The sequence below is a fragment of the Meles meles genome, chromosome 21 (assembly GCF_922984935.1).
Source record: "Meles meles chromosome 21, mMelMel3.1 paternal haplotype, whole genome shotgun sequence".
Taxonomy (NCBI): Eukaryota; Metazoa; Chordata; class Mammalia; order Carnivora; family Mustelidae; genus Meles; species Meles meles.
Window position 1 is genome coordinate 7,504,993 of NC_060086.1, and position 139,506 is coordinate 7,644,498.

A 139,506-nucleotide genomic window follows, 5' to 3' on the forward strand; every position below is an offset into this window, starting at 1 on the left:
AGTGCCCAAGGCTGCGCAGCCTGCGTGTCAAGGACAGTGTTTGTTCCGTGCTTCCAGCGGGCCTGGGGGAGCCGGAAGGGTGCCAGCCCCATGCGGGGTGTCAGGCGGAGTTCCTGGAAAACGAGCCTTCATTTCGCCAGCTCTGTGTTTCCTGGACCCCCCACGGGGTGAAAACGTACACAGATCCTTGGCCCCTTGAATGGGGACCCTGGCAGAGTGCATGGGGAACCTTCTGCCTCCTGAAGTTTGGAAACCACTGCCTTAGGTGACCTGGGAAGAGGTGGGGGAGAGGCTGAGTCCCCTCTACAGGCAGAACTGGGCTGCACACGGGGGTGCTGCCTGCTGCCTGGCAGGCTCGACTCTCCCCATGTTGCAACTGGGTTGGCGGCTGTCTGGAACTGGGCAGCCTAAGGTTCCTGGCTTGGGCCGGGAGCGAGGAGGGAGTTTCTAGGGCTCCTTCCTCCTCCTGCTAAACATGAAGCTTTCTTGCAAAACACGTTCTGGGCAATGAGGTCACAATTGTTTTCTCTTTCCTGAGCAACAGCGCCTTTTCCTCTTGGCAGCCTTGGCAGAACCAACGTTGCCAAAATGATTAAAGTAATCCTATTATCGGCCCATCGGATCCCCAGGAGGGGCCAGATTGGGTTTCCTTCCTTGTGGGGCATGAGCCCCCCAAAGGCGAAGGGTTTCTCACAGGCCATGGGGAGCTGCCTCTGCGGGGAGGGGAGTTGGGGGGGAAAGAGTCTCTTGGGGCCCCAATTCGGGCCAAAGCCTCTTCCTCAGAAATGCGCTGAGGGACGACCACCTGGGAAAGAATTTTTTGAAAAATAATCCTGAAAACCAGTATAGTGATTGGTATCAAGGGGTCGATTACTGTCTTTTACTAGAGAGCTAGTCCTCCGAACTTACTGGTTCTCCTGGGGAGCTAAGGCTGGGGGCCTCCCAAGTGCAAAGTGCTGAGCTTTGGAAAGCAGGTGGGCCCAGTCCTGTTTTACAGATGAGAAAATGAGCCCAGGAGATGGGGACCACCTAACCACGATCCCCACTTGCCGAAAGAAAGAATACACCTGAACATCACTGCTGAAAACACCGAGTGTGAGTTTTAGCTTTCCCGTCATTACAGACCATCTGTCCGTGCCTTTATTTCTCCAAATGGAACAAGCTTTGGGTGTTTGTGTTGGTAATATCTCGTCCTTTCTCTCGAAGGGGCCCCAGTATGCATCAGGCCCTGCAAAACCTCCTCCAGTCCTGCCAGGGTCGCTCAGGGAGCAGGTGACAGGATGGTGGCTGTCATTCCTTCCGCCTCCTCCTGTCCTTCCTCCTGCCCCTCCCTATGCCCAGCCCGGTCTTGTTCCTACTGTCCTCAAAGTGATGGGCTGGTATGTTTCACCTGCTTTGTTCATCTGCAGAGGTGGGCGGTAGGTTCTTGGGAACCCACTGGCATAGTATTCTTACTTCATATCAGACTTTGAAAATAAGCCTGTAACCTCTGTCGGAGGGGATTAGATTAACTCCTCTTATGAAAGGTAGAAGAGACACGGGGATAGAGGTATGTCAGCTCGTTCCAAGGGAACTCAAGCCTGTCAGAGATTTCGTAGAGGGATGGGTGGCCCGAAAAGGCAGTGAGTGCCCAGTCGCGGCATGGATGCAAAAAAGAACCTTGGAGCCATTAGTTGAAGCAGTGATTCCGTATTGGGGGTGGTGTTTGGGCAGATGCTGTGTGTTTAAGATGGGACCCTGAGAGTTTCCATTTCCGGCAGGTCCATGGAAAGGGACCAGTGGAGGTTAAGTGAGCACAGGAGAAAAGTTCTCAGGATGGAGTTTGGGCAGAAGAGGCTTGGAAGCCGGGATGGCCTCGGCTGGGGGACATTATGTCAGCTCCGTTGCTGCATTTGGGGCAAGTGGTTGTCTCGCTCTCCCCTACTTTCCTCCCGGCCCTTCTCTGTCCCCATGGCGAGGCTCTTGCCTTCTGAGAGCCCGCGCCCCTACCTTGATGCTCAGGCCCCGCTCAGCCCCTACCCCTGCTGAATGAGGTGTGAGATACCTCCGTGGGGCTGGGCTTCTCCAGGTGGGACAGGAAGAAGTTTTCGTAACACAGATGCTGCTCAGGTAGACTGTGACGCCCGCTGGGACCCAAGAGTCCGACCCTTCCTGCACTGCCAGCTCGCCCACCCCCCAGACCAGGTCAGAGCCTCTTTTCCTGGAAACAGTAGTAGGCCTCTTTTGGGATTGTGTGAGGTTTTAACGAGATCTGCGGCCTACAACAGCATCTCTTGTAAGGGGGGGGCTTTCCTTGACACACAGAGTTCAGGGTCCCCTCTCCCCCCAGGTTTCTGACTCAGTGGACTGGGGAAGGGGTCCAAAATTGGGCACTGTTAACAAATTCCCAGGTGAGCCGATGCTCCCGGATTGGGGACCACACTTGGAGAATCACGGAACTACTCATGGGTTCTCAAAGGGGAGTTGGCCAGGACATCAGTCACCAGCCCCTCAGGGCCAGGGACCAGCTCTAAGCCGCTTCGGTTTCTGCTAAGTGGCTGCCCGGGGCGGGCACGGGGTAGACGCTCTCCACGTGTGGTTTGACGGTTTGAACCGCGAGTGTACAGAAGCCAAGCAGCCTCATCCTTAGAGACCTTTCCCAAATGGTTGCCAGTGGGAGCTGGTTGTTATGATAGTAGCTGGCCGCCGCCAGGCAGTTTGGGGAACATAATCACGGGCCTTTTTGCAATATCGGGGGAAAGAGGGTCAAGATCCTTGGTCTAGCCGCACGTGGACAAGAACCTGGACAATGTGGCTTTCAAAGCCTCTGCAGGCCCCCCCTCCTGTTTGCTGTGCTGTGGCCAGATGCCAGCCCGCCAGCTCTAGCTGCAGGGGAACCCACAAAGGACTTACCTTCGGTTGCATAACGGAGAGAGGAACAAAGGGAAGGGTGAGGGAGGGCCCGGGTAGGGAGTCAGAAAGAGGAAGGAATCTTGGCCCTTGAGAACCACCATGCATGTGGCCTTTATACACAGGAACCTGCGTTCCTCACCCAGACCCCAAGGGGCCACGTTGCAAGGGCCCCCCGGGAGCTGTCCAAGGCCACACGGCCTGTGGGGCCTTGGCGGTGTCCGGATTGGAAGCCCCATTTGCTGTTGCCGAAGACCGTTCCTTCCTTCATTTCAGGGCTGCCTCTTTGAAATCGTTGGACTTGGGATGTGGTGAAGAGATGGCCCCAGGGTCGGGAAGCAGCAGGGAGGCCGGGAGAAAAAGGTTTGGGGGAATGTTTTTAACACCTCGGGGAGGCAGGCCCATCATCATTTGGGCTTCCCTCTTCCTAGCAAACCCCCAGCTCTGCCTTCTCAATCTGGTTTTGTGTTTGGCTCTCTCTGAGCCAGACTTTGGACACCCAAACCTCACCCCCAGTTCCGGGCCGAGTTAACCCAATCAGGCAGCGGTTCTCCTATTCCCATGTGGCTAAGAACAAAGGTTATTTCAAATTTCAATTTCTGCCTCCAGAGATCCTGCTCCAGTGACGGGGGCAGGGCTGCCCTAGGAATGAGCACTGAACCGGTGGACAGGCCCCGCGATGATTCCGATGGAGCTCACCGGCCTCTGAGATATCCAGGGCCTGTGCCTTCCCCTGTAGGGTCCAGCTTTCAGGGATTTTTTTTTGTCCCAGCGCCCCAGCTGCCTCCAGCTTTCTCCAGGAACAGTTCGTCCTGCCCTCACAGCACTGTGTACACACGGCAGAGCCATACTTGTCCCCAGTCGGCCAGGTCACCCCGCAGCCAGCTGGTTACACACACCTGGGACATTCGGCCCAGTGGCCAGGCCCTGTGCTCTGTTCCATAAAGACCTGGCTGAGGACCAGACAGGAGGCCTGAGAGCTAGGAGGCTTTGCGCAGGCCGAGCCAGCCGTCCCTGACCACTGAAGGGAATTAGGAGGTCTGGAGCCCTGTGGAAAAGGGACTCAGGCAGAGAAGCATCCCTTCTCTGTGCAGAAAAAACTGACTTTGGGGTGCACCAGGCAGAGGGGCAGCGGATCCGGTTCCCAGTCTCAGATCCCTCGCCTGAAAAAGTAGGGAGAAGACCACGTGCTCATCAAAGAGCTTTAGGAAGTCCAGGGTCCTCCTAGGCACGAGCTCAGGCGTGAGTTTGGCCCTGGGGTTAGAGGTCAGGGAGGCTTGTCTTCAGGCTCCTCCCTGGTCTACTCTTCGACAGTGAGGCTCGCCTGGGCCCTTACCTTCCGTCCTGCTGTCATACATCCTTCCATCCGTCCATCCTTTGCCCATCACAAGCCTCAAGACACCTGGGAGAAGTGGCAGGGACGGGATCCCCACCCTCCCCTCCCCTCCCCTCCATTTTGCTGAGAAGGAAACTGATTTCTTATCCAGGAAGGGACATAAAGAGACTACTCACACATCTGGTTACAGTCCAAGCAGAATTTGCCTCTTTATTTCCTGATGGGGGTTCTGTGCCTCTGTGCTTTGGGGACTTCCCTGGCCCTGGAGGCATCAGGAAATCGACAAAATCACTTCCCCTGCACGCGCCTGGAAACCTCCCACTGGAAAAGGGCCAGAGAAATGCCTAATTCGACAGACTTGGAGGGCCCCTGGTGGCATTTCAGACAGCCCGCTGGAGAGCTGGTGTGATACTGAGTGTGTTTGAGCAAAGAGGAGGCTCCAAGTTTACCAGCCTCATCCCTCTGCATCTGTGGGGGATGTCAACCCAACTTCTCCGATCTGGGGTCCTCTTTTTCTTCTTATACGAGGACAGGCCAGCCCCTTTGAGGCACGCTTGGGGAGTTCCTGCTCGAGACAAGAGCTTGTAGGGCATGATCTTGGTGATGCTTTTTGAGTCTGTGTGCCCATGTAGGAGGAGAGCTGAGTCAGAGGGAGCGGGTTAGAATCAGGCCGCTGGGACAGGGGCCCTGAGAGGCTAAGTCTGGAGCCCTCAGGAGAAGGGGCTGCCCTGGGTGCAAGGGCGGGGAGCCCGCACCAGCATGGGGAAGGGTTTCCTTCCGAAGTTAAGAGCTGAACAAAGACCTCCAGGGCTGAGTGGTTGCCCCAGGGGAGCCAGGCCTGGCACTCCCAGGAGTGGAGTGCGGTGGAAAGGGTTTGAACAGACTCTACAGGCTTCCTGATGCCTAGGGAACTAGGGAACTTGGGACAAATCCCTTCGCTCTCTGAGTCTTTGTTTACTCATCTGTCAAGTGGGGATAAAAAGGGATACTTTTTTTTTTAAGATTTTATTTATTTATTTGACAGAGAGATCACAAGTAGGCAGAGAGGCAGGCGGAGAGAGAGGGGGAAGCAGGCTCCCCGCTGAGCAGTGAGCCTGAGGTGGGGCTCGATCCCAGGACCCTGAGACCATGACCTGGGTCGAAGGCAGAGACTTAACCCAATGAGCCACCCAGGAGCCCCAAAAAGGGATACTTTTGAGAAGATTTGCACTAACATGTATAGAATGTTAAGCACAGTGCTTGGGATCTATCTGGTACTCAATAAACGGTGGGAACTCATCACAAGTGCTCAGTAAATGTTCAGGTATAGGAAAAGGGAAGACTCCAAGGGATCATGGAGATCAAAAGGTACTTTTGATCAGGTATAGGAAAAGGGAAGACTCCAAGGGATCATGGAGATCAAAAGGTACAGAAGGTAAGACGAGCTTTGTGGGATGCTACATCTGTAACAGCTGCTCCCAGGGACAGACGCTTTGTCTGTTACGGGTGCAATGAGCTTTCACATTGTTCACATTTGAGAGAATCTTATTCGGGGCAGGTGTGGGACTGGACTGCCGACAGCAGAGAAAGGCCTACCCCAGTAGCCCCTCATCATTCTCTTTGAAGACCACACATTCTTGATGAATCCTTAAAGGACATAAAATACATGAAAAAAAAAAAAGACATTCTTGAGAGCTCAGAGGCTACAATTAAAATTTACAGCGTGTACCAGAATTTGTCCAATCTTGCTGGAGTAGAGTTTTTGGAGGAAAATTATGAAGATAAAGCTAGAAAGATGAGTCAGGGCCAACTTTTGAACGCCCTTGCATTCCGGACCAAGGCGATCCGTCCATCCCACACACTTTGATTGCACACCTGCTGTGAGAATGGAAACAGTTAATTCAGACTTCACCCTTGACAGTGACCGATCTAGATGGGAGCAGGGGGGTTGTCCGAGAACCCTGAAAGGGGTATCTGGAAAAAGCTTGATAAACCACTTCCAGAGTGAGATTGGGGATCTGTTTCTTTTAAATCATGCCAGGGTCTGGGGTGGGGGAAAGAACAGCTGTACAAGAAGAGCCCTGTGGGGACGATGGGCTCATCTGCGCACACTCTGAAAATGTTACAACGGTGTCAGCGCGGCTTGTCGAGCGGACAGCCCACGTGTGACCCGAGCCATCGACAAGGCAAAAAAACACATGTGGAATGTAAATACCACCCAGTTCAATCGTGAAAACGTCAAGGGTCAGGCAGCTGACGGCGGGAAGCAGGGGTGGGGGCACAGAGCATAGAGAAGGACAAGGATGCTGATAATGTGCCCGCAGTGGATGGATGGATCAAGGAGGGTCCAAGGCTGCTGCTTCAGTTACAAAGACGATGAACAAGAGGAAGTCAGGAAGGGATATGCGTAATCATGTTGAACTGTGTGAGCCGGGGAGCCAAGCTGCGGTTTTGATGACCTCCCTCATCGATAGCAGGGCTCACGAGGTAGCACATAAAATGTAGGACAACAGCCAGCCACAAAGACATTTCTTGACCAGCGTGGAAGTAACGACCAGAATAAAGTGCTAAACAAGGTAAAAGGTGATTCTTTCTGGGCAGTGAAGATAAAGCAGCAATAGAGGGGAATTGACAGGAAATTCTATGTGTAACCCACATGTGTCTGATGTTGATTTCAGAAAAATCAAGTGTGTAGTCAATAGAATTGGTTCTCCTGCCAGAGAAAGGATTGTTTGGTTATTTAAAAAAAAATATTTATGTATTCAACTTCGGGTAAGTGAACATTAGCAAGACGCAGTGTGTAAAAGATACTTCCTTCATTACCCGTCCCCCTGCCCCGCTCCATCCCAATTTTCCTAGTCTCCCCTCGAGACAACCAGTGTTAGCACTTTTTCGTCTTTCCAGAGAGGCAATGGGAGTACAACCAAATCTGTACGCAGTCTGTACATCCTTCCTCCACTTCCCTCCCTGCTACGACGTTTTCTAAAAATAGTAGCTTTCTACAAGTGCTGTCCTTACCATCCTTTTCCTTGTATCAATTCATCTCAGCAATGAGCTTCCTCATTTCCTTTTTTTTTTTTTTTAAATAGCTGAGTGATATTCACATTTGGGTGTAGCAACAAGAAATGCCTGCACGTTTCCCCACACCTGCACCAGCCATGTGTCATCAAACTTCTGGTTTGTCATCGTCATAGGGGAAGAAAGTTTCCCAGCTCCAGTTTTGATTTGCGTTTCTTTAACGTGTGGGGTTGAAAATCTTTTCGTAGGGTTAAAGCCATTTGTATTTCTTTTTTTCTGTGAACTGATCATTCATATCTTTTGTCCACTTGTGTTGATTGGTTTTCTTTCCTCACTCATTAGTGGGTATCCTTAGGAGCGAAACGTGTCCTTTGACTCTTAATAATAGCAAATATCTCCCGTTTGTCTTTTGACTTTGCCTGTAGGTCTTTGTCACACAACAGGCTTTGAGTTTTCGGTAGGCAGATTTTCCAGTCTTTTCAGTTATGTCTTCTGGGGTCTTTGTCATAACTCAGAAAGGCCTCTTGGAGAGTAACAGAAATTCTCCCATGATTTTTTTGTAGGACTTTTCCTCTTTCTTCTCTATCGTTTACATCTTTTCTCTACCAAGAATGTCTACTCATGGAAGTGTGAGGGGCGCATCTAACCTACTTTTTTTTTCTTTTTTTCCAGCGGGCTCGTGAGAGTGTATTTTGGGGAGGATGGGTATAGAATCAGAAAGGTAGGGCTGTGAGCAGAGTGAAGTTTCCCTGGCAGTGGGTGTAGAAGAAACCAGAGTGACACGCACCGTCAGGAGTTGCTGAGATCATCCAAGTGAGAGGTGAACCCAGGGAGGCCTGAACTAGGGCAGGGGCAGCAGATAAGGTAAGAAGTGGGGAGAGGGTCCTAGAAATAGAAGCCACAGGACTCACTTACTGGTTCAGTGGGGAAAAGAAAAAAAAAAAAAGATGCCTGTTCCTGCCTGGGTGATCTATTATTAGCAGAGAGATCTCTTGAGTTGTCATTTCCGGCCTCACAGAAGCAGGGTACAAGGATTCAGAATCAAAGACAGCAGATTCCCTGGGACTCCCCCACAAGATGTTCACCAGGGTATTGGGAAGGTGGGAGGGCGTATCAGAGATCTGCAGGAGGAATTCCCCACTGCTCTCTTGAGGGCCAAGTGAAGGAGTTAACACGCTCTGTTCCTTGGCTGGACGGGGTGCGCCCCACCCGGAGGGCGATGCCATTCATTTCATCTGTTGGAAGGACTGGTTCCTGACAGACTGGACCTGGAAGTCTAAAACGGGGGCCCCGGGAATAATCCTCTGTTTATGCAGGACTTTACTATTTTCAACGTGTTGGTGGTTGGTGGTTGGTCCTGTTTTTAAATGTGGAGAACGGCCTCTGGGGGCAGGGAGTTGGCCACTGTTCCGAAAGGAATTCGCAACAGAGCAAGTACTACTACCACCAATGGCAATGACTTGAATTTCTAGAGCACTTACTACCGCACTGAGTTACATCCTTCGGGAACACGAGTTACGCGGCCTGATCCTCCTGACCCTATTAAGTAAGAACCGCAGCAGGAGGCAGAAGGGCTCTGACCCACCACCCAGGCAGCCAGACCTTTCACGCCCAAGGCCCTCCGCCCCCTCCCCACCTCTTCCGTGCAGTCCGCGCCCCCTGCCTGACCACTTCCCTTCCCCCGCCCCAAGCCGCTTCGCATTCCCGTCCGGGGCCTCTGCGGTCGAGTTACCCCGACCCAGGTAAGGGGACGACTGGGCGGTGGAAGAGAGAGAGCGCGAACACACGCGAGCGGCAGCCGGCGGCAGCAGGCCAGGCCCGGGGCGCACAACCACTGCGCCGGGCGCCGTGACCCACGAGGTGGAGCAACAGCGTCGCGGGCAACAGCAGGTACCGCCGGCGCCCAGACTCCCGCCGCCTGAGGAACGCAGGGCCAGGCTCTCCGGCCCGGCCGGGGCGGGGCCGCCGAGGGGGCGGGGCCGGGCCGTACCAAGAGCTCAGATTCGCCGGGGGAAGGCTGGCGCCGACAGCGCGCGCGCGGCTCGGTTGGGCGGGGCGGCGCCCCGACGGCCACGCCCCCACCCCCGCGGCCGGCGCGGGCGGTGGTAGCGCCTCAGTGGTGCGGGCCTGCGTCCTGCTCTGGTGGCCACAGTGTTGCCTGGCCGCCCGGGGTGAGTTCGCGCGGTCGTGGTCGCGGGGTTGTGAGGTCAGGGCGCCGGGGTTCAGGGTGCCGGGGCCCGAGACCCGACGGCTTTCGGCCGCTTTGGCTGCCCGGGCCCTCACGCTAGGGCGAGCTCTCGGACCGCGTCGCCGCCTCTCTCAACTGACGGTTGCGCGGAGAGCGCGGCTTCGACCCTGGTCTTTCCCGGGGGCGACCTTTCGCCTCATGCTGACGTCTCGCGGCTGCTTGCGGGGGGTGGTTTCCGCGGCCCAGGGCGCCCGACGGACCCCACGGGCAAGGGCCGAGGCTCGGCGTCCGAGGGCTCGGGCTCCAGTCTCCGCCGCGTCGCCATCCTCCGCCAAGCCACTTTCCCTCTCTGAGGCTCAGTTTCCCTGTCTGCACAATGGGCCTCAGGAAGAGGCCAGTTATTGAGGTAACTCACGTAGGAGACGCTCCATGAATGCGCCGGGGACCCGAGTCTGACCCTGCAGCATCAGGTGGGCTCAGCTGAGGGCTCCGGGGAGCCTGCCAGCCCTGCTCTCCTGAGAATCGCTCTGGGTACGGGCAAGGGCATCCCTGGGGGGGCAGTGGCTCTCCCGGGCAGGTGCCTGGGTGGCCGATGCGACTCATCTTCGCTGGGCTCCGCTGGGCAGCCGTGACACCCTTAGTTCGTGGGAGCAATTGGGTAAGAGGTCGAGGTCTCCTGGGAGGCGAGGGGGCTGCAGGGAACTTGACCTCGACTTTTTGCTTACATTTCTCAAGACCGTTGTCTAAGCTGGGGACGGGACTGAAGAGTTTGCGTCCAGTTCAGAGAACGGTTGGCTGCCTCTTTTTCTTAGACTTTTATAAAATAACAGCCTTCCGCTGAGCTCGGCCACACTGGAGAATTGTGCTTGCGCCGAGGGAGACGCGGCTGGAGTTGGGTAGTTGTGGATTTGAATCTTGGCCCCTTGGCAGGACGCTTAACTTCTTTTTTTTTTTTTTTTTTTTAAGATTTTTATTATTTATTTATTTGACAGAGATCACAAGTAGGCAGAGAGGCAGGCAGAGAGAGAGGAGGAAGCAGGCTCCCTGCTGAGCAGAGAGCCTGATGTGGGGCTCGATCCCAGGACGCTGGGATCATGACCCCAGCGGAAGACAGAGGCTTTAACCCACTGAGCCACCCAGGCGCCCCAGGACGCTGAACTTCTTGGAGCCTTCGTTTTCTCCCCAAGGAGTACAGCTAGTGACACAGCCCACTCTACCGCCCACACAGGACTGAGGTTCTGAGGCTCCAAAGAGAAGGTCTTGGTCTTGGAGGGTGACATTGAGAATTGTGATATTCCCTACACGCAGAGCGGTTAACTAACCCTCCGGGATCCGGCATCCTTCCCGTGCGGTGCTGTAATTCCTTCGGCCCTCTCGTGGGCAGACAAGACCTTGGTTAAGTACTTGGAAGTTCTGCCCGCACAGATCCCCTCTGAGTGGTCGTGGGCTTGGCTTGATCCGGAAAACAGCCCCAAAGCCCCAGTTGGTAGAGCAGTGAACCCAGAAGGGATCCCTTGCTTTTCTCAGCGTCCCTCTAAGGAAGTCGTCTTTTCTCTTTGAGGGAATGGGAAGTTCTCCAGCTTCTCATGAGTTTGCTTAGCGGCTGTGATGGGGGGAACTGTGCCATTGGGCAGCTAGCTTGATCATTGTCTGGGTTGCCCAGAAAACAGGGCCGCATTTCAGAGAATATTACCTTCCGGTTGTGTTGGGGGCGTTGAAAACTGCCCCGGTGGTGGGGTCTTAACTCTCCGCAATTCTTCGTGTCTAGCACTTGGAAAAAGAGCCGTTAGGTTTGAGATGCAAGGAAGCCCAGGGACATACTTCAGCACCAGAACACAGGGTTGATCTCAGCCGATGTGAGTAAGGCAGGTTAATACTTCTGGGTGGTACGAGTTTGGAAATGGCCACAGGATTTGTTGGTTTTGTTGGTTGCCTGACAAACCTGAAATTTTAGGACCTGCCAATGACTCCCTGAACTCCTTGAAAATCAGGATCTGAATTAGGTCAGTCCACCTGTGTTCAGGAGACTTTTTTGGAATCAGAACTGCTGGGCCCATCTAATATTTATTGGCTAAACCTGTGGAACGGTTCAGGTTAATAAGAATTTAGCTCTTAAAGCGGTTCTTTTTCCCCCTCATGGAAGCTTCTGTAGTTTTAGGACCTTCCATGTCTCCAGAGAGCCCAGGTGCCCCTGCAGCATCTCTGCTTTCTCGTGTTTTTGGAAGGAGCTAAGCACCTGACCGGTCGGGAGGAGGGGTCAAGGACCCTGACTTACAGCTCAGGCACTAGCGCCATGTGACTTTTAGCAAACCGCCCCAGGCCAGCGAGCCTCCACTTAGTGCTTTGGGATTTACCTTATATATCAGATTCATTTAAAAATTAAAATCAGAAAAAAAAATGGAGAAATGGCTGTTTGTATAAAAAAATGTATTTTTTTCTGTTGACAGAAATAATAAGTGCTCATTATTAAAAATCATATAAAATCATAAAAATAATAAGTGCTCATTATTAAAAATCAAACTGTTAAATACGCAGTGTGGTTAGTGAGCCTCCCTCAGAGACTTCTACTGAGATTTAAAAAAAAAAAAATCACCGCTAGTGGTATAGTATAAGTTCTGCAGATATTTTCTTCACATATAAAGACATTTATTATCTAATTTTTTTACTTTGAACAGAAAGTGTTACTTTTTAATTTAACCGTAAATTTGAAACACAAAGTCGAACTGTCATACTGTTTTGAGGCTTGCTTTTAACTACTTACCATGATAGATCACTGTCTAAAGCTCTCTCATTTTTTTTCTACCTCATTTTTTTTTTTTGTTCCAACTCATTCTTTTTAAAAATCTCTTTCTTTTTAAAAATGGTGGAATATTTGAGTCCCTGGTATTGTGGACAAAAATGTGTTTTTTTGCAGCTTTTGCTCTTATGAATTCTGGGACAGTGAGTAGGCTCTGTTCTTTTTATCTTTGTATGATTGGGCAAATATTTTTGCTTGATGAACTCCTGGAAAAGCTGGATCAATGTTCATGAACTTTTCGGTGTCCTCACTTACCAGATACTGAGCACTACACGCCAGGGACTATTTAGGTGTTGGAGTTTTGGCAGTCAACAAAACACACATCCTCCGTGGGTCTAATCTCTTCCTGGGGGCAAACAACGCACATGATTGTCAAATGATGATACGTAATTGAGACTTAACTTTTGGTGATGTATCAGATTCATTTAAAAATTAAAATCCGCAAAAAAAAAAATTAAAATCCGCAAAAAAGTGAAAAATTTTTTATATAATAAGAATGTATTTTTTCTGTTTACAGAAAAACTAAATGTTCATTATTTAGAAAAAAAAAAAAAGACCATTACAGGAATATGTCATATAGACAGTGAATGCCTTTCAGAGCCTTCCACTAAGACATTTTCTTGACTGAGAAAAATAATACAAAGGGGTGCGTGTGTGTATGTGTTTGTAGAAATGGTGTGACTTCTGATGTCAGTGGGTACTAAACTCCCCTCCAGAAACATTCCCTTGTGACGTTCCCACCCGCAGAGACTCGCGTTTTTAAAGTCAGAATCCTCGGGTCCGTTGTGAAGACGGGCTGCTAATGGCAGAAATGCTTTTATTTTAGGAAAATTTATGCTAGACTCTGTCCGAAGTTTTGTGTTATGTGTGCACGTGTGTGTGCAGGCACACGCACAACATTGCCTGTGAGTGCTTTGATTCCTCTGATGACCCCCAAAGGCCCGTGTTTTCATACCCTCTCGACAGAGATGGCCATCATTTGCTCAAGGCTAAGGGTGAAGCTGAGGCCTCACCCAGGACGGTCTGCTTCCAGAGCCCTCACTTCCCCTTTGTGCTGTGTTACCTCATTTTCTGACTGTAGAGGAGTGTCTTTTTATTTTGGTGGAAGGGAAATCACCTCCTACGTATAATTACTTAATAATATGATTTTTCCTCCTGGCTTCCGGTACCAGAGCACGAATATGTATGTCTGTCTCTTTTAATTACAAAAATTTTTGGCGGGGCCGGGGGGGGTTGCACTCCGGGGTTGTTCATTCGGTGAAGGTCCAACTCTTGCTCTCAGCTCAGGTCTTGATCTCAAGGTCGTGAGTTTGAACCTGCTTCGGGCTCCGCATTGGGTGTAGAGCTTGCTTAAAACCCTCTCTGTTTCGGGGTGCCTGGGTGGCTCAGTGGGTTAGGCTGCTGCCTTCAGCTCAGGTCATGATCCCAGGGTTCTGGGATCAAGCCCCGCATCGGGCTCTCTGCTCAGCAGGGAGCCTGCTTCCTCCTCTCTCTCTCTGCCTGCCTCTCTGCCTACTTGTGATCTCTCTCTGTCGAATAAATAAATAAATAAATCTTTAAAAAAAAAAACAACCCTCTCTGTTTCTCCCTCTTCCCCACCCCCCCACACCCTGCTCATGCTTTCTATCTCAAAGAAAAAAAAGAAAAAGAATGGGATGGTTACCATAAAAGGCCATATATAAAGATTGTCCTCGGACGCTGGGAGGCTAACTGGGAGGGGGTAGGAGGAGAGTGTGTGCTACTGGCTTAGGTGCCCCTCGGTACATCTGTTTGTCTGTCTGTACTGTCCATTTCTGTCTAGTGGAAGAGCCACAAATGAAATGAGTATCTTGTAGAGAGATAAGTAATGCCAGTTCTCTATTATTATTATATAAGCTACAGAACAAAGCTGCCTTTTCTGTGCAGTTCTGTTGTCTGGCATTTGATAGATGGAGGGTGGGGAGAGGCTCCTGGGTGAGAGGTAGCTTACCGGCTTATACAGGCGTTGGCCCACACCAGGCCTTCTGTTTTCAGCCACGCAGTGGGGAAAAGAAAACCTGCTTCACCTGCCTCCTGGAACAGTTCAAAAGGTGTTTCTTTTTCTGGCAGCTGATTCTCGCCATTCTTGGCAGTGTTTCCGTCCCTATGGAATGACACTTCAAAAACACATCTCTGACCTTCAGGGTCTAGGCGTCTGTTTAGGGCCTGATTCAGGCCCTTGACAACTCGGACATGGCGGGGAGCAAACATAAGCAGTTAGGGCAGGGCGTGTGGGGCTCATTCTTGAGATAATGTGTGTGAAGTGCTTGTCCTTGGTGCTGAGCCCAGAGTGCGCTGGGGAGCACTCAGGTTGGGCCTTTACTGGGGGGGTCACGCAGGCTCCGCAGAAGAAGTAACATTTGACTGGGGCCTTGAAGGGTAGGTAGGAGTTCACTGAGCCCACCAAGGCACACCTCCCCGGGTGGGGGCTGTGTAGAGTGTAGGTTGTATGAGGCTAGGAAGCCATCGGGGTCTTGTGAACCATGCTAAGCGAGGAGAAGGCATTTATTTATTAGAGAGAGAGAGAGAGAACATGAGCGGGAGAGGGAGAGAATCTTAAGCAGTGTCCGCATTCAGTGCAGGGCTCCATCCCGCCACTCTGGGATCACAACCTGAGCCAAAGTCAAGAGTCGGATGCTTTACCGACTGAACACTCCGACGAGAAGGCTTTGAAATTGGTCGGTGATGTGACTAGCACAGAGCAGCATGTTCTCTTGTTGGGTTTTCAGACTTTCCTACGGTCTGTGTCCCCTTTTCTGGGTGAATTCATCATTTGAGAATCTTCAGTCTGTGTCCTACTGTTCCCGGCGTTCTACGTCCTCAAAGCGTTTTTCCTTCCCCCAGGCCCCTCCCAGGTGCAGTATTTACCTTAGTTGTGTTGTGTACCTGTCAGGGTATGTGTGTGTGTGGGGGGGGGGGTCTATTGGTTGGGTCCACTAGAGCCAAATTCATCAGCCTGTTATGACCGATGCGGGTCGGTGTGGCAGGTTGGCTAGCCCCAGAGTAGGTTGTGAACAAGGCGCGTGGGGTTCCCAGTCCTTCTTCCGGGTGTCTTGTGGAGAAAACTGGTATGGGGTCTTGTTTCAATTATATGGCAGGGGGAAATCTCCTTTAATTGGGGTGCTGGAAGGGGGGAGACATTCTGATCTTTGCATAGCATCTGTACACAGCTGAGAGAATCAGACACGTGCCTCCCAGAAACGAATCCGGTTCAAGGCCAGACTGGACCAGAATGATGGGCCAAATGGTGGTGTCATGAGCCACGGCTCGGTTCTCAGAGAACTGGATTCTCTAAGAGACCCTGTGGTAGGAAAATCGAATGGAAAAAGTTGGCTTTTGTTATCTGGTTGTGCTCCCAGGAAAGATGGACTCTGTGGGGTGTGCCCTCTGATGTGGGACTTAGTAATTTCTTCTGGGTGAAATTTATGAATTATGTTTAGTCACTTTTTTATCTCCCCTTTTCTTTTTTTATCTTCGGTGCCTTTTCCCGTGACTCCTCCAGCCCCCACCCAAGCTCTGACTTCCCGGTCACCTGTTCCAGTGACGATGCTCACATAACAGCACTGTGACCTTGTGGTACTTTGATCCTCGCTAGCACACTCAGTGCACTGGGTAGGCTGGATCTGTACAAAGGTTTGAGGGCTGGGTAGGAACACATGAACTGTGCTCACCCCTGAACTGAGAGGTGTTGACACTATCCGTAGGTCACCTGGGTCGCTTTTCAGCACTGCAAACAGGGAATAGTGCTTCTTGAGTACACGGAAGAACGTTCCAGCCAATTGTGCCCAGCTTCTTCTAGGGGTGGGGTGTAGATTGGGACACATCTCAGGCATCAGCAGGCTTTCCCCATCAGGAATTTGCGGTCCAGTGAAGAAGAGCGTTTGCTGGTTTCAGTTAGGGGTATCAGAACCTCTGTGATTGTTTAAGAAACCAAACAGTGCCACGTGGGCCGCCTGGGTGGCTGGCTTTAGGTAATGTGATTTGCAAACTCTAAACCAGTCGTTTAGCATGACAACAGAGATGAAAAGTCCTCTCCCTCACTGGCCCCCCCAACACCACCACCCGGGCCAGGAGGTCTCTTTCTCCCTGATAGTGACCTCACTGTCTTCCTGGTACCTGCATGCTCTAAAGACAAAAGACTGGTTGGCCTCTGCCTTCCTCTGCGTTCTGGGTTTCCACCACCATGCAGTCCTGTCCATTTGTAGTGTTCGGTGCGCTCTCTTTCTCCCCTGCTGTGGTCTTTCTGCAGCCCCTTCATTTCCTGCCACACTCGCCCCTAATTGGCTTCCCTGAGTCCATAATTCCTTCCCACTCCTCCCCGCGGCTTCTCAAGGCGCGTCCACGCTGGATGGATCTCCAGGCCCTGCCGGTATCAGCCCCCTTTGCTCAAGGATTCACGGTCGCTCTCGCTGTTGAGTGGTTTGCTGCCTTTCCCTTCCTCCTCCATCTGCCCACCACAAAGTATACGGAAGTGGCTCGTAATAGAAGGAGCCTAATCCTCCCTCTCCCTAATGGCAGTGTGGTTGGAACAGAATGTGAATTCAGTGGGAACAGGGAACCTCCCCATCACTGCCACGAGAGTACGCCAGCGTGTGGTACCCAGCCAGGGGTAAGGTAGGCGCTCACCGAGTGTTAACTGGCTGACCAGCGGAGCGAGGGGGCAAATGAGTGATCGTGACTTCTCTCTCCGTAGTCTCTTGCTTCCTCCTGCATATGGACTGAGCCCAGATACCCAAGTTAGGGCTGATCTGTGTTTTTTAGGATTACTCTGAGTGCAGTATGAATTTTGGGACGATTTTAATTTCGCATCTCGGTGTGACAGTTGAAATGTCTCAAGTTTCTTCTGCAGTTACTGGTTTATTCAGTAATTCAGTAATGAATCATTTTATAATTGAGAAAGAGGAGGGACTTGGGTACCTCCCCCATAGTATTCTAAGTCTCTCTAGATATTTCTAGATTGTTATTTGGAGGCCAAAACCATGAATCAGTGTGTTTATTTTAAAAACGCTACTGCAATGAATAAAAGGGTTCTAGGGTAACCTTTGAGTGTCTGTTGTGTGTCAGGCCCCATGCTGGGTATTTTATGTCTCGTGTAATCATCAGAACACTGTGAAGGTGGTCAGTGAGGGGCCTGAGACTGAGTGGTCATGTGCCCAGGGTCCCAGTGTGTGGAGACGGCGTATCTGGGGTTTGAGCTGAGGTCTGCCTACCTACAAGACCCATGTTCTTTCACGGCTGACCTGGGTTTTAAGTCAGTTGAATTCCAAGGCCAACAGTCTACTCAGCCAGACCCCAAAGGAAATAACTAAAAGCAGAGAGCCTAGTAGTTGAGAGGAGCCTAGGGGGCAGGTAATCATATGCAAGGGCAGTCAAGGGAAGCTGTTGGATTAAGCACAAAACTCAGCTCAGAGCTTCCTAGAAGGCAGGCTGAAGAAGGAGGGGATTGAACAGCAAGCATTATCGGGAAAAGGAAGCAGGTCAGTTTGGCAAGAGAAGCACTTTTTCTGGGCCTTCCCCCGGGGCTTGTAGAACAAGGCAGTGACCAGTAGTTTCCATACACAGCAGGCATGGGTAGCCCACCTGTGAGTACCAGGCGTTCTTAGCGGCGCTGGGACTATGCTTGTGTGTGGATAGCCCCGACAGGATGATGGTGGCTCAGGTCCCTGTCGGAGGGAATGTTCCATAGAACAGAGGAGCATGGCCCACAGGGAGCCCTCCCTGGGACCCGCTCGGGTAAGGGCAAAGAACTTGGGTCTCCATCATAATCCAGCACAGGCAGACCCCTGGGGGATGGGAGCAAGAGGAGACTTGCTGGGCTGTATTCCGGCAGGTAGGGAGGAAAGCAGGAGACTCTGGGAGAGTGGGTGGGGAGACTCCCTTTGCCAAGTGGGAGGCTCTTAGCACACCCCCCGCGCAGTGTCCTGCCATTGTGCTAGGAAAGTCAAAAGGCCTGGCTTGGCGTCTTGCCCCTTCGTGAGTGACCACAGTGGAGCCGGGACATGTCGGAGGCAGTGCTGATCCCGTCCCAGTGCTCCCAGCTGCGGGGCCAGCAGGCTGTACCCCCCAGTGTGGACTGATGACTCTGTATTGACGCAGCCATTCAGCCAGGCGCCTGTTATGCCAGGCCTCCTGGCACGGGGGGCGGGGGGCTGTGTGATGTGGGCGCCTCTCTCGCAGCAGGAAGCCACAGCAGGTGCAGTGGGAGCCGTGGCTTTCAGGACCCCTGCAGGGGAGGCTGGCAGTGGCTCAGGACGCAGCAGCTGTCCTGGCAACATCTGTCAGGGGCAGATTCAACCATCAGGCTCGGGAGCACCTTGAGTGACCCGGTAACCCAGGTGACAGCAGAGGGTTGTTTTCCTGCCCTCAAAGAGAGCGTGGTCGGGGCAGTAAGGAAGGGTTACGAGCTAATGCTTTAGTGCTGGCGGGCAGTCCTGTAAATGGTCTGATCATCGTGGGTGCTTTTCTAGACATCACGGGCTGGTCCTCTATCATTTGGTTATTACGGACTTGCTGTGTTGTTGTGAGTCTCTCATAAGCCGGCTCTCCAAACCTTGTGGCTTACGAGCATGGCGCAAGTCCATAGACACAGATCACGGAAGTGACCTCAGTACACATTTGATCTGATGCGCCACATGGCCGAAGGTCAAGGTGAAGCACCGGTGGAGCTGGGGGTTCACACGGTGCCATCTGAGGCCTCAGCCCGACGGCAGTCTCGCATGACCTCTGGACACTGTTCGTCTCCCAGGAGGGGATGTCCACGTCTCCTTCACAGTCTGCCATCAGAACCCTGGCTTCCTGTCCGCTCATAGGCAGGACAGTGGGTTGTGAAGCTGCTTGGTGGACAACAAGAAGGCCTCCTGCCCGAGACCTGCTCTGAATGTGGAGCTGTTGCCCAGAGCAGCCTTCCGTGGCTGTCTGGTCCTCGCTGCCCTGGCGCACTCAGCCTACTGCTGGCCGAACCTAGGGTGACCCAGCATGGGAACTAACTGGGACCACTGTGAGCCAGGACTCGGGCCCGCCCCGGGATCGTGACCTGAGCTGAAGGCAGACATGTCACCAGCTGAGCCACTGGGGCCACTGGGGTGCCCCTAAGCCGTAACTCTTGATCCTAAGTTGTTCTTGATCAGGTGAGAGAAGAAGATGGGGAAGGAAGGGACTTAACCTTCAAGGCAGGTGCTGCTTCCTGCCGTCACAGAGCATGCGCAGGAAGGAGCAGGGGCAGGTTTTCTGAAGGAAGCGGCACGTGAGATCATCCTTGAAGACACAGCTTTGGTGGCTGCCGTAGAAAAGGGAAGAACATTCTTAGGAGGAAGAGCAGTGAAGCAAAAAGAGGCAACAGTGCGTAAGACGTGTCTAGGGAAGCTGCTGGGATGGCCTCGCAGGGAGGATGCTGTGGGGTTCTTTTTTTTCAACTTTTAATTTTTAACCTATTTTGACTTACAGAGAAGTTGCCAAGATGGTACAAAACCAGTCTTTTTTTTTTTCCCCCAACCTGGCTTCCTTTGGTGTTAATATCTTTTAAAATTATAATACAGTTACCAAGAACAGGAAATTAACACTGGTATGGTATTAACTATAAACCAAGGGTGGGCAAACTTTTTCTTTTTTTCTTTTTCTTTCTTTAAAAATTTTACTTGTTTATTTGAGAGAGAAAGTGAGTGATAGAAGGAGCGGGGGAGGGGCAGAAGTAGACTCCCTGCTCCACAGGCAGCCCCAGGTGGGACTCCATCGCGGGACTCCGGGATCGTGACCTGAGCCACCCAGGTGCCCCTGGGCAAACCTTTTCTGTAAAGAGCCAGAAAGTAAATACTTGAGGTTTCGTGTGTTGTAAGATGTCTGTCACACCTTCCGGACTCTGGTGTTTGAGCAAGAAAGCAGTCGTAGGTCACCTATAAACGAGTGTGACTGTATTCTAATAAAACTTTATTTTCAAAAGTAGTCAGCAGCCTGGGTCAGTGCTTGACCATAATTTGCCATCCCCTGAACTAAACATCCCTTATTAGAATTTTACTAGTTGTTTTTCCACTAAAGCCTTCCTTCTGTCCTAGGGTCCTGTCCCAGAGCCTACCTTGCACCCAAGTTGTCATACCTCCTTAGTCTCTTCCCATCTGTGACAGTCCCTTTGCCTGTCCTCACCATGGCATCTTTTTTTTTTTTAAATTTTTTTTAAAGATTTTATTTATTTATTTGACAGAGATCACAAGTAGACAGAGAGGCAGGCAGAGAGAGAGAGAGAGGGAAGCAGGCTCGCCGCTGAGCAGAGAGCCCGATGCGGGACTCGATCCCAGGACCCTGAGACCATGACCCGAGCCAAAGGCAGCGGCCCAACCCACTGAGCCACCCAGGCGCCCCTCACCATGGCATCTTATAGAACGCACCCCAGTTGGGGTTTGGCCATTGTTTTCTCGTGTTTGGAGGGAGGTTATGCTTCTGTGGCAAGAAAACCACCAAGATGGTGCCATGTCCTTCCGAGTACCTTGTCTCAAGTGGTTCGTTATTAGTGACGTCTACCGAGATCTCTTGGCTGGTTTGGTGTCTGCGGGGTTTCTCCTCTGCAAAGCTACTGTTTTCCTCTTTGTAGTTAATAAGAATCTTGGGAGAGAGAACTTTGAGACTGTGCAAATCCTGTTTCTCCCCAGAATTTTGCCCACTAATTTTAGCCCATCTGCTGGGAGGTCTCATCCACAATAATTCTTACTGGGGATCTGTCTAATGGCAATTCTGTATTTCCCTCTTTCCTCCTACATTTATTAGTTGGAATTCTGGGAGGAAGAGTTGTGCCTTCTCTCCTGTTGCTGTATTTATTCAATTATATCACTGTGGAGTCACGGATATTTATTTATTCTGCTGTTCGAGACCTAGTACTCCGCTAGCTGGCGGTGAACATTCCAAAGAGGAAAAATTGAGAGAACAGTGCTATTTACAATAGCATCAGAAAGAGTCAGATACTTGGGAATAAATTTTAGCGAGGAGGTTGAAGACTTTTCCGCTGGAACTACAAAACATTGCTGGACGAAAATAAAAAAGAAATGGAAAGACATTAAATAAACGGAACATTTATTTATCATTAACATAACATTAACATAACAGATCATGAACATAACAGATCATTAACATAACATTAAATACATGGAAAGACAGTCTGTGTTCATGGACACACCAGGAGCCACAGTTCATTAAAATGGCATTACCCCCTCAAAACAGAACACAGATTCAGTGCAACGTCTGACAAAATGCCCGTGGCTTTTTATGCAGGAACGGAAAAGCTGATCCTAAAATCAGGGACCTTCAGATAGCCAGCCTTGGGAATAAAGAACAAAATGGGAAGACTCACTTCCCGATCTCAAAACCCACCAGAAAGCACTAGTAATTAAGGCAGTGTGGTGCTACTATAGGATAGACCTATTGGTCAATGGAATAGAATTGAAATCCAGATCCTGATTCAGACATATATGGGTAAGTTATTTTTGACAAGAGTACCAGGGCTGTTCGATAAAGGGAACTAGGCTTTTCAGCAAATGGTGATGGGACAACAGATATCCACACACAGCAGGAATGAAGCTGGACCCCTTACCTGACTTTACACCATATACCAAAATCAACTCAAGATGGATCAAAGACCTAAACAAATGTCAGAGATAAACCTATAAAACTCTTAGGAGAAAACATAGAGGTTAATCTTAATGACCTTGGACTTGGCAGTGGTTTCTCAGATATGACACCAGAATCACATGCAATAAAAGAAAAAGCAGATAAATTGGGCTGTTTTGCACTGAACGTGTGCCCCTAGTATTCATCTGTTGAAAGCCTAACCTTTAATGTGATGGTATTGAGGTGGGGCTTTGGAGAGGTAAATAGGTTATAAGGGTGGAACCCTCAGGAATGGGATTAGTGCCCTTATAAGAAGTGACAGGAGAGTGGGGTGCCTGGGTGGCTCAGTTGGTTAAGCAGCTGACTCTTGATTATGGCTCAGGTCATGATCTCAGGGTCCTGGGATTGAGCCCCACTTCAGGCTCCTGCTCAGTGGGGAGTCTGCTTGAGGATCCTCTCTCTCCCTCTGCCCTTCCACCCCACCCCCCCTAAAAATAAATAAATCCTTTTTTTTTTTTTTAAGTGACAAGAGGGCTTGCTTTCTCTTTCTGCTTTCTGTCATGTGTGAATATGAGAAAGCAGCTCTCTACAAGCTGGGCAGCAATCTCTCCCCACACACTGGCTCTCCTGGTGCCTTGATCGGGATTCCCCAGCCTCCAGAACTGTGAGAAATAAATGCTCCTTGTTTGAGCTGCCTAGTCTAGGATGTTTGTTACAGCAGCCTGAGCTAAGACATGGACTTCATAAAAATTAAAAACTTTGGTGCATCAAAGGAGCCTATCAAGAAAGTGAAAGGACAACTCACATAATGGGGAGAAGTATTTACAAATTATATATCTGATAAAGTTCAAGTATCTAGCATATGTAAAGAACAGTCATAACTCAACAACAACAAGAAAACAACCCAACTGAAAAATGAGCAAAGGACCTGAATATCTTTCCAAAGAAGATACACAAATGGCCACAAGCACATGAAAAGATTCTCAGCATCATTCGTGATTCCTAACACCTTCGGTCATTAGGGAAAGGCAGATCCAAAGCCCAGTGAGATACTGCATCACACCTACTAACATGACTACTTAGAACAAAAACTGAATCGGAACGTGACTGATGTTGGTGGGAACATGGAGAAATTGGAACTCTCGTATGTTACCGATGGGAATGCAAAGTGGTGCATCCACTGGGGAAAACAGCATGGCAGTTCCTCTGCGCGTTAAGCTTCGCATGACCCTATGACCCAGCAGTTCCACGTCCAGTTATAAACCCAGCGAACTGAGTACAGACACTCAGACCAATGCTTGTACATGAATGTAGCAGCATTATTTGTGAGAGCCAAAAAGTGAAAACAACCCAAATTCCATCATCTGATGAATGAATAAAGTGTGGTAGATCCGTACCTCGGAATAGTATTCAGCCACGAACAAGAACAGATGACTGACTTGCTACAATATGGTGAATGTTGAACACATCCTGCTCAGTGAAAGAAGCCGGGCACAAAGGACCTGCTGATAGGAGGATTCCATTCATGTGAAACGTTTGTAAGAAGCAAATTCACAGAGACAGATTAGAGGTTGCCAGCGGCTGAGCAAAGGGGATTGATTGCTCCCTGGGTACTGTGTTTCCTTTGGGCTGAGGAAAAACTTCCATGGTGATGGCTGGTACATCAGTTTGAATGTGCTCAATTCCACTGTGCTGTACACTTTAAGGTGGCAAATTTTAGGTTATGTGTATTTTGTCACAATTTAAAAAAAAAAAACCTTAGAGATGAATCACAAACCCACCCCCCCAATCCAAGAACATTATTTGGGCGCTTAAATTAGCAATGGCTAATTGCTTTAACCATCGGGACCTCCTTTGGGATGTCTTCTGGTTCAAGCCCCATGTTTCCTTGAGCTTTTCCTTAATTTATGGCACTGTGAGATGTTCCGGGCTCATCTTTTGTTTCCCACACAGCAGCCCTGGAACCAGCTAGTTCTTTAAGAAGGCCTCGTTCCTTTTATTGGAGAATGGTCTTTAGAAACCAAAATGTGGGTGCTTGGGGACAGTGCTGATTTTCCCTCTGATCGGTTCCAGAGAATAAGAATGGGAGGGACAGTAATCCGGTGTTCTTTACGTGTCTGCCATTTCCCCCATTAGAGTTCTCCATGGTGGTGATACTCCACTTTAGGAAGGAACGTGGCCATGGGAAGTTGAGATTTTCCTGAAGTCCTAGAACCATTAAATGGCAGGGCAGCTTTGAACTGGCTTCTGCCCCCCCACCCCGCCCCCACAAAGCTGTGAGCCCACTTTTCCTTCAGGCCCTTCTGGATACTCTCCCCCCCAACCTTTCTGTGACCTGCCATTTTGTGCCTCCCTCTGCCAAAAAGCCCTCCCTAGCCACTTAGACTCACAGCAGCCTCACCCAGCTGTGAACTGGTGCTAGCCATCTGTACCGTTCGTTCTGGCAAGGAAGTAGCTGCCATGTGTCTCTTTCTGCAGGAAGGACAGAGAACATTCTCTGACTTAGTCTGTCTTTGCTTGTCCAGTGGGTGCTGTGCTGGGCACATAGCATACTTGGTGGCTGTGGGAGAGCCGTTCTTTAGTACCAGTGCCCGTCTTGTTGGCCAAGCCTCACTGAGGAGAAATGATTTACCAAGATGGTGGGAAAGCCAATACTCAAATTTGGTTCCCTGAACTCCCACAAGTCCCACACCCTTTTCATTACGTCCCTAGTCCATTTGGCTACTGATACTGTTTTATAATCCAGTGGACTAGAAAGAAACCAGGGCAAAGGCTGGGGCTGTTTTGCTCCCCACAATGTTACGGTTTCTTCTTTGTGGAACCACTTCTAGCCAGAAAAGTCATGATTTTAGTAGAAGCTCAAGTATTACTTTTGGAAAGTAACCGTGATTTCCTTTGCTATGGCAGAAATACTGAAATATAGAAATATAGAAATAGAATGTAGAAATTCCAGAATCAGTAGATGACGCAGAAGGAGTCTTTATTCCCTTTCTTTAGGGGATCCTGGAATGGGGGCATTTGAAATTTTGACGTAATACTATCATTGTAGAGGAATTCTTAAAAGGGAGGTAGGTTTTTGTCTTGTTTTGTTTTGTCTTCCTGCTGAAATAATACAGGCTCTTCTTCACGCCAGAAAACAGGTGCCATCAGTTTCCATTCTGGCTGATGGAAGTTTGCAAAAACTGAGCTAACCTTGTCTACAGGTGGTAGAAAAATTGGGCCAGAGGGGCGCTGGGCTTGGCAGGAGCTCTGAGGCTGTAAGAGCTGTTACAGTACCTTTTAGAGTGACTCAAGGCCTTCTGGGTTCTTCTGTGTCTGCCCTTCCCCTAGGCATTGTCTTTTGGCCCCCCCCACAGTAGCCTCTGGGGCCTTTGTCCACTCCCCGCCCTCTGCCCCTTTAGTTAGAGGGACTTGTACTGCATCAGCGATAAAGTGACTGGGCCTAGACATAAGTTAAGGCTTTCTTGTTGGAAGTCAAGGTGAGCTGATCAAGGACGGTTGAAAGACATTGCATGGGAACTCACCCTGCTCCTCTTGGCTCTAGGGGCAATGGTTGAAGGAGGGGAGCTGGTCATTCCAGTTCCAGCTCAGCTGGAAGCAAATCTCTGCGCAAGCCTTCTGGTAGGTGAAAGGCAGAACTGGACAGATTCTGGAGTTCTAGACCCCAGAACCCAAAGCTTACTTTCCCCTCAGTAAAGGCTGGATTTCTCCAGAGCTTTTGGGTTTCTCCAGATCGTTTTCTCTAAACTCAAGGAAACTGAAGAGCTTCTGGGAGTTCTAGGCCGGCTTCCAGGAGAGCCTAAGTACTCTGCCATCAATGTCCTTTCCCGTAGCTCGAGCCCACTCCGTATGCTAGGCACGGAACGATTGTTCTCATCTTGGTTGTGTGGAATTCACCCTGCACGTACCTTTGTCTTTCGTAATTCTGCCAACAGCCCTGTGACGTCCGTGGTAATATCCCCATTTTATAGAGGAAAAAAACAAGCTCAGAGAGGCTTTGAGGTGTGTGTGTGTGTGTGATGTTGTTGTGACGTAAGGAGTTTAAACATACCCATTTCCAGACACGGATGGTGGATGTGATTATTGAAATGTGCTTCCCCAAGACTCCGGTTCGCCCTCCCTGTGTTACCCAGTGCCCTGCCTCAACAGTCTTCCCCGCCCCTCCCTGGGAAGGGCTCAGGGGGCCCGAGGAGCAGCAGCTGGTGAGTGGAGTGCTGAGCGTGGAACTCGTGTGTCCCTAAGCTGCGGTGCTTGGGTTGGTGTGTGATTGTGACCCTGGGCCAGCACCGCCCGATGCATACCTGTCCCACTTTCTGCCACTCGGGGTCTTATTTCCTAGGAGTGATTTCCTTGGCTGAGAAGGCCTGGCTGGTCTGCACACCTGTCTTTCCAGTTTCTTCCCTCTGCTCGTCCTCTGGGGCACAGGTGTCATGGCCTCCCCAGAGTGCTTACTGGTTCTGGTACTTGGGGTTTGTTTTTTACTTCTTTGCCTCCCAGGCTTCTGTGAGCCGCTGCTTTGTAAAGTCGCTTCCCTTCGCTTCAGTCAGCAGGGGGTCTCGTGCAGGGAAAGCACCAGAAAAATGTTGAAAATAAATTGCTTTTTGGAACATAATTTAACAGCCTTAAAAATATTTATTCCTTTTGATTCAGAGATATTCCCAAGAGATTTTCGGAAACTCCATTCTAAGGAAGTAGTCAGAGGTGCACCCTGATTTGTCTTGAAAAGCTATCAATCGTGATTATCATGGCATTATTTGCAATGGCGAAAATATCCAGTAAGCAACTTGTGTGTTCATAGGCTACGATAACACTTGAGAATTTAAATGTTCCCAGTTTCACATGTGAAAAAAGGCAGGGCAAAATTATATGTAGTATAAAACCAATAATGGTACAAATGAATTTATAATATACATATTAAAAAAAACTGGTAGAACAGGGGCACCTAGCTGGCTCAGTCAGTGGAAAGTGTGACTGTTGATTTCAGGGTTGTGAGTTTGAGCCCCACGTGGCATGTAGAGATCACTAAAAAATTAAATCTGTAAAGAAAAAAACAAAACAACAAAAAACTAGTAGAAGAAAAACAGTACACGTTTGAGTTACATTCTTTTGCTTCATGTTTCTAAATTTAGCATATTTTTTCAATGATCATGTACCTTGTTTTAAAGATTTTCTTTATTTGAGAGAGAGAGCAAGAACAGGCAGGGAGAGAGGGAGAGAGAGAAGGAGAAGCAACTCTGGAATGAGCAGGGAGCTGGACGTGGGGCTCGATCCCAGGACCCTGAGATCACGACCTGAGGTGAAGTCAGATGTTTAATCCACTGAGCCACCCAGGCACCCCTGAACATGTATATGTTTAACTAGTTTTATTTTGAAATAGTTTCAAAAGGAAGATTTACAGGAAAGTTGCAAAAATCATGAATTCGTGAATACTCTTTACTCAGTTTCCCCAGTTATTAACATTTTACCGTGTTTGTTTTATCATTCTCTCTGTGTGTGTATTTCTTTAATATTTTTTTCATGGATCTACTTGAGAGTAGGTTACAATTAGGATGCTCTTTTACCCCTAAGTACTTCAGTGTTTACTTTCTCAAATTCAAGGACATTTTCTTACGGAACTGTAGTCCAGTAATTCCCACCAGGAAATTCACATCAACACACTGTTTTTCCGAATGTGGAGTTTATTCATATTTTGCCATTCACGTATTTTATAGCGAAAGAAAAATCTTTTCTTCCCTTTTCTTTTCCTGGCCCAAGATTGCGCTGAACCGTAACCACTCTTCTATGCCCCGAAGCGATGCATTATTTCTTGATCATCTTAGCCCTTGACATTTTCCAAAATGTCAGGCCATCACTTTGTAGTATGTCCCCTGTGTGGATTTGTCTGCTGATAAGACAATGATAAGATTGTGTATTTTGGGCTCAATATCACAGAAGTGGCGTCCTGTCCTTTAGAGCAGCAGAGCAAGTGGTAGCAGTGTCCCTGACCCGCGACTGGGACCCTTACCTTTGATCACTTGGTGTCAGCCTGGTTGTCCTCTCTAAAGTGTTGTCCCACCCTAAGCAATCAGTAAACTTCTCATCAAACTTTGACCCTCAAGTTGGAGCACTCACGATCCTTGCCTGAAACGGTTATCACTGCAGAGATTACCAGCTGGTGATTTTCTAAGTCTTTGATTTTATTAGTTGGTATTCTACCGCATGGAAGAACTTTCTTTAGTCATCTGGGTGTATTTATTGGTTGGTGTAAGTATTCATATCAGTATTGACTTGGGTGCGATCCTTTCGTCCTGATGGTTCTAATCTGTCACGCTGAGGTTTATTTCGGTGCTCATAGGGTCTCAGATTTGGCCTGCGGGAACCCCTTCCAGGACCCTGTGTCCTTTTGACGTGTCCTCTGTCATTCTTGGAGCCTTTCTTTCCTCATTGGCACAGCAAAGTGATCCGGGCTCAGTCACTGCTTTTTTTGCCCTAGTTCTGGAGTCTGCTGACCCTCCAAGAAACCCTGGTTCCTTCGGATGGAGAACAGTGTTTAGAAACCAGGATCTGGGAGCTAGAAAAAAGACCATCCACGTGCACACGTCCATGTGCATTCACGCCTCCCGTTCCAGTGCACACCGCACTCTCCATCCCTTTCTCTCTCTCCACATTTGTGGCTCCCTTCTTCGGCGGCAGGAAACCCAGCTGGTATGGATTTCTTGTTAGTTCTAACACATGAGTACTGAGAATACCAGCCATCTCAATGGAAAAGGACAGACAAAGCAAAGGGCCCTTGAGACACCCACCACCCCACTCATATTGTCGACACTCCTGAGAGGAAGTCACAATGGGTCACTTTTCTGGAGAAATACATACTTTTTATTTCATTAATAATCTCATAGTGAGAAAATAGCTTCTTTAAATTCTGTATGTTTTGGCAGTCTTTCAGTGAAAGTACTCTAGTCCACCCACTTACTATTTTTTTTTTTAGATTTTTTCATTCATTATGAGAGAGAAAAAGAGTATATGGGGGAAGTGGCAGAGAGGGAGAGAATCCCAAGCAGATGCCCCGCCGACTGTGGAGCCTGACAGAGGGCTCGATCCCAGAACCCTGGGATCACAACCGGAGCCAAAATCAAGAGTCGGCCACTTAACCACCCGTGCGCCCCCCACCTCCTTCTCTCTTAACCGCTGCATAGCATTCCGTTGTTCGGAACTGAAAACCGAAGCAGGTTGGGGCCCTTCCCAGCGGTGCTATGTGGAATGTGCCTGTGGTCCCAGTGAGAGGCACAGCCCAGGTGAAGAGAGTCACTGCACCCTGAGGGCTGGACACTTGTTTCCCCTGAGAAAATAGCTTTAAAATAGTCTTTTTTAAAAAGATTTTATTTATTTATTCATTTTTCAGAGAGAGAGAGTGTGCGTGTACAAGCAGGCAGAGGCAGAGAGAGAAGCAGGCTCCCTGCTGAGCAGGGAGCCCGATGCGGGACTCCATCCCAGGACCCTGGGATCATGGCCTGAGCTGAAGGCAGTGACTTAACCGACTGAGCCACCCAGGCGCCCCTAAGATGGTCTTCTGATGAAGTAAATAGCACACACTCATAATTTGAAAACCAAGCAAATAATACATTAAAACGAAAGCGAGAAGAAAATTTAAATCTCCTTCCCGAGATACCATTTCTGTGATGATCCTCCCACATACCAATTTAAGCGTGTGCGTCCATACTCCTCCATCACTGGGGGCAGAGCACACGCGTGGTCACTTACATACAGTACAGTGTGTGGTTCGGGAAATTCGTACACGCACAGGCTCTCTGCAGCTGTCCCCAGAATGAGATACCACACGGCGTCCAGCATGCCAGCAGCTCTGCTTGTGTCCCCAACTCATGACCCTTGCCCCACGGGCGTATTGGTCCATCGCCTTTTTTCTTTGCCTGGTTTTGGTATCAGGGTGATACAGGCCTCATAAAACAAGCGGGATGGCCTCCCATTCTCTTTTCTGGAAGAATTTGTGTGGAACTGGTGTCGTGTGTTCCTCAGATATTGATAGACTGTATCCGTGAAGCTGCTGCCCCTGGAGTTCGCTTCTGGTGTAGGTTTTAACTACTAATCTGCCTTCTTTTCCAGGGATGTTTCTCTTGGGTGAGCTCTGGTGGTTTATTTCTATCAAAAAGTTTATCCACGTTATCAAAGTTATCAAATGTTGGCGCCACGTTGGTCCTAATTTCCCATGTTACATTTGTAATCTGGGCAGTATAGAATTCATGTGACATACGAAGTATGTTAGTTGATTATTTCTCTTATTGGTAAGGCTTCCAGTCAATGGGAAGCTTGTGGTGGTAAGATTTGGGGGAATCAAAGGTGGTACGTGGATTTCTGACTGTGGGGCGTTGGTTGGCCCTGCCCCCCATGTTGTTCAAGAGTCAACTGTACCTTTTATCTGCTTTTTGTATGAACGTATGTATATGTGTACATGTGATATATTTATATATGGAAGAAATGAAGGAAAAATCCAGAAGGAAAACAGCTCTGTGACTTTTACCCTTTAACAAATAGCATTTGAGCAGGGGGAGGCTAGGATGGGAGCTGATGAGGCCTCTGTGGCTGGAGGCTGTCAGGCAAAGGCTAAAATTCCCCGGCACGAATGCTTGTTGCAGCCCACAGCATGGGGTGTGGGATTCCTTCCTCTCCGTCACGGTTTGCAGATTCCCAGGCTTCCCCCTCACTGCCTGAGGAGCGGGGGAAGGACCATCCAGGAGCAGCATCTTGTGTCTGTGCAAACCGAGGTGGGTGGGAACAGGCACAGTGCAGAGGGGGTGCTGGTGTGCTGGGGGGCGGGAGCCTCACTTTGCACCCCCCCGCCCCCGGAGGCTTCTCATTAATGCTGAAAGCCCCGCTCTGTGTGAAGCACACACTGTTCTTGGAACTGGTTTTGTTTTTTTTTTTTTTTTTTAATGCAGAGAGTCAGTACGTCCCTCTTCCTGCCTTTTTCAGAGCTCTGTTCTGGGCCTCCCTGTTTCTCTTCCTCTTTCCTGAGTCCCAGGGCTCTGCCATGGGATCCGCTTCACTGTGTTGTTGTCTGCCTCTGCTCTCTGTGGCCCTTGTTGATCGTGAACTAGAACTCCGTGTGTGTGTGTTTCAAAGCGTTCCGTGAAAGAGACTCAGGAATCATTATTTATTAACTCAGGTCAGAGACTTGGTTGTCCCCCCAGCACTGCCACCAACCTCAGCCCCATCTGCTTCGCTGGCCCCTGGGGTGGCAGGTGCCCTCTCTGTCACTAAGTTACCCAGCCTTCTGTTGAAAAATCTGTGCTGGGGGCCCTGCCTCACAGCCGCTCAATCTGTCTTCAGTCACCTTTGTTACCAAGCTCTCGGACAGTGTGTAAATCTCTGTCCTCCATGACCAGGGCTGACTTCTGTCCTCAGGGCCCTCGCCATCCTGTTTAATGACTCCCCAGAGAAGGGACTGGCCTGTTGCCTCTGAATCTTCTTGTCTTTAGGGTAAACCTCTCCAGTTCTGTGCTGTTTCCCATGTGGCGTGTTTTGGGGACTCTTTCTGATTGTGTTCCAGTTTATCTTTGGTGTGAAGTATAGAGCCCTTCTGGAACTCTCTTTGTGAGCCCTCGGCGTCTGGGGAGGCCAGCCTGGCGTTGGCCCATCCCATTCCCATTTCTGTAAAACGTGGGGGGGTGTCATCATCCTTGCCGAGGCTTGCTGCCTGAACATAGCCTGCCTGGGGGGCTCTGATTGCCCGTCGGGGGCTCATGAGCCGGTCGCTCCTTAGGCTTGCTGACGCGCTAGAGGCACAGCAGACTTCAGAACTGTTCCACCCAGCACTCGCGCAAACCAAGGCAAGTCCTCCAGCTTCCCGGGTTTCGCTTTTCCTCATCTGTAGTCAAAATTAATTTGAGGCGAAGTGGTAGTCAGGAGGTTGAACTGGTGTGAACTCGTGTTAGAAGAGCCCAGTTCTTTCTCCGTGTCTCATTTCCTGGGACACGGCCGCCACACACAGCATTCCTGACCCCAGATGTGGGGGTGGAGGCGCTCCACAACAAGTAGTTCTGTGGCACTGAATGGGTACCGTACCCTACCATTAAAGTCAGTTCTGACACTGCCCGGAGCTGTCAGATTAAGGGCTCTGTCCCCCAGGGCTGCTCCGCACAGTTCAGGTGGTAGCCACAACATCCAGGCGCTTACCCGTGCTTCTGACCAGTCAGCAGTAAATGGGGGTTCCTCACACACTCTCCTTGGGTTCAGTTAACTTGCTAGAGCAGCTCACACAACTCAGGGAAACACTTACATTTACCGGCTTATTAAAGGACACAGTAAAGGATACAGATGAACAAGCAGATGAAGAAATACATAGGCTGAGGTCTGGGAGAGGGCCTGGGCCCAGGAGCTTCTGTCCCTGTGGAGTTGGGGTGGGTCGCCCTCCCAGTATGTGGATGCGTTCACCAACCTGGATGCTCTCTGCACCCTGAATTGTCAGGGTCTTTGTAGAGGGCCTCCTCAGTATGCATGATCAGTCATTAACTCCACTTCCAACCCCTCTGCCCTCCCTAGAGAAGGGGACAGGCAGGGCTGAAAGTTCCAAGCTAATTGTGGCTTGGTCTTTCTGGTGACCATTTCCTATCCAGGAGCCCACCCAGAGCCACATTAGATCAAAAGATGCCCCTAGTGCTTTTATCACTTAAGAAATTACAGGGGGTTTAGGAGCTCTGTCCCAGCAACTAGGATCAGAGACCAATATATGTATTTTCTGTTATCTCACAGAACTCCTTTGAAGTATGCTGTGCCCACAAATTGACCTATGCTAACTTTTAATAGTGTTACTAAGTCTGCCCACAAAAAGCCCAGGAGTATTTGCCAAGGGTGTAGGGGAGCTGTGGGTCCACCCCAGTTGGAGCTCAGGCCAGGGGGTCGCAGCCCCAGAGGGCATGGTAGAAACCAGCCCACGCAGCTCTCCGTGCCAGCTGCACTTCTGGTGGTCTGCTCCTGTGAGGCTTGGTCAGCTCAAATTGTGCTGAGTGATGCTGGCTCTCCTGCCTGCTTCTTGCCAAGTCATGCTTTCACACATCCAGCGTTCTGGCTTCCTTCCTCTTTTACATCATTGCATCACACACAGTGCCAGTCATATGTCTCCAGATCACACCCACAGGCCCTGTTATGTAGGGGAGAGGTCATCGACTGGGGCCATTTATTGTCTTCTGTGGAACATGGGCCTGGCACATCCTGGGCTAGGATGCCTTGCTCATGGCCTCATGATTGTACTGACATGGTAGACGGAGGCAGTTTTTGTCCAGATTCCCACCTATGACATAGTTGTAATCATGCCCACATCCCCACCCAGTTGTCCCTGGCTGCCCAGGGCCCAAAAACCCCAGACATGTAGAGGGCTCCTGCGCCCTTTGCACATTGGTCTCAGTTATTTCAGGAGGCTCATCTCTTGCCGAACACCCTTGTACCCGCACGTACAAATGCATCCCATCATACCACACTTGAGTCACACCAGATTCTATCTCCTCTGCTCTTCCATAGTTCAGGCCTTTGCATGGGCTTCCCCTGACTCCTCTTATCTTCCTTATCTGGCTGGTGGACCCAGGTCATTTTCCATGACTCAGCTCAGATGTTAGTTCCTGGGTGCCTCTCTTTGACTGTTTCCAACCATCTTGTCTTCCCCTTCGTCAGAGCCTGATTTTTCCCCAAGGCATTGTAGCTGCTGGGACATGCCTGTGAATGATGACAATGAGTTGGCACCCTCCATACGCCCGTGTGATGACTGTCTGATAAAAGAGAGGATGGAAATAAGATTCAGGCCATAACAACACTATTCCTGGGATGTCTAGAATACAATCACAAATCACTCACCATACTAAAAACTAGGAGAATTTCCACTTGAATGAGAAAAAAACAATCAACGCACACCAGCATCAAGATGTAAAGAAGAGCCAAACAGACATCTTAGAACTGAAAAATACCACAGTGAAAATTTAAAACTGTGTGGATGGCTTCATCATAGAATGATGAAGTCAGAGGACCTGAAGATAGAATCGCAGAATGACCCAGTCAATGGAGTGAGAAGCTAGAACGAAAAAAAAAAAAAGAAGAAGAAGTGAACTGAGCCTCAGGGACTTGGGGGACCAGTTACAAAACACATTTATGTCATTGTGGTCCTGGGAAATGAGAAAGAGTGTGGACTGAAAAGGCATTTATAGAAGAAACAATGGCTGTAAGTCCTCAAACCTACAGATTCAGGAAACCAAATGAACCCTTAAAGTGATAACGCCAGTGATACCCACACCGGCTCTATCTCGGTTTGGAGGATAAACTTTGTGGGCATGCTAGCTAGAAAGGAATCTGGTCCACGGCTCTCTCGAGCACTGCACTTTAGTGGCTGTCTTGGCTAGGGCCCTGTCCCTGGAGGATAAGCTATCAGGTGCAAGCAGGCGTGGTTACCTTGAGGGTTTTCCCTCATCTTGAAACCACTAATCATTGGCAGAGGTTTGCGAACGTGAGTAGATGTCGTTCCCGCTGCACCTGGGAGTGGACGCCATAAAGTGCCAGTGACTATTTACCACGAGATGACTTGCATACTGCAGAGACCACCTAAATCACTTGCTCAGGCTTCTTCCCTCCTTGTCTCTGTTTCCGGCAACCAGCCCACTCATGTTGGGTCCGGGTTGTTTGATCGGTCTTGTTTACTGGTCAGAAATTGTGTACAGGGAGCCCCTGAGTGGCTCAGTTGGCTAAGCGTCTGCCTTCTGCTCAGGTCATGATCCCAGGGTCCTGAGATCTAGCCACGCATTGGGCTCTCCGCTCAGTGGGGAGCCTGCTTCTCCCTGTCCATCTGCCTGCTTTTGGTTACTCTGTCAAATAAAATCTTTAGGAAAAAAAAAAAAAGAAATTGGACACAATAAAGGTAAAGCCACACGTACCTCCTAGAGCATCATCTCACCCTGCAGTGTTATAAACTGTCAGATGGAGAAAGGGCCCTTCTGCCTTGTTTCCCTTTTCAGAAGCGCCAGCATGGGTTGCCCTTGGCCTGTGGCATCAGCTGTTGAACTTCAGGAGAAGTGGTCTCTCTCTCATATGTCTGCCTATTTATGTATGTCCTTTCCTGTATGCGTAATGTCTTTTATAATAAAAAGGAAAGCTCTATGTACAGACCTAATTTGTAATAAAAGGTCAGTTATGCTCTGGTCTCTTTGGGGTTAGCAGGACCTCACTGGCTGGTTTTTTGATCTGTGCCCTTTTCCTGTGACTCATTTTCCAGATGAGACCGTGAAAGCCTGCTGCCTGTAAGGGGTTCGCTGGAGTCCCAACCAGCTGGGGCGGAAGGGCCTGTGTTTAAACATGTACGTTTCATTGTTGGTTTTGTTTTGCTTTCTGTTGCTGACGTATGTTGCGTTCGGCCCCCAAGAGCTCTGCACTGTTCAGTGTTCCTCCTTTTCACTAAATGTGGAAAGAAGAAACGGCCCACAGATTAAAGACTCTCTTAGGGCAGAAAGAGTGCACAGGGGCTCCCGAAGTCTCCTTGGAGTGTGTCTGGTAGACCCTCTTGCAGTCACCCTGCCACATTCGACATGGAGGACACTTTTGGCCGGCAGGATGTCTGGAATGTTCTCATCAGAATAGTTCAGACAGCAGAGAAGAGTGATTTTATACCAGACCGGGCAGGGGTGCCTCAGGACAGACTCCTGGAGGCTCCTAATTTATCAGCACGGCCGAAGTGCCATCTGTCACACTCGGCGTGAAGTTTGTACCAGCTTGCGTGGCCTCCGGGTTTAATGTTCGATCGTGATGCCTTCCTTTGGATGACTCGTGTCTTTGCCAAGCTGGGTTTTCAGTGGTTGTTCGGACATAACTACTCCATAAATGGAGCTCTTAGGTATTCCCGTGGGCCTGGGGATACCAGAGACATTTTGCTGTGATGTCATGATGTCATGGGGCTCCACACACTAAGAAAGTTCGGCCCTGCCTGTCTTCATGGATTACCACATGGGCACATCACCAGCCCCAGGTGCAGGGGGCCCCCAGGTTTCTCTTCAGTCTGCTTGTTTTGGGTTATCGGTTCATGCCAATTTTACATTCCGTGTGTGCTAATACATTCACTGACTCCTTCCAGGGGAAGCTCCGTGGGGAGCTATCAAGCATCAGATGGCGTGCTAAGCTCTGTGCCAGGAAAGTAGGACTGATAGGAGTGACGGTCGAGCTGAGGTCATCAGACCTCCGGTCCAAAGCAGGAAGCAACAAGAGGAAAAGCAGCTCAGGCACGTGTAAAGGCACTGGGGCACGAGTGCGGCGGCTCAGGCCGGGGAGATGGGTGGGCGTCTGTGGGAGCTGCAATGTGGAAACAGTCGCTCGGTAAGAGAGTTGTGGTTTAACAGCTTCTTCCCGGCTTCAGCCCCAGGCACGCTGCTCCTGTCCTAGTACAGGAAGCATCGGGATAAGGATTTTCCTTGACTTCCGTCTTGCCAGGCCTCTCTTTCCACCGCGTGCCAGGCGCAGAGGTACCTACGATACTGTTCTTCGTTCGGGAGCTCACAGCAGCGTGGGGGCGAGACCCGGGTCCAGTAAGTCATCCTACTTAGATGGGTACTGAACACACACACACCCCCCCCCCAGGAAGCTGAGGCCCCTTTCTAGTTTTCACTCGGCCCAGCCTTCCGTCCCCCACGGCAGAAGGAGGCCTCGATAAAATGGTCACCACGTCCTTTCTACTGTTCTCTGCATCTCTTGTCTGAATTTTATGCCTCGCCGTCAGAGCTGCTGGGGACCTTCTGAGTGCTTCTGAGACCCCCAAGTGCTGGCATTGTCAGCCGTTCTGGGGGGACCTCAGGGCCGGAGCCCTGCCCTGGCCCGCTGCAGGGAGTCAGCGTCCCAGCGGGCAGCACCTGGGCATTTGCACAAGAGGCGAGAATGCGTGGGGGCCTTCCTCTGAGCGTGAGGAGAGTGGCCAGGACGCTGAAGGACGCGGTAAGTGAGGCTCTCAGTGACACAGCCAGGCTGGAGGAGAGTGAGCGTAGCCTCACACACTGTGGTGATGACGTCCCTGTGTTGGGCTCGCGGGTTATAAAACCACTGGGTAATGTGTGTGGCAGGCATTGCCCAGCCACCCCTTCTGGAATCACATGGTAATTTTTCCAATGAGTTGACGTTTGGTGTTCATCGTGTCAGGCTGTGAACAGTGGAGTCCCTGCTCTCGCGGGGTGACCCTGCAGTCGGGGAGATGGCCAGTGGGAAGGACGCGTGACGCAGTGCCAGGAGGTGATCTGTGCTGCGAGTGGCCTCGGGGAGGGAGGACGAGACACTATACTGAGGAAGAAGCCCTCTGAGGTGGTGACGCACGAGCCGAGACGTGAATGCAGCTGGGGCGAGAACCCTACAAATAACTAAAGGAACAGAGTCTGGGCCGCGGCATTAACATGTGCAAAGACCCTGGTGCAGGAGCAGTCCTGGAGGCTTGAAGCGTAGCAGGGAGGCTAATGTGACTGGGGAGGAGTGAGGGAAGGTGAGGGGCCGGACCCTGTGGAGCCTCGAGGCCAGCTAAGGCCTTTAGGTTTGGTGCCACGTAGGACACGAAGCCATCTGAGGGTCTGCTTAGGGACATGATCTGGCTTACTTTTTAAAAAGCTCTCTCCAGCTCCTCTTCGGAACTGGTCCCTTAGGAGTCTATGGCAGTGGCCTGGGTGGCTGGAAGCAAATCTGGGACGTGTGGGACTGTGTGAATCCCAGCCTTCTAGCACACCATCCCTGCAGGAACCCCCGAGGACCAACTTTTCTGGGTGGTGTGGGCAGCTCGTATATGTATCAGGAAATGGTCGTTGGTCATTTCGCTTCGTGGCCACAAGTCTCCCCTCAGTAAAGTAAGGGGGCTAGGTGACCGGGGCTGGAGGGAGAAGGGTAATGGGACAGGGAGCGGACATTGGCTGACTGCTGCTACGTGACGGATGGCAGCGGGCGCTCTTCTGTGTCAGCTGGGCCCCGAGAGTCTGCATGGCGTGACTCTGTGGGCCGGATCCTCTCCCTCAATGGCTCTGTGAGAGCTTAACATACAGAAGGCTTGTGGGTGTACCAGACGACCCTGGCAGGGCTGGACAGGAAGATGTGCCAAATGAACATGGACTAGATATTCGACCTGCGTGCGCTCATCCTTAATTATCGACAGCGGGCTCTAGAGGTAAATTTGTCCTGTAGCATCAGCGAGCAAAGAGGGTGCGTTGAGATGATCACAGGGACTCAGCTGTTCGAAAAGCACCGTGGGCAAATGAGAAAGCAGAGAGCCGAGCTTGAGGGTCTGCCCCAAGCGGGCCGATGCCCCACGGGCCCTAGGAGGAAAGAGCTGGTGCCCGGGGCCCGCGGATGTGAGGGCAGCTGTAGGGGGCCAGCCCTGGTGTCTCCCAGAGGCAGGGACAGTGAGCAGAAGTGAGACGTGAGGCCATCTCTCAGGCCTGAGCGGCTGAGCTAGGACTGAGGCTTTCCCCACCGAGACTGGGAGCCGTGGCTGTGGGGGAGACAGCCCGTTTGGTAACCGCGGGGATTGCAAAATGGCGTGACGCGCCTAGCGGGGCCGAGGTCAGCGGCGCCCGGCGCAGAAGCGCACTGCTGGGCTTGAGGTACTCCCCGCCAACCCGCGCGGACTCAGATCTGCTTCCTGGCCAGGTGTCAGTGGTGGACGCCCCGGCTGGGCATCTTTCAAGGGAACGAACAAGGTTGGGGTGCAGGGGGTCCTCGGTGGTTCCCCAGGACACCCTGAACTCAAAAGAACTCTTTTACCCTGGTTACGGTGTATTATGGCAGGATATAGACCGAACCCAGCAAAGGGAGAGGCTCCTCAGGGCTGAGTCCAGGAGAAACCAGGCACGAGCTTCCCGCTGTCCCTGGTCGCTGGAGTCACGGGGGCTCAGCACTCCCAGCAACCATGCCTGGCCACCCGCATAAAGTGTTACCAGGGGAGTTCACCGGCACCTTGGTGTACATGCCTTGTGCTGGGAGTCAGCCTTGGAGGCATGGAGCACTGCGTCTCTAACCTTATCTGCTCAGGCTCCAGCATCCCAGAGGTCACACCCATGTGATGGGATTCAGAGCCCTGGGTGTTCATCCCAAATAACAGGGTTGGAGTAAATCATCCACTTGGCCCAAGGTCTCAGGTGTATAGAGACACTCACCAGGAGGCATATTCCCAGCTTAGAAGGGATTTCCCAGGAGCCATCCAAGGGCCAGTTCTGAAGGCCTTGAAAAGGGGCAGGGTTTGGGGCAGCTCCTGCCCCTGGCGCTGCCCCCCTCTTGGGACCTACAGACCCAAGCTGAAGCTTCTGGGGCTCAGGGGTGCTCCCCAACAGGCCTCAGGCAGACCCTGCTTCTCCCCACTGACCCCTGTCCTTTCTCCCTGCAGTTTCCTGTCAACATGGGGGACTCCAGCATGGACGCTAGCGCCACGGTGTCGGAGACCGTGGCCGAAGAAGTGTCTTTTCTCAGCATGACAGACATGATTCTGTTTTCCCTCATTGTGGGCCTCCTGACCTACTGGTTCCTCTTCAGAAAGAAAAAAGACGAAATCCCGGAGTTCACCAAAATTCAACCAGTGTAAGTGACCCTACTCAGGATCCTTCTCTTAGCCTTCCAGAGCTCGTCCTTCCATCCCGGCGGGGCCCCGTCTACGGGCCCGGGGCAGGAAGGAGCCCGGCGCGAGGTACAAGCTTCCTTGCTGTATTTTGGGTCGAGTTGCGCGGGTGGTGCCTTACTGGTGGCCTGCGCTTCGGCTCTCCCTTAACCCCTTGTGGGTCCACAGCGCGTGGGGGTTCACGAGGTTCTTTCGGGTCTGTTTCTTGTTCTCCTTTCTCGACGGAACCTCCCAGGGACCAGAGTAGAAGGCCCCGTTCCACGGGTAGCTCATCTGAGGCTCGGCCGCACGAAAGGTCGTCAGAGCTGCAGCCGGCACCCAATTAATATTGCCCTCCAGGCCCATGGTCTTGTCGCAGGAAGCGGTGGGGCGGGGAGGGGCCATTTGCACGGGGACGCACACAGAGATGCAGACAGTTGCCTTGCGGTCCCACGGCTTTGCGGACATGGGCAGGATCGCACTTCGGCCCTTGAGCTTAGAGCTCCGGGGGTGATAGAGCGGAGGAGAACTGTTTTTCGTCTCTTCTCGAGCCCCACACTGAGCATTTCTGTGCCTGGGTGTGTGAGCAGTTGTCTCCCAGCCGCGGGACCCCGCCGGGTGTGACATTGCTGGCCTGGAGTTGGCATGGAATCCCCCAGGCACCCCCACCTCAGACACCAGTCGCACGTCCCAGTGTCACCAGCTATAAAGCAGAAGTCGCCAGAACGCTGCCCACCCAGGTTTGAGTCATTGGCTGGCGCAGCTCCTAGAGCTCAGGAGAGCAGTTTCCTTACTAGGTTACGGGCTTATCATTAAGGATGTAAGTCAGAAACAGCCAGAGGGAAGGGGTGTGATGGTGGGGGTGCTGCAATGCTTCATGCCCTCCCCGGGTGCCACCCCCAGCACCCCCAAGGAAGTGCTCAGCACCCCGAAACCAGGGCTCTCCCAACCCCGTGCCCTTGGGTTTGAATGGAGGCGTCCTTGCCTCTGCCGGTGTGACTGATGAAATCCTTTGCCCTTGGGGACTCGTTGACCTTCTGCTCCTCTCCCCTCCCTGGAGGTCAGCAGCGGGTCTGAAAGTTCAAGCCCTCTGATCACATGGTTGGGTCGCCTGCCAACCGGCCCATCCTTAGGGGCTTTCCAGAAATGGCTTTCTTACCAGAAACTCTGGTGTGGCTGAAGGGGGCTGGTTCTAAGGAACCGAGACGTCTCGCCTTTGTTGCTCTTCTCACTTAAGGGAAGGCGAGGGTTTTCGGAGCCCTGTGCCAGAGTCCAAAGACCAAACACGTATAAGTCATGATGTCGCAGACAGTGCCCCGGTCGATTTTATTCATAACATTGTTTTCTTTTTACTTTACTGATTTTCTTTTTCAACCTTCCATAAAGCTTCCTTGGAAAAAGGTTTAAGTAAAAAGGCAGATTCCTTTTAAGCAAGTATTAAGGAAGAGTGCAGCTGGTTTTTGGTTTTAGAAAAATGACAGTGTGACAAAGAGATGAAACCACTGTCCCCCCAAGGCTGAATTCCAAATAGTTCCTGGAACCAGGTCGCTTTGTCACGCTGGCTGTTGCCTGTGTTTTACCCAGACTCCAACCCCAGAGGCCTGTGGGCAGGTTTGGGGGCCCGAGGGGGTTGGTCGCTGTGCTGAGAGAGCCACAGAGCCCAGGCCTGCCCTCGGGGGGTGCCCTGAGTCCCGCCCAGAGCCGGTCTCAGGTTGAGGCCCTGGGGCCGCACTCCGACCAGAATACCCAGGCTGGGCACTCCGGGTCCCATGGGCTCCTAATTCCCTGTTTCAGTCATGACTGTTGCCTCTCCCGGAAAAGTTACGGTCTTCAAACATCAGGCCGATGCTTAGAGAACACAGTCCTCGTACCACGGACAGGACAATAGTTTACCATGTTTAAAATCTCAGCGAATATATCCCGAGGCCCCCTTACTACCCTGCCCCAGGTAGCCGCGATAGCCGCAAACAAAATAGGGGAAGTCCCTGTGTTCATCAGGCTCGCAGTCTGTCGCTGGGCGGGGCCTGGGTGAGACCCTTCCTTCGCCCTGCCTCAGTTTCCCCATCTGCTAAATGGAGGCAATGACCCCGTCTGCCGGGGCTTGTGTGGGCATTAGGTGATGTCACCTAGTGTGTTCCTGGCGCTGGTGGCTGCAGCGTGTGTCAGAGTGTGTTCTGTGTCGAGCCCTGCAAGGACACGAAGGTGGCATTTACATGGAAGGCAATGTGCAGTCAGGACACGGGGGGGTGCTTTGTAGAAATGCTTTAGGAAATGTGCTCACGTGCATTGTCCAATCAGGGTGTCTGCCATGGCCCCACGAGCCAGACAGGCTCCAGGAACTCTAAGAGGGACCGCCAAGATGTGCTTAGGGAGGCGGGGTTGAGCGGTTCTAGAAGGTGCTGTCACGCCCCGAGGCTCGAAGGGCTTTGCCCACAGAGGGCCAGAGGCCAGAGGCAGGATGGACACACCGGCCAGCAAGTAGGACTCCAGCCTCTTGCGTGGTGACTGGCCTACGTGCCTTCCTGACGTGGAAGGTATTTGGGGGGAAAATGCGTGGTAAAGGACCAGGTCACCATTTCTGGTGGCCCTGAGTCTGCTGGTCTGTAAAGTGGAGGTGTCCCCTGCACAGTTGGGCCCGGGGAGAGGACGTGCGTGGGCCGTGGGAGCACGTGGAGCCACCGTCCTCCTGGCACCGCTCTGGCCTTGCAAAATGGGCCTGACATAAAACTGCTAGACCAGGGGCGCTGGTGGCTTGTCGAGACTGTCTCTTTGCTGGGGTGGGAAACCAGGCGTCCCTCCTCGTGACGGTGAGGTTCTGGCTTCTCCGTGGTGTGTCTGCCGCTGCACAGCACCTCTTGTCCCTGACCGTACTGTGCGGAAGCCCGCTGGGGCTGGCTCGCACGGGCCCTCTGCGGGGGACCCCTTCCCAGTGAAGGGTCTGGGCCCCAGAGCTGGGTGACAAAGGTTCGAGTCCTGCCTCTACCTCCTAGGAGTGGTGCGATGCTTCCCATGACTTAACCTGTCCAAGTCCTTGCCCTTCCTTCCCTATCTCCTGGACGGGCAAACTGAACCACTCTAATCACTGGAATCTCAGTCATCAGGTGCATGAGGTGCAGATGGCCGTGACCCCGTCCCCGGATGGCGTATGTCATGATCTTTATCCCACTGTTAGTGCCCTGTCCAGTCTCACTGGAGCCCTTCAAGGGCTCACCCCACTTTGCAGATGAGCATACTGAGACTCCAGTGACCAAGGACCCAGGTCACCTGCCCTACAGGAAGAGAGCTGGCTGTCAGGCCGGACCTGCGGACTCCACAGGCCACGCTTCCCCGTTCGCCACAATGCCCTCGGCCTCTGAAGGTGGCACAGTGCCCTGTTTTACACCCGAGAAAACCGACTCCGAGAGGTCACTCGGCTGGCCCCCCGAGGCCACAAGCCTGGCCCTCCTGCTGTCAAGCCCACACCTCTGTCCCTGACCACTTCGGCCCCCAGCCAGCGCAGGCAGTCACCGCTGCAGCACAGAGCCTCAGCGGCCACCGGCTCAGTGGGGAGGCTCAGGGCTTAGGTGGGGACTGTGCGTGGCCCTGGGCTGTGCCACTAGCATGGGGTGGGGCGGGGGGTGTGGACAAGGCAGGGCAGAGCTGACCAGCAGGGCTCCCCGAGGGCTGCATGGGGGATGGATGAGGATGGATGAGGGTCTGTCGGGAGGCAGGTGTAGGGGGCGCGCCACGAAGCGGGCCTGAGAGAGACAGGAGGCCAGAGAAGGGAGGCCTGGGGCTCGCACAGCGAAGGCACAGTTGATGGGACATGGGGGCCTGGGCGTAAGGAGCCAGGAGGGCCAGGGGGAGTCTGTGCAAGGCAGCTGCTCAGAGCAGTCTTGGGGATTGGGGAAACTGAGGAAGCCTCTGGGAGGAACGAGGCGGGGCAAGGGAGCCGAGCAAAACCCAAAGTTAAGAGATTTGGATCCTTTGCAAGCAGTGGGGGATGGCACGACCAGACAAGAGGGAGGACAAGCTGCTAGAAGGAAGACCATGTTTTGTGTGTGTGTGTGTGTGTGTGTGTGTGTGTTTAAGTCTTTTGTTTTTTGTGTTAAAGCCGAGAGAGAGAGCTGCGGTTAGGTCTCTAAACACACGGTCTAACCGCCCCTCCTTTGTCTATGCCCTTGGCCGTGGTGGGGTGGGCGGTGAGGAGCAGGAGACCAGGGAGGGTCAGAGGGAAGGTCGGTTCCGGAAGGACTGCCTTGTTTCTGCGGGTCACCTTTCTGCCGGTGCGCGCTCTGACTGACGAGTCACCCTTACAGCCCCGCGTCCTCTGTGTCAGAGCACGAGGTCTGCGGCAGGTGTGGTGTTCTTCCGTCTGGATTTGGTTTTCGGTCCTGGGAATTACCATAATCTCTTCATGCTGATAACGACAGACATTCCCAGAGTTTCCAGTCCGGAGGTCAGTTACAAACAGTACCGCCGTGAACACTGTAGTAGGCGCGTTTGGGTGCCGAATGGACATTGTTCTGTTCCGTGTGTGCCGTGACGTGGAGCTGGCGAGTCGCGGGGAAGGGTGAATCCAGCTCTAGCGGGTCCTGCTGACGGTGTGCCAGCATGTTGGTCGCGGTGTCCGGCGCGCCGCCAGCACGTCCCGTCCTCCCACGTGCTTTAGTCACCTTCCTTCTTGCGGCCGTTCCGGCAGGCGTGGGACGGCACCCTGTCTCAGCTGGCATTTCTCTGAAGGCCCATGACCTTGTCGTATGTTTTACTGGCCATTTAGAAACCTTGGGTGAAGGGCCTTTCCAGACTTTGCCCATTATCTCCCCGTGGGTTATCGGCCCCGCCAGTTTGTCGGGGTTCTTTATGTTCTAGAAACGAGGCCTTCGTTAGATGGACAGACGGTAAACGAGTCCAATTCCTCAGCCTTTTGGTTGACCTTAAAGCTTCATAGCTGATGTTTTTCTGTCCAGGTTAACTTAACCCAAGGCCATAAAGATGTTCTTTTTATTTTTTTTTTCTAAAAGCGTCCTTGATGGACTGGAGGCAGTGGGAGGGGTGGGTGGCTGGGTGATGGACCCTGGGGAGGGTCTGTGCCATGGTGAGCGCTGTGGAATGTGTAAGCCTGACGATTCACACACCTGTACTCCCGGGGCAAATAATACATTATACGTAAGTAGAAAAAATTTATATGTACTGCATCCAGTTGTTTTTACTGTATGTTCACTAGTTTTCGCCTATTATTTAGAAAAATAAAAGCTTGGTCATCTCTAAAAAAAAAAAAACTTCCTCGAGGGGCACCTTTTAGGATTCTTACGATGGCTCAGTCGTTTAAGCATCTGACTCTTGGTTTCAACTCAGGCCATGATCTGTGGGTCCTGGGATCAAGCTCCACACCCAGCTTCTCCCTCTGCCCCTCCCCCTGCTCGTGCGCTCTCTTTCTCTCTCTAAAACAAATCTTTTTTTTTTTTAATAAAAAAGCTTCCTTCAGTGTAGCTTTTATTTATTTATTTTTCAAGATTTTATCCATTTATTTGAGAGGGAGAAAGGGAGGGAGGGAGAGAAAACACAAGCAGGGAGAAAGGCAGAGAGGGAAGCAGACTCCCCGCCGAGCAGGGAGTTCGAGGCTCAGTCCCAGGACCCGGAGATCATGACCCCAGCCAAAGGCTGGTGCTGAACCGACTGAGCCGCCCACGCACCCCTCTGGTGTAGCTTTTAAACTTCGACCTCCACCCTGCTGACGGTGACTTGGTATTGGCTGGTTGTGTGTGGCACTTGCGGGTTCTTTCTGTCCCTCGTGGGCGTCCATCCACGGCACCCAGCACCAGGTACTGAAAAAGGCCCTTGTCTTCCCACCGTCCTTCAGCGCCAGTGTTGACATCAATCAGATACCCATGACTGACCTGTGAAATGCCGGTCAGTTTCTAGACTGTTCTGTCCTTTTGATCTGCTTTTTTGTCCCTTCGTCAATACTGCGCTATGCTGATTTCTGTGATTTTGAAGTCACTCTTGACTTTGTATCTGCTAAGGCACATCCAGCTTTGTTCTTTAAGGATTCTCTTGGCTTCTTTGGGCCCCTGACATTTCCGTGTAGAAACCAGCATGTCGGTGTCCACCAAAACCAAAGAGGGACTAAAACCAGCCCTGCTGGGGTTTTAGTTGGGATTGGATCCCGTGTATAAATTAATTGGCACCTTATACTATGGAGTCTCCTCATCCACAAACACAGTTGTATGCCCTGGGGAGGCCTTTCAAACCGTTTGTAGTAGCAATTGCAATTAAAGGTTGTTAAGGAGAGCGGCGCGTCCTTCTAATGATGCTGTAGTAGCTCCGATCTGCTCCCACTTTGTCCTCAGCCTCCACCTGGCTCGTGCCCCGGGACAGAACATTCCAAGGTGGCTCCTGGTCAGAGACCACTGGGTGTGATGGTTCCCGCAGGAGTCCGAAGCCCCAGGGCTCCCCGCTGACCCCACTTTGCTCACCCATGGAACACAGCACTCCCTGAGGGGCACCCATCTTGTCGGGTGGGCATTTGTGTTTCTGCCTGCCCTGGAGCAGTGAGGGCCCCTCACCCGCGTGGGACCCTGGCATGGGACATTCAGAGAACAGCTGTTACTAGCGCTAAGCCTGTTCCCGGTACAGACTGGCCCAGAGGCTGACCTTGGCTTGCCTGGGGGTTTTAGATCTTGGAATTAGAACATTGTTTTAAATTAGAACACTTAGGGGCATCTGGCTGGCTCAGTCAGTTAAGCGTCTGCCTCTTGATTTCGGCTCAGGTCGTGATCTCGGGATCATGAGATCGAGCCCCACGACGGACTCCATGCTTGGGTGTGGAGCCTGCTTAAGAGTCTCTCTCTCCCTGTCTCTCTACCCCTCCTCCCCCCAAAAAATAAATAAAAAATAAATTAGAACATTGAAAAGGCTGACACAGAAAACCCAGACTTACAGCTTCCCTTGGAAAAAAAAACCATCAGAGGAGCAGTGGAGCTGAAGGTGGTCACCCTTGTAGGGGGTCTGCACCCCGCCCAGGCTGCTGGGCTCTTCTGTTCCGTTGGAGGTGAGGGGCAGCACCAGAGCCCCTACACATACCTCAGCTTCATGCCTGGCGCCCGAGCTTTAAAGAAAAACAAAGCTTTTTATTGTGGAGCCTTTCAAACAAACCCCAACGCACAGAGCACAGAAGAGCGAACTCGAGCGCCCCCGCTGGTCGCGGGCGGAAACAGCTCTCCAGCCAGCGGGAGTCGTGTCCCCCCTCCCTGTGGCTCCTGGCTTATCTGAGAGCCGTCGTATTTCACGAGCAGTCCTGCCGTCCGGGTGAAATCTGAAAAAGAATGATTTCGTAGCAGATCACAGAGATCTTTCCTATGAGACGATGTGAAAATAGTCCCGCCTTCTTTTTTTTTTTTTTTTTTAAAGAGATAGGTAGAGAGAGAGAAGGGAGGAAGCAGGCTCCCTGCTGAGCAGAGAGCCCGATGCGGGGCTCGATGCGGGGCTCGATCCCAGGACCCTGAGATCATGACCTGAGCTGAAGGCAGAGGCTTTAACCCACTGAGCCACCCAGGTGCCCCAATAGTCCTGCCTTCTAAAATCCGAGGCCCTCCTGTCTGCACGCAGCTCAGGAAAAGCCAGGAAAGCCAGCCCCAAGCTCCCGGATCCCCAGACCCTCAGGAGCATGTGTTCATAGTTCCTGATTAACGGATGGATTTTCAAAAAATTCAGGATCTAAGCAAAATGGCAGTTGAAAATTAGATCTTGTAAGTCCCTCTCCTGGGGGGTCAGGTACGTTGGGCTATCATCTGCCTGCAGCAAAACACGCCATTTTAAAGTATACAGTTCGGACGCCGGGGCGGCTCAGCCAGTGACACATCCGACTTGTGATCTCAGCTTCTGGCTTGATCTCAGGGTTGTGAGTTCAAACCCTGTGCTGGGCTCCATGGGGGGCCACGGAGCCTACTTAAAAAAAAAAAAGTCCGGTTTGATGAGTTCTGCCAGAGGCGTGTGGCTGTAGAACCAGTGTTACAGTCAAGACAAAACATTCCTCCGTTCCCCAAATTCCCTGTGACCCCCGCCCACCCCCACGAGTGACCGCGATCTTATTTCTGTCCCTGTAGCTTTTGCCTTTTCCCAGATGTCCTGCAAACGGAATGACGTAGCTACAGCCTTTCGCGCCTGCCTCCTCCTCCTTAACGTGGCAGGAAGTCTCCCCCCAGACGGGCTGCCCCTCTATCCCTCGTGCCTCCCTGCAGTGTTTTTGTTCCAGAAACCAGACCGTTTGTTTCAGTTTCCCACAGTCTGGGTTTTGCTGATGGCATCCCACTGGGGCTTGCTTCTGAAAAGCCACAAAGGAGCTCATTTTCCAGCATGACCTTCATCTTGGGGCTTGCTCTCGACCGAAGGGCTGGGCAGGCCGGGAGTCAAGGCTGACAGCGTCATGTCCGTCCGTGTAAAGTAGTTCTTCCACACCCAACTCGGGGTCACTCTCTCTAGAGAGAGGTGCTGGGCTCTGGCGAACGTGAAAACAGGAGCACACACGAGCGGGATGAGGCGGCAGGTGCAGGGGAGATGCCTCTGTGAACGCGGCGGGGCGCGTCGAGCAGAAGCGTGTGCGAGAGCTCAGGGCGAGCACCAGCGGGGCAGCTCTGGGAGGGGCGTCCCCAGACGAGGTCACCAAGGGAGTTGGTTGTCAGGAAGGGAGTTGAGGGTCACTGAGGGAAACAGGGTCCCCGATCCGGGGGTCTGCAGGGCTGGAGGGGCGAAGCCGGCCTGCTGTCCCGTGCTGTTGGGAGAGCAGGCCTGCTGGGCCACGCGTGGCTGGTGGGGAGTCCTGATCCGCGTGCTGGTGACTCCCGCCAAAGGCTGAGTGGGAGGCTGTCCCTGAGGGAAACAGCAGCCCCTTGGAGCCTCAGCGCGCCCCAAGTGATGAGGGCTAAGGATCCCCGAAGACCTCTGGGAAGGGCCATGCAGGGCTCGCGGAGCCTGTCTGGGGATTCCTATGAGCTGTGCTGGGCCCTGCAGGCTGGCATAGGGGAGGCACAGCCTGTTCTACTGGTGGGCGGTGGTGGCCTGCCACGGCTCTGGGCTCTCATGGCCTGGAGCTGACTTCCTGCTCCCCGCCCCCATCCGCGCTGTCCTTGTGCCTGTGAAATGGGGATAGAAGTCCTTGCCCCCTTGGCAGGGTGGGGGGGGGTTAAAAGAAATACGACATAGAGCCCCTTGAGTACTGGCTGGCATACAGTAGGCACTCAGTAAGTCAGAGTGCCCATTCCGTGTTTTGGCTTTGACCCGTGCCCTCCCACAGGCCTCTGGCCGCCGGTGGCGGGGGGCACCATCCGCACTGGGTGCACCCCTGTGGGTCTGTTCTTGTTTCCTTAGGCGAGGGAGCTGATGGGTCGCGTGGAAGCCCCAGCAAATCATCTGTTTCCACCCAGGGCAGCTCTCGCTTTCAGCCACGGGGCCCAGGCACGGCTCTGCCCACGGCTGAGAAACTGGACCCGCTTCGTGGAGCCCGTGCCAGCCAGCCTGCCCCTGGCTCTGCCCGCCACGGTGCGGCTCGGCGCTCACCCGTCTCTGTCGCGGGTGCCTCGGCCCCGGGGAGTGGAGAACCTGCCCCTACACCGGCTCTGGAGGCAGCCAGTCCCCAGCAGCTGCCCCCCAACCCCGTGTCACCAAGGGCAGGGAAGGTCTCAGGAGGAATCCGCGCCCCAAGAGAATCACATTTGAGCTGGGAGTTTGGCAGCCTCCTCCGTGTGCTGCCAGGACTGGAGATGAAGTGACTCAGGGGGATGGCGGGCTTCATCTCCTTCCAAGTGACTCAGTGCCTTCGCGCGCCCCCCCCCCGCCCTTTGTCCTCCCCCCACGATGGCCTGCAGCTGACTTCTCGGGCCCAAACCAGAGAGACTCCTGCTCCCAATTTAGGAGTGGAAAGCCCTAATGGGACCCGCGTGGTCTCTGGGCTCCGAGCCTGGGCTGGTCCTCTGGCTCTCTGTACTCGGGGGGCCTCTGCAGGGCTGCCCCTCAGGGGGAGACATCTCGGCAGCAGATGGGGGGCCTGTCGTGTGGGGTGCCTGCCCCGGGTGATGTGGGCCTGGCGCTGGGGGCTCCGTGGGCCCCAGTTCTTTTGTGGTGAGGAAGACGGGAACCAGAGCTAATTTAATACGATCCTGATGCGCCCCAGCAGCGGGATCGATGCGGCTTCCTTTGTGGAGTCGGCCTCTCCATAGCAACGTGCACAGCCGCCTTCTAGGGTCCAGAATGGCTGTGTTCAGCCTCAGGACTTGCTTTTTTTTTTTTTTAATTGGAAAAGGGGGAGGAAGTAGGGCTCCGATATAAACAGTTACCAAGGAGACCCGAGTCAGGGTTGGAAAGGTTTTCTCCTTCCCTCGGTCCATACAGAAGCGGGGGAGGGGGGGGAGCTGTGCCCCAACGCAGGGGATCACGGGAGGTCCCGGGCTGGAGTGGCGAGTCTTCCCCGTGGGGACGGGTGCAGGCAGGGGCTTGGCAGAGGCTCCGGCGAGGCTGGGGTGCCTGGGGCACTCTCTGAGGTCACGGCCCGTCTGCCGGCCCCGCCAGCACTGCGGAGGGATGGACAGAGCCTGCGTTCCTGGCCGCTGGCTCCCTGCCCGTTTCCGGGGGCCGGCCGGAACCTGCCTTCTCCCTTAAGTCCTGGGGTCGGAAGAGAAGCCATGGGGTGCACGTACTCCTCTCCGCGGGACGAGCCCATCCCAAGAAGGTTAGTTTCAGACGTGTCCCGGCGGCTGTCCACGCCGATGCCCCTCGGGGGGGCCCCCTGCCTGGGCAGGCTCGCCGTGGAGGCATGAGGGGGCACCCTGTGGAGCTGACCAGCAGAGTCGGGTGGTCCCCCGAGGGGCTCACCGGGTTCCTGGGACCACCGATCTCTTGGGTTCTGGTTTTCAGGCTGCACTCCCTGCTTCCGAAGGAAGGGATTTGGACTGGAAACCAGGAAGGCCCCAGTCGCGGGCTCCCCGGCCTGGGAAAGAGTGGGATCCAGGTGCGCCGGCCGGTGTGGAGCCGTCCGGCAGGGTCGGGCCGGTCGGGCGCTCAGGTGTGGCCCCACGTGGACAGAGCCCGTGAGCTCTGCCACCCTGAGCCTAGCAGCCAGGCTTGGGGGCGGCGGGGATGGGGCCAGGTTCTGCTGTTCCACGAGGCCACATGTAGCCTGTGGGAACATCAGCAAACTGCATCAAGTCGTGTCGGGGCGGTGACTAGAGGCACGGGGTCGTCCTGAGTCTCCTCGGCTTTCTCCTTCTCCCCATGCAGCCTGGTCCGCCCAAGATCTCTGGAAGCCACCCCCGGAGCCCAGGGGAGAGGGTGGGCGTGTTCCTGCTTTCCCCGGGCTGAAGCTGCTGAAGGAGCCCCAGCTGGCCTCCAGAGGTGCTTGCGCTTCTAGAGAGAACGTCCCTTCCTCCCCGGAGGGCAGGCCCGTCTTGCCGCCCTTGAACGTTCCCAGCAGGACCTGCCCGGCAAACCCCCCCTCCCGGCCCCCACTTTCCGAGCAGCCAGCCTGGAATTCCTGCCCCATGCCTGTGTCAGAGGCCCCACACCCTGGGGCAGAGGCCAGGCACCCCAGGGCGTCCACAGCTCAGCTCCGCCCGCCCACCCTCCCCACCCCCCCCCACCCCCCCCACCCTCCCCACCCCCCCCCACCCCCCCGCTGCATGGGCCTCATCCAAGAGCCCATCGGCTGCCCAGTTTCTGTGGCTTTCCCTTGGGAGCCGTTTTCTGTCTCTGAGAGTAGAGCCCAGTTCTTCTGGGAGGCCTTTGCTGGTGTGTTGGGATACCCTATGGGTGGACGGTCTGGTCCACCTGGGGCCGCTGAGCATCGTTGAAGTCCCAGAGTGACCCAGATGGCTGTCTTCTGGCCAGTACCCTCTTTGTCCCTGAGAGTTACCCAGACTCCAGATGGCATACAAGGTCAGGGAGGGGAGGCCGCAGAAACCAAGACACGGTGTTTTCAGTAAGAGGACTCTGAGGCCTTGTGAGGCCACACCACTTGTCCGTTCCAGGCCCACTTGGTGGCGGGTCCAGAATTCAAAGTCGAGCGTCCCCCGCTTCAGAGGATGCGCCCTCCCATCCTCCAAGATTGCCCATGGAGGCTGGCGCCGGCACTCCTGGTGTGGCGGGGACCCCTTGTGCCTCCCGTGGGCAAGTCTCACGTCCCCCTTCCTCAGACGCAGCTTCTGCGGAACCGCGGTCCTGGAGAAGCCGCAGGAGTTGGCTTTTCTGCCGATGTCGGAGCCTGACATCAGGTGGGTCGGGAGCCCTCCAGGCACCTTCTCAGGCCTAACGGCGCCAGAGTCGTGCTCAGTGCCAGGCATGGGGCTGAGTGCAGAGGCCCAAGCAGCTGCCCCCGAGCTTCAGATGGAACGATGGGTCTGGGACATGGAGTCCCAGGCCCGGGTGGAAGCCTGTGCCGCACGGAAGGTGGTGACAGACCCCCTTCCCACGTGAGGAGCAGCGAGGGTGCCCTGAAGAGGAGCTTGTGTACTGCGTCGGGAAGGATACGCAGGAGTTCATGGGACGGAGAGCACTGTGGGCGGAGGCACCCGGGCAGCCGTGAGCGGGAGGTCAGCGTGGCCCGGGGCACCTGAGGGCTCTGTACCTTCTCTGCTTTGGTCTCTGCTTGGGGCCTCGCTGTTCTAATCATCCTCGTCGGACGGAGCCTTCCAGATCTGTCTCCATGCACATTTCTAAACCTACGATACAGTTTGTTTGTTTTTAAAGATTTATTTATTTGACAGAGATCACAAGCAGGCAGAGAGGCAGGCAAAGAGAGAGGAAGGGAAGCAGGCTCCCTGCTGAACAGAGAGCCTGATGCGGGGCTCGATCCCAGGACCCTGGGATCACAACCCGAGCTGAAGGCAGAGGCTTTAACCCACTGAGCCACCCAGGCGCCCCTACAATACAGTTTTTATTTTCTCGGAGCAGAAATGTTTCATGCTCACTATAGGGAGGAGGGGTGGGGGCTTGGGCATAGAAGTCAGCCAAAGAAGGAGACAAAGACAGTCGCTCAGCCCTGGGAGAGAACCGTTCTCCGCGCTCGCGTGTGCCCTTCCGGACCTTCCCTTCTAGTCAAAATGGGATCGTCTCACCTGCCTTATTCTGTAACCTGCGTTTTCCACTTAGTGGCGTGTTACGAGCATCCTTCCCTGCTGGTGGGAGGGATCTGCGCTCCCGTGTCCAGCCTCTCCCTGATTCTTAGACGTTGGAGTTGTGTGCTCCCACTTTTATAACTGCAAAGGGTATATATAATACGAATTATAATACGAAAAACCAAAATTGGGAACATCATGGGAACCACCTGCCCCGTGTCCTAATCGCACAATTTCCCCTCTCAAGGTGCTGGGGTTGTTCTCTGGAGGCCATTTCTGGGAGGAATTAGTAGTATGCATTCCGTTTTTCAAGGACACAGACTCTTGTTTTGATCCCATGGGTCACGCCTCCTACCCCAGACCCTGTCGTGGTTGCGGTGGAGGGGGCGGGGGGTGCCGTTGGGGGATGCTTTTTAGGTGTCAACTAAGTGCATTTCGTTTGTATTCGTTTGTCAGTTCACACCTTGTGAACTTCGCCATTCTGCCCATTTTTTAAGAAGTACGGATCAGTGACTCTCGTGCGGCTGCGGCCACGTACAGAGGGAAGTCACGTGTGGTTTCGTCTCTGCGCTCCTCTCCCCGTCTCATCGCAGTGTTTCCCTCGCTGAAGCGTCCGTTCACGCTCGAGTTTCTGGTTCAGTGTTGGTCATCTGCTCTCATGGCTCAGAATTCACCAGGCGTGCAGCGGTGAGGGTCTGGCACCGAACCCCGGGAGACGTGCGGGGTTGCGAGCGCCGTGGTCTGGGCGGAGCGTGAACAGGAAAGGCAAGGAGCACGTGGTTGTTCGAGGCCGGGCAGGGACAGATGCCAGACATGCGGTTTGAGATGTCCAGACACCAGGCCCCTTTGGAGTGGGGAGGGCAGGGATGTAGGCCTGAGGGCCTGCGGGCTTGAGGGGAAGGCCTGTTCCGGGTTCCTGGGCTGTGGGGCCATGCCTGGGTGGGAAGGTCTGGGCAGCGGGTGGGGGCGAGGCTCGTGGGTCCCCACAGGTAATGCCCTTGAACTCTGAGGCCCTGAAAAAGGCTCTGGTCCCGGACCAGTGAAAAACCCAGGGGCCGTAGGTAGGAACTGTTACCTTTATGTTCGCAAAATCACGTGTCTACACAGCTTGACAGAGTCCTCCTCCAAAGGAAGCTTCCTTGTAGGTCTTCCTGTGGACTCCAGCCCCCGGGCCCACACAGACGCGCTGTCGTGACGCGACGGAGGCGTGTGTGTCCGCGCGACTTTACTGCACTTGCGCGTGCACAGGCGGCCGCAGGGTGTCGTGGGAAGAGCAAAGACCTTGGGGTCAGACTGGGGCCGCGCCCTTGCCTGACCCCTTACTGGCACAAATACTGGCGTCGGGCCACCGACAGCCTTCCTGGAAGGCGGACACCGGTCCGTCCCCCCGGACCAGCGCCGCACCCGTTATGTCCTTTTCTTTGTGTGACATTTCCAGAGCCTGCACAGGGGTATGACAGGCCCGTTTTCCAGATGAGGAGCAACAAAGCCCAGGTTCAAGTTCACTTGGCTGCGAATTGGCAGGCAGCCCAGGCTGCCCGGCTCCCGAGCCTCTCCTTGACCCCCCACCTCACTGCACCCCTGCCGGCCGAAGGGTGGTGTCTGTGGGGAAAAAAGCAGATTTGGGGAGCAAATTGTGGAAGCATAACCTTTATGAAATTAGCGTCTCTACAGAAAGAGACACACAGAGAGCAAGGACTAACTACCTCCCAGATCAAAGCACAGATTGTTCCAGGCACCCGGGAGCCCTGGCTGCCCCTCGCCGTGGCCTGACTCCGGTCCTTGTGCATGTTCGAGGACTTTGCACCATGAAGTCGTGCTCCCACGCTCTCTCCCGTCTGGCTTCCTGCATTTGGCCTCGAGCCCCGGGACTCGTTCATCCACATGTGCACAGCGATCGCTCGTGCCACGATGGAGAATATTCTGTTCTCTGTTTGTTCTGCCGGTGGACGTTAATTAGGGTTGTTTCCCGTTTGGCACCCACATGTGTAACGCTGCTGGAACATTCTACGCACCAATCTCGGTGCACGGGCACTGCTGCGTTCCCTCCGCTCTGCACCAGGGAGCAAGGTGCTGGGCTGTGGGCAGACAGGAGAGACCGCCGAGCAGCGTTCGGCAGCCGCGCCGCGCTCTTCTCTTCTGTTGCCCTGGTAACGAATAAGGCCGCTTCTCCCGATAGTAGCCTTAGATGCTCTCTTTAAGAAAGTGCTTGTTCAGGTCTTTCGATAGCTTTTTCTGTTGGATTATCCATCTTTTGCTAATTGATCTGTAGGGGTTTCTTACATTCTCCACCCGAGTCCTTTGTCAGATACACAGAAGTTGCAAATGTCTGCCGTGTCGTGGCTCACTTTTCCTGTCCTTAACGGTGCCATCTTGAGACAACCACATTTGAGCGTTCAGACTGGTCACTGCATTTGGACTGGCCACATTGCGTGCTTTCCGAAGATTTGCCCTTCAGGGAGAGGTCTGGGTTTTGTGCCTTGCTGCCTTGAACCTGAGGGCCCCTGGCAAGGCTGACTGGGTGGGTCTTTATTTTTGATTTTTGATGATTTTTTAAAGATTTATTTATTTTAGAGAGTGAGAGGGCACGGGCGGGAGGGGCAGAGGCATAGGGGTAGAGAGAATCTCCAGCAGACGCCACATGGCTTGCACAGCCCGACACAGGCGCAATCCCATGACCCGGAGATCACCACCTGAGTCAAAACCAAGAGTCAGAGGCTCAGCTGACTGTGCCCCCCAGGCGCCCCTCACTGCGCATCTTTAGATGACCCTGCAGGCCTGGGGCAAGGAGGAAGAGAAAGGGACAGGAAATGGAAGGGGGGGCAGGAGCCAGCGGCTGGGAGGGGGAGGGTGGGCCGGCAGTGGTGCTGCTGTCTGGAGAGGACCAGGGGCAGGTCCCCAGAAGGTGCCACGGAGAAGGGAGCAGGTCCCTGTGGCCCCAGTGCTCGGACGGGAAGGGGGCTTGGGGGCACCTTGCCCAAGCAGGGGTCTCTGGGCGGAGGGGCTGGATGACCCCCGGGAACCCTGTGCTGAGGGCCTGCCCAGAGAGAGTGTGGAACGCAGTGGCAGGCAAGGCAGGAGACAGCTTCTAAAGGGACTTGCGTGCCCCGGTCGGTGGCCGTGGGAGCCTGCAGGGACTGGAGGTGAGACAGGGCCATTCGGGCCCGTGACTGGATGGTGAGGGATGGGAGTAATGTCCTTGACCCTTCTTTGTTCTCGCTGATCCTGGGGGATGGCCCCCCATCCCCGCTCTGGCGGGGGGCAGGTCTCGAGAGGCTCAGAGTCCTGGCCACGTGCACCCCGTGCCCACCAGGTACTTTTGTTTTTCAGGACGTCCTCCGTCAAGGACAGCAGCTTTGTGGAAAAGATGAAGAAGACGGTGAGTTTTCTCTTGTCTCTGCCCTTCCCCGAGGGGTCCAGGCCCTGGTGGACTGGGGAGGGAGGCCAGCTCCAGCTCGGGGAGAGAGAGGACAGGCATGGACGTTCTTGTCTCACCAAAGCCCGGAAGTTGTCCTGCTTGGCCCGGAAAGCTTCCGCTCTCTTTTGGATGTTTATTTCTTGAACCAACCACACTGAGACCAGCCAGTCCCTCCAACTCTGGGGCTGTCCCCTGTCCTCCCGCCGCGTCTAGGCCCGGGGCGCGCGCAGATAGAAACCTCACACGGCTGTGGCCGGTGCCCAGCTATAGTTTTCTCTGGTTTTGATGGAGTATTTCATGTTCCGGGAAAGTACTCCATCCACACGCCTAAAATCCCAAACTCTGCGGGAGGAAGCCTCTCTCCTCCTGTCCCTGCCACTCAGCGCCATGGTTCTTAGCCTTTTGTGGATCCTTCTAGAGCTTCCGTATGCGCATACCACCAGCCCCCAGATTCTCACATCTCTTTAAAACACAAAGGGCGGCGTATTACGCGCACGGTCGTAAACCAGGCTCTTATGTAGCTGCGGTTTTTTAAGCGACTGGTCCGCGTTAGAGCTCCTCGCGGAGAGTTCAGAGACACCTCCTCCTCTACCGAGCTCCGTAGTGATTTCATTCCGCGACCGTGAACGTGACATTTGTCTTTCCGCCCCGTCAGTGGGCCCTTGGACTCCTTCTGACCCTTAGCTCCTATGAACAGTGCTGCCCGGATTCTGGCGACCCATGTCCACGTGAGCAAACACAGTAAAATCCCAGAACTGGAACTGTGGGATCCCAAGGCGTGCGCATTTGAACTTGAGCGGTAGAAGCTGCCAGATTGCCCCACCTCCACCCCGGGGTCACGCCGGTGCACTCACATTAGCAGTGTGTGGGCAAACCTGGTGCCCCTGAGCTTTGCCAGGAGAGTTTACCATCCAAGTGTGGCGCTTGCCAGTTTTCTAGGTTAAACAAAGCTCTCCCTGTGTCCTTCCAATTTGCATTTTTCTTATGAATGAGTTTCAGCAGGTTTCTGCGTGTTGGGATGGCGTTTCGCGCTTTACGGCTTCTCTCTGCAAATCTCCCGCCTGCTCTTCTGCTGGGATCGGTCCTTCTCAAGGAATTCCTGGAAGTGAGGAGGGAGATGAACCCCGTTCGTGACACGAGTTACAGATATTTCTCCCGGTTACACGTTTGTGTTGTGCCCTGGTTCCTGCGCACACGCATGTCACCGTGTTGTTTTTCACACGCTTAATTCTTCCCGTGACTTCCGGACTCCCAGTTCTTTGCGGTTTGAGTCATTAACTGTAAACAGACAGGAACTCTTGTACATTTTCTTTTTAGTGCCCTCTCGTGCTTTCTCACTGTTCGTAGTTAAAATCTGGTCTGTTGGGAATCTGTCCTGGTGTCCGATGGGAGCCATCGGTCCCCCACTGAGCTCCATGCCGCGGCGCCCGTCTTATGATTCCCATATGTATTGGGGCCTTTTTCTAGATTTTTCCTGTCGCAGTACGTGGTCAGGCTGTCTGTGGACAGTGTCGTACTGTTTGAGTTTCGGAGGTTTCACAAAGCTCGCTTTCGTTTCCGTATTGCTGGGCCCTGCCCCCAGCCCCATCCTGGCTCTTGTTTTCCTGGCTGGTATTTTTATGTAACAGCTCCAGTGAGATACAGCTCGCGTTCCACACAGGTCACCTTTTAAAGTATACACTTAAGAACTTTCAGCATATCCCAGATTTGCACCAACCACCAGTCTGTTCTAGAACATCCTGTACCCATTAGCAACCCACATCCCCCTCAGCCTGAAGCAACCATTCATCTGCTTGCTGGGCCCCTTAGAGGGTTGCCTGTTGGGGGCCTTTCCTAGGAACAGAATCCTGCCGTGACCGGCTCCTTTCTCCGAGCCTCATGGCTCCGGGCTCTGTCTCATGGCGCGGGCCGGCTCTGCTGTTCTTCTCTTCGCCAAATCGCACTCCAGCAGAGGGCTTTCTCTCTCCACTTGACCTCGAGGATGAAGCTGCGGAGGTAGAGCTTTGGGATATTGCAGTGGCCGGTGGTGCCTTCTGGATTGGTGCTGCGAGAACAGAGCTCTTGGATTCAGTCACGTCTTTCACTGCAAACTCCGTGCCTCTCGCTGTGGCTGAATCCTTCATCAGGAGCTTCTTGCAAGTTCCTCGGACGCTTCTCCCTGAGGACTTCCCATGTTTTGACGCCGCTGTCAACCTTTAGCTACTATTTGATATCCTGTTTCGTCCCCTTAACCTGAAATCCTAAGACGGTCCTGTTTTACTAAGCAGTTTTGTAACAGTGATTTAAAAGAACGTTTCTGGAAGATCTGTAGGACATTCGGGAGATAGAAAAGGTAAGAGAACACTTTTTTTTTTTTTTTTGGTTAAGTTAAAAATTCCTTAGTTTTTTATTCCTGGTACCACGACCACAATTTACAGGGCCATATACATGATGTAATGAAAAGACAAAGCTGCAACAGATAAAAGGCCTCAGGAATGTGCATCTAATTGACACTACGCTGCATTAGTCAATAGCTGCACTTCTTGCAGACTGTGGCGGTGACGTCCTGAACGAGAAGGCTTCCCTGTTGAAGCTGCGGGGACTTTTCTGACTATGGATCGTCGTTCCTTCTGTGGCAGATTTTTACAGTTCCTCTAACGCATTCGGGACGACTGTCCCAAAGTAACCCGCAGCTTTCCTGACAACCCCTCGCGCTCTCTCCTGCTAAGAACTGCAGCCCTTTTCCTCCGAGAAATGTGGAGAACCTTCCGCTACCGGATCCACCACTTCCACCGCCAGAGCCATAACCACCGCCATAGGGGCGGCCCGAGCTTCCACCGAAACTGCCCCCCTTCACGGGTCCATAACGGGATCGCCGCTGTCCACGACAGTTCCCAAAATCATTCAAGTTCCCAGCACCATCGTTACCTCCAAAATCTCCTCCTTCACCGTAACCGCCATATCCGCCTCCTTGGTTTCCACATCCTGGTCCACCACCGCCACAGCCGCCTCTTCCACCGAAGCTTCCACCGTGGCTGAAGTTCCCGCCGCCTCCGGAGTTGCCAGATCCACGGCCGGACCTCTGCGACCCAGCAGACTGCCTTCCTGTTGAGAAAGGAAGGGCCTTTTCCACCTCACAGTTATGCCCATTCATAGTGTGGTGAAGGGTGTTTCGGAACAACCACTTTACCAACTGTATCGTGACCATCCAAAGTCACAAAAGCAAATCCTCTCTTTTTCCCTCTGCCTGTCTTCCATAGCTTCTACGGTTTCAGTCTTGCCGTACTTCTCAAAGTCGTCTCTCAAACTAGACTCTGCTGTATCTTCTTTAATACCACCAACAAAAATTCTCTTCACGGTTAGATGGGCACCAGGCTTTACAGAATCCTCTCCAGAAACAGCTCTCTCGGGTTCCACTCCACGCCCGTCCACCTTGTGTCGGGCACACACTGCCCATCCACCTCTTCAACCCAAGAGTAAGTCACAACACCAAAACCCCTGGAACGTTTTGTTTGGGGGTCTCTCATCACCACACAATCTGTGAGTGTCCCCCATGTTTCGAAATGTTCTCTTCAACTGTCACCTGTAGTTTCAAAGCTCAAGCCACCAATGAACAGTTTTCCCAACTGCTGTGGTTCCTTTGGACCACGGCCCTCCATGTTGAGACCGGACTCGCCTCTTCCAAGTCGAGTTCAATCAAGAGAACACTTTAAAGCAGTTACAATCCATACATTTTCTTTAGTCCTTTGTAGCCACACATTTGGGCTCCGGGCAAACACCAGGCAGCGCTGTAGGGGTCAAGGGCACTGGAATCCTACCGCAGAGCGAACCTCACGTTGCGTAAAGGGACCGGAAGGGGCCTGAGCCTCGCTTCCGTCTTCCGCATCCTGCAGGGCCTGCCCGGTCGGCTGGGCCCAACTGGCTGCACCCCAAGCCGCAAGGGAGTCTGGGGAAGAGAGGTCCGGCTTCTCACCAGCGGCTGTGAAGGCCACAGGAGGCAGGTGGAGGGAAGAGCCCGGGAGCCCATCCGCTGGGCACCTTTCCTGTCACCTAGACTTTTGTGAAGAGTATTTTGTGATCACGCGCGGCTCTCCACGTGGAGACTGACTTCGTTTCCGCCCGTGCGTGCGCGCAAACACACAGACGTACACACGCCGTGGGTCGAGAGCAAAGCAGGAGTAGATGGTACATTCTGTTTGGCCTTTTTTTTTAACTGAACATTACATCGTGTTTTCTCCTGTCGTTTAATTATCTGTCCACAGTGTGATCTCGAGCAGCTGCTCGTCTAGGTGGCCTTTGTCACCGACAGCCACAGTCGCCATGGCAGCGAGAGGACCGCCCCAGAGTGACTTAGGAGGACTTGAGGCAGGAAGGAAGGGGGTCCCCTGGAGGGACCCCACCTGCCCAGCCTGCCGTGCGGTCACCTGGAGGCTCTGCTGAAGCCTGTGGCTCATGGTCCCTCACTGACACCTCGTGTCCGGCGTTCTCTAGGGCAGGAACATTATCGTGTTCTACGGCTCCCAGACGGGGACGGCGGAGGAGTTTGCCAACCGCTTGTCCAAGGACGCCCACCGCTACGGGCTGCGGGGCATGGCCGCGGACCCCGAGGAGTATGACTTGGTGAGCACTCCCTGCCCCTGGCCCTTCCAGTAGCGTTGGTAAAGGCGTCTGGAGCATGGAGATGTGTAAGGGACTGAGCCAGCCCAAGGGACGGACAGGCATGGGCATCTCCTGTCATTGGTCCAGGCCTGGTGGCCCCGGGTCTACAGGTATGAGCTCCGGGGCCGTGCACACCCAGCCTTCCCTGCCGCTCACACCACGGCTTTCCTGGGCTGGCTGGTGCCGGGAGGTGGGACTCAAGCCCCTAGTGGATCGGGTGGGGCTTAAAAACTGAATGGATCTTAGCTGTCCGAGGAGGAAGTGTTTTCCGCCTCTTCTTTGTGTCCCCTGCCCCAAAGCCTGGCGGCAGGGGAGGTGGTCCATGCAGCCCCCGTGTGGGGGCATCTCACGGAGCCCTGCAGCTGGGCCATAAAATGAGGTTATAGTAACTCACGTACTAACCGTAACCAGAACAGGGCCAGAGGGAAGGGGCCAGGGGAGCCTGATAATTGGGGGTTAATGCCCCTGTCCCCATCAGCTGTCCTCAACACAGTGCTCCCTCAGGGCACCCGAGGCCTGTCTGCGGGACCTGGCGCTCGCGTCCTTTCCCCTGCCCGCAGCCTCTCTCAGGGAGGGGCGCCTGAGCTGGCCTTGCTCGGGCGCCTCCTGGCATCAGGTCTTCATCCTTCCCCGAGCATGGTGATGGAAACCTCCAGCTGTCTGCTTGCCTAGTGCTGGGGGGTAGGAGAGCCGAGGCCAGCCGGGCCCCCGGCCCCAGGAAGAGGCAGCAGCCAGGAAGCAGGGGGTCCAGGGAGAATTCGGAGTTGCCTTCCTGCTTGTCCCCGATGGGGTCCTTCCTGCAGCTCCCATACCACACCGCCCAGGGCCCTTTCCCAGACCCGTGCTCCCGTCCCCCGGCTGCCCCACCCCCAACCTTCAGTCTCGGTGACCCGCACCGCCCCCCAACGCTGCCTACAGCCCTGTTAATTTGGCCAACAGTTGGTCAGGGCCCCACTGTGCTCCTAGGACTTCGTGGGACGAGGAGGTTCTCCCCCGGGGGCCTAGGCCCGAGGCACAGGGAAGCAGGTTGGGAAAGGCTGCGCGCTCCGTACCCAGGCCCTCCCGTGTTTTCACCTGTGTCTGCTGTTCCCTTTCCTCTGGAAATGCGTCCCTCCCTCCACTCAGAACTGTCCCACTCACCGGTTCACATGCCACCCTCCTCCGTGCAGCCCTCCATGACTGCTTGGTGCCCCTTCCTGAAGGACTCCCTTGCTGTCCCAGAGCCTGTGGGACACGGCAGCTGCCCCAGGCAAGGCCTAGGCTCACCCGTCCGCATCCACCAGGCGTAGTAGACCTGACATGGCTCAGTCATGGTCGCCGGGCCCGGGCCCTGCTCTTGTCTCCCCAGGCCGACCTGGGCAGCTTGCCGGAGATCGAGAACTCCCTGGCCGTGTTCTGCATGGCCACCTACGGTGAGGGGGACCCTACAGATAACGCCCAGGACTTCTATGACTGGCTCCAGGAGACCGACTTGGACCTCTCAGGAGTCAAGTATGCGGTGAGTCACCCCAGCTTCCCTGCAGCAGCCTGCCCAGCCTGTGGTACCTCCCCTGGGCATCTGGCTCCGCTCTGTGTCCGTTCCCACCTCCAGTCTCATCAGCCAGGATTGAGAACAGAGGGCTTCAAGCTAGGGGTGCCTGGGGGTGAGACCCGGGGGAAGGCTGCTCCTGGGACAGCCCTCTTGTCTGCCCGCCCCCCGACTTTGCTCCCGGGGACACTGGGTGCAGGAGACTACAGGCGAGAAAGGTGGACCAGGCTGGCCCAGATTCGACTGGGCCAGGAGCACCCGGTGGGGTGAATTGCCCGCTGCCCAACCCAGGGTTGAGGCTTAGAGGCTGCGGGTCACCAAAGCCCAGCCACTTCCTGGGGCGAGAGCGGCCCACCTCACAGTGCCAGGTGTCTAGCAGCCATGGAGGCCTGAGCCTGTGGCAGGGCCGGCTGGGGGTGGGGGCACCCACCCCTGACCCCGGACCTGGCCTCAGACCTGCTTCTCTGTCTACACAGGTGTTTGGTCTTGGCAACAAGACCTACGAGCACTTCAATGCCATGGGCAAGTACGTGGACAAGCGGCTGGAGCAGCTCGGCGCCCAGCGCATCTTCGAGCTGGGCATGGGCGATGACGACGGGAAGTGAGTGCCTGGTCCCCCGTCCCGGAGCCCGTGGGGTCAGGGGGTTAGGGTCGACTGTGCACACAAGGGGAGGGGAGCGCAAAGCCACACCTCAGCAAGCCTCCTGCCGGGCGTCACCCAGGGCAAAGGAAGGCAGTCCCCGTCCCTGTCCCCCTTTTTGCCTTGCCCCCTCCTCTCGGCCAGCCTGGCGCAGAGGGAGGCTGCGCCCGGTTAGCACAGACGGCGCCTTGGGTTACATCCCTGAGCGGCCCTCGGGCTGCGTGGGGCCGGGGGCTCCCGAGAGCTGGGCTCATTCCCTCTGGTCTCCAGCCTGGAGGAGGACTTCATCACGTGGCGAGAGCAGTTCTGGCCGGCTGTGTGCGAGCACTTCGGGGTGGAGGCCACCGGAGAGGAGTCCAGGTGAGACGGTGCCCATGGGCTGGTGGGGGGAGCTGGCCTGGTGGGGTCCCAGCGAGGACACCAGAAGCCAGGAGCAGCTCGGGCACAGCACGAGGGCCCCAGGTCCCAGCACTTGGGCGCTGCCTGCAAGTGCTGGGTGGCAGGGGGCTTCCTTAAGTTCTTATGGAACCGGCCTCAAAGCCCATGGCAAACTGGGCTGCCCCAGCCCTCCCCGCCTCCTTGTCCGCTCGCTTTCCTTCCCACCACCACCAGGCCCTCCCCCTGGAAGGCGCCGTCTCAGTCCCTGTCCCTGAGGCATCCTCCCTCCTCTCAGACCCCTCCCCATCTCACCCTGTCTCCCTTCCCAGCATCCGCCAGTATGAGCTTGTGGTCCACCCAGACATAGACCCGGCCAAGGTGTATGTGGGGGAGATGGGCCGTCTGAAGAGCTACGAGAACCAGAAACCGTGAGTTGACCGCGCATGTGGGGGCCCTGGGTGCCCGGAGCACCTGGCAGTCCCATGTCCCTTCATCTACACCCTCACCCGCAGCGGGCAGGGGTGGGGGCATCCCCACCGCACAGGAGGGCATAAGGCCTAGAGCAGAGAGGCGGAGGCTGCCCCGGCCTCTCCCAGTGGTCCCCAGCACAGCTGGGACACGGGCCCTGGGCCATCAGCACTTCTTGTGACACTTAGCTCCGTAAAGACCCTGGGGCGGGGAGGCCCAGATCCGTGCCCGGACCAGAACAGCGTGAGTCTGGCCGAACTTTGGCAGAAGGGCTCACCTGCCTTAACACCCACCTCGGTATCTGGACTTTCTGTCCAAGCACAGCATTCCTCTCTTGGGCCCCTGACTCGTCTTACCCCTGGGTGCCGCCCAGGGTAAGTCCCCCCCAGTATGCCCAGGATTTAAGACCAGCGGCCCTGCTTTAAGAGGGAAGTGCACGTTTCAGTGACTCTGCAGCGTTCAGCTCTGTGGGCGCCCGGTGCAGGGCACGCGGGGTGAAGGAGCTCTGCTCCGCGGTTGCCGGGGGCCCGGGCCCCTTGGCCTGGGGGAGCCATCGTCCGGGGGTCCTGGTTCTCCTGCGCACACAGCCCACAGGTAGCGTGTGGAGGGTCTCCCTGGGTTTTAGGGCCCAGCCTGTTTCCTGGTCTGCAAACAGGGAACCTATAACCTAGCTCTGCCCGCTTTGGGGGGCTGTGGGGGGCACTGCTTCGGATCGGGCTGGGAGACCCTTTTACGTAACTGGGAGAGCCTTGCTGGGGCCCTGGAAGCCAGCTCTGAGGTTCCCGGTGTCCTGCGAAACCCGAAGGATCCCTTGGGGGCAGGGAGACTCAGGCAAGCCCCGGCCAATCACAGAACCGCTCTCCTCCCCACCCAGCCCCTTCGATGCCAAGAATCCGTTCTTGGCCGCGGTCACCACCAACCGGAAGCTGAACCAGGGAACCGAGCGTCACCTCATGCACCTGGAATTAGACATCTCCGACTCCAAACTCAGGTACCGGCGGCCACCCCCCGCCCCAGCCCGCCCAGGGCCTCCGGGCTGTCTTCGCCACCGGCCCAGACCCGTCCTGAGCCCCCCATTCCCCTCGACCCCCCAGGTATGAATCCGGGGACCACGTGGCCGTTTACCCAGCCAATGACTCCACCCTGGTCAGCCAGCTTGGCGAGATCCTGGGTGCCGACCTGGACGTCGTCATGTCCCTGAACAACCTCGACGGTGAGTCCCTGAATCCACACGCCCCCACCAAGCCCCCACCGTCCCGGGTGCTGGAGCAGACCCACAGGTCAGCGGCCACCGAGCCCGGTCGTCCTCTCTCCCCGCAGAGGAGTCCAACAAGAAGCACCCCTTCCCCTGCCCCACGTCGTACCGCACGGCCCTCACCTACTACCTGGACATCACCAACCCGCCGCGCACCAACGTGCTCTACGAGCTGGCGCAGTACGCGTCCGAGCCCTCCGAGCAGGAGCAGCTGCGCAAGATGGCCTCGTCCTCGGGCGAGGGCAAGGTGGGCCCTGCCCTTCCGCTGCCCGCACCGGGGGCCGCCGCCTCGGCCGTGTGCCCCGCGCCCGCGTCTCACCCCGCTCCCGCCCTCCCCAGGAGCTGTACCTGAGCTGGGTGGTGGAGGCCCGGAGGCACATCCTGGCCATCCTGCAGGACTACCCGTCCCTGCGGCCCCCCATCGACCACCTGTGCGAGCTGCTGCCCCGCCTCCAGGCCCGCTACTACTCCATCGCCTCCTCCTCTAAGGTGCGGGCCGGCTTGGGGGGGCGGTGCTCCGGGCCTGTGTCGAGCCGGCCAGGCGGCTGCTGGGATGGGGCTTCTGAGGAGCCGTGGGAGCCGCAAAGGGCCCCAAGCGGGGGGGGGGCCTGGGGGACACCCCAGTACGGAGGCGACTCCGGCAACGGGCTCCGGGGACCAGGGCCTGGGGCGTACTCACCCCTGCCCCGCCCCCACCAGGTCCACCCCAACTCCGTGCACATCTGCGCCGTGGCCGTGGAGTACGAGACCAAGGCCGGCCGCGTCAACAAGGGCGTGGCCACCAGCTGGCTGCGGGCCAAGGAGCCGGCGGGGGAGAACGGCCGCCGGGCCCTGGTGCCCATGTTCGTGCGCAAGTCCCAGTTCCGCCTGCCTTTCAAGGCCACCACGCCGGTCATCATGGTGGGCCCCGGCACCGGGGTGGCCCCCTTCATCGGCTTCATCCAGGAGCGGGCCTGGCTGCGGCAGCAGGGTGAGCACGCACGCCCCGGACGGTCCCGTCCGCAAACAGGGAGCCCCCCCCAGGCCCCACCTCACCCCTGCCCGCCACCCCGGCCCCGCAGGTAAGGAGGTCGGGGAGACGCTGCTGTACTACGGCTGCCGGCGCGCCGACGAGGACTACCTGTACCGCGAGGAGCTGGCCGGGTTCCAGAAGGACGGTGCCCTCACCCAGCTCAACGTGGCCTTCTCCCGGGAGCAGCCGCACAAGGTGAGGCCTCGGGCCGGCCCGTGCCGTGGTGCCGGGACTGCGCTGGGACCGTCCCCCTCACGGCGCGCCCTCGCCCCCAGGTTTACGTGCAGCACTTACTGCGGAGGGACACGGAGCGCCTGTGGCAGCTGATCCACGCGGCCGGCGCCCACATCTACGTCTGCGGGTGAGTGGGGGCGCACGGGGGGGGCGCGGTCGGCCCGCCCGAGGGGGCCCCTTGCCCAGCGTTTTCCTTCCTGCCCCAGGGACGCTCGGAACATGGCGAGGGACGTGCAGAACACCTTCTACGACATCGTGGCCGACGGGGGGGCCATGGAGCACGCGCAGGCCGTGGACTATGTCAAGAAGCTGATGACCAAGGGCCGCTACTCCCTGGACGTGTGGAGCTAGGCCGGCCGCGGGCCCCACAGCCCAGCTCCCCGGGGATCCCCGCCCGTCTCCTGGGGGGGGGGGTCTCCGCAGGGCCCCGCTCCGGGAGGCGGGCCGGCAGTGGGGACCGGTCCAGGCCCCGGGGCTCTGCGCGACTCGGCAGAGCCCCAACCCCTCCACGTTATTTTCAATGACTGTAAATAATTTTAAATAATCTCTGCTCCTTGGAATAAAGTTCTGTTTTCTGTATTTCCTATTGCTCGAGTAGGTCTGGGGTCTCCCCCGGGGTCTACTTAACTCAGAGCCCCGAGAGGCCACGCGGTGGTGGCGCCGAGGCCCCCGCCTGACCCTTCGGAGAGCACACACCTCGGGGCGCCTCTCTGCCACGCTTCCTTTATTCAGGCTGCTGGCCCCCCCGCTCCCTGCAGGCCCGGCCCTCCTCTCCGGCGGCGCCTTCGGGGCCCACAGGGCCCACAAAACCCCAGGGGGAGCAGAAGAGACCCTCCTGCATGAGGAGAGCCCCCTTCCGCCTCAACAAAGGGGACAGAAGCCCCTGCCGGGCCAGGGGCACCGGAGGAAGCCAGGCAGGCAGGCCGAGACTCATTCTTTCTTGCTCCCACGCCTTTGACTGTGGAATTTCTGGTGCACGACCCGCAGGGTGGTGAAGAAGTTGCCGAGGAAGAGGAGGAGGAAGGGGAAGCCGCACATGAGCACCTGGGGGAGGAAGGGGGGTGAGGGCGGGGCCGGGCACCGGCCCCTGCGGCGTCCAGCCCCCCAGCCCAGGGCCCCGGCGCACCTGCCACTCCTTGCACTCGGGTTCCCGGGCCAGGCTGAACAAAGTCAGCGCGTTGAAAAGCTGCCAGAACTGGGAGGGATGGAGGGTTTCAGACAGAAGCCGGTCCCCGCCACGGCCCACAGCGAGCGCCGCGGACGCCGGCAGGACGCATGGGGCGGGGGGCGGGGGGCCGGGCAGAGACAACTTACTTGTCCGAAGAAGAGAAAGGGCAGCAGGAAGGTGAGGCCGCGCCACATCCAGGACTGGAAGCCCTCTGCGGGGGGGAGGGGCGGACACGGTCTCAGCCCCGCGTGGCCGGGAAAGGCCCCCGTCAGGATGCCCGGGAGCGGAGGCCGCATCGACTCACCCACAGTGAGGTCCATGGTGTGCCTCTCGCCCAAGGCCCGCAGGCGGTATAGACAGCCGCTCTGGTAGTAGTACTGCAGGAACTGCACGAAACCTGGGGCCGGGAGCAGCGGAACTGGGCTGGGGCCCAAAGTCCCCACCGCCCGCCAGCCCGCTCCCTGTGGGAGGGGGTCCCGCGTGGAGCAGGGCCCTCCCAGACACTCACTCTGGTACATGGAGAAGGACAAGAACTGGTTCCGGAACTTCTGGTACATGAGGCCATCGGGCCTAAGGCAGAAAGCGGAGCAAAGGGCAGGAAGCTCAGAGACACCCTGTGCCTGCCCCGCGCCCCCCCCCCACCCCAACCCCCACGCCCCGGGCGCCCATCTGGCCACTCACCACGTCAGCATGACTCCCGACAAGAAAGTGGACACGTAATGATGGAAAACCCACCAGCCTTTGATCCTGCAGTGGGGAGCGGCTGTCACTCCTGTCCCCTCGGCCCCGAGGATGGGAGCTCGGGGACGGGATGCCAGGCTGCGGTGGGAGGAAGCCAGTCCCCCGAGGCCCGCGCGCCTCCCCCCCCAACCCCGGGTGGCTCCAGCAGCGCCCCCGCCCCCAGCAGGCCCGGCCCAGCCCGGCCCACCGGGAGCCGTTGTTGATGAGGATGCTCTCGCGGATGGTCAGCGTGCAGTAGTACCAGACCAGCAGGAAGTTGAAGGCAGCGTCCGTCACCCTGCGGAGGGCACAGAGGGTGGGCGCCGGCGCCGGCAGGGAGCCGCACCCCGCTCCCTGCCGGCGCCGGCGCCCAGCGGCAGGACACCCACCTGGAGTTGAGGAGGAAGCGGCAGGTGAAGGAGATGAGGATGAGGATGATGGTGAGGTAGAGCTTGAACTTCTCGTACTCGTCCTTGTAGGCGAACCTGGGGGCACACACACCCGGGCACAGGCTGGGGTGCCGGCGGGGCCCACCCCCACCTCCGCCCAGAGAGAGGCTCCTGGTCCGGTCGGGCTTCCGCAGGCGGCTCGGGGCCGGCACCGCGGGGCCGAGCCCGGGAAGCGGGGGGCAGAACGGCAAGGACCCGGGAGGGCGCAGCGCAGGGTTGGGACGCGGCCCCCGACGGCCGCTTACTTAGCCTGCTTGCTCAGGAGCGTCACGTTGACGTTGCCCAGGACCAGGCTCAGGTACAACCTGCGGGAGGGGGACACCAGCTAAGGAGAGGCCCCCACTGCAGGGAAAGCCAGTGGCACAGAGCGGGGGGCCACCAGCCTGACCCCCACGCCCCCAGTGGCTCAGGGCTCTGACCCGGGGGGCCACTGCAGACCGGCTCCACGGGAAGGAAACGCGGGGGCGCAGCCTTTCTGCCCGCTCCCCAGGCCTGCTCCTGGGTGACCCAACATCCCCTCCCTGGCCTTCCCCCCAACCCCCAGCTCCCCACCGAGGGGCCTCCAGGGCGGCCAGGCTCTCCCACCCCACGGAAGCTGGACCCGCAGCTCCTATGGCCCCCGTGGGCCTGTGTGCACCCTCGGTTCCCGCTACCTCCGAGAACCTTCCGCCCTGAGTCTGCCGGGGCACCTGCACCAGGGCCACAGGAGGGCCCCCTCCCGGCCCGGAAGGGCCGCCTCAGAAACTGCTCACACTCTGACCCCGGGTGCCCAGCCTCCCAGGCTGGTTTCACCAGGCGGACCCTGGCCCTCACTGAGGCTTCCAGGCCCCCCAACCCTGGTCTCCTTTCCCGAGCCGGCCGCGGCCCCAGGGCCCCCTCCCAGGGCAGCCACTGTCTTGTCCGCCCGACCACCCCTAGCCTCCTGCCACCGTCACTCCCACTGATGGAGCCTGTCTGGCCAGACGAACCCCAGGAGGTGACCACGTCCCACGTGCGCACGACATGGCGCACCCACACATGATCTCTTGCTCCCCTCGAGCTGTGGGCACGGGTTCAGAGTGGTTAAGGGACTTGTCCCAGGCCGCGAAGAGACGATGGGGTACAGCGGGCACTTGGCCCAGCCGCCTCTCAGCGTCGCCACCGGCTCCCTACGCCATCCCCGCAGAGGCCTGGTCAAACCCTCCCTCCAGGCTGACATCTGGGGGGACGGACGGACGACCCTCCTCACCGGCTTGAAACACTCTCCCACCGCAAGTGAGCAGGGCCCACGCCCTGCCCTTCCCACCTCCCCAGGGGTTTCCCTTTGCTGGGTCTGTGCTCCGAGGGCCCCCAACAGGGAGAGACGCTCCAGTCTTCCCTGGGTACCGGGTATCGAGTAACACCAACCCCCGAGCATCTGCTTCTGCTCGCTCGCCTGGCCCCCAGCTCTCTGTCCCTCTCCGTCCCCCCATTAGCAACCTCCCCCGGACCCCCCGGAGACGCAGCCCCTCCTGTGTGGCTCTTGACCCCTCTGGGCCGTCTGATCTGAGGCTACCGGCCACCCCTTACCCCCGTCGTCCCCGGGAACATGGCCCTTCGCAGCCGTCTTGCTGCCCCAGGCCTCCGCTGGGTCATTTTTTTACTCACCCTAGGGTTGCACACCGGCCCCTGACGTCCCCCTCGGTGACTGTGGCTGACCTGAGGGTCGCTCTGCCCAGCCTGCTGGCCCCGAAGCCTGGCTTCGCCTCCTGTCTCCTCACCGCCTCCCACCCCGAGCTCTGGCCACACACACTGTTTCCACCCTCGCGCGCCTGCCAGGCTCCCTCCTCCTCGATCCTCTCCGCTCTCCCCGACCTCCAAGCTGGGCGAGGCGCCCCTCACTGCGCTCCTCCACTCCCTGTCCTGCGGCCACAGAACACCCATCTCTGGGAGCTGTCACCGTCGCTCGAGCTGTCTCCCCAGCCTGACTGCTCAGCCCCCGGCGGGTCCAGGGACCATCTGCTGGCCGAGTGACGGAGCAGCCCACGCTTCAGGCCGCTCTCCCAGGGGTATCTGGGCACTGGGCTTGAGGGCAAGAGGTCTCACCCATTCTTCTTGGGCAAATAGGCCTCCATATCGAAGAAGACGCCCTGGCGCTCCTTGATCTGGTTCTCCAGCTCCTGGGCGGCCTCCCTGGCCCCCGACTGCAGGGAGGGTTTGCATCTGTAGGTGGGGGCACGGAAGCCAGAGTCAGGGCGGCCCCCCTTCCCCCGGGGTATCACAGATGACACCTGCAGGGCAGGGGGCGAACATGGCCCCATGGCGGGGGGAGAAGCCACGCCCTGGGACACGCAGGAGTCGGTGCCCACTCTCTGCCCACCGCAGAGCTGACCCCCAGCCCCAGCCCAGGGGGTATGGGGGCTTGGGGGGGTCACGGGGGACGGGGGGGTCCTCACTTTTTCAGGACAAGAGCGAGCTCCTGAAGCTGCTTCTTCTGCCGGGCGATGGCGCCGGCGCAGCCGGTCTGCAGCTTGCTCAGCTCCTCCAGCTTCAGGCGGTACAGCCGGTGGGTCTCCTGGGGAGGGGGCGGGAGGCCGGAGTGAGCTGGGGCCTGCCGGGTGGAGGGTGGGGCTCCCCGGGAGGGTCTGAGCGGGAAAGGGGTCAGCCAGCTGAGGGGCCCCGAGGTCACCCTCTCCCCCAGGCAGGCCAGGAGACGAGGCTCCCCCTGCAAGGCCAGAAGCTCTCACAGCACCCCATCCCGGAAACAGACCAGGTCCCAGAAAGTTTGCTGCGTCCCCACCCCTCTCTGTGCCACCCAGAGGCTGGATTGCAGGCGCAAGGGTCTGCCTTCTGGACCGGTCAGGCTGCCTGAAGCCACTCTGGTTCTCTGAGATCCTCCTGCCTGCCCGGCCTGCTGGGGCAGGGGAGCCGGGGCTGTCCCAGCAGCCTGCCTCCCGGGTTAAAGGTCATCAGGCTTCAGCCCTGAGAACTCCTGCGGTGGAGACCAGTTCTTTTACCCCTCCCCCCCCACACCTTTGGCCCCAAGCCTCCCAGAGCACTTTGCCCAGGTGGGTGAGTTTCCAGAAGAGCAGCCTGGAGACGACCAGAGGCAATGTGAGGAAGGTCAGGCCGGGGCGGCCAGGCTGGGAAGTAGGTCCGTCCGGCCCGGCACTCGGGCAGGAGCACTAGCCTTAGCAGCGTTGGTCAGGTCTGGGGACGGCAGGAAGGGGCTGGAAGCGGCCCAGGAAAGAGAAAGGCAGGACGAGTCCACAGCTGTCCGGGCTCTGTCCTTTCCAGGTCTTGTCTCTCACGCCCTGAAGGGGCCACCACGCCCCGTAAAAACCCAACATGGGCCACACCTGCCTACCAGCCACTTCTTTCCTAAGACCGGCCGCCGTCTCCCTGCTGCCGCCCCACAGAACCGCACGGTCCCTCCCATGGCTCCCTGGCGGCAGGCGCAAGGTTCCAATCCCGTCCAGGCCCAGGAGCTCCCTGGACGGTCTGGGGACCCTTCTCCCTCGCTCTCCTGCCAGCGGCCGCACAGCCCTGCCTCGGCGGGTGCTGTCCTTCACCCTGGACGGGCGCCGCCCCCACCGGGCACTTCCCCTGGACACTCGCCCTGGCCGGGCCGGGCCCCCCGGACCGCTCCCCGCCGCACTCAGCCCAGACCCGGCGCTGCCCCAGGGCGGCTCCAGCCACGCCGGCGCCCCCAGCATGTTTGCTGAGTGACTGACCCAAGGCTGGGCCCGGCCGGCTGCGACTCAGGCGGCCACTCTCCCGGGGAGGACGGGGCTGGGTCAGGGCCGCTTTCCGGGGCCTCCACGAAGGCCCCAGGTGCGCCAGGCTCCGCGGGTTTCCGCCGGGGTCGCGGCCGTGGGGGCTGCGCCGGACACGCAATCCAGGCCGAGGGGAGGGTCCGGCTAGGACCACCAGGACCCGGGGCCTCGCCACCCTCTGGAGCGACGCCGGGGTCCACGACCCTTGACCCCGAGCCCCCCACTACCTGACCCGCGGCTGCCCGACCCTTGACCTCGAGCCAAAAAGCCGCGGCTCAGGGCCACCGGGCGCCCGCACCGGCACTCACCTGGATGCTCTGGAAGTCCTGCTGCAGCTCCTCCCAGTCCCGCAGGCAGTCCCCCAGCGGGCCCGGGGCCGGGAGATGCATGGCTGCCGGGCCACGCGCCGGCCGAGCCGAGTGGAGGACCGCGCCGCAACCCGGCCCGTCCGAGTAGCCGCCGCCGCCTCCGCCGCCGCCCCCGGCCGCTTCCGGGCTCGCGCCGCCGCCGCCACCAATTGGAAAAGGCCTGCGGCCGCCAGCGCACTAGCCCCGCCCCCCGCCCGAGCCAATCGGGGCCCTGGGCGGGGCCGGGGCGGGGCCAAGGGCAGCAGGGGGCGCTCACCCCGCGGCAGTCGGCGGGCCGGGGGCTGGCGCGGTGGTTCCCGGCTGGGGCTCCGCGGGTCGTGCCAGCCGCGTGGGGCGGCCCACAGAGCTCCGGCCCGTCGTGCTGGCAGCAAACCGAGGCGTACGGAGGTGACCCCTGCCTCGAAGACTCTCGTCCTTGGGAAAGCGGAGCCTGTGCAGGGGGAGGATTCTGAACCTCTCTTCTGCGGCGGCCGCCGCTCGCCCTGACCCCAGGCTCGCCCTGACCCCAGGCTCGCCGCTGCGGATCTTCCAGAGCCAGCAGACAGCCGGACCTAACGCACAAGCTATTCCACATCGTGCCCCTGACGGAAACTTTCCAGGGCTCTGCCCTGGAGCCCCCAGCCCACAGAGCCACCGCTTGCAGCCTTCCCAGTCTCTGTCCCGGCTCCTGTCCTAACTGATCCCAAGCCTGAGTCCGCCGGACAGCCCTTACCTTAGAGCAAAACCCCACTACTTGAGGGCTTGGGCTTCCGTGGGGGAGAGGGGGGACTCCCCCCTCCTGCGAAGAGTCCTGGGATGGAAGAGGACCTTCACCTCTATGTCCCTCCCCAGCTGCACGCAGGGGACAGGGAGTGTCTGCTGAGTGACAAGGGCATCCTAAATTCCCTGTCAGTCCCACGCTCTGCCCCCTCCCGACTGGGGCTGCGGGGAAGTACATTCTGAAGAAAATTCCCTTTAAGACCTGAGGAATTTCTAGAAACGGGTGTAGAAGATAGGAGGGGTGGAAATCTCTTCTTGAGGAACCCAGCCAGGAGGAAACGAGTGGGGAGGAAGGAAAGGAAATCTGAACATGGCATCAACGGGCAGAGCGGTGGGGAGGGCTGGGACCCGGGGTGAGACAAGACTGTATTTGTGCCAGGAGCCTCCCACCTGGGCCAAGGCTGGCCTGGTGGCTCTCCACCCGTGCACGGGCACTGTGACAGCCTGTGAGCCAACCCAAGGCAGGGGGAACCCTTGGAGCTCCTCCCAGCCAGCCTCTGAAGGGTCCAGGTCATGGGGGCTCAGAAGCCCGGTGCTCTTCCAGAAGCCGCCTCCGTCGAACGGTGGGGTGGGCCGGGTAAACCCTGGGACGGGGGTTCTCGCAGAGTCTGGGCAGAGAACACCTGCTCCGGGTTGTGCACGAGGAGCCCGAGAAAAACTGCACGAGGCTGACACAGGACTCCAGGCAGGAAAGGCCTTCTCTTTCCACACCAGCCCGGTGACACGGCCTGGCCCACTACCCCCCGGAGGCCCTCAGGACCCGGAGCTGGACCACAGAGAAGATCAGTAGAGCAGATCCAAGATGTCTGTGACAGAGTCTCCGAGGATGACCTTCTCCCACTCGGACAGCTGAGCCACCAAGGCCCGGCTGGGATGCACGTTGTTTTTGCACTTCTTGACGTGGGCCCAGGACTTCTGTCAATGCAAGGAGGAGAAAGCTGACTTCGGGATGGGACCGGGGCCTTTCCACCTACACACAGCTGCGGCGGGACGGGAGGCATCTGCCCAGGGGCCAGCAGCATGGCTTCGCGGGGGGACACAGATGCGGCAGCAGCCCGGCGCCGACGCAAGAGTCATGGGAGCCGCCCTGTCTTGAGCAAGCCCCTGTGCGGCTGGACACCGAGGCAGGGGCCCCTCCTGCTTCAGATGGCCCCCGCGAAGCTTCAGACAACGTGGGCAGGAGCGCACCGTGGCCGTGCCCAGCACACAATGCCACCTCAACAAAGGTTTGCACTGTGAACGCATAAATTCACGGGAACGGGAAGAGCGCTGTGGGGGGAATTCTCCAAAGGAGGGAAACTGAAGCCGCTTGCTTTCAAGCGTCTACCTTGAAACACAGGAAGGAAGAGGACAAGCCGGTCTCCAGCTAGACTGAAGACAGAGGAAAAAGGAAATGGCCAAAGCGGGGCCTCAGCAAAGTAAGAAGAGAAAAATGCACCCGAACATAATGAAGGCCAAGGACGACAAGCCCACGGGTAACATCGTACCGGTGCAAGATGGAAAGCTTTTCCCGTAAGATCAGGAAGAAGACAAGGAAGCCTGCTTTCATCATTTCTGCTTAACATGATACTAGAAGTCCTAACCACCAAAGGAAGGAAGGGAGGCAGGAAGGAAGTGGGGAAAGGAGGGAGGGAGGGAGGGCAGAAGAGAGTCCAAATTGGAGAAGTAAAATTACCTGTTTGCAGATGACATGGCTGTATATGTAAGAAACCATTAAAGATCACACCGAAACAACAATCTGTCAGAATAAATGAGTTTAGCGATGTTGCCCCATTACGAAATCCCACACTCCAAATCAGTTACATCTGTAGACACTAATGATGAAATCTGAAAAGTCAATTAAGAACACAATTCCAGGGACGCCTGGGTGGCTCAGTGGGTTGGGCGGCTGCCTTCGGCTCAGGTCATGATCCCAGCGTCCTGGGATTGAGTCCCGCATCGGGCTCCTTGCTTGGCAGGGAGCCTGCTTCTCCCTCTGCCTCTGCCTGCCACTCTGTCTGTCTCTGCTCACTCTCTCTGACATAAATAAATAAAATCTTAAAAAAAAAAAAACACAATTCCACTTACAATGGCATCGAAAGGAATATGATACTCAGGAATAAACTTACCAAGGAGGTAAAAGACCATACCCTGAAAATTATGAAGCAGGGCTGAAAGAAACTTAAAAGACACCAATAGGGGCGCCTGGGTGGCTCAGTGGGTTAAAGCCTCTGCCTTCGGCTCAGGTCATGGTCTTGGGGTCCTGGGATCGAGCCCCACATAGGGCTGTCTGCTCAGTAGAGCCTGCTTCCCCTTCTTTCTCTGCCTGCCTCTCTGCCTACTTGTGATCTCTCTGTCAAATAAATAAATAAATAAAATTTTTAAAAAAATCAGGTGCACGTCTATGTATTAAAAATAAACTATCAGAAAGAGAAATTAAGAAAGCATTTATAACTGCATCAAAGAGAACAAAATACCTAGGGATAAATTTAACCAAGAGGGTGAAAACCTGTACACTGAAAATTATAAGACATTGATAAAAAGAAACTGAGGAAGAAACAAATAAATAGAAAGATATTCCATGCTCATGAATTAGAAGAGTTAATAGTTAAAATGCCCATACTACCCAAAGCCATCTACAGATTTAATATGACCCCTACCGGGGCGCCTGGGTGGCTCAGTGGATTAAGCCGCTGCCTTCGGCTCAGGTCATGATCTCAGGGTCCTGGGATCGAGCCCCGCATCGGGCTCTCTGCTCCGCAGGGAGCCTGCTTCCTCCTCTCTCTCTGCCTGCCTCTCTGCCTACTTGTGATCTCTCTCTGTCAAATAAATAAAATCTTAAAAAAAAAAAAATATGACCCCTACCAAAATTCCAATGGAATTTTTCACAGAAATAGAACAAACCATCCTTAAACATGTATAGGACCATAAAAGATCCTCAAGTAGCTAGAACAATCTTGAGAAAGAAGAATGAAGCTGGAGGCATCACATCCTGATTTTGAACTATATTACGAAGCTATAGTAATCAAGGCAGTATGGTACGAGCATAAAAATATACACCAAGATCAATGGAACAAAACGATCTAGAAATAAACCCACACATATATTTTCAATTCACTTACATGACAAAGGACGGCTCAGTCGTTAGGCATCTGCCTTCGGCGCAGGTCATGATCTCAGGGTCCTGGGATCGAGCTCCTCATCGGGCTCCCTGCTCAATGGGAAGCCTACTTCTCCCTCTCCCACTCCCCCTGCTTGTGTTCCCTCTCCCACTGTGTCTCTCTCTCTGTCAAATAAATAAATATACAAATCTTTTTTTAAAAATTATGACAAAGAGATGAGAATATAGAGTGGGTAAAGGTCAGTCTCTTCGATAAATGACATTGGGAAAGCTGGACAGCCACACGCAAATAGGGAAACTGGACCATGTCTTACTCCATACACAAAAACCAACTCAAAATAAAATTAAAGGCTTGAATGTAAGACCTGAAACCATAATGCTCAGAAGAAAACATATCCAGTAAGCTCCCTGATATCAGTCTTGGTGATGATATTTTGGATTTGATACCAAAATCAAAAGTAACAAGAACAAAAATAAACAAGTGGGGCTATATCAAACTAAAAAGCTTTTACACCATGAAGGAACCCACCAACAAAGTGAAAATCCCTATGGAATGGGAGAAAATATCTGTAAATCACACATCTAATAAGGGGTTAATATCCAACATATATAAAGAACTCTTGCAACTCAATGGGGGAAAAAATCTGATTTTAAAAAGAGCAGAAGATCTGAATAGACATTTCCCCAAAGAAGACATACAGATGGTCAACAGGGACTTGAGAAGGTGCTCAACATTACTTATGATCAGGGAAATGCAAATCAAAATCACTAATGAGATATTGCCTCACACCTGTTAGAATGGCTGTTACCCAAAACATAAGAAATAACAAGTGCTGAAAAGGATGAGGAGAAGAGGGAACCCTTATGCATGGCTGATGGAAATGTAAATTGGTGCAGCTACAAGGAAATTGTATGGAGGTTCATCAAAAAATTAGGAACAGAACTACCGTATATGATCCAGGGTTCCACTTCTGGGTGTTCATCCAAAGGAAACAAAAATACTAAACCAGAGGCACCTGGGTGGCTCAGTGGGTTAAAGCCTCTGACCCGCATCTGGCTCTCTGCTTAGCGGGGAGCCTGCTTCCTCCTCTCTCTCTCTCTGCCTGTCTCTCTGCCTACTTGTGATTTCTGTCTGTCAAATAAATAAATAAAATCTTAAAAAATAAAAGAGTAAAATAAGATAATAATAATAACAATAGAATATAGGATCTCAGATATTCATACACCCATGTTCACAGCAACATCATTCACAAAACAGACAAAAGGCGGAAGTAACCCAAGTGCCCACCAGCAGATGAAGGGATAAATAAAATGTGTACATATACAGATACACACACACTGGTATGTACCTGACAGAGCATCAATGTATGTGAGGCAAAAAGTGGCAGAACTGCAAGGAGGAACAGATGAATCCACTGTCATGGAGACTTCATCACCTCTCTATCGGTAATGGACAGAAATGGACAGAGAGAACAGGCAGAAAATCAGTACGACCACAGCTGAACACGACAGCACCATTCATTAACTCAATATAACTGACATCTGTAGAAATATTCCATCCAACGACAGAACACACATTTTTCTCAAGCTCAAATGGAACACTGACCAAGATGAACGTTCATCTAAATCAATCATCTAAGCTTCCCTCTTGGGAAATGAAAAATAGAAGAGTAAATGAAGCCCAAAATAAATAGAAAAAAAAGGAAATAATAAAAATTAAAGCAGGGGTGCCTGCGGCTCAGTTGAACTTCTGACTCTTGGTTTCAGCTCAGGTCATGATTTTGGGGTCGTTGGACTAAGACTCCCATCGGGTTCTGTGCTCAATGGGGAGTCTGCTTGGGATTCTCTCCCTGTACTCTGCTCCTCCCCTCTCTCTCCCTCTCTCAAAAATAAATAAAATCTTTAGGGGCGCCTGGGTGGCTCGGTGGGTTAAGCCGCTGCCTTCAGCTCAGGTCATGATCTCGGGGTCCTGGGATCGAGTCCCACATCGGGCTCTCTGCTCAGCGGAGAGCCTGCTTCCCTTCCTCTCTCTCTGCCTGCCTCTCTTGTGATTTCTCTCTGTCAAATGAATAAATCTTTAAAAAATAAATAAATAAATAAATAAATAAATAAATAAATAAAATCTTTAAAAAATTAAAGCAGATATCAATGACTTTGAAAACAGAAAATCAACAGGAAAAAAAATTCAGTGAAACCTAAAACTGGTTCCTTGGGGGGAAAAAAAAAAAGCCACAGGGTACCTGGGTGGCTCAGTGGGTTAAGCCTCTGCATTCGACTGGGGTAATGATCTCAGGATCCTGGGACTGAGCCCCACATCAAGCTCTTTGCCTACTTGTGATCTCTCTATCAAATAAAATCTTTTTTTTTAAAAGCTGTAAAATTGATAAGCCTCTGACCGGAGTACTAAGAAAAGGAAGAAAATACAAATTATTAGTATCAGAAATGAAAAATGAGACATCAGTACAGAGCCCATGGACATTAAAAGCATAATAAAGGAATACTGTGAACAACTCCATGTCCTGATAGAATCTAGATGAAATAGGCCAATTCCTTGACAGACAAAATCTGCCAAAACTCACACAAAAATCACACAATCTGAATAGGCCTATATCTATTAAAGAAATCAAATCAATAAAAAAAAAATTATCTTCCAAAAGAGAAAGCACCAGGCCCAGAGGGACTCACTGGTGAATACCACATACAACAGAATAGTATTCAGCCTTTAAAAAACAAGGAAATTTGAACACATGCTGTAACATGAACGAACCTTAAGGATATTATGCTAAGTGAAATAAGCCAGTCACTAAAGGACAAATACTATGTGATTCCACTTATACGGGGTAGCTAGAGGAGCCAAGTTTATAGACACAGAAAGTAGCATGGTAGCTGCCAGGGGCTGGGGACAGAAGGGACTAGAGAGATGCTCTTGAATGGACATAGGGTTTCAGTTCTGCAAGATGAAAAGAATTCTGGAGACTGGCTGCACCATAGGGGATGTATTTAACACACTGTGCTGTGTGCTTAAAAATGACAGAGATGGGGGTGCCTGGGTGGCTCAGTGGGTTAAAGCCTCAGGTCATGATCCCGGGATCCTGGGACTGAGCCCCACATCGGGCTCTCTGCTTAGCGGGGAGCCTGCTTCCCCCTCTCTCTGCCTGCTTCTCTGCCTACTTGTGACCTCTATCGAATAAATTTTTTTTTAAATCTAAAAAAAAAAAAAATGACAGAGATGGTAAATTTTGTGATATGTGCATTTTGCCGTTATGGGGGAAAAAAAATCCATGGTACCCCGGACAGACCTACGTAGTTGTAAGGTTTATTAAGTCCTGGTCAGGTCAGATTGGGCCCTTGAGGACAAAGCATAACCACGGCCCCCCAAGCTCACTGCTCACAACCCCTTCCCAGCTCACCGAGTACCTGCTGGGACACAGCGAACACCTGTGGGTAGAAGGGGTTGGTGGCGGGGGGGGGGGGGGGGGAGTCACGGCCAGGTAACTCTCGGAAACAGGCCGCAGCCAGCTCACTGCCCCATTCTTCAGACAGGCCAGTGCTCCCCTGCTGCCTTAGGGCCCCGTGGAAAGCCTGGATTCTGAAACTAACTGAGTCATGTGGCTTTGGATTCCAACTCTGCTACTTACAACTGTGGGGCCTTGGGCAAATTATTCAGCCTCTCTAGGCCTCCTGCCAAACAGTGAATAACATGCTGTGGGGTCACTGGGTTTTCAACACACATGAAGTCCTCGAAAACGCATGTGGGAAACCCTCCGCCAAGGTTAGCGAGTGCAATGCCTGAGCAGTTGGTTTGTGGTTTGGTTCTTTTTTTTTTTTCCCTCTGAAGACCTTTAAGGGACAAAGTGACTCCCAGTAGGTTAAAGGAGCTGAAATAGGTTTCTTAAGGGCTTGCTGGCTTTGGGAGCCCATCCACCCCTATGCCAAAGCTTTGAAAGCCAAGGACAGGCACGGTGGTGGCCCCGGGTGCCAGATTCTTCCCAGTTCACCCCTCAACTTCCCATTCCTGGTCTTGGTACCCCAAGGAACGGAGTAGGGACCATAAACCCCAGGAAGCAGTTATTGCCCAAGAGTGGCCCACACTCCCCCCCCCCTTTTTCTTGCCAGTCCCCTGGGCTCTGACCATCACCGCTGAGCTAACAGCAGCCAGGGGCACAGTAGCCCCCAAGACCATAAAGACAACAGGAGAGGGGAGCGTCTCTCTGGACCCCGGGCAGCAGCAGAGCTGAGCCCAGGTCAACCTCTGTCAGCATCCAGGGCATTGCTTGGCAGCAAGAAAACCTAACCGCCACCCAGGACTGACTCAGTCTGGAAAGGACCCGGCAAGGTCTCCGCGGCAGTCCTTTGTGCCCACAGCTCCTTCTGTCGCGAGTTCTCTAGATGGCATCTCGGGGCAGAATGCCCAGCAACAGGACTTTCCAGTACATGAGGCAGAGTTTGCCGCCCCAGGATGGGAGCCCCGGGGCTTCTCCCAAGAGCGAGGACGATCTGGCCCTCAGGGGCCCAAGCACCTGTCCTCCCACTGACCACTGAGCCAGACAGCCACACCCGGACAGGCCTCAACCTCCCTCCTGGAGTCATGCAGGGGCCAGTAAAGGTCAGGGTGCGGGCCAACACGTGCCCTGTCGCCAGAGGGGCCTGGCCCTCGCTGCTGGAGAACTCAGAGCAGGTGGGAGTCCTCTCTCTCTGTGCTCACCCCAGCCAGCTCTGGAAGCCACTAGGGCTGTGGCTGGCTGGTCAGGGCTGGGGAGCATCACGAAACATCAGAGTCGCAAGGCTGTCAACCTTGTTGTGCCCAAACGTCCCTGTGAGTGATCAGGAACCCGGGACCACGGCAGGCCCCCCGGGCTCCAAATGGCTCCATTCAAGCTCCAGGGGAGTTCGAGTCCTGGAACACCCCCTGCAGGCAGAGAGCTCGGCCTGCCTCCCCCAGCTCCCCCTGCTTCTCTTCCTCCACATTCCAGCTCAACAAGGCAGCAAAGGAGAGGCCCCTTGCAGGCCTGAGCCCCTTGGTGGGGAGGTGGCTGGAGAGCCGTCCCTGCAGGAGCAAGGGCACAGGCCTCCCTCCCGATGTATGAGCAACTTCACCCTCCCCCCAGCACACCCCCAGCACACTCCAGCAGGCAAGGACCCCCGACCATTCACCTTGCACAGGGTGAGAACTGGGCCCTGGGCTTCTTGCTCCAGGCCCCATGACCCTGCCTCCAGACACTTTTCTCGTTCAGTTGTGGTAAAACAGACGTAACAGAGGACGTCCCCCCGTCACCGTGTTTGGAGCTGCGGCTCAACGGCAAGAATTCACCACGTTGTGCGACGCTGTGCGACCGCTGTCCACCTCCAGTACGCTCACATCCAGGAAACAACTCTCCATTCCCGCACCTAACGTCCTCCCGGTTCATTCACGTGGCAGCAGGTGTCAAAATGTCCTTCCTTTGTAAGGCTGGGTGCTACTCCACAGTGCGGACAGACCGCCCCTTTAGTATCCTGTCATGTGTCGTGGACACCTGGGTTACTCCTATGTGTTGGCAATGGCGAGTCTCGCTGCTACGAACAGGACCCCACGAACAGCTGAGCCCTGGCTTCCCTTCGGGTAGGTACCTCCAGGTGGGACTGCTGGCCGTCTGACACTCTTTCTAGCCGGCAATTTCCCCAAAGAGCACATGGGGTCAATATCCAAAACCGTTGGCAATGGGCTTGACCATGGTCATTCTTTGACCCTCCCCTTCCTTCCAGCACAGCCCCAGGCGTACAGGGGAGTTTTCGGGCCCCACCAAAGCCCTCTGAAGTCTGGCACAAGCTATGTCTCCCTTAGGGCCGGACACCCTCTCCTCGTGCCGTGGAAAGGCACTGCCCTCGGCGTCAGGAACGCTGGCTCCACGGGGCTTGTGGTGACAGGTCTCTAGCCCCCTTCTCCAGTCCGGATCAAGACCGTTGGAGCAGGTGCCCTTGAAGCCCTGCCAGGGTCATGGTTCTCTGGCTCCAACCAAGAGCCAAATTGCACCTTCCTTGGAGAAGGCTGAATGGACCCTCGTAGACAGACAGACAGCAGCGAGGGACATGCAGATGGTGCTGCTGGCCGTGGCCTTGCCCAGCCTGAGTCCCTGGGCCTGTTCCCTACGCCAAGCCCCAGGCCCTAATGCAACAGCCTCAGCCTCTGGCCCAGACCTTGGGGACCTTGACCTTGGGTGTGCTATGCTGGGTAAAGCATTGGACTTGCAGTTCCCTTTCCAGATCCTTCTCCTCCCACCCTCCAGTCAGGGCCGCCTTCCTCCCAGGTCCAGCTCTGACCCTGCCTGCTGGAGGGAGCCGCAGTCCGAGCCTCGACCAGGCAATGCATACCTTCAAGGTCTGCTCGTTCCAGTGCATGAGGAAGGCCAAGACGGCCACACAGCTGCGGTTGATGCCCAGGGTGGAGAAGACCAGGACGACCGAGCCAAGCTGGAGGTGAATTTCTGCAAGAGGAAAGAAAGGGGCGGGAGGACAGTGGGGGGACTTGAATGTGAGTTGCTGACTTCAGTGAGCCTGTGGTCCAGGAGTGAGATCAGACCCAGCACGGCATGGCCCAGGCCATGTCATCTCTCTGGGACACGCTTTTGTCACCTGGCAAACAGGGCCCCTCAGACCTCACCGGCAGTTCAAGAGAACCACACTGGCTATTCAGCATGATCGTGCAAAGGTCTTTTCTTGGTTCTCTGGGCTTCCAGCCCAGGAAGCTCCGCTACCAGCTGGCCTCTCGGGCTGGGATGCAGGGATGGTCCCTTCACACACACCCCCGACCCCAGCACTCAGGTACCGACAGGGGCGGCGTGGCCTGGCCTAGGTGTGAATTCTGACCCTGCCGCTCACAGCGTGTGGGGCCTGAGCGTGGTATTCCAAGCCACCGCTCTGTCATCTAGAAACCGAGGGGTCAGTAGACTACCCATGAGACTCTGTGCTATGCCCAGCCCAGCACCTGGCCCAGGAAGGTAAGCTATAATCACAACTTAACGAAGCCCCTGAGGCTGTCTTGCCCAGGGGCGGGGGGGTGCGGTGCGGAGGAAGGTCAAGCTAGCTTCCTAGGCTAGTTCGGTCACCCCCAAGACCCGGAGATAATCACAGACCGTCAGCACTGGGCAAGGACCACGAGCTGATGAACCAAGTGCCTCATCACACGGACAAGGAAACAGAGGCACAGAACAGTTAAGGGCTGGCCCAGAGCCACCCGGCAAGGCAGGGCCGGAGAGGGACCCTCTCTGCCACAAGGCTCTGGCACCCTGTGGCGGGACACGTGGCCAAGTCGCAACCTCAGATACTAGTCAAGTGATTGCGGAACCTCCTGGGCAGGTAAGGGATGTCCTCTCCCAGCACCCCCCACCCAGGCGGCCAGGCGAGCCGGGGCTGCACTGGGATACAGTAGGCAGTCCCGGGCCGGGGCCCTGGACCCGACTCGACCTCACTGTCTCCAGCCATCATGCTCTCCTGGGGCAATCCCGAGCCCCCAACTGACCGACAGTTCCACCTTCCGTGAGCGGTCATGGCCAGGTGTGGTGGGAGAGCTAAAGGGACGCTGTGCACACACAGGGGGGACCGCGGAAGTCAGAGCTGGGAGGGTTCCAGAGTTTTCTTTCTACCCTCCCCCCACTTGCGGACCAGACAGGAAGGCAGGGATGGAGCATGACTCGCCTGCAGGCCCCAGGTCCCAGCCCCGAGCAGGCCTCCCCGAACGCCTGCACCCACAGTGGGCCCACCCGTGCTCACTGCCCAAGAGGCTCGGCGAGGCCAGGACTGGGGCCTGGCCAGACCCTAGAGGGCCTAGTGGTCCAGCCAGGGCCACAGCACGGGGCGCTCCATGGGCAATGTGGAGCTCTTACTCGGCCCCACGTCCCCCGAGGTAAATGTGTGGCTGTCCACACTGCCGAGGGCTCCCGAGGGCCGAGCTCGTCCCGGGGCCTGGCCGCCCTGGCTGGGCTGGTGCTGGGCCCTGCCCTTCCTCTCCTCAGTGCTGGCTGTCACCCTCAGGAACAGGCCTGCGGACAAGGGTGCCACAGCCCCCTACGGCCCCCGGGCACAGGCCAGCCACTGCCGGTCAGCGATCGCTCCTTACCAAGGAAGTGACAGAGGTGCCGTAAAAAGGGGGAAATGTTGGCTCCCGGGGAGTCTTCTATCTTGATGTGCAGAAGTTTGTCACCGTCGTCCACGAAACTGAACAGAAGGAAAGCCCAGGAAATCATGCAGCTTCGCACACGGCGCCCCTCCCCCACCAGAGTGAGCCTCGCACACGGCAGACGGGACCACGTGGAAGGGAAGCCTAGGACGAGGAGGTGGGCAAACGACGAGCTGTCCCAGAAGCCGGCACCTGCCTCATGGGGGTGTCAGGTAGGTGAGGTCAGTTACTCCGTGGAAAGCATTTGGCAATCTGCTTGGCGCATAGTAACAGCTCAATAAATGTGACATCACTATCGTTAACCACTCCTGGTGCCTCCTTACAGTATGGTGCAGAAGGTCAAATGAGGATGGGAAGGAACCGGTAATGAGCTTGGAGAATGAACCCGCTATGTTGAATGGAGAAAGCCAGGTAAGAGTGATGGAGAGTGTTGGGGTGGCGGGGGGGCTGTCTGAGACAGGGTGGTCAGGGAAGGCTTTGAGCAGAGGCTTAAAGGAGGTGTTGGAGCAAGCCAGGCAGCCATCTAAGGAAAGAGGGTTCTGGGTAGGGGAGAACACAAGTGCGAAGGTGCGGAGAGGCAGCATGTTTAATGGACTTGAGAAACAACAGAGAGGTAAGAGTGGGTAGAACTTCTGAACAAGGGGGAGAGAGGAGGGAGAGGAGGTATGTGGCAGGTTCTATGAAAGGAGGCCTACAAGGAGCCTGCAGAACGTTGTGGCACATAGTATGTTATGTGTTAGTTATGAAGACTGGTCTACTGGTGACATTGGGCAGCAAGTAGACCACTGTAGCATGCAGAAAGCTGCAGCAGATTCAGAAACAAAAAGAGGCTGGTTTCGTTTCGGCAGATACAAGCACAATTCCTATCCATCTATCTGTCCTTTCCATCCTTTCCTCCCTATCTCTCACTCTCTCTCTCCCTCCCCCGTCTATCCATCCACCCATCCACCCATCCACCCATCCAACCACCCATCCATTCATCTAATCAACCATCCATCCATCCATTCATCCACCCAACCATCCATCCATCCAACCATCCAACCATCTGTCCATCCATCCAAACATCCATCCATCCATCCATCCATCCAAACATCCAAACATCCATCCAACCATCCATCCATCCACCCAACCATCCACCCAACCATCCATCCAACCATCCATCTATTCATTCTTCCCTCAGACACTCACTCAATGCCTACTGTGTGCCAGACCTTGAGCTGGACCCTAATGGACAAAAGCTGAACCAAAGAGGGCTGGCATCTCCCAGCTTCAAGGAGTTCCCAGTCTAGTCGGGGAGGCGGACATAGAAACAAATAGCCCCAATCCAAAGGGCTAGGTTTGGGGATAAAGCCCTGCATGTGATCCTGGAGAGGAAGGGCAGGGAGGAGAAGAGGAAGCTGGGGAAGTCTTCACAAGGTAGGAGGCATCTAGATGGAGAAGGTGGAAGGATTCAAGGTTACTATGTAAAAGTCAAGTGCATTTCTATACACCAGCCAGAAAGTGAAATTTTAAAAATACCATTAATGACCACCTCAAAAACACCAAATACTTAGGGAAAAAGCTGACACAAGATGCGCAAGTTTCCTGTGCCCTGGAAACTATGAAACATTTTCGAGAGAAACGAAAGAGCAGAGCAGATGGAGGGACAAACCGTGCTCATGACCGGGATACGCAACATGGGTAAGATGTCAATTTCCCCCAAATTTGCCTCTGGATTCAATTCCATGCTGAGCAAAATTCCAGCAAGATCTTTGCAGAGACTGACAAGAGGATTCCAAAATTTATTGGAAATCCCAAGGAGATAACTTTGAAAAAGAATAGAAGGAGAGGGCTAGCTCTCCCGGATTTTACAATTGTAAAGCGATAATAGACAAGAGTGCAGAATTGATATAAAGAAAAACACAGACCAATGAAAAAGAATCAAGAATCCAGTTATATGATGTGGATGGAACTAGAGGGCATTATGCTGAGTGAAAAGTTAATCAGAGAAAGACAACTGTCATAGGATCTCCCTGATATGAGGAATTTGAGACACAGGGCAGGAGGATGTGGGGGGCAGGGAAGGAAAAAATGAAACAAGATGGGATAGGGAGGAAGACAAACCATGAGAGACTTTTAATCTCAGGAAGCAAACTGAGGGTTGCTGGGGGGTAGAGGGGAGGGGTGGGTGGCTGGGGGATGGACATTGGGGAGGGTATGTGCTATGGTGAGTGCTGTGAAGTGTGTAAGCCTGACAATTCACAGACCTGTACCTCTGGGGCAAATAATACCTTATATGTTAATTTAAAAATTTTACTGATTAAAAAAATACAGTTATAATACCACACACAGCTGGTCAACTGATTTTCAACAAAGGTACCCAATCAATCAACAGGAAAAGGATCTCCCCCCCCCCAATAACGGCCTCCACATGCAAAACAGTGAACTTTATTCTCCATCTGGCACCATAGGCAAGAACTACTTCAAAATGGATCACAAGCTGTTAAAGCTACAACCACAAAATTTTTGGGATGCCTGGGTGGCTCAGTTGGTTAGGTCACTGCCTTTAGCTCAGGTCATGATCCCAGGGTCCTGGGATCGAGTCCTGCATCGGGCTCCTAGCTCAGCAGGGAGCCTGCTTCTCTCTCCACCTCTGCCTGCCTCTCTGCCTGCTTGTGCTCTTTCTGACAAATAAATAAATAAAATCTTAAAAAAAAAAATAGGGGTGCTTGGGTGGCTCAGTGGGTTACAAGCCTCTGCCTTCAGCTCAGGTCATGATCCCAGGGTCCTGGGATCGAGCCCCACATGGGGCTCTCTGCTCCACGGGGAGCCTGCTTCCTCCTCTCTCTCTGCCTGCTTGTGATCTCTGTCTGTCAAATCAATAAATAAAATCTTAAAAAAAAAAACCATAAAACTTTTAGCAAAAAATATAGGAGAAACTCCTTGTCAAAACTCAAGCGTCTATACAGGCATGGGTCTGCAAGGACTCCATTCTGCTCCATTGGTATACGCTTCTGTCCCGTACCAATATCACAACGACTTTCTTGTTACTTAAGACTTGGTATCTGGTCGAGCAAGTTTCCTATTTGTTGTTCCTTGATATTCAGCTACTTTGACCCTTTACATTTCCATATAACTTTTAGAATTACTCTAAAACCTACTGGACTCTTATGGGCATTACATGGAATCAATAGATCAATTGGACAAGAACCAAGATCTTTACAGAATGGAGCTTCTAACCCACACCCACAGTACATTCTCCATTTATTCAAGTAATTTAAAATAATATCTTAGGGGCGCCTGGCTGGCTCCGTGGGCTAAGCTTCTGCCTTCGGCTCAGGTCGTGATCTCAGAGTCCTGGGATTGGGCCCCGCATTGGGCTCTCTGCTCAGCGGGGAGCCTGCTTCCCACTGCCTCTCTGCCTGCCTCTCTGCCTGCCTCTCTGCCTACTTGTGATTTCTGTCAAATAAATAAATAAAATCTTTAAAAATAAAATAAAATAACATCTTCTATGGGGCCCCTGGCTGGCTCAGTCAGGTGAGTATGCAACTCTTGACCTCGGGGTTGTGAGTTCAAGCCCCACATTGGGTATTGAGGTTACTTAAAAAAATTTTTTAATATGGCACCTGTGGCTCAGTTGCTTAAGCATCTGCCTTCAGCTCGGGTCATGGTCCCAGGGTCCTGAGATCAAGCCCCGCATCGGGCTCCTTGTTCAGTGGGGAGCCTGCTTCTCCCTCTGCCTGGTGCTCCCCCCTGCTTGTGCTCTCTCCCTCTTTCTCTGTCAAGGAAAAAAATTCTTTAAAAAAAAAATCATTATAGGGGCGCCTGGGTGGCTCAGTGGGTTAATGCCTCTGCCTTCTGCTCAGGTTGTGATCCCAGAGTCCTGGGATCGAGCCCCGCATCGGGCTCTCTGCTCCGCAGGGAGCCTGCTTCCTCCTCTTTCTCTGCCTGCCTCTCTGCCTAGTTGTGATTTCTCTCTGTCAAATAAATAAAAAATATTTTAAAAAATCATTATAGAAATATAAAATGACACCTCCTGTTTATTCAGGTGTCTTTTTTAAGATTTTATTTATTTGACGGGGGTGGGGGTGGGGACAGTGAGAGAGGGAACACAAGCAGGGGGAGCAGGAAAGGGAGAAACAGGCTCCCTGTAAAGAAGGGAGCCCTATCCAGGACTCAATCCCAGGATCCTGGGATCATGACCTGAGCCGAAGGCAGACGCTTAACGACTGAGCCACCCAGGCGCCCCTATTCAGGTAGCTTAATAATTCCCAGTCATGCTGTGTAATTTTCTGGTGAGCTCTTACACATCCTTAATTAGGTATAATCCTAGGCACTTACAATTTTCATGCTATTGTGTGTTTTTAAATGTTTGGTTTGTTTCTCGTTTGCGGAAAAACAATTGATGTTTGTATGTTTCTGGAACCCAGAAGACTTACTTAAGTCTAATAATCTCTCTGTAACTTGTTTCCGCTTCTCTGTTTATATAATTATATTGCCTGATTAATTTTTTTTCCTTTCAATTCCTATCTTCTTTTTTTGGTCATAGTCACTAACCAGAACCTCTAATATGGTGTTAAATAGTGACAGCCTGCATCTCTGCCTGGTTTCCAGACCCAGAGGGAAAATTCCAATATTTTATCATTAAATGTGATGTTCGCTGTAGAGATTTTTATAGATTTTTTTTCATTTGATCAAAATTCCCCTCGATTCCCATGTTGCTTGGAGTTTTTCTTTAAATCGTGAATGTACAGTAAATATTAAATGTTTTCACTGCATCGGTTGAAATAATCCCGATTTTTCCTTTATGTTATTGATACGGTTAACTACATGGACAGATTTTTCAGATGGTAAAATACCCCTGTACCCTTGGAATAAACCCAATTTCGTCATCACGTATTTGCCTTCTCCTCATGCTCTGTAGTCAGCGTGCTAAAGTTTTGTGCAGGACTTTTACATCTCTGTGTATGAAGCAAATTAGTCCACGGTTCTCCTGCATTATGTTGTCAGATTGTAAAATCAGAGTTATCCTGTCTCATAAAACAGCCGAAAATTATTCCTCTTCTTTATCCTCTAAAAAATAAATTTAATATTAGCTTTATTTCCTCCTTAAACATTGGGTAAAATTCTTCATTGAAGCCCAAATTTTCTCTAGGAGAAATTTATTAGTTATCGATACTAATCAAATTTTCCATTTTGTAGGATGTCAGTTTTTTTTTTCTTCCTTCAAAGATTTTTCATTTATTTATTTGACAGACAGAGATCACAAGTAGGCAGAGAAGCAGGCAAAGAGGCAGGGAGAAGCAGGCTCCCTGCTAAGCAGGGAGTCCGATGCGAGGCTCGATCTCAGGACTCTGGGATCATGACCTGAGCTGAAGGCAGAGGCTTCAACCCACTGAGCCACCCAGGTGCCCCGGATGTCAGTTTTGATAGGTTGTAGTTTTTAAAAATTCACTCATCTAAATTTTCATACTTATAGTTAGGTTTTCATATATCCTAAGATCCTTTTAATATTTATAGAATAAGTAGGGTCTCTTTTTATAAATGGCTACTTGTACCCTTTTTTTGCCAATGATTTATCAGATTTATTAGTTTTTTAAAAACTACTCTGACTTTCTCAATCCTCTCCATTTCATTGTTTCTATTTCAATAATCTGCTACTACTATTCCTTCCTTCTTCATTATTTGGGTTAGTTTACTGTTCCTTTGGTCATTCCTTGAGATGATTAACCCTTCTTCTTTCTAACAGATGCATTTAAGGCTATATAAATTTCCCTTTACCCACAGCTTAACTGCACTCTACAAGTTTGGATACATTATATCTTTACTATCATGTAGCTGAAAATATTTAATCATTTCCATCATGAGCTCTTCTTTAACCCATGCTATTTAATAATTTATTTCTAGGGGCACCTGGATGGCTCCAACTCCTGATTCTCAGCTCAGGTCTTGATCTCGGGGTTGTGAGTTCAATCCCCACATTCACTCAAGCCCCACAGCCCTTCATGCTGGGCATGGAGCCTACTAAAATAAATAAAAATAAAAATTTATTTCTACGTTTCCAGTAATTTTCTGGTTATATTTTTAAATGATTGCTTTCTAACTCCTAATAAGCTTTCTAACTTCTAACTTTCTATGTGGAAAAACAACTGTATGTGATGTTAAATCTTCTGAAATTGGTGGAATCTTACTTTATGGACCCTCATACTGTCGAGTTTTATAAATGCTCCCTCCACCGAAACTTTTTTTTTTAAAGATTTTATTTATCTGAGAGAGAACATGAGCGAGTGTGATTGGGGGGAAGAGGAGAGGGAGAGAAGCAGACTCCCCACTGAGGGAGCCTGACCTGGGGCTTGATCCCATGACCACCGCAGCATCCCCTCCCACGAGATCATAACCTGAACCAAAATCAAGAGTTGGACGCCCAACCTACTGAGCCACCCAGGCGTCCCCTTCTGTGTAAATGTTTTTAAAATAGAGATTCAGCAGTTGCAGGATGCCATTTTTCTGTTTCTCTTCTAAAGATAAGTTTTTTTTTTTCTTTTCTAGTCTGTTAATATGGTAAATTACATTGATTTCCTAATGTTGAACCAAAGAGACCTTCCTGGAAGAAATACATTGTCATGTATTTCTCTTTATATAATTTTGTTAAATTTGCTAAAATTTTTATCAAGAATTTTTATACCTGTGTTCATGAGGTTTGTGGTTTTCCTTTATTATAAAGTCTTTGTCAACTTTGGGTATCAGAGTAATGATGGTCTCACATAAGTGAATAGGAAAGTGCTCCCTCCTCTTTTATCTTCTGGAAGACTGTGTGGATCAGTATTATTTCTTCCTTAAATGTTCAGCTGAACTCACCAGTGAAGCCATATGGGCCTGGGGTCCTCGTTGTGAAAAGGTTTTTAACTATGAATTCAATTCCTTTAACAGATCAGGGGCTTTTCTATGATCCATTTTTTTTTTTTACGATTTTATTTATTTATTTGACAGACAGAGATCACAAGTGGGCAGAGAGGCAGGCAGAGAGAGAGGAGGAAGCAGACTCCCTGCTGAGCAGAGAGCCCAATGCGGGGCTCGATCCCAAGACTCTGGGATCATGACCTGAGCTGAAGGCAGAGGCTTTAACCCACTGAGCCACCCAGGCGCCCCTCTATGATCCATTTCTTGTTACGCGAGCATGGATAGTTTGAGTCCTTCAAGGAATTGGTTTATTTAATTTAAAACACACTGACATAAAATCACTCATAATATTTCTTAATTATTTTTAAGTTTTCAGTTAAAAATTTTACTGAGATCACTGTAGATTCACTTACAGTTGTAAGAAATACAAAGAGATCCACTGTCCCCTTTGCCTAGTTTCCCCAATGGTAACATTCTGCAAAACTGTAACAGCACAACCAGGATACTGATGCTGTTACAATCTATCAATTGTATTCAGACCTCCCCAGTTCTGCTTGTATTTTGTGCCTATGTGTGTGTGTGTTGTTTTCTACCTCACTTATTTCTGCTCTTATCATAATTTCCTTCCTTCCTCCTTCTTATGATTTCTAATATTTTTTTTTAAGTTGAAAGTTTAGGTCCTTGATTTGATTTGAAACTCTTCTAATAGAGGCATTTAGGCTATAAATTTCCCTCTACGCACTGCCTCAGCTGCACCCACAAATTTTGATATGTGGGGTTTTATTTTCATTCAGTCCAAAATACCTTCTAACTTCCCTTTTGGTTTCTTTGCGACCCATAGGCTACTTAGAAATGTATTACTTAGTTTCCAAGCATTTGGGATTCTTCCCATATTTCTTGTTTGGTTTATTGGCTTCTAACTTAACTCCACTGTAGCCAGAGAGCATAATTTTTTATAACAAATTATTTTTCTTTTGATACTTGTTTTAATGCCCAGAATAGTATATCTTGTCAAAAAAAATTCCATGTTCTCTTGAAAAGAATGTATCTTGTAGAACACATTCAAAGACCAGAAGAACGCTACTGTTATTGGGTGGAGTGTCCTATAATTGTCAGTTAGGCAATTTTGCTCTTCTAGTCTTTGAAATTATGACCTATTTTCTGTGTATTGATAGAGAGATTGAAATCTGATTATAACTGTGGGCTTCTCTAGAATCTACGGTCCAGATTAGTTGACCATCTTCGCATAATGAAATGACCCTCTTTATATCTGTTATATTCTTTGCTATCAAGTTCAGCTTATCTAATAATGGAGTCACTCCAAAAGTTGGTGTGTTTTTTTTTTAATTAGTCATAGCTTTAAGTATCTTTTTCCATCCATTTTAACCTATCTTCATTTTGTATTTAAAAAGTATGTTTCTGGGGCACCCGACTGGCTCAGTCAGAGGAGCATTCAACTCATGATCTCAGGGTCATGGGTTCAAGCCCCACACTGGGTGCAGAGATTACTTAAATAAACAAACTTTTAAAAAAGATAAAGTTTCTTGTAGATAGCCTACAACACCTCTGCCTTTAAATTAGGGGTATTTAGACCATTTTGACATGATCATCTTGCTGTTTGTTTTCTATTGGCCTCATCTCCTTGTTCCTCTTTTCCTGCCTTCTTTAGGATTTTTTTATTCCATTTTTTTCTTTTTTGTCTTATTAATTATATATTAATTATTGTTTTATTTTTTGTTTTGTTCTATCTTTTGGTAGTTGCTTTAGGATTTCCAGAACACATCTTCAACTTATTACCTTCTACCACTTCATGTAGAGTAAGACCCTTCCAAGAGTATACTTCTATTCTGCCTCTTCCTGCCTAGGAAACTGTGGGCACACATATTACTTCTACACATGTTATAATCTCAAAATACATTCTTACTATTTTTTCTGTGATCAATTAGGTGTTGTTGTTTTTTTTTTGTCTTATTTGTTTTTGTGTTTTAGAGGGTGGGGGGCAGAGGGAGGGGGAGAGGGAGAATCTTAAGCAGGTTCCAGGCCCAGCACAAGCCTGACACGGGGCTCAAACTCATGACCTGGGATCATGACCTGAAACAAAATCAAGAGTCAGATGCTTTGGGGTGCCTGGGTGGCTCAGTGGGTTAGAGCCTCCGCCTTCAGCTCAGGTCATGGTCCCAGGGTCCTGGGATCAAGCCCCACATCGGGCTCTCTGCTCAGCAGACTTGTGATCTCTGTCTGTCAAATAAATAAATAAAATCTTTAAAAAAAAAAAAGAGTCAGATGCTTTAACTGACTGAGCCACCCAAGTACCCCCATGTGATCAGTTAAGTTTTGAAGGGATCTGACAGTGACAGCGAGTGTTTTACATTTATCTACATAATTATTTCTGGTCATAAACTTTATTTATGGTTTTTATCCAATTTAGAAATTTGTTTATGAACCAGCAGTCTGCGGCAGTCTGCTATAGGAGCCCCAGTGGAGTAAGGGGTCACTTCTCAGAGGCCCTGAGAAGTAGAGTAAATGGAATTCTCTGTACCGTAATGGTAAATACCAGGAACGCCCAGCTTTTGCTGAGATCTGAAGGGTAAGGACTGGGTCTCGAGGCAGAGGACGCCATGGCCAAGCCAGGAAACAGACTACAAACCACGAACAGGTGAAGGGAAGTAGAGAGCCTATACCAGCGGATGTCGATTTCTAAGGCCCTTTCCACTCTAGAAATGCATGGCACTAGGAATCTTATGTAAATGCTTAATTAAAAAAAAAAAAAAAAGAAAATCAATAGTATTTCTACTCACAATGGCCCCGTCTCCATGGAGACATTGACATGTGCTTTGATTTTCAAATCCTTCTGAATTTTCGGGTCGCAGGCTTGCCTGAAATTGCCCAGGTAGATCTTTCCTGGAATTATTTCAGCAGGGTAGGGCTGAAAGGCATCCAGTTCCTGAGGGAAAGGAAGGAGAGAGGCTCCTGTACAGAATACTTACGTTGTAGGCCATAGGATAAGATATTCCTTCCCCAGGGAAGAAACGGTTTTTGTTTTCTGTTGTTGAATTCTCTGTTTTTGTTTTCTGTCTCTAGAAATGTGGCTCAGTGTTAGAAAGATAATCTAGAATAATGAATGAGACTGACTCGCAGTAGGAGTTAGAAGGCTGATAGTCATAGGATGGGGCCACTGAGCCACGGGACATCACGCTGCAGCTGAACACAGACACCCCACTTACCCCCCATGGCACCTGTGGGGTACCACTCGATGCAAAACTGCATAAATCCGGGGTATATCCAGTAGGGGAAAAGGGGAGGGTGGGAAGACTTGTATTATTCCTTTTTTTTTTTAAGATTTTATTTATTTGACAGAGAAAGATCATAAGTAGGCAGAGAGGCAGGCAGAGAAAGAGGGGGAAGCAGGCTCCCCGCTGAGCAGAGAGCCCGATGCGGGGCTTGATCCCAGGACCCTGAGATCATGACCTAAGCCAAAGGCAGAGGCTTTAACTCACTGAGCCACCCAGGTGCCCCTATTATTACATATTATAATTATATTCTATTATCATTGAAGGGACAGCCCTTTTATTATATAATTATATATTATATATTAATGACATAATTATACTATATTTCTGAAGGCCACCAGAATTTTAACACCTTCTTAAAAGAAAAAAAAACCACTGAAACTACTCCCAGAGAGCCTACGTGTCATTAGGAAATGAATTCTGGCAAGTTCTGACGTGGGCAGGTAGGGAGGACAGGATACCACCTAATGGGAGCTCAGTGGAATCCCAGGTCCAAAGTTATGATATGAAAAATTGGGGTTTCTCTGGAAAACAAAGACACGATGAGAAAGATGATTCTTACATTCCTTCAAAGTGTGTCCTAGGAAACAGTGGTCCCTTCCAAGGTGCTCTGGGAAAAAAGGGTTTAGAGAATCAAAGACATATGGGGAACAGCACCTAGGATATCCCGGTCTCTAAAATTCACAACATACGTAACCAAGGAAAGTCAGGAGAAGGAAAAGGCAGTAAAAAAAAACAAAACAAAACCAAAAAACCACTAACCACAGTCACTGTGGAAAACATTATGGAGTCTTTTCAAAACCTTAAAAATAGAACTACTCTATGATCCAGCCATGCCGCTTCTTGGTATATATCCAAAGGAAAGGAAACCACGGTGTTGAGGGAGTACCTCCCGTGCTCCTTTCAGCACTACTCACAGCAGCCAAGACGCAGAAACAACCTCAGGGTCCACCGACAGATGAACAGATAAAGAAAACACGGCCTGGGTCCAGAATGGGATATTACTCAGGCATGAGAAAGAAGGATCTCCCGCCATTCCTGATAACGTGGGTGGGCCCTGAGGGCTTGACGCTGAGCAAAACACAGGAATACGGCATCTTACTGCTTCATTTTATTGTGCTTCGAAGCTGCTGCCATTTCGGGACACCTGGGTGGCTCAGTGGGTTAAGCCTCTGCCTTCGGCTCAGGTCATGATCTCAGGGTCCTGGGATCGAGCCCCGCATCGGGCTCTCTGCTCAGCGGGGAGCCTGATTCCCTCCTCTCTCTGCCTGCCTCTCCGCCTACCTGTGATCTATCTGTCAAATAAATAAATAAAATCTTTAAAAAAAAAGGTATGTCCATTTTTTTAGACATAATGTTATTGCCCACTTAACAGACTGCAGTATAGTCTAAATGTAACTTTTATACACAGCAAAAAATTCATTTGCCTTGCTTTACTACAATATGGGCTTTATTGTCGTGGTCTGGAACCAAACCCAAATATTCTCAAGGCATGCCCGTAAGTCACACAGAGAAAGCTACTGCAGGATCTCACTTATATGCGGGATCTGAAAAGGCCAAATTCACAGAAACAGAGAGCAGAACGGTGGTTGGCAGGGGCTCGGGAGTGGGGGAAATGGGAGATGTTGGTCAAAAGGGCACGGACTTCCAGACGTAAGAGGCACAAGTTCCGGGGATCTGGTCACAGCATGGGGACTTCAGTTAACAATACCGTATTACATACTTGAAAGTTGCTGGGAGAGTAGATTTTTTTTTTTTTTCCATTTTATTTATTTTTTCAGCATAACAGTATTCATTCTTTTTGCACAACACCCAGTGCTCCATGCAAAACGTGCCCTCCCCATTACCCATGGGAGAGTAGATCTTAAACGTTCTCACCGTCACACACACAGAATGGCAATTGGGTGAGGTCATGGATGGGTTCGTCCACCCTGTTTGGTTGATCCTTTCACAATATACACATGTACCAAGTCAACATGTCATATACCTGAAACTTACATGTGTTCTGTGTCAATTTTATCTCAAGAAAATTGAAGGGAAAATTATACAGAATCGGATCGTTCCATTGACAACCAAGTTGTTAAAAAAAAATTGTCATCATGGGCGCCTGGGTGGCTCAGTGGGTTAAGCCGCTGCCTTCAGCTCAGGTCATGATCTCAGGGTCCTGGGATCGAGTCCCACATCGGGCTCTCCACTCAGCGGGGAGCCTGCTTCCCTCTCTCTCTCTGCCTGCCTCTCTGTCTACTTGTGATCTCTCTCTGTCAAATAAATAAATAAAATCTTTAAAAAAAAATTGTCATCAAATAGTAATTTATAATCTATAATATATATATTTATAAGTATAATTTATAAACTAGTTGGAAAACAGCCAGTAAAACATGGCAGGCTAACACTATTCCTAAAGGGTACCTCCGGGGAACTGCTGAAAACCTTCCTAGTGGTTCCTCGGGCAGACTTCTTGTAGCCCAGATGTTTATAATAGCACAGTGGCTACATGTTTATGGTTGACATGGGTTGTAAATTATTTGTGATATTTAGTACAATAAAGGCTAGGCATAACCTCAAGAAAACAAACAAAACCCCCACTCACGTTGTATAAACTGTTGTTTCCAATACGATCTGCTTAGAAGTCCTTTTGGGCGGGAGTGTTCCATGGGAAATGCTGACCTATGTTAACTTCAAAGGTCAAACCTAGTTCTAAAATTCCTCTGGCTCCGAGTGGGACTCAGACAGAAGTACCCAGGCCTCCTGCCCTTAGCCCACACCCCTCCCAGTGGGCTTCCTGCAAGCCCACATCCTTCCCAAGCTGTCAGCCTCAAAAAGCCTTTCTCGAAGAACAGACAGCAAGCCAAGTCAACGCTTAAGCATGCAAAAGGGACGCAGGACCCTTCTACCTGCAGGCAGGCCCGCTCCATGCGACCCAAAGCTTCCCCCAGAGCTCGGGCTGACTGCAGCCAGGACGCTCAGCTTGCTGGAGACAAAGGACACCCCCAGCTTCACCCAGAAAATCTCCCTGAACACCCGACACAGACCTATCAACTCGTCCTGCTGCTTCCAAACCCGCTTCCCTTTCCTGCGGCTGCGTGGCAGGGGAAAACAGGCGGGACTGGTGAGAGCAAGCGTGTGTTAATTCTCGATGCCATTCTAGATGTCTTGCTTTTGACACCCACATCCATGAGGATGTCCGACCTGAGCCCGCTGCCCTCCTCCTCCCGTGTCCCCCACCTGTCACTCAGTGTCACCGGGGCACTGATCCCAAGCCCCTTCCCCCGCCATGTCCCACCCTCACTCCCCCACCCTAGTGTCTAATCAGTGCCACTGCCCAAGTGTTTCCCGAATCTGTTTCCCACCTTCTCCAGACCCACCCGGCAGCCCCCACGGGTCTGCTTTCCACACCACGATGGCTGTGGAACTTTGTCAAGTGCAGCCTGACAGCTCCTACACCCCCCTGGGGCTCACCACCCTCTCTCTGGTGTGGGCTTCCCGGTGTAGTCCCGACACCTCTTGCTCCAAGCGAAATCGCATTTAAGGGAGGCCCCGTGTAAAGCAGAGGAAATGAGAAGTCGCTCTGTCTAAAGGCCTCGTTCAGCACCGCCACCCGCCCTCCTAGAAGGAGCTCCTTGGGGAGCAGCAGGGATACCCCTGTTTTCCAGCGTCTCAGAACATGTAGGAGGGGACTGGGGCTTTCATCCTTGCCCCTGAGCGACTCACAAAGGTCCCGAAGCAGGGAGAGTAACTAACACGAGGTGCCTACACTCCATGGCCGGCCACAGACCCCTAGGGCAGAACCCCTGCTAGCTGCCACCACCAGCCACCACGCACCACGCTTCCCAGTCCACACAAGACGGGGCAAGGGTAGGTCACAGGTGTAGACACACGGCAGCACGGACCAAAACATACGGTTAATTACGTGCAGTTCCTTCGATGTCGACGAACTTACTTACAGGTTACTGAGCCTTACTGAAGCTTGTTTTCCAAAGGAAGGAAGGGAGTTATCAGCAGGATGAGGTTTTTAGAGAAACCTTATTTTGCACATGGAAAAGCCAGTAAGGGCTGCTCCTCTAGGCATGAGCAGGGCCTGGCAGGATGGGGAGACACCAGCAGAGCGAGAAATCACTGTGTGAAGGAAGAGCAGACGGGGTGCGGGGGCGGGGGGTCATGGACTGCCCAAGTGAAACAAGGAATTGTGGGGTGCTCGTGGCAGGAAGTCCCAGCTGGCTTTCTCTGAAAACCCTTAGTAGCAGATGGGGCCCCTGAGCTGGGCCCCAAGGAAACCAGCCGCTCAGGCCACCAGCAGCATACAGAATGGGGCTGGACAGAGTGAGAAGGCACGGCCCTAACACTGACGGGCAGCCCGTGCCTCAAGACAGGCCCCACCCTGGACCGCCAGCACCAAAGTCACAGGCCTGAGAGCAGGGAAGAGAGGAGAGGTCCCCGCAGCTAACCCACACCCCGGGCCGCTCCCACCCCCCCACCCCCGGCAAACTGCAGACCGCCCAGCTCTGGGGGGATGGGATGAGGGGAGACTTGATTCGGAGCTAACACTGGAATGCTTGTACTGGCCGGATCGCTTTTCCTCTCTTTCAGGAAATTATTTCGAAAACATGCCAAAGTAGAGAGAACAGTGTAATAAACCCCCGGTCAATTGCCCGTTTGCAAACATGATCCGCTCACGGCCTGTTTAGTTTCAACTCTATCCTCACCATTCCTCAACACGCCCGGATTATCCTGAAGGCAATGCCAGGGGTCATGTTGTTTTACCCCATAAATGTTGCATTCTGTATCTCTGAATGATCTGGTGAACACACACATTTCCACGATCACTTTATGGTCAGATTGGCAGTGGCCAGAACTTCTGGAATCTGCCCAGGACGCGGCTAAGGGCTAAGAGCCAAGGGTAATTACTAGAAAGAATGAAGCCCCTGCAGCGTGTTTACATCCCACTGCATTCGGACTCCAGTAAGCACCACCACCCTGCATGATGCCCTCCAGGGACGAGCCCCCACCTGTAGGTCATGACCACTCCCAGCGGGCCTCAGCCACCCTCTACCCACCTCTCTCCCTGGCAAGCTCCTCCTCCTCCTTCCGAGCTGGCTCCAGGAGGGGCCTCACCTCTGCATTCCAGACACCTGGGGTGCCCCTTGTCACTCCCTCTAGCCAAGAACTCATCTTTTTGTGCTAGCCCATCTTTTCTGTGTCCTCTAGGCTTGTGGGTCCAGACAGCTGAGAATAGAGAGGTGCCCTGCCTGTCTTTGACGACAACGGCCTGCCCTCCAAAGCTCCCCCGGGACCTCTGCCCTCTGGGTGGGCCTCACCTCTTCACCCCCTGTGCGAGGAGAAACACCCCCGTGGCCTGGACCTCCTGGCTGCCCCAGGTCTACTTCCCAAGCAGTCTCCTCCAACCCTTCCATCACTGCGGTGTCGCCCGCCTCCTCTTCCCCTACTCTGCTCCCCACCCCTCGGTCCCCGGGGGGAAGACCACGCATCCATCCAAGCCGGCCTGGGCTCGGCGCCCCGCCTCACCTGCGGCATCCAGATAATCTTCTGCGTCCGAAAGAAGTGGTACGTGGCCGAGAAGCGCTCGTAGCCCCCTCTCAGGATGCACACGGGGTGGCGGGTGAGGGGGGCCAGCGCTCTGCCACACTCCACGGCTGCTCCGGGCACCAGTTCTAAGAACAGAGACCAAAGAGATAAATGGCCCCCGCGTGCTCACCGTTTGCCTAAAGCTCTGGTCACCGGCCACTCGATTTGGAAACGCAGCGGTCTAGGACCCCGAAGCAGCTCTAAAGGGAGGGGAGTATCAGCAACTCAAATTTAAAAAGCCACCTGCTGCCAAGTAAGCTGATCCTCCTCCTCTGTAAACCCTTAGACCACATAGATCTCTGCGTTTTCTTGAGGAGAAAGGATTTAGCAGAAGGGACAGGTCTCTCTATACATATCGCGTACCGTACCGTTCTCCCAAAGCGGGAAGGTAATGGTTTTCAGCATATTCACAGAGCTGGGCAACCATCACCCCCCAAAAGAAACCTGTACGGGTTAGAAGGTTTTACTCCTCGTTCTCCAAACACCCAGCTGGAGGCAACCACTAACCCAATTTCTCTCTGTGGATTCGCCTGTTGTGGACGTCTCATAGAGACGGAGTCCTACGGTATCTGGTTTTGGGTCTGGCTTCTTTTGCCTAGCAGAGGGGTCTCCCAAGTTCATCGCTGTCGGTACTGTGTTCCCTTTCGGGGCTGAGCACTCCTCGTCCCACTCCGCATTTACCCGCGCGTCCGTCGCGGTGCACGGGGTCATGTCCGCTTCCCGGCTGCTGTGGACGGTGCTGGGGTGGATGCTCGTCTGACGCGTCTTCCCCTCCCTTGGGTCCGTACCTCAGAGCAGAACTGAGCCACGCCGTAACTCTGCGTTTAACTTTTTGAAAGAAACACCAAACTGGCCCCTAGAACCCGATCTATCTGACAGCTCTGACCCGTGGAGCAGGGGTTGTTTCAGTTTCTCAACAGCCTCATCAGTCCGTGAGTATCCATCTTTGTGCTCGCGGCCATTCTCGCGGGAGTGATGGGACAGTGCACTGTGCTTTTGACATTTAATCTTTTTTTAAAAAGATTTTATTTATTTGACAGAGATCACAAGTAGGCAGAGAGGCAGGCAGAGAGAGAGGAGGAAGCGGGCTCCCTGCTGAGCAGAGAGCCCGATGTAGGGCTTGATCCCAGGACCCTGAGATCATGACCTGAGCAGAAAGCAGAGGCTTAAACCACTGAGCCACTCAGGGCTTGATCCTAGGACCCTGGGATCATGACCTGAGCTGAAGGCAAAGGCTTTAACCACTGAGCCACCCAGGCACCCCAACATTTGATTTAATCTTAAATGCCTTCACTGCTCTGCAGAATCACCGGGACACTGTATGCAAATTAGATATCTCTCAGCAAGTTTGCATAATTAAGGCCAAGCTAAGAGACTCCCCACCTCCCAACCCCAGGCCAGGACCTAAGCCCTAAAGACAAATGCATGCCTAGAATGCCTCGCTGGAGACCCTGGGGAGCCAGCTGAAAGGGGAAAGGGCAGGGCACAGACTCTGACTTCTACACCAAACCTTTGTCCAGAGAAAGCCCCTTCGAGTAGGGACTGCTGAGGACAATGGGGGCCTGACACCCGTTTGGGGGACCAGATCTGGAGGATCCAGAGCCTTGGAGTCCGCAGCCAGAGCAGGAGAGGCACTGTAGCTGGCGAGACAGGAGCCAAACCCTATCCTAGAAGGCCCGGCTTCGAAGCCAGAGTCCCCGAGTGTCTCAACACCGTCTCCCTCTTGAGCAACAGACTGAAGAATGGCGGAGGGGTCAGAGGGTTCAGGAGAGGGGAGTCCCAGGAACACTGCTGCTGCCTTTAAACCAGACAGTTGCTGCCCCTCAATGTCACATGACCTGCCGGGGGCTCCTTCACTGGGGTGCCACAGGGGTCAGTGCTGGAGAAAGGCCAGTTTCCAGGAGAATGATTGGAGACTCCAGAAGAAAGCCGTGAGGACAGTCCGGGGCCCAGGCTACCCAGCCACAGATAGGACGGGGTTATTAACATTAAATTTATTTTTTATCCCATTAATCTTGAGTTCTCCAATGACACAAAACTTCTCACTTTGAATTGGGGCACCCACTGCTCCAGGAGGACAGGAGACTCCATCCAGGCCAAGGGGCTCTCTACTCAGCAGTGAGTTTTAAGTTCAATTACTTTTGGTCCTTTGCCAGGCAATTGGCTTGAAAGTCAGGCTTCGTTCAGAGAGGAAGAAAAGAAACATACCCACATGCCCCAAGCGTCCCCCACAGTCCTGGTGAAGGCCCAGCCCACATGTGGTCTATAATCCACATGTGGCAAGGAAGAAAGGCTGGTTTAATATAAGGGAAAGGTCTCTCTTCCAAGAAAGGGGCCACCCTTTGCCTGGTAAAAGGAGCAGACCCAGAACCCTGCTTCTAGGAGCTAATGGAGGCTGAACCCTCAACCAGATTCCCCTGGGAGGTGAGGAGGTGAATGCTTACCAGTGGAAAGGGGCTGCGGAGAGAAGCCTCAAAATGGTCTTTTACCCCAGAAACTCTGCGTTCACCTGGAAGAGGCCCCCCCTTTTTTTTTTAATTTATTTGACAGACAGAGATCACAAGTAGGCAGAGAGGCAGGCAGAGAGAGGGAAAAGCAGGCTCCCCGCTGAGCAGAGAGCCCAATGCGGGGCTCCATCCCAGGACCCCAAGATCATGACCTGAGCCGAAGGCAGAGGCTTAACCCACTGAGCCACCCAGGTGCCCTGGAAGATGCCATTTTAAAGGAGGAAAGTGCCTCAAGTGGACAAGGTGAGTGTGTGTGTGTGTGTGTGTGTGTGTGTACGCGCGTGCGCGCAGTTTGGGGTTTTGCTGTGTTGTTTCGCTGGTGTGGTTTCCTACTGGGTGAAATGGGGGCTCCACGAGGTCATCTATGAACACAGAGGGGCTTCTCTTTATTGATCACGGTTTTCTGTGGTTTTACGGTCCAGCCTACAATCCTAGGATTGCAGACTGGAACCCAACCAGATAAGCCTGCGGAAGACGGTGCGAAATCCAAGCAAAGGACCTCCTGGGAAGACTGGTTTGATTAAAGATGGAAGCCTAGCGCCACCCAGTGACCGCCGCCGTGAATGCCCGGGCCCATGGCAACGGTGAAGGGCTGTCAGCCCTGAACCAGGGGCTGGGTGGAGAGCGCAGGGGGCCTCAGAAAACAGAAGATTAGAACTGACCACGCTCGGGCTGGGGACTGGAGTGACTCTGCATTGCTCTCCAGGCCTCGGGAGACCAGAGCCAACCTGCCCGGGGTTCAAATCCCGGCCCCACCGCTTACTAGGTATGGTGGTTCCAAAAACAGCCCACGGATTCTTTCAAACACAAGGAAGAATATTTGAGAGAATATAAAGGGAGGTTGAGTTTGATTCCCCACCCCTTGAGGAAAGGCTGGACTCCGTGACTTCCTTCTAACGAACAAAATGGTGCAGGAGGGACCAGAAGTCTCAGGACTCAGTCTCAGAGGCCTGTGGCTGTCCCTGGCTCTCCCGCTCTCCTAGATGGCCTGCTCCGGGGGAAACCAGCTGCCGTATCACGAGGCCATCCAAGCGGTCCTACAGGGCGATCCAGGTGGCAGGGGGCCGAGGCCTCCTGGCCATACCCATGAGAGTGGGGCACATCTTGGGCGCAGATCATCCCAGCCCAGTCAGACCTTCGGAGGACAGTGACCTTGGCCACCATCTCGACTGTGATCTCAGTAGGTACGCTGTACCAGAACCTGGTACTGTTAATTCATTAAGGTTTGCTGTATTAAGCTACTGAGTTTGGGGGTAATTCGTTACATGGCAGTAAACAGCCACAACACATGTGGGACCTTGAGCAGGTTACCGCACGTGCCTTTCTGGGCCTCAATCTCCCCATCTACAAAATGGGGGTGTTACCTATTAGAGACCATTCTCCATGGCCTCTCAGGTTTCCACGTGTCCTGTGAGCAAAGGTACTGGCTTTTCAAAAGTATCTATATATCAAACAGCCTGGGAAGCTAGACCATTTCTCCCTCTAGAGCCAGGGGCGGGCAGGCTTTCTGCCCATTATAGAAAATTCAGGCCCTGGGAGTACCTGGGTGGCTCACTTGGCTAAGCATCTGACTTCAGCTCAGGTCATGATCTCAGGGTCTTGGGATCAAGGCCCGTATCTGGCTCCCTGCTTGGCAAAAACTCTGTTTTCACACTCTCTCTCAAATAAATAAAACCTTTAAAGAAAAAAAGATTTCGGGGCACCCAGGTGGCTCAGTGGGTTAAAGCCTCTGCTTTCAGCTCGGGTCATGATCCCAGGTTCCTGGGATCGAGCTCCACATCGGGCTCTCTGCTCAGCGGGGAGCCTGCTTCCCCCCTCTCTCTGCCTGCCTCTCTGCCTACTTGTGATCTCTGTCTGTCAAATAAATAAAATGTTTAAAAAAAGAAAAGATTTCAGTCCCCTGAGCTCAGAGCTCTCCTGTAATACAACCCACTATGTGGGTAGGTTTTCCTCAGCCCTCTGTCACCCTGTAAGAATCGGGGCTTGGGCACCAGGTCAGGGAAAGAACATTCCAGTTACCTTCACTGCCTGAGTAATAAAGTCCATCGACTGACCCAGGAGCCTCACGTCCTCTGGCAGCACTCGTGAGACTGGCAGGCTCACCTGTCACCTCGCAAGGAAGGAGACACCCCAGGCCCTCCGCTGTCCTTGGCATAACCCATTTCTCGGGGGCGTGCTCTGCAGACCCCAGGAGCTGACCCGGGGAGAGCCTTTGGTGTGGTTCCCGGCATGCCTCGGAAGGGCTAGACCATAGCCAGCTGCTGTTCCGGCCACGCTCGTAAAAACCTACCATGTCTACTCTTGTCAGAGAGGTCACCCTCCTCCTCCTCGTTCTCCCTTCTTAAGATGAGCTCCAGCGTGCTGGTGTTGTTGTCATACACCACACAGTGTCTCACGCACTCCAGATCCACGGACTCTGGGACGAGATACTCATTCGCCCTCTAAAGAAACCGGAGGAGAGGTCTGTCGGCGGGTGGGTTCAGCTGGACACATGCTCCCCGCACTCGGGCCCTGTGTGCATCTGGAGGGAGGACTGTGCCCTCCCCCCACCCCCTGACTACACACACAGGCCTGGAAGCCCCGAGAAGGGTCTGGAGAGTGTGGGGGACGCCGAGCATCTTCCACGCTCATGGGGCTTTAAATAGGGCCAGCAGGGAGGAAAGGGCAAGCAGGAACCAGGACATCGTGAGCAGCCAGGAGCAGCTGAGTTGCCAGGAAGGTGCGCCACGGGGGCAGGAACAATGCCCAGGATCCCAAAGGGTGTCCCAGAGCTCAAGGAGGCCTGGCTAAGAGGTTAGTGTTCACACGTTTGCATGCTTCCCGAAGGCCCCCGCTACTCAGGGGGCGCTGGGCCTGACCCTGTCCCTTGCACCTGGCTGACAAAGACGGTCCCGCAGAGGACCTGCAGGTGGGGCAGGACGAGCTTCTGTCATTCTACCACAAGGCAATGAAGCAAGGCTCGCGGAAGGACAGACCAGAAAGTTCTCTGGGATGGAGAGAGCAGGAGTCCTATTTGTCTGGAGGAAGGAGAGAGCAGGTGCGAGCAGGGTATGCACGGAGGTTTCTGGGTGCGGAGCAGAACATGCGCAAAGGGGGAGGGAGTGGAGCGGGGAGCAGGTGGGAGGGCAGGACGGATGTGGCTGGACATTTGCTTGTTCGCTCAATAAACACAGGCTGAAGGTCTACGCTTACGGCCCAGGAAGCACCCAAGGTGGCTCGGAGGACTCAGAAAGGCCATGGCGGGGCGGAAGGGATTGGAGCTGGGGCTGCAGGGGCAAGGGGAAATCTGCCGGACGGATGAGGGTGGGGAGAACGTTCCAGGCAGAAGGAATGGCTTCCAGTTCTTCACGTTAGTTAACGAACATGCTAAGAGCCAGATAGAGGTTCCGGGACAGAGATGAGCAAGGCACGGCATCCCGCATCCCTGTGCTCCCAGCGAAAGGCCTGGAGGTCTGAGAGAGCAGCGTGCTTGGGGGCTGCACGAACTCTAGGTCCTGGGTGGCTCAGTCGGTTAAGCATCTGCCTCTGGTTCAGGTCATGATCCTGGAGTCTCCTGCTACTGAGCTCACGCTCTCTCTCTTTCAAATAAATACTTAAAAAAATAAATGAGTGCATATCAATTGTAGGGCATATTTCAATTTCAGAAACGTTCAAATATGGGGGGGGGCGTGCATTTAGAACCAAGGAAATGCAGCGGGGCAAGGCTACTGAGGTGTAGGAGAGAGCGGAAGCATGCCTGCCGGAGACAGGTGTGAAATGCAGATTAAGGGCTAAAGATTGAAGCCAGACACTTGAACCCCTCCCCCCCAGGGGAGTGTGGTGGGGTGGGGTGGGGGCAGCAGGTCATGATGGGTGCAGGGAGCCCTGGGTGGGAAGAGGGGGCTGTTAGGCAGCAAGCTTATCCTGCCGTCAAAGGCTCTACCACTGAGCTATACCCCCGAGCAGCGAGCTGACCCTGGAAAAATGCCTGCACCAGGGCCCAGGCTCCGGGTCAAGCTGCCCGGGGCAAAGGGCCAGAGAGTCATCCCAGCACAGCCGGCGGTGGGAAGGGCAGGGGTCAGTGTTGCCAGACTAAACATTAGAAGCAAAACCGACAGGACAGCTGATGGCGGCTGGACAGCTGAAGCTAGAAGCCTGAGTGAGGTCTCGGGGCAGGCAGCTGCTCGGACGGACCTGGGGGAGGCCCAGGACCAAACAGTGACTTTCTTCAGACAGTGCCAGGAGAAAAAGAAGCTGAACCAGGGACACAGAGGAGAAACCAAGGAAGAGAGATGGACCTGGGAGAAGGAGGCGGAGAATGCGGTCAGGACAGAGGACAGAGATGGATCCTGAGCCGAGGCTACCAGGCTTGGTGATGACCAGAGAGAGAAGACACCCCGTGGGGGTGGAGAAAGGGAGCTCACTGTGGGGTGGGGAGCGGACACGGTGACTGCGTGCAGGGCTCAGTCTTTCTAAAAAGGTGGAATAAGGGGCCCCTGGGTGGCTCAGTCGGTTAAACGTCTGCCTTGGGCTCGGGTCCTGAGTCCTGGGATCTCCTGGTCCGGCTCCCTGCTCATCGGGGAGTCTGCTTCTCCCTCTCCCTCTGCCCCACCCCTGCTTGTGCAATCATGCACAGACGTCCGCTCTCTCTCAAGTAAATATTTTTTTAAAAGTCGGAATGGGGAGGGGCAGGGAAGTGGGGAAGGGAAGGGAAGTGGCTTCTATCTTTGTATTATAATTTTTTTTAAAGATTTTATTTATTTGACAGAGAGAGATCACAAATAGGCAGAGAGAGAGAGGGGAAGAAACAGGCTCCCTGCAGAGCAGAGAGCCCAATGCGGGGCTCCATCCCAGGACCCTGGGACCATGACCTGAGCCGAAGGCAGAGGCTTTAACTCACTGAGCCACCCAGGCGCCCCTTTGTATTATAATTTTTTAAAGTTTATTTATATAAATAATCTCTCTGCTCAGCGTGGGGCTCCAACCTGCAACCCCAGATCAAGAGTTGCTTGCCCTTCGGTCTGAGCCAATCTGAGTTATAGTAATTACCTCGATGCTTTCTTACTGTCTGTTCCGTAAGTAGGACAGAAAACAATGAGCCTGGGGCATCTTGCATTCTGTTGTAGCCCCCAAGGTCTGGAACAGTGCTGGCCCATCAAGGAATTACATCAACATTTGCTCAGGGAAGCTGCTGGCCGTGAGGGGGTGGCAGGGACACCTCAGGGAGCATGGGAGGGGCATGGGAGACCAGCATCCCACCCAGGGGTGGTCCTGCCTCTGCTGCCCACAGTGTCCCCCACCACGCTGCCTCCCAGATCTGGGATAAAATCCCCCATTACCCCCCACCTGCCCCACATTCCGGCTCTGCCACTCTACCTTCTTCACGCGATGGGCTGTGATCACGTGGCTTTCGTCATACTCCCGTTTGGAACGCACGTCTAGAAAGGAGAAGTATTTAAGAGCTGTATTTGCAAAGGAGCGTATGACCAAACTACTTGGAATACTTGCACCATCCCCGACAGACATTTGTTTGGCAGTTAGGGGACAGTAACTGTCTATTTCGAACTCAAGGCACATGACTCTGTAGCCGAAGCAGCCAACTCCCTTTTCTGCTCAGGTTGTGACATCAGGGTTGTGAGAGGAGCTTGCGTCAAGCTCCACACTCAGCAGGAAGTCTGCTTGGGATTCTCTCTTTCCCTCTCCCTCTGCCCCTCCTCACCGCCCCCCAACCCCCACCGCGAATGCATGCTCTCTCTCAAATAAATCTTCAAAAAATAAAACTCGAGACGTGTCGTTCCACTATTCTAGGCTACCCACAGGACGACCTGCAGGACGCCTCTGCCCGGCCATACCCATGTCTACACATCCACTTAAGGGTAGTGAAACTTTGTATCTTTGATTTAAGGGAAGTTTTCTCTGAGGTCCAGAAAAGTGGGGTGGGGAGAAATCAAAGCCAGAGTGAGCTCATGCCCCATGGAATTTTAGATCCAAATTCAGACTCTAAAACCTAAGAACTGAGGTCCTAATGTCCCTCCTAGGGCAGAAGGTAGGACTGATGTCCTCACAGTTTGGGAGGGATGTGGAACAGAGACAGAGCCTTATCCATAAATCCAAAAGAGGGATGTTATCCAAAACATTGTTTTGTTTTTTTAAGATTTTTAATTTCTACACCCAGTGTGAGGCTCGACCTCACAACCCCGAGATAGAGTCGCATGCTCCACTGACTGAACCTGCCAGGGGCCCCGAAACATCATTCTTAAATTCAACAAGAGAAAAAACAACCTGATTTTAAAATGGGCAAGCGGTGCCTGGGTGACTCAGTTGGTTGGGTGTCTGCCTTTGGCTCAGGTCATGATCCTGGAGTCCCAGAATCGAGTCCCGCCTCAGGCTCCCCGCTCAGCGGGGAGTCTGCTTCTCCCTCTGCCCTTCACCCCACTCTCCCTGGCACTGTCTCTCTCTCTCTCAAATAAATAAAAATGGGCAAAAGATTTGAACAGTCACTATGGAAGATACGCAGGTGGCAAACAAACCTCAGAAAATACACTGCACGTCTATCCTCAAAGAAATGCAAATTTAAACAACAAATAAAGAGACCCCTACACACCTCCTGAATGTCAAAAATCCAAAAAGCGAAAAAAAAAAAAAAAATCCAAAAAGCGGTCACCACCAAATGCTAGTGAGGATGTGGAGCAACAGGAATTCTCATTCACTGCTAATGGGAACACAGAACCGTAGTCACTATGGAAGACCGTTGGGCAGTTTCTTTTCTTTTTTTTTTTTTTCTTTTTTAAAGATTTATTTGACAGACAGATCACAAGTATGCAGAGAGGCAGGCAGAGAGAGGGGGCGGGAAGCAGGCTCCCCGCTTGAGCAGAGAGCCCAATGCAGGGCTCTATCCGAGGACCCTGAGACCACGACCTGAGCCGAAGGCAGAGGCTTTAACCCACTGAGCCACCCAGGAGCCCAGACTTGGCAGTTTCTAACAATATTCAACAAACTCTTATCAGCAATTAAGGTCCTTGGTATTTACCCACATTAGTTGAAAATCTATGACCACAATTGTTTAGAGCAGCTTTTTCCGGAATGGTCAAATGTTCAAAGCAAGGAAGAGGTCCTTAAATAACTGAACGGAGAAACCGTGGTACATCCAGACAATGGAATAGTACTGACCACACGCCCGCGCACACACGCCCATGCACACGCGTGCACGCGCAAGCACAGAGCGATCCAGCCAGGAAAAGCCATGGCGGAGAGTTAAATGCGCACGGTGAGAGCAGTCAGTTTCAGGCGACCTGCTGCGCGGGTCCAACTATAAGACATTCCTGAAAACAGAGCCGTACAGACAGGGAAAAGATTGGTGGTTGCCAGGGGTTAGTGGGGGGAGTGGGGGAGGGAGGGACACTCTGAGCACTCAGGATTTTTAGGACAGTGAAACTACTCCATAGGATCCGGTCATGATGAACACACGTCACCATCAATGTGTTAAGACCCAGAGAATGCATGACACCAACCTGACTGGCAACTCGGGACTTCGGGTGATAACGAGGGCCCAGTGTAGTTTCCTCCACTGCAACAAAGAGCACTCTGGCAGGGGCTGAGGACAGTCAGACGCCGTGCTGACGCAGGTGGACAGAAGTACTTAGGAAATCTCTGTACTTTCTGCTCAATTTTGCTGTGAACCTGAAACTGCTCCCCCAAATAGTCTATTTCTTTAAAAAAAAAAAAAAGATGTAAAAAAGCACTAACCAAAAAAGAAAATATGGGCAGACCTAATCCTGATAAAATTAAGAACATCTGCCTTTTCTCATCAAAATACAACATTAAGAAGGTGAGAGGGCAGGGGTGCCTGGGGGGCTCAGTCAGTCAAGCATCAGGATCTCAAGGCCGTGGGATCAAGTCCCGGAATCCCTGCTGAGTGGGGAGTCTGCTGATCCCTCTCCCTCTGCTCCTCCCCTCTGTTCATGCTCTCTCTCTCTCTCTCTCTCTCTTTCTCTGTCTCTCTCAAATAAAATCTCTGGGGCACCTGGGTGGCTCAGTCAGTTAAGCATCTGCCTTTGGCTTGGGTCATGATCCCGGGGTCCTGGGATGGAGTCCTGGCTTGGGCTCTGAGCCTGCTTCTCCTTCTCCCTCTGCCCCTCCCACTGCTTGTGCTCTCTGGCTCTCCATCTGTCAAAACCGTAAATAAAATCTTTTAAAAATAAAATCTTTTTTAAAAAGGTAACAAGGCAAGCCACAGAGTGAGAAAAAAGATCTGCAATAAAGTAGCGAAAGACTTGTATCTAGAGTTTTCAGTGGCTGAAAAAAACACACAAAAAACAAACCAGTAACAAAAACGTCAGACATCTAAAGATACCTTTAAGACATCTTTAGACACAGCTTAAGGCCACAGCCCCGGGCTGGCCCAGCTTCCCTGACAGGGCTGGTCTGAAAAAAATCTCAAGGCTACCAAAAGAACTTTCTGTTTGTCCCAGCCAACACCCGAAGATAGGGCCCCTGCCTCCCAGTCTCCCAGGAAGGGTAGGAGCTTAACTTTAATAAATGCCACTTAGCCAACCCAGATGGGTCTCAAAGGAACCACATCCCCTCCCCTTCTAATTGTTCACTCCCCCAGTCCCCTGGGCCCCACTACTCCCCCCAACTCCTTCACTCCCCCTTAACTAAGCCAGTCACCTCTGCATAAACCCAAGCAGACTTGGTTCACGTTGGACTCTTTCCTATTGAAACAGTACGTTCCTGATGAAAATCTGTCCTTACCTCTATTTATTTATTTATAAATCAATCAACATAGAGTGTATTATTAGTTTCAGAGATGGAGTTTAGGGATTCATCAGTTGCACAGAACACTCAGTGCTCAGTCCATCACGTGCCCTCCTTAATGCCCAACCCCCAGTCACCCCATTCCCACCCCCCACCCCCATCCCACTCCTCTCCCCGCCAGCAGCCCTCAGTTTGTTTCTTGGAGTTAAGATAGAGTCTCTTGGTTTGTCTCCCTCTCTGATTTCAACTTCTTTTTCCCCTCCCTTCCCCTATGTTCATCTGTTTGGTTTCTTAAATTCCACATGAGTGAAATCGCAGATTTGTCTTTTTCTGACTGCCTTATTTCGCTTAGCTTAATGCCCTCTAGTTCCATCCACATCGTTGCCGATGGCAAGATTCCATTCTTTTGGATGGCTGAGTCACAGGCCACTATATATGCATGGGTACCCACGTGCACACACACACCTACACGCACACGACTTCATCCACACGTCTGTTGATGGACATCTGGGCTCTTTCCAGAGTTTGGCTATTGTGGACATTGCTGCTGTCAACACTGGGGTGTACGCGCCCCTTCAAATCACTATGTTTGTATCCTTCGGGTAAATAACTGGTCGTGTTTTTTTTTACCAGTTTAACCACAGCCTGCCTTTGTTTACCCTTGATGTAGCAACGAAAATGAACCAATCCCTTATAGCTACATACGACAGTAGGAGTGAATTTTAGCAATATAACCATGAGCAAAAGAAGTCAGATACACGGTCCGGATGGTTTAAAAAACAAACAAAACTGAGCAGAGTAGACCATAAGCTGATCCCATCCATTCGTGTAAATGTGAAAATCAGAAATCATGGTAAGCCAAATCTAACAGTGTTCGCAAAATACACGATGATCAAAATACATCATGATCTACATAACCCACTATGTCATACCAGGAAAGCACACGGAGATATTAAAGGAGAAAAACTGTATGTTCCTTCCCACAGATGCTGTTAAAATCAGAAACGGAGACCAGCCTTGCAAATTCCCTGAGTGGGCCAAACCAGGTCATGCAAACAAAGCTTAATTCAGTTTATTTTACAAGGCTAACTTGACCTGGATGGTTTCTTATGTCTCTGGAGAGAACAAGCAAGCTTTGAACTGTTTCTCAAGGTCGGAAAGAGGGAACCACTGAAAATTGTAATATTGCGACAAATCCCTGAAAAATAAATCCTCACGGCTTTCTCACTATGAAGTTCGATCACAAACATACCCCTAAGCCTCATCCCACAGTCTGTTCTGGATGGTCCCCATTTGCAAACTGTCTTTTTGGTGTCTATAAAATTATTATTATTATTATTTTTTTTTTACTAACTACTACTTTAATGATTCATTGGTTTTGCTTTCACTGCTTTGAACCTCTTTTGGCACATAGAAAATTTCAATTCACAACACAAAAAAAGTGTCCTTAGTAGGTTAGGTATATACAAGAACTTCCTTAACCTGATGGGGAAAACCACTGAGTGGCTACACCAAACATCACCGTGATCGGTAAAGGGAAAAACAAGACAAAACTCATGGGCACTGTGTCTCCGTAACACCACACTGGGGAGCACAAGGCACAGCAAAGCAGTGAGAGAAGGAAAGATCTGGAGCCGTCATTATATGAACATAAATAGGATTGTCCACATAGAAAATCCAACAGAGGGCGCCTGGGTGGCTCAGTGGGTGAAGCCTCTGCCTTCAGCTCAGGTCATGATCTCAAGGTCCTAGGATCGAGCCCTGCATCGGGCTCTCTACTCAGCAGGGAGCCTGCTTCCCTTCCTCTCTCTCTGGATGCCTCTCTGCCTACCTGTGATCTCTGTCTGTCAAATAAATAAATAAAATTAAAAAAAAAAAAAAAAAGATGGCTAGATACATGGGGCACCTGGGTGGCCCAGTGGGTTAAGCATCTGCCTTAGGCTCGGGTCATGATCCCGGGGTCCTGGGATCTAGTCCCACATCGGGTTCCTTGCTCAGTGAGGAGCCTGCTTCTCCCTCTTCCTCTACCATTCCCCCTGCTTCTGCTCTTTCTCTCTGACCAAAAAAAAAAAAATCCCTACAGTTGGAGATCCAAGAGGCTTTCTGCCTGGGTTTGCATCTGTCACCCATGGTGACCAGGAGCAGTGAGGAAAGGGGACATCTGCTCTCTGCAGAGGCCAGCAGCACGCCCTCTTCCGGCAAACCAAAACAGCAGGAGCATGCTGGGAACACAGGTGGCCATTGGAAATAGGACTTCTCCTTGCCTTCTAGAAACCTATTATATTCAATAGGAAGAAAAAACTGGAAAGAAGAAAAAACCTAGGTACCGTTACCACACCTCACTGTGAAAAGTTACATTTTTCTCCACTGGACACATGACTTTTTTTTTTTTTTTTTTAAGAAATTGCAAGTGACTTACTTTCTATTTTTTTTTTAAGATTTTATTTATTTGACAGACAGAGATCACAAGTAGGCAGAGAGCGAAAGAGGAGGAAGCAGGCTCCCCGCTGAGCAGAGAGCCCGAAGAGGGGCTTGATCCCAGGACCCTGGGATCATGACCTGAGCGGAAGGCAGAGGCTTAACCCACTGAGCCACCCAGGTGCCCCGGAAACTTGATTTTTTAAAAGGATTTTATTTATTTATATGAGAGAGAGTGAAAGCCAGAGAGATCACAGAGGGAGAGGGAGAGCAAGAAGCAGACTCCCTGCCCAGTGGGGGGAGCCTGACATGGGGCTCGATCCCAGGACCCCTGGATTATGACCTGAGCCAATGGCAGACCCTTAACTGGCTGAGCCACGCAGACACACCTGGTAACATGATTCGGATTACTTCTCCCTTTGTAATGATCTTTTCTTAAAACAAAACAAAACAAAACATGCCCATGGTTTGAAAAGATCATAAAGGACAAAATGACACATAGTGAGAAGGACCCCATCCCAGCTGCCCTTCCCAGAAACAACTACGGTTTTAAAGATTGTATTTTATTTGACAGAGAGAGAGAACGCAAGCAGGGGAAGGGACAGAGGGAGAAGCAGACTCCCCACTGAGCTGGGAACCAGACATGGGACTTGATCCCATGACCCCGGGATCATGACCTGAGCTGAAGGCAGAGGCTGAACTGACTGAGCCACCCAGGCGCCCCAGAAACTCTTAGCAACTTTTGCTTATCCTTCCAGAAACAGTCTTTGTTTGGGATATTTATATCTAAGACGTTAGGTGTGCGTGTAAATTGGCAAGCCATACCTTAGGTTCGGCAACTGCAGGGCCTGGGTGAGTGGGGAGCTGGGCTGGGAGGGGCGGGTACAGCCTCTTAGTATGGTTTCTCTGTAGACACCAGGGAAGCCTGGTGGCACCAGCTGCCAGCATTGCCTGGGCCTGCACCCTTCTAGAGAGGGTCCTGTATCTGTTTTTCTACAGGAAAAGCCTGTAGGTATAGATTTTAGTAACTAAAATAAATGCCTGCATATACACTAAAAAAAAAAAAAAAAGAAAAAGAAAAGGGCGCCTGGGTGGCTCATTCAGTTGAGCAGCTGACTCTTAATTTCAGCTCAGGTCATGGTCTCAGGGTCCTGGGACTGAGCCCCCTGTCTGGCTCTGTGCTCAGTGGGGGGTCTGCTTCTCCCCCTCTGCCCTTCCCCCTCCCCGACTTGCTCCAGTTCTCTCTCCCTAAAATAAATAAATCTTAAAAGTAGAAAGCAGATTTTAAGCTGGTAAGTGCCAAATGGTGACAGCAAAATGGAAGAGAGTAAGAAGCAAGATACCTGCATTAAAAAAAAAAATAAAATAAAGGCACAAAGACGAAAACGCTGAAACATGAATCAAGAGAAAAAAGCAGCAAGCCTGTTCAGGAGGGGCCTGTCCCCCACCCCGCCACCCCCAACACACACACACACACACACACACACACACACACACACACACACAGGTGGGCCAGGACCACCTCCTCCCTTGGAATTTCCTCTTCCTGAGAAGCTAATTCCCAAAACGCCTCCTTCCTGAAAAGATCCTAAAAAGGAAAAGTCCAACATGCGGAATGAATCTAAAGCAAAGTACCGGAGGCGCCTGGGTGGCCCCAGTCGTGTAAACGTCTGCCTTCCGCTCAGGTCATGATCCCGGGGCTCTGGGATTGAGCCCCGCATCAGCCAGAAGTCTGCTTCTCCCTCTCTCCCTGTCTCTGTCAAATAAATAAAGGAAAGTACAAGTGCCCCGGATCTCTTCCCACCAGCTCCACTCCTGCTGAACAAAAACTCAAAAGCAGTGAAAAGGCCAAAAATTACTCCAGACAGGGAAGAAAACAGTGCTCCTTCTTGTAGGCAGGAAAAGCATTATAGCAAATCACCATTGAGTTCGCGGTAAAGGTTACTTACAATCCCCATTTGGTTAATAGAAGACTTCCTGGAAGGAACAGCTGATGGGCAGAAGTCATTCAACTTTTTTTTTCTACACCCAAGATGGGGCTCGAACTCACGCCCCCGAGATCAAGAGTCGCTAGGCTCCTGGGACTGAGCCAGCCGGGGGCCCCTAGAAGTCATTAAACTTTGGACAAGGCTAAAGTTCTTAATTTGGAAGATCAATTACAGTTTATATTCGTTCGCAGTAATAAAAACATTTTAAAGATTGCTTGAGTTGGTGTCCAATGCTGATTTTTTCAGTGGTAGGCTTTTCCTTAAGACTTCATAGGTGCCAGGGCGCCTGGGTGGCTCAGTGGGTTAAGCCTCTGCCTTCAGCTCAGGTCATGATCTCGGGGTCCTGGGATCGAGCCCCGCATGGGGCTCTCTGCTCAGCAGGGAGCCTACTTCCTCCTCTCTCTGCCTGCCTCTCTGCCTACTTGTGATCTCTCTCTGTCAAATAAATAAATAAAATCTTAAAAAAAAAAAAAGAGAGAGAGAGAGAGAGAGAGATAAGGCATTTTAGTTGAACAAAAATTCTCCCAACTATTCAACCCAGGCAATCACTTCCTGAGTTTTGGCCAATATTTATTTGTATATATTAATCGTCATAAAAACAGTGATTTTTAATTTTTTTTGACTTTTTTTTTAATGGCTAAAGACGTCAAACGTTGTTGTTCTAACTTCCGTTAAGTTTTTTCTAGAAATAACGTTTATGTTGAACAGTAATACTCTAGACCTATATATGAATATTTATATAGGTCTCTTGGGAAGGATGCTTTTCAGCTTGTTTGCAAAAAGGCAGACCTCTGACAGCATGCTAATGGGTCGACAAAGAAATGAAGCAAATCAAAAGGGCAGTTCTCTTGGCTACCGTAGTTTCTTTTGTAGAATATTAGTCTGTAAAAGTTTGTGAGCAAATGAAACACGCAGATTCAATACATTGATTTTGATTTTCCCGTCTTCTGTCTAAGCCCAAATCTACATTTCATAGGTTCTTCGTTTTTAATGGATATAGTAAATTCACAGCTCTCAGTTTTCACTTTGCAATAGATCAACGACTAGGCTCTACGTTGAAGGGACTTTTATCTCAAATACCAACCATCAGTAATTTTTCCTGGCCGATTTCAGTGCAACTACTTCCTAAATCATAGTGTTAAATCATGTATTTGAGAAAACGCTTTCTTCATAAGCGGTTGCTGTCCATATTCAGCTTCTCGGCTGAATCAAAAACTAAGTGATATTTGGAAACTGCAGAGCTGGAGGGAGGAAGCATGATTATTCCTTCAAATGGTACAGACTAGAGAGCTTCAGAACAAACCCGGGGTAAGAGACGTGGTAGGGTTGTTGGCTGACCCGCTACAACTTCCCATAAATACAGTGAGAAAGGATGGTGAAACTCACGTATAATCAGGACAAAAAACTCACACTTGGGGCGCCTGGCTGGCTCATTCGGTGAAACGTGCAACTCTTGATCTCAGGGTTGTGGGTTCGAGCCCCACGATGGGTGTGGAGAGGACTTAAAAAAATAAAATATTTACAAAGTCATGCTTTCTCCGGGATGTTCACAAACTAGTAGGCGTCTTGGTTGGCCCAGGATAGTTTTCGACTAGCAAGGCCTTGAATGAACGGTATTTATCCCCCAACTAACTCACCCTATGGGGGCACTTGCATGAAAAAGGCTACGGACTCCCCAACTTCTTATAGCCTCTCTAGCCAGTCACCGGAGAATATGAAAGCATGCATAGGATTTTGGGCAATTCTCACTGATGACCATTACACATTGCAGCAAAATATAAAGTATGGTCCCAATGGGGAATCTTGAACCACTCTGATCTCCTGGGTTCTATTCCAAAACAATCATTCGTTTCTTTTCATCGGATGATCTCTTTGAGGCAGGTTTCAGATTTTGGCAGTACAATATGAAAGATGTGGAAAAACACTGATGAAAAAATCTGACTGGGGCGCCTGGGTGGCTCAGTCAGTGAAGCGGCTGCCTTCGGCTCGGGTCATGATCCCAGGGTCCCTGCTCAGTGGGGAACCTGTTTCCCTCCTCTCTCTCTCTACCTGCCTCTCTGCCTACTTGTGATCTCCGTCTGTCAAAGAAATAAATAAAATCTTTAAAATAAAAAAAAAATTATGAGATACTACCTCCCTCCTATTGGAATGATTACCGTCACCCCAAAACCAGAAAATAAGTGTTGACAATGACGTGGAAAAATGGGAACCGTGTGAACCCCTGGGCTCACGTGACTATGGAAATACAGTAGGGCAGCTCCTCGGACTTTATAATCACAATTACCATAGGACACTGCGATTCCGTTTCTGCTTTATATACCCAAAGTAAATAACTAAAAACCAAGGTCTCAGAAGTATTTGTACACCCACGATTGTAGCATTATCATCCACAACAGCTAAGATGTGGAAACAACCCCAATGTCTGCTGATAAATAAACGGACGGGGAAAATGTGGTATATCCGTACAATGGAATATTAGTCAGCCTTAAAGAGGAAGACAGCAAAATGCTACAATAGGACAAACCTCAAGGACATCATGATGCTCAGTGAAATAAGCCAGAAGACAAACACTGTATGATGCCGCCTACATGCCCTACAGCAGTCAAAATCATAGAGACAGAAGGGAGAATGGGAATCTCCAGGGGATTAAGGGATGGCGGAGGACAGTTAGTATTTAATGGGTGCAGAGCTCGTTTCCAAGTTTACAAGAGAAGAGTTACGAAGAAAGAAAGTGGTGCCCATAAGGCGGTAAAACATGAACATGTTTAACACCTCTGAAATGTACATTTAAAAGTTGGTACGTTTGGGGCGCCTGGGTGGCTCCGTGGGTTGGGCCTCTGCCTTCGGCTCAGGTCATGATCTCAGGGTCCTGGGATCGAGCTCCAGCCTGCTTCCCCCTCTCTCTGTCTGCCTCTCTGCCTACTTGGGATCTCTCTGTCAAATAAATAAAATCTTAAAAAAAAAAAAACTTGGTACGTTTTATGTGTATTTTATCACAATTTCTTTTAATTGGGGGGAGCAAACTTTACGAGACAAGTTCACACCAATCAGACTGCAAAAATTCCAAAGGCTGACAAAACCAGGTAGGGGTAGGTATGTTTCCTACACGGGTGAAGGGAATGTAAATGGATACCATCTTTTGGGAAGGCAACCGGACAATGTAACGAAGTGGAATTTGCAACTTGCAATTCCATTTCTAGGGAGGTATCTGGAAGAAACTCCTGCATGTAAATAAGAGGTCAAGGTTCTCCTGGGAAGTACCACACTGTTCTGCACAGAAACACAAATGCCAGCAGCATGCCACAACTGACTAGGAATGGCTACCGCCCCAACTCACCGTTAGAACAGATCTTCCCATTTAGACTTGGGGGGAACCTCAAAAACTTCAAGAAAAAGCAAGTTGCAGAGTAATTGTACATGATGGTACAATGTGTGTAAATGTTTAAGCCTCACATTTTGGGATGCCTGCATATATAGTAAAAATGTAAGAAATACAGAAGATGTCATCTTTGGGGGAGGAGAAGCAATGGGATTGGGATGGGGGCACGAAAGAGGGGTACATATCTATGCGTTTATTATTATTTTCTTTATTATGTTACATCTGAGCAATGGGTACATGGGCATTAGTCTTACTATGTAGGTGTTAGATTTTGAAATGTTTCACTCAATAAGAACACACGTCTTCCAATAACTTTTACATTTCCTCTGGAGTTCATTCCAAGTCAAGTGACCATTAATGGTAGCATTTTAAGCTATCTCCAAGAAGCCTAACAGTTTTCTTCTTAAGATTTTTAAAGATTTTATTTATTTTTTTGACAGACAGAGATCACAAGTAGGCAGAGAGACAGGCAGAGAGAGAGGAGAAAGCAGGCTCCTCGCTGAGCAGAGAGCCCGATGCGGGGCTTGATCCCAGGATCCCGGGATCATGACCTGAGTCGAAGGCAGAGGCTTAACCCACTGAGCCACCCAGGCGCCCCACCTAACAGTATTCTAAAGTCAGTTATTCCCCAAGCCCCAGAAGTTTGTTGCTTTACCTAAAATAGTATTTGAAGGGCACTGAACACAACATAGGTGTGTGTGTGTGTGTGTGTGTGTTTTAAGGCACTTACCCAATAAGCAGAGATAGTTGGGTTCAGTCAGTCGGGATAGTTTTGTGACCTGATTCAGGATGTTGTAAAGCTCTGTTGGTTCACACAACACCAAACCAGCCATCCTATTGGAAGAACCAATAACATACAAGTTTAGTATCGCTTTCTATTTTTAAAGATTTTTTTTTTTTTATTTGACAGACAGAGATCACAAGTAGGCAGAGAGGCAGGCAGAGAGAGTGAGAGGGAAGCAGGCTCCTTGCTGAGCAGAGAGCCCGATGCAGGACTCGATCCCAGGACCCTGAGATCATGACCTGAGCCAAAGGCAGCGGCTTAAACCACTGGGCCACCCAGGCGCCCCCGCTTTCTATTTAAAAAAAAAAGATTTTATTTATTTATTTGACAGACAGAGATCACAATCAGGCAGAGAGGCAGGCAGAGAGAGAGGAGGAAGCAGACTCCCCATTGAGCAGAGAACCCGATGCAGGGCTCAATCCCACGACCCTGAGATCATGACCTGAGCCAAAGGCAGAGGCTTAACCCACTGAGCCACCCAGGCGACCCTAGCTTTCTCTTTTTTTTTTTTTTTAATTAATTAATTAATTTATTTATTTATTTGACAGAGAGAGATCACAAGTAGGCAGAGAGGCAAGCAGAGAGAGTGAGAGGGAAGCAGGCTCCCTGCCGAGCAGAGAGCCCGATGCGGGACTCGATCCCAGGACCCTGAAATCATGACCTGAGCCGAAGGCAGTGGCCTAAACCACTGAGCCACCCAGGCGCCCTAGCTTTCTCTTTTAAATGAATGGCCAAAGATACCGGGTTAAACTCCTTTACACGCCTTCAAACAAAGATGGAAGTAATCACGCGGGGATCAGGCAAGCTTCACGAATCTGTAGTAAAATGTGTGCTGAGCGGAATGACGTGTCGAAGGCAACACGCACGCGCCAGCCAGAGAAACACCAAATGGTCTATAACACAGTCAGCGATTCATTTCCTCTTTCAGCAAATAGTGACTGAGCACCTACTGTATGCCAGGTCCCGGAAATAACTGGTAAACTAGACCCAGCCTCGTGAAGTTTACAGCCCAGCATGGAATACAGACACCGCACCAAAAAACCACATTTTACGTGGGAACAGGGCTACCGAAACAGCAGCCATTGTCGGATGTGCTAATAGAGGGCCTCGTCTAGCAGTCCCCTCCCAGACAGCCCTCTCTAGCTGAGCCTCCTGAATCAGAACGCTTTGCCAAGACTCAGCCAGGTAGAGAAGGGAGAGAGGGCGAAGAAAGCAAGAACATTCAGTACTCGGGAGAGTCTACAGGAGGCTGGTGCGGTGACGACCACAGGGAGAGAGTGATGAGCAAAGGCCCTGGGGCACTCCACTCAGTGCTCCGTGTGCGAAGCTCTACCTCCTCACATTAGGCAGGTCCTGGGGCTGTCCTCTCTTTCCTTCTCTGTCTACACTCGCTCTAGGACAGGGCTCTCCACCTTAGCACCACTGGCATTCGGGGCCAGGTAATTCCATGCTGAGGGGGGTATAGCAGGATTCCTAGCAACACCCCTGGCCCCCACCCAGTAGCAAATTTCCCCCAACCCGGGTGTAACCACCAAACATCTCCAGATGTCGCCAGATGTCCCCTGGCAGAAGGGGGCAAGTCACCCACCACTGGAGAACCACCACCCTAAGATCCAGAGCCTAAGGGACCTGAATCCCATTTGTATACCGGTGAGTCCCAAATCGTAGCCCCTACTTGATGTCTCCACGGATCTGGACCCCACCTGGATGCCTCATGGGCATCTCAAATGTAACACGGCCAAAACAGAACTTTCCATTCACACGTGCCCCACCTCCAATACCTGTCTTTCCCTTTTCTCAGCCTCGGAGCACAGCACCATTATCTACCCCGTTCACCTCCCCTTTCAGCGCTACTCCAAACTCTACAAGGTTTCAGATGTTCCCGGCTCTACCATTTGCGTCCTAAGAATACTTGGACATTGAGCTTCTACATAGACCATTAAACTAACATTGACAAGTTTCTGCCAAAGGTATTTTCCTTGGTGAGCTCCGTTAAGCCCATTTAATTCCTTGATTTCCTATTTCACCGTTAACCCATTCCAACTTTTTTTACTTTCAGTTTTGTTTAGCCAAAATCAGTTTTCCTAAGCCCAAGTCTTTTTCTTGTGTGAATTTTACAATAAAGATTTGATGCCTTAGGGTGCCTGGGTGGCTCAGCGGGTTAAGCCTCTGCCTTCAGCTCAGGTCATGATCCCAGGGTCCTGGGATTAAATCCCACATCAGGCTCCTTGCTCAGCAGGGAGCCTACTTTTCCCCCTGCTTGTGTGCTCGTACTCTCTCTGCCAAATAATCTTAAAAAAAAAAAAAAAAGAAAGAAAAGAGGAAAGAAAAAATTTGATTCCTTATTCAGATTTTCACGCTAGCAGCATTGACCTGGTATGGTTTCTGCCACTGTTTCATATGAAGCGATTTTCCTAGTGACCTGTTCAAAACAGTAGCATCACAACGGCAAGTGGAGGATATCTCCCTGTGGATTCTTTTGAGCACAGATGGCACTTGGAGACTTTCAGGAGGGGTACAGTGTGATGCTCCTTGCAGGTCAATGAGGCAGGCAGATACGAAGAGTAGCCAGGGGGAGCACTTCGAGGATCTGGCATCATGGGGTCAGAGAGACCGACCTTCCTCTGAACGGACCAGTCTGGGAAATCCACAGAGCTTTTTGGGTGGCAAGCAAAGCCGCGAACTCTTATCGGGAGAGCTAGGGGCCAGCAGCAGCAGCCCGGTCCTTGCATACTGAACATCCACTGGTAGGGAAGTTCTTCACCCTCCCCTGCAGGGACCTGGCCTATCTCCAAACCAGGAGGTTTGTGTCTGACTGTCAGCCCAGAGCTGTCTGGACGCAGCCGGGCTGCCGAACGCAACTCCAGTGAGAACACATGTCTATATTTGGGGAACACAAGCCAACCGGGGAAGGGATGTTTCCATAAGGGTCATCACGGCCGGAGATGGAAACTGGAAACTGGCCAGACCCAGCCCTTCTTCCCTCCCTGGCCTTGGCCAACACATGAGGCCTTCCATTCTGACCGATGGCACGGCGGTCCGAGGCCAGGCCCCCCATGAGGCCTCTCAAAGGACTTCCGGGACAGAGAGTCTCATCGACTGCTCAGCCACAGGCAGTCTGGGCGGACACAACTAATGGCCATTTGCTTCTGGGGGAGAGGAGAGGCACAGAGCTCCTGGAGAAGCCAGGCCGTAAGCTTTACTTTGGGCTCTGGGCTCAGGCTGAGCAGGGACCAGGGGACTGCACAGACAGGGTTCAGGGTCCAGAGATAACGCCCCCAGGCCCTGGCTCTCTGTATGGAGCAGAGAGCGGGCGAAGACGGCCAAAGCTTAAAACAGTGCACACTTCAACACGCTCGCCTGAAAAGCGAGGCAGCTGACGTGGGATTCTGCTGGAAAGGCTGTAGGAAGGTCATGTCGAGATGACCGACACCAACTGTCCGGCACGGGCAGGAGCTTAGGAAACAGGTAATCCTTTACTTCTACCCTAGCTCTCTCCTCCCAGCTTCGCCCAGCAGCCTCCGATAGCTACAAATCCCCCAGAGAGAGAGAGCACCATTCGGAGATTCTTAGGTCAAGGAGCGGAGCAGGGGCTGGCCACATTTGTAAATGGAGGGAGCTCTGGCTGCTGCCTGAGGGGCAGGCTCCCCCAGGATCTGGGATCCTGGGATCCAGCCGACACCTTCCTTGTGGCCTGAACCTTGGCAAAGCTAGAGGACATCGCTGCAGGATAGAGCACCCCGGAGCTGTGGAGGTCAGAAGTGGTCTCGCTATCAGTCTCCCGGTTCAGAGGAGCACCTGGTCCTATTGTTCGGGATCGCGAGTATCTCTGGGTTTCAGAAGCAACAGGTTTGGGCCAGAGGCCCAGACCCGGGCGCTCCCCCATCCCTGTCCTTGTCTTCTATCTTGCCTTTGCGTCCATGTCCCCAAACCGAGGCACACTACACACCTGAGAGGGACCCCCGCCATCCCGGGAGAGTGTGTCCATGCAGTTCCCCTGGCAGGCACGGGGGCCAGTCAACTGTAACCGGTCTCCCAAAGGCCGTGACCATGACATCTGGTCTCACCTCCTCCAACTCTGCCCTCAGCACTTGCTTCTCCTCTGCGCCTTGATCAGGCTCAGGCCGCACCCTCCGCTCCCCTGACACAGACCCTCAGCCCGGACCAGCCTCTGGACTTGGCTTTGCTCCGAGTTCCCTGACCTCTGACCCATCTGGGAGACCAAAGGCTCTGGTCCTGACCCCGATCTGCCGCCCTCAGCAACTCTCCGCTCTTGGGAGCTCCTTGTTGGTGCTTCCTGCTGTCTCTGCCCCTGCTAGGCCACCACTTCCCGCTTGTTCCGCTGGAATGTATCTCGGAAGTCAAATCCTTGGGCTTCCGGCAGGCACGGGCCACAAGGTGGCTATTTAAAGCTATTTACCCCAATACAGTTCCATTTTAAAATATCCTAGAGCACCTAGAGAAAAATAAAACTCCTGTGCAAGGTGGAATGATTACCACCTTTCTGACTTTTCACTAGCTCCAAGGATCTGAAAGAAGAGGTTTAAAATATCACTCTTCTGCAAAGAAGACTCCCAGATGGCCAACAGACCCATGAAAAAGTGCTCCACATCACTCGGCATCAGGGAAATACACATCAAAACCACAGTGAGAGGGGCGCCTGGGTGGCTCAGTGGTTTAAGTCTCTGCCTTCGGCTCAGGTCATGATCTCAGGGTCCTGGGATCGAGCCCCGCATCAGGCTCTCTGCTCAGCGGGGAGCCTGTTTCTCCTTCTCTCTCTGCCTGCCTCTCTGCCTACTTGTGACCTCTCTCTCTGTCAAATAAATAAAATAAAAATTAAAAAAAAAACAACCCACAGTGAGATACCACCTCACACCAGTCAGAATGGCTAAAATTAATCAGTCAGGAAACAACAGATGTTGGCAAGGATGCAGAGAAAGGGGAACCCTCCTACACTGTTGGTGGGAACGCAAGCTGGTGCAGCCACTCTGGAAAACAGCATGGAGGTTCCTCAGAAAGTTGAGAATAGAGCTACCCTCTGAGCCAGCAATCGCACTACTGGGTATTTACCCTAAAGATACAAACGTAGTGATCCGAAGGGGCACGTGTACCCGAATGTTTATAGCAACAATGTCCACAATAGCCAAACTATGGAAAGAACCTAGATGTCCATCAACAGATGAATGGATAAAGAAGAAGTGGTATATATACACAATGGAATACTATGCAGCCATCAAAAGAAATGAAAGCTTGCCATTTGCGACGACGTGGATGGAACTAGAGGATATTATGCTGAGTGAAATAAGTCAATCAGAGAAAGACAATTATCATATGATCTCTCTGATATGAGGAATTTGAGAGGCAGGCCAGGGGGTCGTGGGGGGTAGGAAAGGAAAAAAATAAAAAACAAGATGGGATCAGGAGGGAGATAAACCATAAGAGACTCTTAATCTCAGGAAACAAACTGAGGGTTGCTGGGGGTTGGGGGGCCAGGGATAGGGTGGCTGGGGGATGGACATTGGGGAGGGTCTGTGCCATGGTGAGTGCTGTGAAATGAGTAAGACTGATGAATCACACGCCTGTACCCCTGGGGCTAATAATACATTATATCTTAATAAAAATAACAAAAAAATAAATAAAACACATCACTTGAGTTTCGATTTTAGGGTTGAAGATAAGGTAGGTTAGCATATACCGGCATCACAGCAAGAACAGGAGAGTCTGTAACCGTGATCCAAGCTGACTGTAAGGCACAACACGGTCAGCAGATGTCGGGTGTATGGCTTGCAAGTGTGCGGAGTAGGGCAAGGAGGGGGCTGGTGTACTTGCACGTGTGTACAAAAATATATCAGAACAAGCAAAAATGAAACTATGGGGATAGGAATCAGGAAGTAGCAGTCCTGGGGGACTGCTGGAAAGGAGCATGAAGGAACTTTCTGGAACAATGAAAATTTTCTACAGATTGTTTTGGGGGGTGGTGGTTAACGGCGTAAATTGTCAAAACCATCCCACTGAACACTTAAGATGTGTATACTGTATTGTATGTAAACTATGTGGCCATAAAAAGGAATCCCAGGTAGATCCAGGTGTCTCTGTTCAGGGATACGAGTATGCAGGTGTGTGTGGATAGGAGCCTGTGTGTGTGGCCCTACCTGTGCACGGATGACCCCGGTGTGGGGTCTGGGCTGTGGGAACCATGTGGACTTGGACACACAGAAAGTACACACTGCAGAATGCAGCTCGGCCTCCACAGCTACCAGCAAATGTCGGTCTCACTGCTCATTTGCCCAGAATTTTCCCAACTGCTATAACTGTTATCCAAACCTCCTGAGCCCTCCTTGGGTCCCCATGGAGCAACTTCTCTCATTTCCTGGTTCTTGCCTGGGAAGCGTAAGGCGCTGAGTGTGAACAGCCCTCCTTGGCCAGCTGCCCCTGGGGGTGGGGGAGTAGGAGTGAGGGGGCTTCATGCTTCCTCCTGGAATCCTCCGACCTCCTCCTCTCCCACCTAAACCTTCTCTCCTTTCGGCAATTTCAAAGCTTTCTCCCTCCATTAGCATCCTTCTGAAATCAAGCATTCACAAGCCTTAGCTTTCTTGAAACAATTCATGAAACCAGAAAACCCTCCAAAGACCTTGGTCTGTGCCCCCTGGAGCGAGTGTGGGCAGAGAGGCTGGTGCTGGAAAAGTCTGCGGCCGGCTACCTGGAGAGGCAGATGCATTTGAAATGCCCTGCTCCACACACCCCCAGGATTGTTGGGGCAAAGGAGACATAAGTGTTTCTGGAGATCAAACATGGGCAAGAGAGGTTATCAACCAGAAGCCATTGTAAAGAGACTTTGCCCAAGACTTGCCACCTGGGGGAATGATCGGTCACCTGCAGGTAGTACAGAATTCCAGAAACCAGGGGCTGAAGGAACAACAGAAAGCAGCAAGACTGAAGCATCACCACCTAGGTCAAAGGTACCACACCCCAGAAGCACCACATGAAGGGGATCAGCTACAAACTCCTGTCCGGCTCAGAATACTAATGCCACGTGACGGGGGGGAACGTGCCTTCCCCCATCTCTACTCCTACAACCTCCAAGGCTCCGAAGCCACAGTCTAACGGGGGAGGAGGGGCTGTGAGCAAGCAAGATGGGGAAATGGAGAAGCCCAGCACCCTCCCCTCCAAGAGTAGGAGCCTAAAGCAAGCTTGAGAGGGAAAGAGAAGTTTTGACACTGAATCAAGTTGAGATTTGACAACTAATGTAAACTGGACTTTGAGGCGATTACGAGTCTGTTCTCACGCCTCGGTGTGACCCAAGAACAAGCAAAGAAATAAAGCAAGAATGCGTGGGAAGATGACAAAGCTGTTTTAGGACTGCAAGGGGCTTCCTAAACATGTTCAGTGTTAAGTGCACATGCAAAGCAGAGTCAGTGCTTAATACAGTAGCTGTTAATACGGTTATGAACCATCTTGGGATGGAAAGGGAAGCAGCTGGGAACTGAATGTGAGGCTGGTTTTCCTAACAGTCAAGTTGTTTGGGGTGGCCTGAGTAGAGCACTTGGCAGGGACAAGGAAGGACTTGAACCCCCGGTGCTGGGAGTGAGCCTGAAAATCTAGGATTCTCCTGTATCTCATGGCCTCCCCTCTCCCCTTTACAGAGATGCCCTCTCTCCAGCATTCAATCCCACATTTCATGTTGGAGTAACTCCCCATCTGCCCACTGGTAGTTCTTCATGGACGACTCACCATCACTTCCAATTCAAACCATCTAAACGGAACTCTACCTTTTCCTCCAGCCAGCTCTCCTTCCCCACAACCCCAAATCCCATTTCTACACGTGGATACTTCTCTCAGTCTGATGCTCTTCATCCCTTACGTTGCTTAAACCCAGATGGGCACAAACTAATCAGTTCTCTCCTGGAGACTGGTTCCTCATTTGCCCCACTCCCTCCAATTCTATGGCCACCATCATAACTCAGGTCTTTATCTCCTAAGACAGCCTCCTGAACAATCTCCCTGCCCTCCATATCTTTCCACTGGAAGCCTCGGCACACCAAGGTCAATCCGATCTTCCTCATAGACCCGGTGGCCTCATAAAGACCTCTGATAAACACTTGCTGCCCCAGGAATAAAATACAAACTTCTCAGCGAAACTTTGGAGGTCCTGCACGCCCTGCTTTGGCCAGCCTTATCTAAAACGATCCAACTCTTCCAAAACGGAGACCCACTCTCAGCCCGGTGCTGTGGCTGGACAATAAAGACTCAGAGAGGACAGACATATCTGACCACAAGGAACTAACTCTCAGTTCCAGTGGTAAGACGCAGGGGTAAGTGATGAACCAGAGAACAGTGTTGAGATAAACTCTGCATGTCCCCAACTCCCAGAGAGGATCTGTTCACCATCCATAGACTTGGGTTTTTCCACACCTAGGTTTGACTTTGGGTTCTTCTTTCTCATCGAAACACTCAAACTCCCATGCCCAGGTGAGGATCTCTTCCTCCGCCAGCTGAATGGTCCCCTGGAGTAACTCCTTCCTGAATGTCTCCACCTCCATTTTTTCATCCTGAGGTGCTTCTCACATGCCCCCCCCACCCCAAATGTGGATTAGATGCACCTCCTGGGGTGCCTGGGTGGCTCAGTGGGTTAAGCCTCTACCTTTGGCTCTGGTCATATCTCAGGGTCCTGGGATTGAGCCCTGCATTGGGCTCCCTGCTCAGCAGGGAACCTGCTTCCCCCTGTCCGCCTGCCTGCCTACTTGTGATCTCTGTCCATCAAATAAATAAAATCTTAAAAAAAAAAAAAAAAATGCACCTCCTTCGTTCCTTTAAGGACCTATTTTATATTTTTATTTTAGCCAGAGGCTTCCATTGAGGTTAAACAATAACTTTGTTGTTTAACCCTTAAAACTGTCCCTGCTCCCCTTCCTCCAGGGTACTTACTTAAAAACAAGTCCCGGAAACCAGCCTCAGGTAACAAAGCACAGACACAAGGATGGGTCAGGCCAGGTGGAGACATCCGCTCAGTGGGGGGTTGCATACTGTCTCCCTAGCTACCAAGGAGTATGGGCTCCACACTTTGGGGGGCCTTTCGGGCGCCAACCTTAACCAAGGTGAAACTGTAACTCAATTGGTCACTCAGCAACACTGTGCAGTTTTCTCTCTGTGTTACAATTTCATTGGCCACCTGCGCGTGGCCGGGCCCAACCGCATGGCCTTTGCTTATAGAGCGGGGTCACCCTCTCTATAAGAGATGCGGCCCCGGCTGGCCAGTTTAATTCTTGATGCTTGGCACAAAATAAAGCTTTGCTTGACCTTTGCTTTGTATCAGTCTCCCTCCTTTAATCACGGACCCACTATTCGGACATAACTTTTCCCACTACAGCTCTTAACTTTCCTAGTGTTACCCCTATCATGCTGCCTGCAATAGGTCTTCTCTGCAGACTCAGCTCCTTAAAAGGCAGAAAATGGGGCAGATCTTGTGAAACCACCTGCCTGAACTCCTTGAGGAATTCGGTATACCCAGAAAATTGCTGAGATGGGGGAACGAAGCTTCTAATTCAACTTGTAAAGGTCAACGATACATTCGTGAGCCAGAACCGCAGCTTTACGTTCCATCCGGATGAACTCCACAAACGCACTTAACGGGGCTCAGCCCCAGTTCGCTCGCACCTGAAGCAGCAACAATGTGGCTGCGCAGACGCGAGGAGCAGGGACCGGGGACGTGCAAATTACCACCTCGATACCAGGTTCCTCGTCTGTAACACGGGGCTGCTTTCCGGTGAACTCGTGGAGCAGGGCCTGGCCCTCAGTGCTGTGTCCGCCATTCTTAATGGCGGGGTCTGTGAAGGTCCCGTGCCCCTTGAGGGACGAGGGCACTGGCTGCTGGGCTGTGCGGGGTGGGGGGGAGTGGGGCGCTGTGCACCGAAATGACTGATCACAGGGAACCCCATCCTCCCACTCCACCCCCCAAAACTCAACCTCCTCTCCGCACGCTCCTTTCCGGAGCTTTCCGGAGCCAGGAGCAGGAGCGGTGGTTTGGCCTAAGGTCCAGGGCCCGGACCGCACCCACTCCGCCCCGCCTGCAGCGCGACCTTGACCTGTCTCCTGGTCAGAGCCTCTGTGTGGAGCCCCACCTGGAAACGGCTCCTCTAAGGCTCTTCCAGCCTAAATCCCGTCCTCTTCCACCTGTCTGGTGCGGACTTTCCCTCCCACTCGCGACCGCGTCTCCCCCAGCGACCGCACGGAACGCGAGGCGCCCTACGACCCCGCCCGAACCGCGCTCCCCGCGCGCAGGAAGCGCTCCTGCGCCTTCCTCCCTGCACAGCCCCGACCCACCGGATACCGCGAGATCTGGAGGTGGGCGGGGCCGGAAGTCGGGCCGGGCCGGAAGTCGGGCCACTCTCGCGAGGCCGGGCGGAGCGGAGCCGGGAGGCCGGGTGGTGTGTGGAGGTCGTTGGTGTCAGTTGCCAGCCGCCGGCTCGTTCGCCTGCCGTTCCGCTCCCCGCCCGCTCCAGCCATGTTCTCCGCCCTCGCCCGCCCTGCCGGCGCCGCTCTCCGCCGCAGCTTCAGCACCTCGGCCCAGGTAGGCCCGACGAGGGGCTGCCTGCGGGCGGAGGCCACGTGGGTTCCGGGCTCGCGAGCAGCCCTGATACCCGGGCCAGCCTAGACCGCAGGGTCGTCGGGTACCGACCCGCGTCTGTGGCGCCGTGGGCCGGCCCGGATACCGGGAGGGAAGTGCCGAGAGAAAGCCCGGGAGAGGGAGGGGGGAAGCCCCCCGGCTAGTCCCCCGGGACCCCGCAGAGAGCCTGCACTGGGTCTGCACAACTTCAAGGTTGAGAAGCTTTGGCTGCAGCGCCGAGAATAATTTATGTTTGTTTGCAACTTTCTGTAGCACTTGAGGCGACTGACCTTGTTCTTGTAGCATCCATGCAAATAGCGTGTAATTATTAACTCCATAGTGCAGGCGGACTGAGAGACCGAGGGTGGGGAACTGGTCCAAGGTTACAGTCATTTGGCTGGAGAATTAAAAGTCCGCCCTCCTGGCCACTGTCAGTGGGGTTTGGATCACCAAGCTTTCCCTCTAAGAACGTAAAGACGCTGCCTCCTCTGCAGGACCCTTTTGTAGGATCCTGCTTGCGGTGGGCGGACTGGGCCTGCCCCCAGGTGTGGTGACTCTGCAGGGCTTCTGGGAGTGCTCGAGCCTAAGCTATTTTTAGGCACCTTAAGGATGGTGGTTTTCTAACTGCGGTGTGTGTTAGAATCACCTGAAAGCTAATGAGAAACGGCGCCCAGTGCATGGAAGGAGGGTAGGGCCTGCCCCCTTTTACATGTCCACCAGGTGCCCCGGTGATTCTAATAGAACTAAAGTTTGTGAACCCATATTGCCTCTTTAAGTATCGCGCCCAGGGGGCGCCTGGATGGCTCAGTGGGTTAAAGCCTCTGCCTTCCGCTCGGGTCGTGATCCCAGAGTTCTGGGATCGAGCCCCGCATCGGGATCTCTGCTCCGCAGAGAGCCTGCTTCCTCTCCTCTCTCTGCCTGTCTCTCTGCCTAGTTGTGATTTCTCTCTGTCAAATACATAAAGTATTTTTTAAAAAGTATCACGCCCAGGAGGGAGTTGATTTAGTAAAGGAGAGTCCAGATTTCTGTTTTAGGTTCTGTCCTTCAGATCAGTTTCCTGTTTATAAGATTCATTTGAAAAAGAAATACACAAGAGGGCGCCTGGGTGGCTCAGTGGGTTAAGCCGCTGCCTTCGGCTCAGGTCATGATCTCAGGGCCCTGGGATCGAGTCCCTGCTGAGCAGAGAGCCTGCTTCCTCCTCTCTCTCTGCCTGCCTCTCTGCCTACTTGTGATCTCTCTCTCTCTGTCAAATAAATAAAAATAAAAAAATAAAAAAATAAAAAAAAAAAAAAGAAATACACAAGAGCACCGAGTATCCATGCTCACCCTGCTCCTGCCGGGTGCGCTGCAGGAGAGACCAAGATGAGTAAGGAGCGGCACTTGAGAGAGGCCCCAACCTAGGACAGGTGGAAGTGCCAAAGGCTGATGCTGAGGAGAGGGGGAAGGAAGGGAACTGATCTCGGGTAAGATTGTGGGATTTGCTGAGGGACGGACGGTTGGATGAGCGGGACCAGAAGGAAGGACACAAAGACGTCGGGCTTTGAAATTGCTGGGATGCAAAAGGCTGTTGGAGGAGAGTGGGTTTGGGTAGGGGGAGGATATTAGGAGCTCAGTTTGAGATGTTACGTTTAAAAAATAGAACTTTAAAAGCAAACCACAATAGACTTACATTGTAAAGCAAACTTAGAAATGAGGGAAGTGTTACCCCTTTGCAGAAGTTGCTGAGTGTGTGTTGTTGACAACCAACTCCTCAATGCAGAGAAGATCTGCAGGTTTGGAGATTGGTCTTCAAAGAGATCATAAGTTAATCTCCGCAGAACCACAGATTCCGTCTACACTGTGAAGATTCCACCACTGAAGGGCTGTGTTTTTATCCATATTAACGAAGTTGATGAAACTTTGTAATATACAAATAATGACGTCACCGCAACACAAAGCAACCGAATGAGCGAGGAGGTCATTTTAGGTATTGTAAGGGACTGATTTACTTAAACACCCTAGTGAAGGCATCAAGTCAGTCTCTTTCCGTTCTTTCTTTCCCTTTCCCTTCTTCCCTCCCTCCATCTCTCTTTCTTTTCTTCCTTTTCTTCTCTTCTCTCTCTCTCCGATGTTGGGCTCCGCAGTGGAACCTTGGAAGTCAGGCTGAGTAATCTGGCCATGAGGGACTTGAAGGAGATTTTTCAGTAAGGAAATGAAATGATTAACAGTTAATTTTCAGAAAGATGGTTTTGAGGTAGAGCCATAGATAATAGAATGGGAACGGAACGTAAGGGGAAGCTTGGGAAGATGTTTGAAATGTCAGGTCCTCCATGACCTAACTGGGTGTCTCTGATAAGGGAAGAGGCAGGAAATGGTTCTAAGGGTTTGAATTTGGGAGAACACCAGTCCTATTTGGGAACAGGGTGGGAGAGGTAGAACGCATACATTTATTTAGACAGGTTTATGGGACTATTGCAATGCCTAACAGAGCTGGGAATGTGAGAGTTGGAATTGGAGGTCCCTAGGAATAGAGACAAGACGTGAGTGATGACTGACGATCTAGAAGTAGAGATTGCCAGACCTCAGTTCTGGGTTGATCTGGCTAGTTTTCTGGGAAGTCAAGGGTCCCCTTTATACCACCAATTAAAAAAAAATCAAAACTGAAGTCAAGATGTTTGGTTTTATGTGCTTTTAGAGTTTACCTTTCTTAAGCAGATGACACAGCTTGGGTTTTGTTTGGGCTTTGGTTTCAGGGTTTGATAACCAAAGTCCATTATTACTAGGGGCCATTGCTATAGAATACAGTCTGTGGTGAGAGTCTAGGGACCCAAAGCAGATGGCTCCCCAAGAGGACACGTGTGGGACTTTTGGTTCTTGTCCCCGCTGTTAGTCTGTCTTCTTCCCTGACAGCTATCTGCTGGTCCAGAATAAGCTCCCTTCTCATTCATAAGGTTAGGGTACAAATAAGCTCACTCAGGACTGTTTTGTTTAGGCCCTGAGTGAGCCCTAGTGGGGAAGGGTACCTTTTGTATAATGAGAGTGAGCTGTAGGGCATGGCTTAGAATAGATGGTTTTTTGTTTGTTTTTTTTTAAGCCCAAATTGAAGGGTCAAGTTGCCTGTGTTTGGCTTGTATCCCACATCATCATTTGCTATCTTTTGGGGCCCAGGTGTATTACAACTTCTGTGACTCAGTTCCTCATCTATAAAATGAGTCCGTTAATATTGCTTAATGGAGTTCTGAGCGTCAGATCAGGAAAGACCTAGCTCAGTTCCAGCTACAGGACAGACTGACAAATGGCCCTTGGCTACCATTTTGCTTCTGGTATTCCTAGTAGATAAGGTTGCTAGGTGGCCTGAGTTTCAGGTGAAGTCCTACTGTATAATAACTTCTGCCCCTCGTGGGAAAAGTTACCAGGAGGCAGTCATTGACTTAGTTGTTGAAAATGGCTGGGGTGGGGGTGGTGGTAAGCTCCATTTGGTCGCCGTCCTTCACAGACCCCTCTTCCTCCCTAGATGCTGGTGTTCACAGGGCTCTGTCCCTAGTGGTCCTGTCACTGTTCCCTTTTGTGCTTTCTGGGGCTACCAGTAATCTCAGTGCAGATGCATAGGGTCTCCAGACCAAGCTGTTAGCCTACTGGCACGTGTGTGCCTGGATGTTTCAAGGGGCTCAAACCCAGCACGCAAAACGAGACTCATTATCCTTTCTCCCAGACCCCTTACCCCTCCTCAGTTCCCTATCTTGCTTAAAGGCAATGTTGTCCACTCAGGCCGGCAAGTTGTCACCCCAGGTTCCTCCCTCCACTCACCATCTGGATGGAAGTGGAGGAGAGTGACCGAATCCCTTGTAGCCTGCCCATCCTTGCTTGCCTGGATCCCACCCTTGAGTCATGCTTGGACTATTGCAGTAGTCTCCCTGCCTCCATTCTTGGATATTTCCAGGCCATCTTCCATTCTGCCTCATACCTTTTTAAAACACTGGGGTGCCTGGGTGGCTCAGTCAGTTAAGTGACTGCCTTCAGCTCAGGTCATGATCCCAGGGTCCTGGGATCCAGCCCCACAGGGGGCTCCCTGCTCATTGGGGAGCCTGCTTCTCCCTCTGCTGCTCCCCCTACTTGTGCTCTCTCGTGCGCTTCTCTCTCTTTCAAATAAAAATAAAATCGTGTAAAAATAAATAAATAATAAGACACAGTTCTGGACACGTTTTTCCCAGCTTCTAAGGCCTTTCACCATTCCCTGTTGCCCAGAAGGACCAGACAGACTCTGCTCGGCTCTCAGCTTCGGCCCTACCTTCTTCCTTCCTCCACGTGCATCCAGCAGTGCGGGAGCCGGAGGGGACTGCTTCCCCTTCGCTGGGCCATACTCCACAGCTCCCCCCACCCCCCACACCCCGGCATCCATCTGGTAAACTGATGCTGCTCCTCCAAAGCCCCGTCTCCCACTTAATTCTCTCCTAGTGTCTACCTCCGTGGCACTTGTCACTCTCGATGCTGTTTTTCGGTTTGCACGCCTTTCGGTTCGCAGGTCTTGTTGGTGCTGGCAAGTCAGTCCGGCGGGTGGCAGGTAGGAAGTCCACGCCTGTTGAATTGGAAGTGAGCCTTAAACATGAATAAGCAGCCCCTTTTGGAAGACAGTCTGGCACTTTCTCAAAGATTAAACGTGGGGTTGCCACGCGACTCCTCAGTCCCACTCCCTGGTATGAGAAGAAGAAGGGGATTAAGTGATGGCCGGTCATTAGATGTACTTCGCTCTGGAGTGGCTGGTGGAGGTCAGGTCTTCGACTTTTAGCTCCACTAAGGTGACCAGTAAACTGACAGAGCTCTGCTGGCTCCAGCCTTCTGGATGCTGGCACGGCAGTCGAGTCTCTCAGCTCTCACTTTTAACCCCTCCTGCAGCTCACATGCCCAGAGCCGCCGGCTGCTTGTGGCGTGGCGTGGGGCCATAGTGATTCTCAGACTCCGGCCAGCGCCAGAGTCACCTGGAAGTCTGGCTGGAAACACAGAGGCCTGAGCCCTGTCCTGCTTCGAGGAGCCTGGCTCTCTGTGGGCTTTGTCAGCTGGGTGGCCGGTCCCGATAGACCCAGAGTGTGGGGCACGGGTCCCGGGGCTGCAGTTCTGACTGAATGCGGGGGAGGGAGCCTTCCGACACGCGCGTCCCTCCTGATGCTGCGTGCACCCCGCATCAGCTCCCTGTCCCCCGCCGGAGCCAGCAGGGCTCTTCCCATTCCTCGTTCCCCACGTACAGTGACCAGTCTGTCAGTAGGTGCCCAGTATGTTTTTTTATAGTTGTTAAACTGCAGGTTGAAGGGAAGGTTGCCCGAGTAAAGCTTGTTCATCTTTCGGGAGTGTTTGTGGTAGGACCCCGATTGTCACAACAGCTGTGGACATGAGTTCCCTATTTTCCTGAGAGAAGCCTCTCCGCTTCAGAAGGAAACTGGACTTTGGACCAGGCACCGGGGCAATGAAAGAGACCTAGTGTGGTGTATTTTATAGGCTATCATGTGACTACTTCTAATACCTATTCTGTATTGAGTCCTTTCTCTGTATTGCTTTTTAGAAAAATGCTAAAGTAGCCGTGCTGGGGGCTTCCGGAGGAATCGGGCAGCCGCTGGCGCTTCTCCTCAAGAACAGTCCCTTAGTGAGCCGCCTGACCCTCTACGATATCGCTCACACGCCCGGAGTGGCCGCAGATCTGAGCCACATCGAGACCAGAGCGACCGTGAAAGGTACCGGACACGCTGAGCCTGGAGACTTTGCTCACCTTCTCCCCAGTAGACCAGAGTCCAAGCGATAGGACACGGTTCCTCAGTGGAAGTAGATCAGTGGAAATAGATCAGAGACTCGGTTTCCACGTTCATCGTGGAGTTGAATTCACGAATGACTATGTCTTTCTGGACTTGAGCCTTTAAAGATTTAAATAGCGTCTTTCAGAAAAACAGAGGTGGTCTAATCTATCCGTTTTTAATTTTTTTTCTCATGTGAAAAGTAATAGGATGGGGAAGGGGAACTTTCGGGGACTTCCGGAGTCGGGAGACCATAGGATGCTGTCCCCGTGGGCTGCAGGTTGTCGCCATGTGCCGTGGGCCAGCCCTCCTGCCACCCCGGGCTCCTCTCCCAGCTTCTCAGAAGCACTGCCTGCTTTGGGTAATCTGCTTTTCCTGTAAAGTCCTAGATTGCGGGCCAGAAAAGTGGTAGAAATTCCTGTCTCTGCTGCCGGTGTGTGGGATTGCCCCAAGTGACAGTATCCACACGCGTCCTCCGCCGGCGGGCACACTCGGGAGGTCAACTCTGAGCTGGGGCGTTTATGTGCCTTCCGGAGTCTCGGAATTTGTTTGCTTGTTTTCTTTTGGAGCTTCTGAAAGCTCCTGCAGTAAGGGAAAAGCCTAAATCAAAGCAGATTTTGGTCATTGGAGCAAATGTCCCTTGTGACCTTTGAAAATGGACCTTTTTCGCCCTCAGATGATAGGAATAAACAAAAGAGATAACCATACTAGATGTATTGCTTTAGCAGCACCGTGATTTTCTCATGGGGCTTTCAGCATGTCTTGTGATCTGACCCCGAGATGGAGCTTTTGTTAGGACGAGTGGGTGGGGGGAGAGGGGGAGAAGGAATAAGCCGCTCTTGGAACTAGGAGCCAGGAAGGCCTTACAGGTACCAGCGGGTCCAGTAAAGACAAGCAGCTGAACTTGGTGGGGGAGAGGGGTGGCAAGAGAGTTGATCCTTTCCACGGGGGTGGGACCCAGGCAGTCGGAGGCTGGAGGAAAGTGGCATGAAGGGCGGCTGGGACCGTCAGACCCGCGAGCAGCAGTGGTCAGGAAGCACTTCGCAGGTGGGCTTTGGCGCCCTTCTGGAGGCCTGGGGTTGACCCTGGACGCAGCGGGGGGCCGTCCTCCCCCGGCTCCATCCCACAGGTGCCCTCGCCTCTCCGGATCAGAGGATGTGAACTTGCTCTCTCCTGGGGCGGTGTCTAGGCTACCTCGGACCTGAGCAGCTGCCGGATTGCCTGAAAGGCTGCGATGTGGTGGTTATCCCAGCCGGAGTCCCCAGAAAACCAGGTGTGTGTTCGGAAGTCTTGCCTCGCATCCCCCTGCCAGTCGGGTGGGGATGTGGTTTACCCTTATGCTGGACTGAGTCCGTGTCTCTGTGGCAGAGAAAAATTGCAGAGAAATCCCTTTCTTGGCCTGGCCCGTGTCTGCCGTGTCTGTGCCCCGCCTGGTCTGGTGCTTCCGTCTGGTGCTCGCAGGCACGCTGTCTTCCCAGAGCACCCTTCCTCCGCTGCTGCTGGGGAGCTCTTACCGGCCCTTTTGGAGCCTCAGGCGCCTCCCTCCCTACGCTCCAACCCCCCACAAGCCTCTGTGTGAGCACTTGTCACCCTAGGCTGCTTTTCCTACAAGATAGATTGGCTTGGAAGAGGGACCCTGTCCCACTCATACTTGGCTTCCCTCTAACAACTGCCGCACGGCGCCGGGCAGGCGCCGGGCAGGCCATCCTGTGCTTTGTGAACATCTTGATTTGGATCACTCAGGCATGACCCGGGATGACCTGTTCAACACCAATGCCTCCATCGTGGCCACCCTGACCGCGGCCTGCGCCCAGCATTGCCCCGAGGCCATGATCTGCGTCATTTCAAATCCGGTGAGTGCCGCTGGCAGAGGGGGCTAATGCCGTTCCTGACCCCCCCAGTGAGCAGGAGGAAGAGGCGGAGGCGCTTACGGGGACCAAAATACAGTGAAGGGGCCGCAGCAGACACATCGGATGAGCCAAGTGCGAATTCCAGCCTGGTTTTCCCACCACCGTGTGCCTTTGGACGCATCACTTCCCCTCTCTGTGTCCGTTTCCCCATGCGCAACGTCCGTTCTTGAGGCTCTGTTGAGGCCTGAACGTGGTGGCCCATTCACTTCCCTTACCCTGTTCTGCTCGGGGTTTGCGGCTCCAGGTCCCCCATCAGTCTCGCTCGGCCACCCCGGGCCCTGCTCACAGCTTTTGTGGGAGCTTCTCCTCCTATCCCGAAAGCGCACGTGCCACGCCCTCCCCGAGAAGACCGAGGCGGCTCCCCAGCAGTCCCATGGGTCGCATTTATTCCTTGGTGCCTCCCTCCCAGGAGGAAGCCGGCCTCTGAGGCCCAGGTTCTGGGCGGAAGCGCGGTGACAGTGACGTTGACTGAGGACGTGCCCGCCAGGCCACCCCTAGAGCTTGTTCCCAAGGCCTCTGGGGGGCCGATCCCCAAGTAGCTCACCCTTGGGGCAGCGGCCACGTTGGCTGGGACGCTCGCCTCGCGCCTGATGGAAGCCCCGTGGTCGTGTCCGCCCTCGTCATGCCCGCTCTGGGCACCAGGCGCTGTGTCAGCACTTGCTGTGTGTTAAGTTCCAGAACCTTCACGGCCTCGAGGAGGTGGTTGTCTCTGCCGTGAGGAAACCACTCTTCTGGGCTTAAGCTCACAGGCTGGCTGAGCTGGGACTTGTCCCTGGGGCTGGCTGAGGTCTTGGCCCTGTGCAGCGCGGTGCTGTGTCCAGGTGTCAGCCCCAGTGGGCACGGGCGGTGTCGCGTGGGGCCAGCCTCGCCTGTTAGGCTAACAGCCCGAAGGTCATGTGCACTTCTGAACTGCGGGCCCCAGGGCCCCTGCGGGGAGGAGGGCCTGCCGCCTCGAAGGGTTGTTTGAAGAGGGGAGAGTAGGAAGTCGGCCCACTGTGACCTGCTCCGCAGCGAGGGCGGCTTGCCCGTGGACAAAGTTATCGGGACAGTTTGGCCTCTTAGGACTTGCCGGCGGTCTGGGGAAGAGATGTTGCCGCGTGTGGCTCGTCTCTCAGGATGCAAGGCAAGTCACGCCTCTCTCTTGCATTTGCCAGGTGAACTCCACCATCCCAA

General features: G+C 52.9%; 4 protein-coding genes across 8 annotated transcripts in view; 2 read left to right on the top strand and 2 right to left on the bottom strand.

Annotated features, from left to right (window-relative positions):
* The first annotated feature begins 9,319 nt into the window (after nt 1-9,319).
* LOC123933551 (NADPH--cytochrome P450 reductase) lies at nt 9,320-66,626 on the top strand. The gene is made up of 16 exons (XM_045992836.1): nt 9,320-9,393; nt 39,185-39,375; nt 55,807-55,855; nt 60,365-60,493; nt 61,881-62,030; nt 62,537-62,661; nt 62,971-63,060; nt 63,408-63,506; nt 64,421-64,537; nt 64,641-64,759; nt 64,867-65,048; nt 65,141-65,290; nt 65,501-65,771; nt 65,863-66,008; nt 66,089-66,174; nt 66,254-66,626. Exons 2-16 carry the CDS (start codon nt 39,197-39,199, stop codon nt 66,396-66,398), a joined length of 2,037 nt encoding a protein of 678 aa, XP_045848792.1. The 5' UTR covers nt 9,320-9,393; nt 39,185-39,196; the 3' UTR covers nt 66,399-66,626.
* A 130-nt stretch (nt 66,627-66,756) lies between these two features.
* On the bottom strand, nt 66,757-72,628 carry TMEM120A (transmembrane protein 120A). The gene is made up of 12 exons (XM_045992837.1): nt 72,427-72,628; nt 70,799-70,917; nt 70,449-70,565; nt 68,630-68,689; nt 68,325-68,420; nt 68,144-68,233; nt 67,897-67,962; nt 67,724-67,785; nt 67,520-67,612; nt 67,362-67,426; nt 67,174-67,242; nt 66,757-67,091 (listed from the first exon to the last, which is right to left on the bottom strand). Exons 1-12 carry the CDS (start codon nt 72,505-72,507, stop codon nt 66,978-66,980), a joined length of 1,032 nt encoding a protein of 343 aa, XP_045848793.1. The 5' UTR covers nt 72,508-72,628; the 3' UTR covers nt 66,757-66,977.
* A 1,388-nt stretch (nt 72,629-74,016) lies between these two features.
* On the bottom strand, nt 74,017-130,499 carry STYXL1 (serine/threonine/tyrosine interacting like 1). Of its 5 annotated transcripts, none has more exons than XM_045992840.1 (9): nt 130,382-130,499; nt 120,008-120,111; nt 108,112-108,173; nt 105,047-105,197; nt 100,190-100,335; nt 94,175-94,320; nt 84,438-84,535; nt 82,694-82,806; nt 74,017-74,160 (listed from the first exon to the last, which is right to left on the bottom strand). In XM_045992840.1, exons 2-9 carry the CDS (start codon nt 120,108-120,110, stop codon nt 74,029-74,031), a joined length of 951 nt encoding a protein of 316 aa, XP_045848796.1. In that variant the 5' UTR covers nt 120,111; nt 130,382-130,499; the 3' UTR covers nt 74,017-74,028. The 5 variants fall into 5 exon arrangements, 4 of the variants coding, with proteins under 4 accessions (XP_045848796.1, XP_045848795.1, XP_045848797.1 ...); XM_045992839.1 differs by lacking the exon at nt 130,382-130,499 and adding an exon at nt 130,180-130,312; XM_045992841.1 differs by lacking the exon at nt 130,382-130,499 and adding an exon at nt 129,716-130,173.
* Nucleotides 130,443-139,506, top strand: part of MDH2 (malate dehydrogenase 2) — a 15,690-nt gene continuing 6,626 nt past the window's right edge. The window contains exons 1-5 of the mRNA XM_045992838.1: nt 130,443-130,628; nt 136,198-136,366; nt 137,613-137,696; nt 138,167-138,276; nt 139,488-139,506. The exon at nt 139,488-139,506 is cut by the window's right edge and continues 107 nt beyond it. Of these exons, the coding sequence (XP_045848794.1) occupies nt 130,563-130,628; nt 136,198-136,366; nt 137,613-137,696; nt 138,167-138,276; nt 139,488-139,506 (448 nt within the window). The 5' untranslated portion in view covers nt 130,443-130,562. The remainder of the gene's footprint in view (nt 130,629-136,197; nt 136,367-137,612; nt 137,697-138,166; nt 138,277-139,487) is intronic.

Excerpts from the sequence above, each read along its gene's own strand:
- LOC123933551 (XM_045992836.1), top strand. The coding sequence starts at position 39,197 with ATGGGGGACTCCAGCATGGACGCTAGCGCCACGGTGTCGGAGACCGTG. Across the intron at positions 65,049-65,140 it reads CGTCCTCGGGCGAGGGCAAG|GAGCTGTACCTGAGCTGGGT; the intron begins GTGGGCCCTGCC and ends CGCCCTCCCCAG. Across the intron at positions 66,175-66,253 it reads GCCCACATCTACGTCTGCGG|GGACGCTCGGAACATGGCGA; the intron begins GTGAGTGGGGGC and ends TTCCTGCCCCAG.
- TMEM120A (XM_045992837.1), bottom strand. The coding sequence starts at position 72,507 with ATGCATCTCCCGGCCCCGGGCCCGCTGGGGGACTGCCTGCGGGACTGG. Across the intron at positions 67,786-67,896 it reads TCGGGAGTCATGCTGACGTG|GCCCGATGGCCTCATGTACC; the intron begins GTGAGTGGCCAG and ends TTTCTGCCTTAG. Across the intron at positions 67,427-67,519 it reads CACCATGGACCTCACTGTGG|AGGGCTTCCAGTCCTGGATG; the intron begins GTGAGTCGATGC and ends TCCCCCCCGCAG.
- STYXL1 (XM_045992840.1), bottom strand. The coding sequence starts at position 120,110 with ATGGCTGGTTTGGTGTTGTGTGAACCAACAGAGCTTTACAACATCCTG. Across the intron at positions 100,336-105,046 it reads CTCTGACAAGAGTAGACATG|AACTGGTGCCCGGAGCAGCC; the intron begins GTAGGTTTTTAC and ends CTCTGTTCTTAG. Across the intron at positions 82,807-84,437 it reads GCACCTCTGTCACTTCCTTG|AAATTCACCTCCAGCTTGGC; the intron begins GTAAGGAGCGAT and ends TTCCTCTTGCAG.